Genomic DNA, 143,488 nt, shown 5'->3' with positions numbered 1-143,488 from the left:
AGCATGAGCACTACCCCTTGCCTACAATTGAAGACATCGCCACAAGGCTACATGGAGCCAAAGTATTCAAAGCTATTTAAGGCTGTGCAAATTTACCTGTTTCTGATGGTTATCAAGTGGCAAAGGAAACATTGCGCAAGAATTTTGGAAAGCCGCATATAATTGCAGATGCACAAATTAAGAAGCTGCTACGTTTTCCTAGCCTGAAGAATGTGGATGGACCTTCCTTATTGTAATTTGGTAGACACTTGGACAATGCTAATCGAACCTTGACTGGAATGGTCACTATTAAGACAAGGAAATGCTTCACCGTTTAATGTTTTTGGGGCCGGCAACCATAGAGAAACTGCTAGGGCAACAACTGGGCCCTGAGAAAACCGAGTGTGTCTTGGGATCATGTCAGTCAAAGTTCAAGGAAAAGGCGGTGACAGGATGGTTGAAACATATGCCTTGCTTGACAATGGTTCAGAGGTGACACTGTGCCACGAAAGGCTAGCAAAAGACTTAAGCTTGATGGAGATAGACTTAGTTTCACTTTGACTGGAATGATGGGTTCAGCGCACGTGGAAAGTTGCCTTGTAGATTTGGTTGTGAAGTCTATGAATGAATCAGTTACTGTTAAATTGTCGAATGTAAGAACAGTCAATAACATGACAATTTCTACAAGTTGCATCGTGAAGACAGAATACCTTGCTCGCTGGCCTCACCTTCGAGATATTGACATTCCAGTGATAGAAACTGGAGAAGTGATGCTGTTGATTGGTCTGAAGGAGAATCCCGGCCTGTTCCTTCCACTTGAGGTGAACGCAATGAGCCGATAGCTATGCGATACAGCTTAGGATGGACAGTGATGGGTCCAATGGAGGATCAGAAAGGATATCGCAGCTGTTCTGTGAACTTTGTCCACACAAGGGAAAGTCAGTTAACTCAAGAAGGAGTCCACCCCAACATCGGGCCGTTTGAACATTTGTGTAATGAAACTTTCCTCGACAGAGAAACTGGTTTAATGGAAGGAAAGCAGATTTCACAAGGAAGCAAGAGAAAACTGTTAATGGAGAGTAAGGACAAGACAGCAATGAAGCAAAACATCAAATGCATGTGAACTTCCTTCAGCCAAAGGAATATGTTAAACATGACACTGATAACAAAATCTTGCATAGCCAACTCGAGCAGCTTTGGAAACAGATTTTGAGGACGCTGCTGTTGGAATAGACACCCTTCCATCAGTTGAAGAGAACAAAGCCTTGAACAAGATGGAACAATCCCTGCTAAGAGTGGTTGACTACTTCCAAGTTTCCCTGCCATGGCGTGAAGAATCACCATATTTCCTCAACAATAAACCAATGGCAGAACAGAGGTTACAACTTCTGGAGAAACGATTGCTTAAGGATGAAGATTTGCTTACTAAGTACTGAACCGCGATGCAAGACTACATAGCAAGGGGACACGACCAGAGAGTCCCAAGGGAAGAGTTAGATGCAAAAGAACGACCCGTGTGGTACCTTCCACATCACCCTGTGACACACCAGTTGAAACCAGGAAAAGTCAGAGTGGTTTTTGATTGTGGTGCAAAGTACCATGGAACTTCCCTCAATCAGCAATTGTTACGAGGCCCTGACTTAACGAATTCATTATTAGGTGTGTTGATCGGGTTTCACCAAGAATTTGTTGCCATGGCAGCCGATATTGAGGCTATGTTTCACCAAGTTTATGTTGACCCTGAAGACAGTGATGTATTAAGATTCCTTTGGTGGCCCAATGGAGACTTAAATGAGAAACCACAGGAGTAGCGTATGAGGAAACACCTATTTGGCGCGACCTCATCGCCAAGTTGTGCAAACTTCTGCCTAAAGAAAACAGCATCGATTTATCAGGCAGAATTCGACCCTGTAACAGCCCAAATCGTGAAGAAGAACATGTATGTTGATGATTTGATGAAATCTGTCAGTTCACCAGAGATTGCGTTAAGTCTGTCTACACAACTATGTGAATTGTTGGCGAAAAGTGGCTTCAGGTTGACAAAGTTGCTTAGCAATGAATGGAACATGTTAGCTGGAATACCATAATCAGAAAGAACAAGTTCAGTGGTCAACCTGGACCTAGAAAATTTACCGACTGGGTGTGTGCTTGGTTCGAAGTGGAACGTATAACCTGACAAGTTTGTCTGGGGGGTGTCAGCCAAAGTTCAGCGACTACTGGAAGAGAAGCCAATGGCTAGACGTGGGATCTTGTCAATCATGAGTTCGTTGTTTGATCCACTTGGTTTCATTGCCCCCTTCATAATGAAGGCCAAGTTATTGCTACAAGAACTTTGCCGGAAAAGGCTAGGTTGGGATAGTGCCATTAATGAACAAGAAAGGGTTCAATGGTTGCACTGGCTAGAAGACCTTCAAGAATGACAAGGACTTCAAACTGAACGACTCTTGAGCTGAAAGACTTTGTTGAAGCAAAGAGTGTTCAGCTCCACATTTTCTCAGATAAATCACGTGTAGGGTATGGAGCAGTAGCTTACCTGTGGTTTGTTGATGTCTTCGACAGAATCCATTGTAGCTTTGTCATAGCAAAGGCTCGACTGGCCCCATCTATGAGATCACTATTCCAAGGTTGGAATTATCTGCAGCAATTATCTCAGTTAAGCTGAACCAAATCATACGTGAAGAGTTGGAAATCAAGATCGATCAAGTAAATTTCTGGACTGACTCTACAAAAGTGTTGAAATGTCTGAACAATGGTTGTGTTTTCACGACACTGGATGTCTCCCTTAACATTCCTGAGGGTGTTTTGTTTACCGACTTCGTTAAGCAACTGAAAGTTAATGGGTGTTTTCACAAGTAAGATATTTCATTCTAGTAATTGGAGGAGATCACGCGCTCGAATAAATCAATTTGAATAACATGACGGGAGATGATGAAAGCAACTCCTTTGCAAGAGAGGGCACCAACACTTCTTCCAGCTACCAGCCCAGAAAAGATTTCAGACTCCCTAAAAGCACTAGGAACGTCATGGAACACACGGGATGATGTTTTGATGTTCACAAACCTTTCCAGTATCCTAGCCGAGGTAGATCCCAAGACAAAGAGAAGTTTAATTAGCCTCTGCTCTAGAGCGTTTGATCCTATGGGGTTGGTGGCTCTGTTTCTGATGACATCAAAGTTGTTGTTCCAGGAACTTTTGGCCTCGAGGCCTAGACTGGGATCAGCCACTGGACCCTGATATCGCTGAGGTATGGGAGACTTGGAAGCAAGAATTGACTGACATGAGTCACATTAAAGTTCCTAGATGGTTACTGCATGGTTTTTCATCCGTTGATAAAGTGGAGCTCCATGGATTTGGCGACGCCAGTCAGAAGGCTATGGATCAGCAGTTTACCTTTGTGCTGAAGACGAAGAAGGCAAGAGAATTTCTAATTTAGTTATGGCCAAGTCCATAGTTGCGCCAGCTAAACGAGTGACTTTACCAAGATTAGAACTCCTTGCTGCATTTATAACTGCCAAGCTGTTAAGTTAGGTCGTGCAAGCTCTCCGACTAACGACGGAAGCAGTTTATGCCTGGTCAGACAGCCAGATCGCGCTTTCATGGATAAAGGTCGAAGTTCAAAGTGGAAAGTTTTCGTAGGAAACAGAGTTCTAGACATTCAAGAAAGAGTTCCAACAGACCAGTGTAGATTCTGTTCAGGAAACCGGGAGGACAACGACGGCAAGTAAACGTGGAGGGACTGGAACGAGAACGTCATTTTAGGTGAGAAAAAGAAACTTAAGCAGTGAAGTTTTCAAGGATGACAAGGTTTGAAACCTTCGTTCAGTTTCGCTTCTTTACAAGAAATGACATCGTTTAGAGACATCCAAAATCTATGTCTTCTTAGTCGTGGATTAGATTTCATTGGCAATGAGGAATTTTTGGTTCTCTACGACCTGTTTAAGCCAAGAAATCCGGACTAACCTTACGATGCTTACCCGAAATTTGACTTAGATGAGATGGCCGAGTCAGAATGTCTTGCTGAATTCCGATTCAAGAAAAGAGATATACACTTACTTGCCGATGTTCTGGAAATTCTTGAAACCATACGATGTGATCAAAGGTCGATTTGTGGTGGTATAGAAGGCTTATGTATGCTGTTGAGGCGGTTATCATACCCTTGCAGATACGGAGATATGATTCTGAGATTCGCTAAGCCAATTCCAGTAATCAGCATGGTTACAAATATTTTGATCGACCACGTATATGATGTACATGGCTAACGGCTAACCCACTGAAATCTTGACGTCTTGGATCCCGATCACCTTGAGACGTACGCAGCGGCTATCACTTCAAGAGGTGCACTTTTGAACAACTGCTTTGGCTTCATCGATGGCACCATGAGGCCAATTTGCACGACCGAGAGAGAATCAGCCGATACTGTACAATGGTCATAAGAGGGTCCATGCTATAAAGTTTCAATCCTTGGCGTTACCTAATGGATTAATTGGATATATGTATGGTCCAGTAGGTGAGCTAAATTGCTCTTCTTTTTTATATAAATTTGGAGGTTAAGATGTGTCTTCCTTTGTAAATAACAGGCATTAGTTATTGTAACTGTTTTGTCTACTCTGTTTGTTGCAGAAGAAAGAAAGCACGATGCATCAATGCTTGCAGATTCAGGACTGTTGCAAGACCTACAACAGTACGCCTTTTCCCACGGTGGTCAACCGATGTGTCTCTATGGGGACCCCGCCTTCCCCCTTAAAGTACATCTTCAGGGCCCATTCAGATTTGGAGTTATTACAGATCACATGAAGGCATACAACACTGCAATGAGTGCTGTAAGGTCTTCTGTTGAATGGCTATTTGGGGATATTATCAACTATTGGGCTCAGTAGCATTGGGAAAATGTATGTTTTTTCTGCTCTGCTACAGAATGCCCTTACCTGTCTTTATGGCAACCAAACGGCCACCTTTTTTGATCTCGACCCACCAACACTGGAAGAGTATTTCTCTTGATAAGTCAATGAAATGTTCATTTCTTTTTTAAACAGAATTGCTGTTACATCAAAGGGAGAGCATGTGATATTTCTCCCCAGCAATAGTAGTTAAACATTTCTGTATTGTATAAACACAACTTAAACTGAGGTTTTCGGCGATGTGTAAAAGACAACATGATCTATAAATTTATTTTTAATGCATCAAAGGGACATTTAAAACTTAAACTCAACTACACTGTTCAGCAAGCAAACTTCTAAAAGTTACTTTGGAGCACGTTTTTGCATTAAAGCTAACATTGCCTGTGACTGTTGCTGCTGTTGATGTATCATCATCATCATCATTTGTTGTTGTTCCTGTTGCTGCTAAACCATGGTGGAGATCAGCTTTTCTTGATTCTGGTTCTTTTCCTTTTCCCTCTCCATCATATTCTCCTGCTCTTTCTTCCTGAGTTCCAGTTCTTGGTTTTTCAGAAGAATCCCTTTAAATACTCCACGGCATCTACTGTGCTCCTTTGACTCTTCTTTTTCTTTAGCACTTCCGAGTCATCACCTTCCTTCTTTCTTCTGGCAGTTTGTCCCATTCGTTCTATTCTGCTACCTTGTCATTCTCAACTGCTTTCTTATTATTATCCTCATCACTCTCTAACTTCTCCTTGGCAGCTTTCTTCTTTTCTAAAATTTCTTCTAATAGATTATCAAGCTCCGTAGTTTCCACATCAATTTCACTAGCTTTCTCTTCACTTTTCAGTTTGGCCTGCATTTTCTTGGTTAGCAGGTTGCAGCGGGCGCGGACAGACCGTGCAGTTACCTTGAACTTTGAAGATAAAGATGACATTTCGTTCAACGTTTCTGCCAATGACTCCCAAGCCTTTCCTCTTTCGGGGCCTCTGATCTTAAATCGGTAAGGTTCAACAATAAGAACCTCTCGGCACATTACAATATCGTGTTCATTACTCCACACAAAGTTTGGATTCCTACCAAAGTAAATAAAAAAAATGTTTGTTTTTATTGAGTCTAGCAGAAAGTCATGTGAGGTTTGCTAGAAATAAATTAATCCACTTTTTAAAACCTCTTTCATATATTTGGCTGTAAAAGCATTTTGAAATTTTGCTGTCAAATTTACCGCTAAATATGAAGATCGAACACAAATTACTCAATTTCTGGCATATCTTCATTTCAGTGTACAGCCTTAAATTTCATCTGCGAGTTCTTTGCTAAACGTGTAGCGCCTGAATTGCATTTAAACACCAAAAAAAAAAAAAATACTATGTTGTACGGAGATTATTTGACATTTGAAACTTCTGGGATATCACTGATTTTGTGCCATGTTTGTCTGATTTTCAGAATGATATAGGGTTATTTATTTTTGTCTATTTAATTTAATGTAAGCTTAACTTTATTTGGCAAGTTAAATGACAACGACAGACATCGAGTAGTTCTATCAATGGGCGGTCTCACGCGTTCTCCCTTGAAATCAATTTTTAAAAGACCTTTTAGTAGTACAATGGTGTTAAATCATTTCAATAGTTTGTAAACCAATTTGCAAAACTCGAGAGCCTTTAACCCTAGGTACTACAGAGATTTAGCTTTGCATTGACGGCTAACGCCAAACGTCAAGCCGCTGTTTGTTCTAAAATGCATAAACTTGTGTTTCTTGTACTCACTTCCTTTTTCGTGTTTGCTCGAAAGCTGTCGCCTACTGGGTGGAGATAAACTTAAACCAAAAAAAGCTTCATTGTTTTACATCAAAGAGAAAATTTCAGCCTGGCGTTTGATGTTTGCCGTACGCGATGGTAAAATCTCTACTGTAAACAATCTGATAAAATCACTTGCCGCTTGAAAGGTTAATCTGCAAGTTACTTCCGATAATTTTCAATTTGCAATTAAACATTTAAGTGTATAGTATAACCATCTAAATATCTTCATTCAAGAAAAATGAAAATCAGTACTCTTCAATCAAAGAACTTGAAAATAAACTCATGCTTACGTCTTTAAGTTAGCTTTCTCCCCCGCCTGGCTCGACTCACTTGTCATCTGTGTGAAGGGAAAGCAATGATTCAAATAAATTTGTTCTCTTCATCAAACCGAACAAAGGAGCTTGAAAAAAACGCACAAGAGAATTAAAACTCCAATCAGTTATAAACTGTGACAAATGATAGTAAATTCATACCTTTTAGTGAGCAGTAAACTCTTTAATTCACAACAACAAGAAACTACTACTTCTGACGTCGTTGACGTGATCAGGACGACCTTCTTTGGCTGCACCCGCGCAGTAACGCTCACCCTACTTCCGGTCGTCGTCCTCCCAGTCATCGTCGTGGTTGCTTAAGCTCCCTAATCCTGGATTAACGTGAACTTTGATTCAAGTTTAATTACTAATCAATAAAGATTCTTCTTAAGGTCAGTATAGACTTGGACTTTTTTTTTACCTTTCAGCACCTTTAGGTTGGCATTAGCCTTTACGTCATTTGTAATGCATGAGATGAAAACCTGATCAACTTTTAGTTGTGGATTAGCGCTTATCAGCTTTCGAACAACCAGGCACTGGTAATTGGTGTTTTGTGCACTTTTCTTGAACTAATTAAGCAACTTGCGGTCGAGACATAATAGACTACGTCTCTTCATCAAGGTCAAATCCAGTAAATGAGTCTTCTTTAGCTGCAGGAAATTGTTTTCTCATTGCTGTATAGGCAGAGGCAGGAAGAGGAACCCGACGGTCTCCAAGGTAACCATAGACCAAATGAGAGAACTCTCTGTAGGCAATGCTGCGCAAGTAAGTGTGGACAAGGGTGAAAATTTCAATAACCAAAATCACGAGTTGCCACTCGTTTTACTGACCACTGACTTCCACGGTCCATAGAAGACAGTCATATACTTTGGAAATAAGAAAATCAGTTCCTTTGCAAATATTTTTGACCACACGTTATCTTTGTCAACAGTTCATCTCATTTCAAATATTCATTTACTTTTAACTGAATGAGGTAGCATTAAGTATTTTCCTGACTGGTTTTTCCTGACTGCGGCAACCATAAATTTATCTCAATGAATATTTTTTGAGATCTTAAGACTGTGCAAACTAAAAACCGGATGTGTTTCCCACAAGAGTCCTGTGTCAGCGTGTGTGTTTAATAGAGGTTATTGATTGATTGATTGTTTATTTACCCATATTTGAAATCATTTACAATGTGAAATGTGACAAAATAAGATAACTATTTGGAAGGGAAACTGAAGAAACCCTTGCGGGCTTTTACAAGGCAGTTCCCCTATTACAATACATAACTTTAAAATTAATTAATACGTATCGGTACATTACTTGTTAATGGTATTGTACGATATACGTTAACTATATGTAGCCAAGGCTTGATCTAATCATTATTTCAGTATTACCAGTAGCGAGTATAATAAAGTAAAATTGTCCAAAAGCGTTAAGCACCAGAAATCAAAAACTTTTTCATATTCTTGTTGAAAATAAAAACACTATTTGATTGCTTAATAGGTGCAGGAATATTATTCCAAGTATTAGTTACTTTGTTGCAAGTTGAATAAACACTATAATTTGTCCTATTAAAAGTTTTGTGTAGCTTTCTTGAACTTCTTGTATGATAATTGTGAAGTTCTGCATTAATAATACAAAAATTATTAAAATAAGGTGGAAGAGCATTGTTGACCAGGTTGTAACTGAATGAAGAAATCAAGAGATCATTTATTCGGTGTATGTTTAGAATTTCCAACTTATTGAAAAGTGGAAGAGATGGTGTATTATAAGGAGAGAAAGTGATGATTCTTAAAATTTTCTTTTGCAGCTTAAATAAGTTTTCTAACCATGTGGGAAAGTTATTAGCCCAAACTATATTTCCATAGTGTAGGTAAGGGTATATTAAGCTATAATATAATAATTTTAGTGTTGATTGGTTCAGAAAAAAGCGAATTCTTCGTAGAATTCCGCAAATTCTTATTATTTTTAAAGTAACATAATCAATGTGATCTTTCCATGTCAAGTGTTCATCAACTATGATTCCCAAAAACTTCGTTTGTTTAACTCTTTCTAAAGTCTTGTTATTTAATTTAATATAAGCTCCTTTTTGAGCTTTTTACTACGAGATTTAAAGACAATAAAATTTGATTTCTTAACATTTAGAGTAAGTTGATTGCTTATTGACCATTTTTGAACCTTAATTAATTCTCTATTAATGTTTGATTCTATCTCTGATATGTCTTTCCCAGAAATAAAAAGATTCGTATCATCAGCAAAGAAAATAGTAGATAGGTCATTGGTACAATTACCCAGGTCATTGATGTATATTAGAAAAAGTAAAGGACCAAGAACCGATCCCTGTGGTACCCCACATGTGATTGGCATAACTGCAGACCTTACTTGGTTATATTTGACAATTTGTCTTCTGTTTGTGAGATAATTCTTTAACCATTTATGACAATTGCCACGTATGCCATAGAAATACAATTTTCGCAGAAGAATGGAGTGATTGACAGTATCAAAGGCTTTTGACAAGTCTAGAAATATGCTAATGGTGTACTCATTGCTTTCAATAACCTTTGTTACTTTATCTATTAGTTCAATTATTGCATGACTGGTTGAACTTTTACTCCTAAATCCATACTGATGATCTGATAAAATGCCATTCTTTTCAATGTATGAAGTTAACCTCTTATACATGATTTTCTCAAATACTTTAGAAAAACATGGAAGGACCGAGATTGGCCTATAGTTTGAAAATTTATCAGTATCAGAAGATTTATACAGAGGCGTTACTAAAGCTGTCTTTAACTGCTCAGGTATTTGTCCTGTTTCAAATGATAAATTAAAGATATGGGAGAGTGGTATTGATATAAAGGATGCAACATATTTTATAACTTTACAGCTTATTTCATCAATACCACAGCTATTTTTCCCTACAAGGTTATCAATCACTCTATTAACTTCTTCACTTGTTGTATAATTTAAGAACATGGAATTTTCATAGTTCCCTTCTAAATATTTAAAAAATTCATCACTATTCTTATTAAAATTCTTTGCTAAGTTTGGACCAACATTCACAAAAAATTCATTAAATTTATTTGCAATGACTTCGGGTTCATTTAGCTCGTCGTCATTATCCACAAATGAATTTGGCAAGACTTTGTTCGATTGATTCTTCCTCAGTAACTCATTAATAGCATTCCAAGTCAACTTAGAGTTATTTTGTGCTTGATTAAATTTGTTATCAAAATAATGCTTTTTCGAGATTCGTGTAAAATGATTGAGTTTGTTACGATATACTTTGTACCGTTTCTCATTTACAGTAGTCGGGTTATTTAAAAAAATTTTGTATAATTTTTCTTTTGTTTTACATGATTTTATTAAGCCGTTAGTGGCCCATGGATTTTTAATTCCTCGTATATTCCTCATTTTTAGTTTCTTAAGTGGGAAACACTTACAGTATAATTTCAAAAATTCACTTATAAAGATATCATAAGAAATTATTGGATCGTATTTTGATAATACTTCCGCCCAATCTCGTTTTTGAAGTTCACAGGAGAAAGATTCCAGAGAACGTTTATTTATTAATTTAGTTCCAAAGATATTATTCTCCGGTTTTATATTGTCCAGATTTAACTTGAAATTTGTGATAGTAAAAATGGGAAGATGATCAGACAGGTCACTAAACAAAATACCATTGAAATGTTCATTCAAGTTTAGAGTGTTTGCATAAATGTTATCAATCAAAGAAGCGGTACTTTCTGTTACACGTGTTGGTTTCGTAATGAGTGGTGTATACCCTGACGAGGCCAAGTGGTTATAAAAATGATTCGAAAAACTACATTTGTTATACTTCAAAAGATCTATATTGAAGTCACCCATAATGTAGGTAGGTTTGTCAGATTTATCCAGTTTTGAAAGAATTGCTTTAAGGTCTCCTTCAAAACAATAAAACCTATTATTAGGTGGAAGGTAAATGGTACCAATCATGACATTTTTATTTTTTGCATTCACTATTTCAAGAAATAAGGATTCACAATTATCGAGGCTAGTTTCATTAATTAAGCCATGTCTTAATTTGGTTTTCAGGTTATCTTTAGTGAAGATGCAAATGCCACCTCCAACTTTATTTTTCCTGTTTAGCTTATGAGCATTATAACCGGGGATTTCAAAGTTATCATAATCATTCTCATTAAGCCATGTTTCAGTTAGAGCTATTACTGAAAATTCACAGGCTATTGAGTTAAGGTAAGTCAGGAGATCATCAAACTTATTTCTCATGCTTCTGATGTTTAAATGAATCATGGATAGCACGTTACTTGTTTTGCCAGTGACATAATCATTAAATTCCTGCGTGGTGAATAATTAGTCACTGGATCAGATACAAAGGGGTCATTTCCCTCTTGTTCTTGCGACAATTTGAATTCCAGACTATCCAGTCTTCTTTTCTCTAAGACAAAATTTTCAGACCTTATATTATCTGGAACTTCGTTCTGTGAAATAGGAAAAGGTAAAGGATCTTCTACAATTTCATCCGACATTGATAATTCACAGAAAAAAATAGTATTTTTAACAAGACAAAACAAAAACAAAGAAAATGTTTCAACACAGTAGGTCCGTACTCATCTTTCCTTGCAAGACATCCGGAACTGTCATCAACAACATCTTATCATGCCTGGTGATAGTACCTTTGACCATTGATGAATAGCTTGTCTTTAATTAATGTTGTTTTTTGTCCATCCGATTTAGCCTTCTTCATCACAGGATAAAGGGCTTTGCGTTTTTCCGCAATTTCTTTTGGGAATTGCTCAGAGATCCCAATTCGTGAACCTTTTAATACGTGCGCAGACTTCCTAATGAACTCCTTATCTTGAAATCGAAGGAATTTTGCAACAATTGGCCGAGGCTTGTGTGCATCTGTCTTCTTTCCCATCCTGTGAGCTCTCTCAATTTCAATCTGATCAGCTCCTTCAAGTTTCATGGTGTTTAGCAGAACATCTTGGATAACAGATATTGATTCTTCATCCTCTCGTTCAGGCAAATTGTAAAACAGAAGATTGCACCGCATGGAACGTGCTCGGAGGTCAACAAGATTCTGTTGTAGAACTGCGGCTTGGGCTTCAATTTTCATCACTTTTTCGTTTAGATCCTGTAACAGTTTAGCCTGTGACGACTGCTCTTTCTTTATTTCATCAGTGCTCCCATGCACAAATGAAACGGATTCCTTTAGATCCGCAATGTCCTTATCAACCCGGGAGAGATGAATCTCGATACAGTCAAGCTTGTCCAATTTCTTGTTCATATCCGAAACTAACTCGAATAATTTTGAGATGGAGACATCACTCTCATCACTAACTTTAACCATCTTTGCACTTGGCTTCAAAGGCGTACTAGAAATTGAATTATTTAAAGATTTCGAGGGACGTTTCTTTGATGACTCTGTCATCCTGATACCTGATACCTATTGTTATCAAAACAAACGGCTTAATTTAAATGAAACTCACCTTTCTTCCGAACCGGTTTGTCTATATCTTTCCTTCGATTTTGTGCAAAATCTATCGGCTGCCATTCGAAGACTCCATTTCTGAAGACACACCGGGTTGAATCTGGGATGGTCAGTGATACATTGAAGTTTTGCACCCAGCTGTAAATTTTGCAAAACAAGTTCGCTGCTTAAAGCCTCCTCGAACCCCTCGAGTTCCTTACAGCAGTAGCATTCGCTCATATTCTACAGCAAATTTTGGTCGCAGTTTTGGCATGAGCACCTGGAAACATGGACATACAACGTTAAATTTATAATGTAAACAACAATCGTGAGGGAACTTGCACAGGTGCGAATTACCAAGAATCCCCTCCTTCATCGCCGTGCAGTCTTCTCTCAAGCTTAAGCTTTAGTTCCTCAGTTTCTTTTGCCTTCTTTTCATAGTGTTTTAACCATTCCTCGTCAGCCAGGGGTTCCTCAGCATACGCCAATTCAAGGCTATCACCGCTCTCTTCACTCAGTGAATGTGCTTCTACATGTACAGCTTCTTGGGATGCACAATCATCTTCTACCTCAATGTCGTATTCAGGAATAGACCCTAAGCCAGAGGCCTCTGAATCCAAGGAATATTCCGTATTCGAACTACTCGATGACATTTCTGACTTGTTATGACTAAACAAAAAAGAGAAGTTGAATTTGTGCGTGGAATATCATGCAATGCAGTGCAAGGTTATTTACCTGCTTTCCCTGCTGAAGTCATCAATTGGTGGTTGAAGTTAGGACCCAGACCTCTGACTGCGCGGTCGTGAACGAGAACATCGCAACTTCAAACATCCATAGCGTCGCAAGGATTTTATGAATTTCCTTCATTTTTGTTTTAATCTTCTCCAACTTTTTTATATTTTGTCACAATGCAAAAACAAAAAACAAATTAGGGGTTAGGGGCACTTAAACAAGCCAGTTATGGATGCTAGTCTGTACACTGTATGTGCCAAAATTAAGGTCAATGTCACATGTAGCTGAACTCCACCCTTAGTAAAAAAGAAACACAATGACCTTGACTGTTCCAATTGTCTTCATGCAATAAAAAAAATAGGTTATGAAAATTATCCAATTGATATTAGATTAACATGTTACAAATTAGGAGAAGCCATTTAGCATCTACTGACTGGAAACATAATGTTAGGAACAAGTCACACTATAGGATCTATGTAATAGGATTGGCAGCATCATAAACAAATCGAATGAATTTATCCCTGACTATTTTCATACCACTCTGCAGTCCCCTCTGTAGGGTTTCTAGTTGTTTCTCGATGATGACTTTATTTTGATAAAATCCATGAGATAATTGTACGGGAAATGTATTCCAAATCCCTGCACACAAGCACTTCTTAGTCTCTTCATGTTCTTTCTGTGATTTTCACTCTCCTGGAAACTAGTTTTTATTGTATTGCTTTGTAGGCACAGATTTATGTTGTGGTAGTCACAAAGTGGTGATTTGTGCGGATTGGTAGATGCGTGAAACCGGTCACCTAGAACATAACGCCTCGATGAGCCAGTGATTGGATGAACCCATCTGCCATTTTCTTCACAGTTATCAGTTTGGTGACTACTGTTAGTCCGAAACTCTGCAGGAACCAAACTTGGCACACTGATACCCTGTTGGTATTTACAAAATTAGAGTCTGTTAATAATTCAAAAAGATGAATTATATGGACTGCAAGTGTATCTTGCTAAATGTCTTCCGAGTGACTGATGTGTCAGCCCTGCAAACTGAGGCATCACAGCCTCTTTTAATACCTTTTTACAAAGCAGATTGCAGCTACTCTTGTAGCTTAGTTATATATTATGTGACAAAAAGATTATTTAATATATACAATGAAAGCTCTTCCTCTTCGTTATTGTACAATTTAGGCTTTAAGTCTTGTATGTATTTGAAATGAAGGTTTATTAAAAACCGTGATTCATAAAATAGAGATTGACATGTTCATTTATGTGAAATATTAACTGAAAATTCATTGCTATGAATTGATGTAACACTGTTATAATTCTTTAGCCTTCATTTACTTGTACAGTGTAGTGTCTGTTTCATTGTTAAAACCTTGCTTTCATTTAGAAGGACGAAGATACAGAAAAGAGTTCATAAACATGAACAATAAAAAAAGAAAGGATTAACAACATTAATTTACCTTTCACTAAGTTTAAAGAGAAAATGAAAAGGGCATCACTCAACTGGAACATTCCGCCTTCAAGCTCAGTCCCTTACAATAGTGTCACACATATCTTTGTATGCTGAGATTAACAATTAGTGTTAACTATTTTGATTTGTTTCTCAAATTTATGTATTGTACTATGCTGAATAGAAAATGTTAGTAATTGAATCAAACGTTCCCAGTGCACAAGCAACAGCATTCAAAGCGATAACAGTAACTTCAAAAATGTTGTGTGTTCCTCTAATGTAACACCGGTCTCGGTGCAACTATTCTGCAGTAGTAGTTCATGTATAGTTCCCATACAGATCTCTTTACAAGCTCAAGAAAGGAAAGGAAGCTTCATCATTTTGCAGTACTTGTTGCAGACATGTGCTTCTTTAAAGGAGTTTATTCCTGTAATCAAAAGATTTCTACAACAGAAGTACATTTCTGAACTCTCAGGTGCACACGAGTTCTTGTGTGCCAATTTCCAGGTCATACAAGTGATACCTGCTACCTTGACTATCTAGAAGCATAAGCTTATTGTCAGTTGCTTTTTGAATAAGAACATCTTCTTCCTCTTTGTAATCCTTTGGCATACAAACCTCTCCAGCATTGTTGATAAACTTCATGAAGTTCCTTTCCACAAATTCTTCGATGGTAGCTGGCTGGTCATTATATCTGGTGTAATACACATTATTGTACTTGAAATATGCTCTAAAATTAGAGGGGACTTCACAAGCAAAAGAATTGGTGACCCGCCTGGCAGCTGAGTGCATTTGCACTTGCTTCCTGGTATGACTTTCAACAGTTGACTGTATTCTATCATGAATTGCTTTTATGGTCTTGGGATTCTAAGTTTTATCAACCCAAGTACATGGCCGTTCATTATTGCACCCAACGCTTGTCCCTTTAAATGCATCTCTAAAAGGTCTTGAAGAGACCTTCTCTGTCTCTGCCAAAATTTGTCGGGACTCCATAATTGTCCACTCTTGCGTTTTGACATGAAAAGCCTCCATTGGAAATGTATCATGCTTTTTTCTTTTGGTATCATCAGCTGACCAGCCTTTGGTATGGAATTAATGGAAACCGAATCTGGATATTCAGTTTCTTGTCTTTGTTTTTGTCTCTTTTCAGGGACAACTTCATCATGACTGTTCTTAGAAACATTACTTTCCTCCTCATAGCTGTCATCATATTAGCTCAGTTGATTGATTTTCGGACTGTCGTGCGGGAGGTCATTGGTTAAAGAACCCAGACACTAATCGCAAAGAGTAGGGCATGGAGTTCCTGGTGTGCTGGTATGGTCTTTGTGCTGTTTCATGGTTTCATGGGTTGGGTGGGTAGGATGAGGTCGCTAATGGACATATGCTGATGTAAACCGCATTCGAATATATGTATAAATAGAAAATGCGATATATAAATATTACAAAGTTCCCAAGACCATATGCATAAGATTCAAAAGCAAAAACTCAACCATTTACTTACAAATATTCCATCGACAACTCCACAAATTTTCCAGTCATTATGTCGGGGTAAACATCCAGTTAGGTAATAAGGCAGGTTTTCTACGAAAAGAAATTACACCTTTAACGAGCAAAATAACAATACACACAGTATACGACAGAACTTACCGACTGTTTCGAATTCAAAGTGTCTACACCTTAACGAATTGAATAACAAATTATGCGAGTGCAAAACATGGGGACTTGTTGTTCTTAGACGGAGCACATGGAAAATGTTCCAGATTATGACGTCAAATGTAAGCACGCAATGGGACTTACACCGGCTCTTAAATGAAATCTATGGAAACTATTTCATTTACACTATCTGCCACCATTGCAATTTAACGTGAAATGACGTAAAGCTACTTTATAACAGTCAGCAATATAAACAAACTGTCCACATCTTAGATAAATGTCACTAGGTAAGAGTGTCAATACACCCAATTGAGTCCACGTCCAAAGTAGATCCACATACGTTCAAGGCACATTGGTAATGTCAAATGCCATGTCCAATGTTGGTCAACAAATTTGGATTGGAGTCTGCCTCAGCTGCAACTTGGCACAACGTCCAGGTAGGTAGAGGATATCAAGGTGCTACTTGCAAGTGCGATCACAGTTCCGGATGATTCTGAATAACTAATGACTTGACACTTCAAGACGACACAGCTTCGTAATTGGTCGTCACTGTCGTTTTCACCTCTCTTTGTCTTTGGCGCTTTGCGCGGGTCATAACGGTGCAGCTTGTCTTTATTCTTGCAGAACGCAAGAGTCCAACTTCGCTACGAAAGACCTCGATGACTCATGCAAGGGACCACTGACCTCTCAGAAAGTTCTTGTCAGCGAACAGAACGACATCACCCACATCAGAATTCTCCTTTGGTTCGTTCCACTTCCTTTGTTCCTGTCCGAAGATATTCTTTAATCCACCCTTTCCAGAAGAGATTTGACAAGTATTGCGCTTGTCTCCATTGGCAACGAAAGTGCAAATCTTCTTTCTCAAAAATTTCTGGGGGCAAACTGTGACATGGTCGCTGTTGCAACAGATCGTTTGGAGTCAAGGATTCCTCATCCATAGGATCATCACTGTTTTGCGTCAAAGGTCTAATGTTGAGGATGTTGGTTGTTTCCACTAGCAGTGTGAAGCACTTCGTCACAGACCACCTGTTCCTCCAATAAGACCTTCAAAATTTGGCGCACAGACCTGATCATTTTCTCCCATGCTCCTCCTATATGACTCGCTCCTGGAGGATTCAAAATCCACCGAATTCCTCTTTGAGCACAGAAACCATCGATCCATTGCTGATTCCATTCTTCAATCGTTTATTTCAACTCCTTGTCCACTTGAGTAAAGTTTGTTCCACAGTCGCTCTTAATTTCCTCGGGGTATCCTCTGAGGCAAATGAATCTTTTCAATGCATTAATCATGGAATCTGTATTTAAGGTGTTTGCAACCTCAGTGTGTGTGGCGCGGACTGTCAAGCACGTGAAAATGCATTCATATCTCTTCACTCTACTTCCTCCCTGCTTTACTCCTATAGGGGCAAAAAAGTCCACACCAACATATGTGAAAGGAGGTTTTGTGGAGGGTAATCCTGTCTTCAGGCAACTTTGCCATGAAATGCTCTTAAGTAGGTGCCTTCCTCCTTTGGCAATCAAGACACCTTTTCAATATTTAAGGTGTTTGCAACCTCTATGTGTATGGCGCAGACTGTCAAGCACGTGAAAATGCATTCATATCTCTTGACTCTACTTCTTCCCTGCTTTTCTTCTATAGGGCCAAAAAAGTCCACACTGACATATGTGAAGAGAGGTTTGTGGAGGGTAATCCTGTCTTCAGGCAACTTTGCCATGAACTGCTCTTAAGTGGGTGCCTTCCTCTTTTGGCAATTAACAAACCTTTTCAATACACGTCCCACTGCAGAGCATCCCTTAAAAATCAAAAACCTTTTTTCTCAGAGTTGATAAGACAGATTCCTGATCCATATGGCCCACCCTCTCGTGGCTGTGCTGGATTATTAGCTCCATCACATGGTGATCATTGGGTAGAATATAAGGATATACAGGAGCACTGTGTAATCCGCAAACGAATAGTAACCAATTTCTTAACTTTAGATTCAATTTGAAGATCGAGGTGCCCACTTTCTGTAGTGTCTTCTTCATTAACTGTTCGTTTGCACCAGGTGAGAGCTTCATAAGTGCCTCAAACACCTTTGGAAAGGTCGCTTTCTGGACTTGTCGAACAATTTCCTCCTCAGCCCTCTGCAGCTCAGTTATGGATAGGTTTCCAACTATCTCTTCTGCACTTGTTACTGGAGAAGCGCCATCAAGGGCACCATCAATTTTCGGCTTGCAAACGTTGCACTGGAGAAACTTCTTGTACCGTAACATCCAAGCAAATGCTCTCTTCAATTTCCACCACGAAGAGTAATGCCATACTAAACTCTCTATTGGAACTTGCACAGCAGCAGCGGTGTAGATCCTGCTTTCCTTTCTGGCTTCAGGGTCACTGTCTTTCAAGGTTGGCACTGCAATCATTGCTGGCCAGGAGGTTTCTTCCTTTTCTTCCTTTAAAAAGAACGCTGAACCATTTAACGACTGAGTATTCTTTAGCATCTCATCAAGCCTTAACCCCTTGGATGTATCATCTGCTAACTTATCATATCGGTTGAGGTATCTCCAGTCTGAGGTGGACGATAAGCTACAAATTGTGGTGAGGCAATTGGACTCAAAGGTGTAAAACCGCTTGGTGTCCTTGGGTGTGTTTTCGCAAGCGATTTGTCAAGTCGCTTAGCGAGTGACAACGGGAAATCTCGTGAAAACAGTTGCTTTTCCAACTCGCTTAAAGTTAAGTGAGTCAGCAAAGTTCAATGCAATTGTCATTAAATTTAAGCCACCAAACCAGGTAGCTTAAGCGACTCGGCAATTAATTTCCGCCAATAAGACGGAGCTTGCGGTCATTTATCTGATAAGCTTGTCAAATCGTATAAAGAACACGCCTTTTATTTTTTTACCGCCTGCGAAACAACATGAATAATTTTCCCTACCACGATCTCTCTTCTTCAAATGATCCAAGGGCAAGCCATTCAATGTAAGTTTCCTTCCCTTCAACATTGGAGATGCAAAGCATTCACTTAACGCAACAAATAATTGCTATAGGTCTCGCTTCGATGTTCCTCAAGTGAGCGATCATGGTGATCATTTTGCCGATGCCACACGCCGACCCTAAATTTTTCCTGCATGGCAAAGTCAACTGTGGGTTCCTCAATTCTTGCGACCCGTTTTGCCAGCATATTCACAAGTAATCTCACCCGTGTCCCAGTACCAAATTGCAAGTGTTGCCGTTGGAGTGGATTCCAGCAAAGGAAACAACGTTAACGCTGGTACCAAAGGTCACTCAGCTAACTGCTCGGATGCGGAGATCCGATTTCTGATAGCTAATAAATAAGATATTTTAACAGGGAGCCCACGTCACAAAATGTGGTTTTCAGTGAGGCCCTGCATAAATCTAACGTAAAAATACAAAAAAATTTGGAAAGATCACCATCCCATCAGCAAGAGACACAACTCTGCTGTTTGGGAATCCATGGCAAAACAGCTAAATACGCTATTGAGGGAACAGGAGGTCACGTCCATTTGCATAGCAGCCCAGTGCAAGGCTAAAATGAAGAATCCAGAAGACGGACATAAACATGTGAAAGATCACAACAACAGAAGTGGGAACGATCCAGAAACTTTCACCTATTATGAAGATTTAAATGAAATGCTGAGTTGTCGCACCAAAATTATGCAGAAAACTGTTGTTGAATGCGGGTGTGAAGACGATAATCTGCCCTCCAATATTTCCCTCTCAAGTTCTGTTAGGAAATCTACCTCCCCAGCTCCTGGACCATCAGACGAGCTATCAGAATTCAGTGACGAGAATGAAGAGGATCAGTCACTTTTAGAGGTGCTCTTTAGGCATAAACCAGATGCATACAAGCGTAAGAAAGCCTTGGCTCGTACGCCGACTTCATCCAAACAACAAAGGGAAAAATCTGCCGAATCTAGTGGGGCTGAACATCTCGCATTTCCTGAGTCGCTTTTCTTCAAATGTAAACCTGGAACCAAGGCCGGTAAAGAAGCACCTGGTACCTCAAACCAGCCTCCCGTTAAAAGGAAGAAAAATAAAGAATCCAATGCCCAGAGCTCCAATAGCACCGAGTATTTTTTCCTTTGTAAACGAAAGCCAAAAACGTGACTACGTTTTTTTTGAACGGCTGGCTGAAAAGGAGGCAGAAAGGGAATTAAGAAGCCAGCAGATGATGTTTTCAATGGTCAAGTAGCCAAAATTGTCAAGGGAGGTTAGAGACCTCTTAGAACCATTTCTTTGTATGTACCAGAGCGACTTCATAAACTGAGGTGTGCCGACGTTTCTTTATTTTAAAAAATGTTTTGTTTATGGCAGAATACAAACTAGTTATTAAACATTAACCACACTGAATTATATTAAAACTTAAGAGACCGTCCGCGTTAGATTCGACCGGTCAATTTGGGCCAGTCGTTCGATTTCCTTCAAATTTTCAGCAACAGGCAAAGTTGATATAACATTAATGAAAACACATTTCTTTTGATTCTAAACTTAACAAGACCCGAAATTTTGAGGCGAATGTTCAACCCTCCCAAATCCCCGAAAATCGACCTTTCACCGAGTCGAAATTAACCCGTTTTCGGATGTTTGCCGCCGAATTAATATTTATCCGAAAAACCTTACATTTATACCACGAACACATACACTATACTTCTTTACAAATATGGTATATAGAACTCATATTATTGAGAACTTTTAAAAGGAGGGCATCTCAAACATATCAATGTTAACGATTCGTGCACGGAGCGTGTCAAGTGCTGCAACAAAAACCAACATTTCTCAAAATTCTGACTTACTCTGGAAGTCTCGTGTATTTTTTCAAAGAGTACTAGGATAGTGTCCTTAAACTACGGAATAATATTTAGTGGATCTCTATACTGCGAAAAGATACGGCCGCAACAATTTTGGGCAAATCTCTTATTTTCCGACACGTGTTGTGTGACAGCGATGGCATCCCAAGGCAACAAATTTCGACTTTTTCTGTCTTGACCGCAACTTAAAGTAGACAAATACGTTTTAAAAGGGTAAAAAATTTAAAACGTACCTTAAAAGTTCCACTGTTTTGCTTCCAAGACTTCATGTTTCACCGATTAACTGTTAGCAAATTTGATGGCCGTGTCACGGTATCCGTGACACGGGATCCGTGTTCTTTATTTGTTGGCTTGCAGGCGACGATCATGCTAGCTAAAAACCTGAACAGCTCTACAGAGTTCCGTGACATTAGTTCTGTTATTCAACCGGGCACTCTGCCAACCAAGCAGTCATAAGTTGCAGAATTTATATCGAGGAAAGACTTTTGAAAGTTGTCGTCCATCTTTGTTTTGAAATAACAACCGCTGACAGTAACAACACTTCCGGTCTGATCGAACCGGAAACAGAACATCGTCTACAGTAAGAAGTCGTGCACTAAGTTCAATTTCTACCGTTAATTACTTGATTATTTCTTGCTTATTTTCTACTTCAAATGCATACATGTTTATGCAGGGCAACTCATTATTTAACCCTTTTACGTTATCTATGATGTATTTTACTTCAATAATAACAAACACTGTAAAAAAAAAATATCGAAAAACTGCGAAATATATAGAAATGAGACTTCAAAATGGTCTCAACAGCAACTGCAAATTTACGAAACTTGCAATAAATGAGACGTCAGAATGGTCTCATTGAGAACTAAGAATTCTAATGTAAAAAGAAGAAAATGCAGGAAACTGGGAAAATTTGCAATTTTCAGTTGAAAATCGTAAACTTTGTAGCGACAATTTCGTCCTAGACCGGCATACCGCTACAATAAAAGAGGCTAAGGCTAGCAGAGTTTTTCTTTATTTTGTTTGTTTTCCGGGGGTTTTATTTAGGCTAGACTTTTCGGCGCCTCTCCTGTTTGCTATCTCCGAGAGCGACAGGTAGCTGCATGGAAGGCAATCATTAAAAACTGAGTGTACCTCAATATTATTCTGTCTCTTAGCTAAATAATTTTACAGAAAACACGAACATTTTTCAACAAAGATAGCCAAGTGCTGAACCAAATCCTTCTTTCTGTCCTTTGCTGTAAATGGGACTTCATAGTTCTTTAGAATGTTCTTTAGCATTGAAACATTAAACTGTGAAAGTTTGTTGTTTTTCCGGTACTGGCAAAGGTCATAGACGTCGTAGTAAATGGGATGTAGAAGGCCGATCTCGTCAACAATGCTGTTCACCACTTCTTGTCTGTTGCTTTCTTCTTCCTATTCCAGTGTTTCTTCAATTTCTGTTTTTTGTCATCAGCTGCATCTTGCCCTTTCCTCTTGGATGACACTAGCTGAGAGAAAAAGTTCTTTATCTGAACAGCTGTTAGCCATTCTTCTCTGGAAAAGCGACGCTCATTTTGTCCATCTCGGGCGTTTCGCATGTCTGCAGAGACTTGTTTTGGTTAGTCTTCAACCCCGTTCGTTCTCCTTGGTTAAACTTTGCTTTCAAGTAATCCTTTACATTTTCAGAAAAACGAGTTGGGGCAAGTGGCTTTGAAAGGGCCCACCCTCGTGTGAGATTTGAGGGTCTGGTTGCCTGTTCTGAACCACGGGCGCTCTCTCGAATTATTAGAAGCTTCTTGACTGTCTTCATCTACAGTAGAGAAACGCGCGGCCCACTCTCTCCTTAGTCGATCATAAATACTTAAATTCATTGGTTTCTTTCCATGATCTCCGATTTCAATGTGTATTTCAACAGACAAGAAGTGGTGAACAGCATTGTTGACGAGATCGGCCTTCTACATCCCATTTACTACGACGTTTATGACCTTTGCAGCGGTATGCCGGTCAAGGACGAAATTGTCGCTACAAAGTTTACGATTTTCAACTGAAAATTGCAAATTTTCGTAGTTTCCTGCACTTTCTTCTTTTTACATTAGAATTCGCAGTTCTCGGTGAGACCATTCTAACGCCTCATTTATTGCAAGTTTCGTAAATTCGCAGTTGCTGTTGAGACCTTTCTGAAGTCTCATTTCTATATATTTCACAGTTTTTCGATATTTTTTTTTACAGTTTTTGTTATTATTATAGTAAAATTGCTGGTTTTCACATGACGTCATAAAAAAGTGAAATTCATATCTAAACACAATTTTGGGATTTTATCTTCATCACATAAAAGAAAATATAAAATACCATCGGCTTGCTTGTTTTCAGAAGGTAAGCATTTTTTTTTAAATAGAGCAGTTTGAATTTAAGATTTTTAGGCAGTGCGTGACAGAAGGATTGCTGCTCTAAACATGTCACGAATACATGAAAACATCGATTTGCCTCGTGTTTTATTAGGTCTCATCAGCTAAAATGTAATAGAAACATCTATGTTAATGTGTGAAAGTTCAGCGGAGAGGAGAAGGGCTTTGAAATAGCCAAGGTAAATTTCAGATGTTTTTGCTGCTTTCCGGCCGCCATGTTGGTGTCCCTCAGACGGAACACCAACATGGCGTCCCATACTAAACTCTGTAATTTTCCGTGGAACATTTTCTTGAATAACTCGGTTATGAGATATCGCACGGCCCTGTGGCTTTTACACGTTGTTTATGTATCACTCTTCTACAACATATCTATTTCTTGACTTTATCTATTGAATTGTTGAGGATTTTATTTTTTTTACTTGCGTGACGATGTGTGAGGTGAAAACCACCAATACATCTTAGATAACGTAAAAGGGTTAAATAATGAGTTGCCCGGCATAAACATGTATGCATTTGAAGTAGAAAATAAGCTAGAAATAATCAAGTAATTAACAGTACGTTAATAACAATAAAACTCTAGAAATTGAACTTAGTGCACGACTTCTTACTGTAGACGATGTTCTGTTTCTGGTTCGATCAGACCGGAAGTGTTGTTACTGTCAGCGGTTGTTATTTCAAACAAAGATGGACGACAACTTTCAAAAGTCTTTCCTCGATATAAATTCTGCAACTGATGACTGTTTGGTCGGCAGAGTGCCCGGTTGAATAACAAAACTAATTTCACGGAATTCTGTAGAGTTGTTCAGGTTTTTAGCTAGCATGATCGTCGTCTGCAAGCCAACAAATAAAGAACACGGATACCGTGACACGGCCATCAAATTTGCTGATAGTTAATCGGTGAAACATGAAGTCTTGGAAGCAAAACAGTGGAACTTTTAAGGTATGTTTTTAATTGTTTACCCTTTTAAAACGTATTTGTCTACTTTAAGTTGCGGTCCAGACAGAAAAAGTCGAAATTTGTTGCCTTGGGATGCCATCGCTGTCACACAACACGTGTCGGAAAATAAGAGATTTGCCCAAAATTGTTGCGGCCGTATCTTTTCGAAGTATAGATATCCACTAAATATTATTCCGTAGTTTAAGGACACTATCCTAGTACTCTTTGAAAAAATACACGAGACTTCCAGAGTAAGTCAGAATTTTGAGAAATGTTGGTTTTTGTTGCAGCACTTGACACGCTCCGTGCACGAATCGTTAACATTGGTATGTTTGAGATGCCCTCCTTTTAAAAGTTCTCAATAATATGAGTTCTATATACCATATTTGTAAAGAAGTATAGTGTATGTGTTCGTGGTATAAATGTAAGGTTTTTCGGATAAATATTAATTCGGCGGCAAACATCCGAAAACGGGTTAATTTCGACTCGGTGAAAGGTCGATTTTCGGGGATTCGGGAGGGTTGAACATTCGCCTCAAAATTTCGGGTCTTGTTAAGTTTAGAATCAAAACAAATGTGTTTTCATTAATGTTATATCAACTTTGTCTGTTGCTGAAAATTTGAAGGAAATCGAACGACTGGTCCAAATTGACCGGTCGAATCTAACGCGGACTGTCTCTTAACTATTACTTGAAAATTTTTGTTATCAAATAAAAGACATTTTCATATCTTAAAATTCAAATTAAAAATTTGCTCGCTGTCTGAGGCGCCAAAACGGGTCACGATTTAAGATTGACAAGCCAAATAATTATCTTAGGATGCATGTGAGAAATAAAGTTTTGTAAGAAAACAGGAAAAAGAAATCATAGCAATTACCACTTCGTTAAAATTTGTTGACTTAACTGAGCACCGAGACCGGTTGATTTACTAAAATGATTGTCACAGGTGCTCTCTGTCTGTTGTTCATTAAAGAAGTGCAAGTCATTGGAAAAATATCTCCTTTATCTTTTTTTTTCCTTAGCCGTGAAACTTCACGATTCACGAGGCCTGGGAGTGGGGGGAGCACGTCTTGCTCATTATCCTGGGGGTCCACGTCCACATCATTGCGAACTTCAATGCAGATATTATGCAATATACAGCAGGCTAAATTCGTCAGACGTCCACGGATTCGTCAAGTTTCACCAGGAGACAACGCCATCGCCCCTTTAACAGTCCAAAAGCCTGTTCTATGACCACCCTAGCACTTCTTAGTGCTTTGTTAAAATCACGTTGACTAGGGGTGATAAATCTCGTTTCAGGATATGTCTGGAGCACCGGTGAGTATATCGTCCACACACATGTTCTCTTTCACTTCTTTAGCAGCAACTGGATAATCTTTCTCGTGTTCGTGCACGTGCTTCTGCACTGTGGCTATGGATAGAAAGGGTGAGGGGGTGTCACCAAATGTTACTCTGGTCATGCAATAAACATCTGGCGTTTGGTCAGCTTGAAAATTTCTCCACAGGAATCTGTGACTGTTCTGATCTTCTCGCTTCAATTTGATTTGGAGAAACATCTTCTTGATGTCTGCCAGGAGACAGATCCAATGGCATCTGAATCTGATCATAACATGTCAGAAGTCTGGCTGCAACTTCGGTCCTTTCAGAAGGCATGAATTGAGAGAAACTCCATCAGCCAACTTGGTACTGCTGTCAAATACAACACGGCATTTGGTGTTGGTCCTCTCTTCTCGGAAAACTGCATGGTGGGGTAGATATCTAATCTTGTCTGCTTTTTCGTCTTCTTTGTCTATCGCTCGGGCGTGACCATCTTCAATGTATTGGTTAACAGCCTCACAATACTTTCTCTTCTCCGAATGCTTTGATAGGTTTCTTTCAATGGAGACAAGCCTCTGAATGGCTTGTCGGTAGTTATCAACTAGAGGTGGATGGTCTTTCTTCCATCGAAGTCCAACTTTACATCTATCGCCGTCAAAGTTACCGAAACTATTAAACTGATCGACTGCGTCTTTCTCTTCAACTGACATGACATCAGTTTTCTGGTCTATCACACCAATAGCGTCTAGTTCCTAGAATCGCTTTATTTGGTTGTTCGAATTTTCCACTCTAGTCACTGTCAACATGGCTGTCGTACTCTCAACTGACCTAGAACCAGGGATGGGACCAGACAGGAGCCAGCCCAGTCTTGACTTCATTGCAATTGGTGTTCCTGGGCGGCCTCTTCTAATGTTTCCTTGGACTAACTTGTAGTATTGGTCGGCCCCAACTAACAAATCAACAGGAGCGGCTTCCCTTGGAAAGGTGTCTGCGAGCTTCAGGTTTATAAGATGTGCACACTTCTTGACATCAACATCTACAGCTGTTAAGGGGGCACAAACGCTGCTTCACGTCCAGGCATCAATGGAAACTGCTTTATCAACACTTGAATCAAGAGGTGCTAATGCGAACCTCACACGATTCATTCTTTTTTGTTGTTCTTGTCCCCCGAGTACCTTTTTGTTTATAGTTGTGGGAGATCCTCGTGACTTCATCTTTAAATCTTCAGCAATGGTTTTTCTAAGAAATGTCTTGCGTGATCCACTATCCGGTGGGAGACGAACAGGACATTCCTTCTCTACATAGATCAATCTTGCACAGGTGGTTAGCAGCAAATTGTGCTTATTTGCGGAAACAAAACGCGATAGGATTTGGACATCCTCTTCACTGGCGTTTAGCTTGTCTGAGGTGTGTAGGAGCTGGTGGTGTCTCCCACATTTGTCAACAGGACATCGTGGTGCCTTGCAGGTTCTAGAATTGTGAGAGATGCTTTCTGCCTGTAAACAATTAAAGCATGTTGGGGCACCATTGTGTTTCATCAGCATTTTCCATCTTTCTTCTGGTGTCGTATTCTATGCTGCTGCACACTTGACGGTCTCATGATTCTTTCCACAAAATCAACACTTCACTTTCGTGAAGTCAGAGGAGCCAACTAGGGCTTGCGCAGAAATGTGCTCTTCATCATCTGGGAACTTGGATCTTTTTTCTCTACCAAATCGTTTTCTCGGCTTAAGCTTAGGTGAACTGCTCTTAGTATCCTCATGAGACTCTTTGCTAAACACGTGACCCCCAAGAAATTGAAAAAATTTCTTTTTGTTGACTTCTTTGTCTTCATCAGTGTCATATTTCGTAAGCTCAAACTCCCATTTCTCTTTAAGCTGGGGCTGGGGTTATCATCAGGCTTGAGGCATGTCTTAAAGACCTCCCGTCAGCCTTTTCGGGCACATCCAGATTCAAAATGGACTTGACAAACTCGTTCACTAATAAACGTTTGCGTCCAAAACGCTCTCGTAAATCTTGCAATGCCTTTGGGTAGTTATCATTAGTGACTGAGTAGCCTTCAATGCACTTGTAAGCTCTGCGATACAAACATGATCTCAGATGGGTAAACTTCTGCACGTTGCTAAGCCTGCTATGCAAGTCAACAGATGCGACAAATGCATCGTACAACGCAGACCATTCTAATACGTTTCCAGAAAACTTGGGCAATTGTAATAATGGCAGCTTAACGCCTGTGATATTCTCAGGGTATTTACTTGAAGATTGTTTCACTCCCTTTTCAGTCTTTTTGTTGATAAACTCCTCGGCTCTTCCGGAGATCCTTAATATTCCTGAGTGAAATTCGTCCCATTCTTTCAAAGTTTCTTCTATCAAGGAATCTTCTTTGACGTTCGCCAAAATTTCCTCTGCAGAACGTAAACAGTCAGTTTCATATTGACTCAACCTCTTTAATTGACTTTCCACTCTCGAGGGAGCACTCTCTGCATGAACGAATTTTTCCAATTCGCTGCACTTTCCTTTAGCCCTTTTTTTCCACAAATTGCAATTTTTGCTTCTCTAAAAGAGATTTTGAATCGGGAACAAATCGGTCCGAACTTGTTTCAATTCTTGTATCTTCATCGGAAGGCTTGTCATGAGACCGCATGATTCGCTCAGTAGACTCTTTAATGGATTCCGTTAAAGAAATACGGAACTGCGAAAGCAACTCATCCATGTATGCTCTGCTATGCTCTGCTACCAAATGTATGGGCCCATTTTCACAATGAATGGAAAACACAACGTTTTGTTCAACATATACTTCTTTACTTTTTAAAAACTGATTGTTGTCTATTTTGCATCTAATTAAGATCGTACAAAAGTCACCTGGAAGGTTTAAATTCCCGCCCTGAACGCGTGGTTTGCACGCAGGCTTGTACAACATACATGGAAACGACAAGCTCAAAACTTGCTTATCAACACTGGCAAACCAGAATTGGAGAAAGCATTTGCCAAAGTTCTGGGTTATCCTTGCATTAAGCCCTGTGGCCTCACCATTCTTGAACTTGGGATATGAGAGCTTTACTCTCTCCGCACCATTTACCTCTCTCTTTTTCACATGTCTCTGAAGATTGAAATTAAAATGCACTACTGCAAGGATATGCCTGAAAACAAACAAACAAATGAAAAATAATTCTCTTTGAGTGTCAAACATTACATGGTTCCCCAGCCGACGTCACAGGCCAGACTAGACCCATTCTCCCCAATTTCTGGCTCTGAACCAAAGTGGCGACAATTTTATGGACTTTAAAAATTTACAGAAAATCGACAAAAAGCCCAATCGCTGAAATTTTTTCGCCAAAATTATCAGAACCAAAAAGAGTTTTACCTCGATGAAAAGCGAATTAGGGGTTAGGGGCACTTTAACTAAGTAGTTCCACACCCCCACACAGTACATTTTTTGCTTTACACCCCCCAATTTCCTCTTTTTTTTTTTTTTTCAACTTAGGCGGGTTCCCTCTGGAAAGAAAATTCCTGTAACTTTACTGCAACTGTCCAGTACAGCTGTGCAGTAATGTTAATACGGTGTCCAGTGAACACAGTGTCATTCTTAACTTATAATTTCACAATAGTTCAAGGGCGATCGCTACACTCCGAATATCCTTTGCCCTCTGGGAGGGGGATGGAACCTTACATTGAAAAAAGATATGTAAATCTTAGTAAGTAGGAAATTTAAGTAAGAGTTGCAAAGGGTATTTAGACGTTACAAAGGAAATTGTGTAAGATGTGTGTTAGTGGTTGAAAGGGGTAGGGAAGCGGGAAGAGAAAGGGATCGGGGAAAAGAGGGGAGGAGATGCTTCTATAAGAACCCGCTTTTTTTTTTCTGCAGCTGCTGCAGAGGCCTTACAAATTTTTTGTTTGTTTGAGCTGCATTAGTAAGTGACAAACAACCATGATGCGAAATATTAAATAGTGTATTCTTGAAAGAGGAAAAAAAATACGGGATATCCTTGGTAAAATGAACTTTTTTTTCTTACTTCCATATTGAGTTAGTTGGTGATTTGAATAAATATTAAAATGGAAAACGCATTGATAAAAGAAGCAAATATTTATGAACATGCTAATGATTTGCTTCTGTCATTCATGCAATGTTTTGCATGTAGTGAATGGTTTATCATAACAAGAAAATTACTTTCCATTTGAAAATTTTCCTTAAATTGTTAAGGCATGAAAATTTAACTTTTATTAAAGTGTCTTTGATAGTTATGGACATTTAAGGACGGTGCCTACTATTGTTACTGCGCATACGTTCTGCGCATTACGAGACACTCGGGTTTCCTATAGGTGGTGCCTACTAATACAGGAATATTTTTGCGCAGTTTAAAACTATACGGAGAAAGCAGAACTTACCAAATGCTTATGGTATCTCAAAAGAAATTTGGGGGTAACCAGGCATTTTTCAGAGATAATTAGGCTTCAATTTAGGAAAAAATCTTATACACTGCTTTATATTTTGGCGGTTTTTAGAGATACTAATGTTTAATTATCTCTGAAAAATGCGTAGTTACCCCAAATTTTCTTTTTGGATTCCAATAGGCCTTGCAAAGATCCGCTTTTCCCGCATAGTAATAAACCGCACAAAAATACTTCGGTATTAATCGGCACGGTCCTTAAATGATTCATCAGAACCACATTAAATTTGTAAAAGGTAGCAATAAATGTCTGGTTAGAAAACTATTGCTTGGATGACTTTTCACAACTAGTGCGTTGGAATGGCTCATTGTTTGTAGGTAGTCTCTCGCGTTTAAAACATTCACTATATCAGAGAGACAAAGGATAATGTTAGTCCAGCTGCTAACGACCAGAAATGTTCGTTTTATGATAAAACCATGAAACTTGGCAGGCTTACTAACCTCTGTGAGAGAAATATTTCCTGATATGGAGCCATCCCAAATTAACACCCAGAGTCACGTACAGCGCATGTCAAAAAATGGCATATAAAGCGTTCACATGGAAACGAGGCAGATGTAACATGCTGATTTCCTGGCGTTGCTTGGCCAACTATGTTTACTTCCTTGCTTTCTATTATTAGAGCACGTTATATTATACAGTGCTTTTGAATATAGAAGCAAGTCGTGTGACTGATCACGTGACTGTTTTGCATTCAATTAACAGCATAGCATTAAGCAACTACTAAGATTTAAGAATCCCTCTTTCTCAACAGAAATTTCTTCGATGCCAGGTGATTTGAAATAATTTTCAACCATTCTATGAATTCTGAAATAAAGTCATTACATGTACACCAAGAAGCACACAATTATGCATGCAAAAAATTGGAGCGTCGGGAATTGCATGAAATCAAGACTGACACATTCACGTTGGTTTTGTTGAGATAATCTGCTTGGATAAGGCCCTGCGCCTAAGAAACGATCAATGATTTCCGACTGAAAAAAGAATGACTGATTTTTATCCTGTAAGTAGAGGTTATCTAATACTATTTCAAAATGAACTCCCTCCTGAAAGTCAAAGCATTATACAAAAAAGCTGATGATCCTCTCCAGTGAGCCATCACCATCATCATTGTTCGCCTCTCAAGGTCGGGACCTACGCAAACTTCACGATCCACCGTAGCGTTCCCGAGATCTGACCTTTCTATCCCCGAGTCCCTGGCAATCATGTCGGGAAAGGTCAATCTTCTGGAGTGGATAGGGCCACTTGGCTTCCATAGTAAGAGGGACTGGGTAATCTCACCCATAGCTCTCTGGCAATAACCAGCGAATTGAAGTTGCGTCTTGGCGAGCTTCTGGGAGAGTGGTAGAAGGTAAAGGTAAATGCGGCTCTTGTGAACATGTGGCGTGCTCAGAAAAGGGAATGCTTTGAGCACGTGGGAGTAGATTGGTATATGTCCCATCAAGCCGTTGTCGTTGACGCGAAGTTAGTGTCCACGTCTCAGGACCGTAAAGCAGAATTGGTTCAATCAACAAATTAAGCAAATAGATTATCTCTTCATTGGCAAGATCGGAATGTTATATCTTGTTGAGCTTATTACACGCAAGCTCAGGCTTTACGGGACTTCACATCCTTTTGTCAATAGATTATGTATGGGCCGAGATATTTGAAGTCGTCGACTTGAGTGCTCATTCCGCCTGCTAGTGGGCGCAGGTGACACTTTGTAGTGGTGGAAATGAATTGTTTTGCAATGTCATCTGCAAAATCAAGATCTGTTGGATATTTTGCAGGGTGCCTTTGGCTACGTTAAGGATAGATTTGTAGGCCCTGTTCATTGATGGTGTGTAGTGAGAGGAGGAGTACATAGTCCAGCACAGTGATGAACAGGAATGGCGCTAAAGTTAGCCGGCAATTCCTGTGAAGGCACGGCGATCAAGCTCATCTTGTGTGCCTGGGCCCTTAAGGGAAAAGTGTGGGGCTTTTTCCTGTGAGAAAGCAGACTCCCCTTCAGGACTACGTGCCCATTCAAATCTTGAAGTAGACAATAAAGTAAGACAATGTGCCATTCTCTTCAACGAAGTTTTTAGCAAAGTTATCTATTGGTGATATATGATATCAAGCGCCAGGTCTCCCTGCACAATCAGACGAGGCAGTTGAAGTCCCCCAAGGATACCACCTACAGATCCATAGAAGAGATAGCATTTGCTGAACTGATTGACAATTGCAAAGATTACCGAGGGTTAACTGTGTTTTGACCTTGCACGACTCCACTCAGCCAAATTTGAAGAACTTGGAGTAGAACCTGCCAAAGTCTGCACTTCAGATTTGAAGGATAGATAATTATCAGCCCTTCCAGATCTAAACGCTCCCTTTCTCAACGAAGAGACATCCTTTATGCCTAAGGCATACCATCTTGCAAGCTGCGAATAGATATTCTGCAGCTTCAGAAATCCTTCGAATGAAAGATTTCCCTCAAACCGCCAAAGTGATGCTATTCCATCAACTCTCAAGACCCTTGTAAACATGATTATCAAAGGCCCCACAGTCCATCCGTAGCCCGGCCTGTAGAGAGTGACTCAAATTAAGCTGGTATGACCCTCTCTCATCTTTTCATCTTTAACAGCATCTCAAGCGATCAAAATCCCTCTTCTGCAGTCTAGTTTCCGCCACGCAAGAGAAAGGAATGTCCCTTCCTCCGTCTATGGCTTAAAGATTTATGGAGCAACAATGAAGCGACGTCTTTTCAATGCTATGTTTGGCGTGGGCTTTGCATTTCTTATGACAGACCTCTTGCTTTTCCCAATATCGCAAACAGTGTTTGTACACAGTTTGAAAAGAATGGCGTTGCATGTCCTCCAGAACTGTGAGATGGTCTGTTTACAACTGCTGGACCTTGTTCTTGGAAAATATAGATTAAAAGCTAAGCTCCACAAGTGCACACGATTCGTTCCCGTTCCTTGCAACAGCTCTCTATCTTGTGCAGCTCCAACAAATGAGGAACCTGGGGTTGATAGTGGGATAAATACTGTACCTTTACACACTGTACACTGTGCAAATACTGTTCCTGCAGCCTCTGAAGCTTCCAAAGGGGAACAAATTCGAGCCCCTTTTCTTGAAGTGCCTTCGGCAGTTTCAAGGGAAATTAACTTAAGCAGTTCCCAAGACTAAAAGTCATACAAAGCCAGATCTTGACATTTTGGCAAGCATATCATATCAATTAAACGTAAGTAACTCGATAATGTATCTCAGCCTCGATTTCATGTATAGTTCCAATGTGGTACTTTTTGTGCATGCGTTAATATGTGTTTCTGGGTGAATATTTCTAATTACTTAATATCAGAATTCAGTCAGAGAATGGTCAAAAATCATTTCAAGTCATTTAGCTTCCAAGCACTATACTTTCCGATGAGGAATCTTAACCATGTAATCCGTTGCTGATGAGCTGCTGTTCATCAAAGACAAAACAGTCACGTGACTTTTTTATATTCAAAGGCACTATATTATGCGCTCTAATGATAGAAAGTAAGTAACTAAACAGAGAAGCCAAAGAAACGCCAAGAATTCAGTATTTTACATCAGCCTTGCTTCCATGTTAAAAGGCTTTATATGCCATTTTTCTGACATGCGCATTACGTGGCTCTGGGTGTTAATTTGGGATGGCTCCATATCAGAAAATGTTTGTCTCATAGAGGTTAGTAACCCTGCCAAATTTCATGCTTTTATCATGAAACGAACAATTGAACCATTTTTTGGTCGTTAGCAGCTGGACTTTTTTATGTGAGCATTACACAACTAAAAACCGAGACATTTCACATTACAAGCTTGGATTATAGTGAATGTGTTGAGGAGATTGGTCCAACACAGCAATGAAAAACGGCTTTATGTGGTACTGCACAAATGAAAGAATAAATTTAAGTTTAGTTTTCCAATTTAAATTTGAACTGTGGTTACCACTGGTTAAAGTGCATCTGTCAGTATCTTCAAAGTTAAGTCACATTCATAAACATGCGTTCCAATTTTTAATTGAACCTGACAAATACTTTTTGGTACTAACAGATGGGTCCATGACTTGCATGTGTCACAGGCGATCCAGTGCCTAGACCAGTTCTTCTTTTTTGCAGGACTCTGTTGGCCACAAACGTGACACACTTCACTTTCCTCGTTATCTGATTCTTTTTGTGGTGATTTACTAGTATTGTTATTAAAATCATAATTTTTTGAAAGGTTATTAATTTTTAAATTTGTGGTGGCTCCTAAAGGAGCCGGGTTTTTTTCTTTGTTGTTTTGTCTTGTTTTTTCTTTAGTTTTTAATTTTTTGTATATCCACAAGTAATCCCACCATATGTGGGAAAAAGTTGGAGTGTCTGTCTTTAGTTACTGAAATAGAACAAGAGAGAGAACAACATTGAGTAATCCCTTCTTCAAGCACATCACCTTTCAATGAGAGGAAAAAATAGTCAGTAAGAAGACAGAAAGTGTCCACAAGGGTAGCACCTTGAAATGTGGATGATGGCCTGATTTTGTCAAGGACATACTTTTCCTTTTGTTGGCTTTTGTCACTCAAAGGATATTCAAAAACTGGTGAAAAAAGTACCACACCTGTTCACAGAGGCAGAGGAGCTGCAGATATTTTATTCCTCTCAAACAAGTTCCTCCAAATTGCCTGTCTGAATTGGAAGGTCTTGGGTCTGAGCACTCTAGTGGGGGCCATCCTCCCAGGATGTCGAGAATGTTGATAATACTGCACAGACTGCACCTCCCTACCAACATTCTCATTCTGAACAAAAAAGCCACCAGTTAACCCAGTCCGGCATTTCCTCAAATTTTTATTAGGATTACTGCACCAATTAGCCACAAATCGAGTGTGATGAGTTTACGTTACAATAATTTTTTTTCCAACATATTAAATTAACAGAGTGTACCTAAGTCAGTTACATGTACAGCAGGAGATCTCTACAAGCTCATACAAGCTTTTCTAAGGAGATTCCCTTAACATTCCAGTAATAATAAGGTTGCCTTACCATTTTGTCCACAGAACAGCTACATGTATTAAAGGTAACATTCACTATACAGGTAATGGGTGTGGCTGCCACTGCAGATGGAATGGTACTTGCAAGTTGCATGCTAGCTAGACAGCTACATTGTTTCAGAGATATCTGATGCCAACTTACCCAATCCAGTATAGCACGAAACACACGAATTTTATATCTGCCATCGCCAACATGAATTGACTCGATGTAGAATGTGTCACGGCACTGTTGAAAAGATATTGAGAAAAGAACTATTACATGCTACAAGAGTTGGTTCAAGATCAGAACACTTGGCCTGTCGTACCCTCTTCCCAAAACACAGGCCCCCCTTTCGCCACACACAACACATGCATGTGTGGCGCAACAGATCAGATACTAACCAGTGGGGTTTTTGTAAATGGTGGTCTTCATGATTGACGTGGTGTAGGCATGCACTGCTTTAGGATCCTGCAAAGGTTTGTTTGAACAGATGTGCCCATTGTGCTTACAACAAGAGTCTTGGTGACATTGCTCATGTTTTCCCTATGAAAATGAAAAAGCAAAAGGACATCAAAATAATAATCCTGTATTTAGGTTTGAAACACACTGAAGTCTTCTCACTCCAATCCAAAATAAAGCGAAAAAAAACACTCGACATTTGTTCCTCTCAACAAGCTTAGTCTGAGTTTTGGTATGCAGATTGTTACTGGTTTAAACTGCAGTCCTCATACATGTTTTTCCCCCTATTTCATCCCATTTACCCGTTCCTACACGAATTAGGATCTATTGATACTTGTTGAATGTAGTACCATTGCAGGAAATAACACAGTCAGTAATAACAGTGTACATCATTTACCTGATAATGGTCCATGATGTTCAGCAAATACTGCTGAAATCCATGTACAGTGCCATCATTGTTTCTCATAGCCCAATAGAAATGAGTTTTGGTGGCTCTTGCTGTTACAAGTGAAAGAAAATAATAAATATTATACCATGACGGCTTAGTTTTGCCAAATTGATTGTTTTAAAAAACAGTTTTTCCCGTTATTGTAAACAAAAAAAAAAAAGCGTTACAAATCCGAACAAAATCTCATTATTCGAGACAAGCAAATGTTTGTTGTTGTGTCAAGAAGCTTTTTTGGGAATTTGAGCGAGATCTGATTTTTTACAAAATTCTTAATTTCTTCCCTATTGAACTACTCTTTAAGTGCCAAAAAAATGGCCGAGTTTAAAGAAAAATATCCCTAAAGATACATTAGTTGGCATCCTAAAACAGAATCCCGCTTAAAGAGCAATGTCTCGTCTTTAAGAATATGCAATAAAATTTTTGGGCAGTTAAAAGAGAAAATTACAGAAAAAGAAGTTTTAACTGTACTTTACAAACTGTAACAAACACCGCCTTCATAATTAGCATAACAACATGAAAATAACGATATACTAAGAAACTTATGGTAAATTCCACTTACCTTGTGAAATATCGAGAACTGAATATTTCAAAATGTATCAAATTATAGTTTCAGTCGGATACAGCCGCATTTTTGATTATTTGTTGTGCGAAATCACTGTAATACACCGCAGCCGTTAAACTGAGTTTAATTCTTCAAAGTCCGTCAGGACAACCATCGGCCGAAAAAAATTGCCTTCCACCCCATAAGCTGCCGTGTGTAAGGGGTCAAATATTTGTTTGTCATCCTTAATGACCAAAAATTCTTTCAGCAACCATTTTAATCCTGTAAGGGTGCGAGAAAAAAATAAACGTAAGCCGCTAATTCGGGAAACTGGATCGAAATCCACCAATCACAGAGCACAAACCCGACCCCATTCAGCCAAGCGTTGTTGTTTTCTCAGAGGTTCGCAGCAGTGATTGACGGCTGAGTGAAAAGTGTTAAGGTCGGTTGAATCTTGAACTTCAGAGTCTGCATGTTATTGAAAGACACAGTAACTTGATCGTAGTTAGTCTACTATGAACCGATGAGTTGTAACTGATAAAGATTATTTGGGGAGTATATTTGGGTAATAATAAATTAAGTATACACAGGTAAGTGGGTCATTATTGCTACTCAGTCATATTTGCGATGAAATCAAAACAGATGCTCTTACTCGTTGTTCTGATTGATAATATAAACAGTACTCTGAATTTTCACTCAAATAACACTCGTGGAGCGACAACCTAGACTCGATCTATCATGTAAACAGTTCATCGCCTTGATCAATCGTACAAGCCCTATTCCATCATACTCTATCGTGACCATGAACAGTCTGATCTTTCTGATCGTTTACGTGAGCAACTGAACTTACACTCGAATGTGGTTTAGTGTTAGATTTATTAAGTGCATCGTTGGTGGCGAGAAGGCTTCACTTGGTGGTGAGTTGGCTGGTGGCGAGACTCCGTGGTGGCGAGGTGACCGTAATTCAACCATTCACATTATATTCATTTTTTAATCCACATAATTTTTCAAATATATTGTTTTCACATAAGTGCATTCATTCTCAAATGCCCTTTTTTGAGGCTTGGACCAGCTGAAGATTTTAATTTACAGTATTGTATGACTATTTAAGAACATCTGTGTATACTGGTTAGTCATGTTGTATTTTAATTTCTAATTATATTGTATATAATCGAATAATTTACCTTTTCCTTTGCATGGGTTTAGTTCACAAGAAAAGAATCAACTTTTTCTCTTTTAAATTAGATCATGAACTTAACCATACACGATTTACTGACAACACTATGAGACAATGTTTAAAGGCAACTCACCAAACTAAGGTTCTCTTGCTTTGAGGAGAACAATTGAAGTGCAAGAGCACAACCACCATGACCTTTGAGTCCTCTGTACCTTGCCATGTGAACTTAAGAGAAAACAGAAAAAGCTGATAAAGATGTTGTCTAGACCTTTAATTTTTGTCTAAAATGGTTGTGGAACAGGGCACTGAGACAACAGCAAATCTCAATATTATTGTATGTAAGACTGCATGCCTCAGCCTACCTCTTCAAACGTGTTTGTTGGAAATGGAAGAGATCCACTGCCTCAATGCATTTTAGGACTTCGTTTGTCCTACTTGACACATTCTTGTCTGCAAAAAAACGGGAATTTCTTTGTAAGGAAATACCATAGATACCACATGTTTGGAGACTGAGTTATGCGGTTGCAACTTGATAATGCCTTCCCAGATATGTTGTTACTTTTAGCTTACATATTAGTTGGTTTTCACTAGCCATGCAAGCACAAGCCTAAGCACAAGACCCCTTATTTCACTGTGAAAACGGGCTTAACGCAATCATAAGCACAAGCGCAAGGATCAAAATCTTTCCTTCTCCTTGGGCTTGCGCGTATATGCTTGCGTTCGTTTGCGTAGTGTTTGTTTTCGCTGGGCATAAGCTACTTATGCTTGCACTTATGCTTGTGCTTGTGCTTGCGACGTGGTGAAAACCAGGCTTTACACGTGCTGCAATTGTCTAGTTATTTTTAAGCGTACCTGTGATTACTCCTACAGTGGATAAATCGTCAGCAATGTCATAATGGAAAATTTGATATATTATAAGTAATCGAAGAACATCCACTCGTGCTTTAGCCCATGCAACAATATTCAACAATAACAGATAATGTAGAGAAGATAAGGACTGCCAATATTTGTTTTTGTATCTCTTGATGCTTTAAAAATATCTTTACCATTGTTCACTTTCATTTCATTTTTCAATATGAAATAAAAAGCACTTACAAAGGCTTGGTTCCTGATCTTCATCACCTCGTTCTGCAAAGATAGAAGTGTGACAAGTTACAGTGAATATGCAAATTATAAGAACAAAAACAACAGCAACATCAACAAGGATACTAATGAAAAACTATATTATAAATCAGGGCATATCTAATCGATCGAAATCGATCATCGAAAAGCTAATCGATTACTCGATAATCACAAACTTTCTTATCACATCGATAAAAATCGGTAATAAAAAACGTGCGCCAAACCTTAACACCCATCTCGTAAACAAAAATGGTGAAAGCTGCTCCTTAGGCGGACATGAAAACTTTCTTACCTCGTAATCGACTTTGATCTTACTTTATGCAGTCTTATGTTAGCTACTTTTTCTAATTTTCTTTCTTCACTGACAGGCAATATTCAGCTGAATATTCCGGCCCAGCAGTCTTATGGTGGTGTTTAGCACGTTTACACTGATGTTTAAAAAGATATGAACAGTTACTGGGTTATTGAGCTTACCTTCCCTAAGCTGTTGTAGCAGCTCCTCTTGCTTCTCTTTGCTTTGCAAAAAATCGTTCAGTTCTTGCCAAACTCCCCGGCCATGTGTTTTTGGCATAGTTGATGGTGCCTTCGACATGTAATCTGAAAACGATCCTTGTGATCGATGCAAAATTTTCTCGGCGAAAACCTTTTCAGGAACACTGTTTCTTTGGAGCCATCGACAAATTTTTGACGCGATTTCCTTTGGCACAAGAGCTTCTGCGTCAGGCACTGCGTCAGAACACCCGGAATCACATGCGGCATTTACATCTGAAGTCTCCGAACTCTCCACGCTTCCTCCTTTTTCTGTGACAAAACCTTTCAGATCATCCAGATATTTATCATGGATGACAACCGATACTTTAACAACCTTACAGGCTTCCATTTCATACAGCGTTCGTGGTGCACGTGGACGGAAAGAGAAAAAGAGCCTTCTGAACGCAACGCATAGACCAACTGATGCTGACAGACTGTACATGCGTGCAATAGCAAAGCGTGCAAGGTTTAAAAATAGAATGTAAATTATTATACCCCCTATGAGGCTAATACAACACACTGGACAACATCAGCGTGTTATGAGAACAATAGAGGGAATCTAGGCGAATTTTTCATTTCAAAAATCTGTTTTAGAAACACCAGTTGTCAGAAAGTGTTTTATGAAAATTACCCGCCATTCGAGTTTGTTTGTAATGGTTTGTCTTCTATGAGTCATGATGTCTCTCATGCCCTCTGCTATTGCACAATCAGAGGAGGCTGGTAATAAAATTCGGAAGTAAGATTTAAGACTCTCATTGCGCTTTCCCTCTCGATGTCATGATTAAATAACTGCCAGAGATTGTGGGTGGTGGGAACAAAAGAAAACGAAAAAACAGTATCAGTCAATGATAGCTTTATTACTATCTCCAAACGGTAGTATTCATACACTGACTAAGAGTGCAGTGCTGACGGTCTAGAAAGAATTGTGACGATATCGCCCCCCCGCCCCCCGCCCTCTTTCCCCGGGCACCCGGATACAAGCACTTAAAAGTCCGTCCAGCCACCCTAAGAAATTGTCTAAGCCGGGATTTTCTAGTACAAGAGGACTTTAAGTGTATGTAATTACGGATCTTTCAGTACAATCTTTGTTTTTAAACAACAGGAAACAAACTATTGACAACTTTCTTTGGAAAGGCACCTACAAACAGAGTCCCCGCAAGGCCACCGCCCACCCTGCCAGTTACTACAATCGATTCAAAATTTGCACATTCATTGAGCATGAGGACAATTGCTCTGGCCGCAGAGACGGAAAAGGTTGTCTCAGAGACACGAAAAGAAATGAATAAGAAATTTGGACAAAGAGTGGGTGAAATGGTGTTGGAATCTTCACCATCTTCGTCAGCGCATACATCAACAACCATGGGGTCAACCATTCCAGTTGAAGAGATTATCTGCAATACAAAACTACAACAGGTTGAACGCACTGCGGAAGCAAGAGACAACATTGAAAAAATGTTACTTTCGTCAGCACTGTCGAAAATGCAACGGATGTCTTCTTTTACGGCGAAAATAACACATCTTTTGACAGAATACAGATACAAAATGCATAAATCCACTAAGGAAAGAATTGATGCAATGCAAAAGTTCTGGGGACCGTCGCATCAAGATAGAAACTATCGTGAAAAAGTTAATCTACTGACATCCTTGTTAAAACAGGGCATGGTAGGAGTGTATTCTTTAGCAGTAAAGTACAGGAATGAAATCGCAAAACTTCGGCTGCAAGTAAAATGTTCAGAAGAGACATTACACGACTTGGAGCAAGAGCTAGCCAGAAAAAATGCCCGAGAGCAGTTGCCAGAGATTGCAATGCAACTTGCCACAGTGAATGGAAATCAGGGTGAGAAGAGTAGCACATTAATATCCATTGTTTCCAATCTACTAACAAACAGCATAAAAGAAAGTAGATGCTGGAATGATGACACAAAATCGTTTTTTGCGGTTGCCCTGGATTATGGTGGGCTGGCATTGTTAAGAATAATAAGAGAAAAAATTGCCGGGCCAAGTCTTCAGACCGCTTACGTAACGGCAAGAAGCAAATTCCATACTCCGACCAAATTAGAAGCAAGTATTTTTGCCAAATCAGCTTCCTTCTATGATCGAATTGGATATCACGGGCCCTTTATCGTTGCTATGGATGCGACGGCCATATTACCTTCTATCAGGGTGTAAGGAAACAAGTTGATAGGTATAGCCACTGAAGAGGATGTTGTCGTAAAAACAGCACAAGACATCATTGACATTACAGGCAATGAAAGCATGGAGAAAGCGGGATTAGCCAATGCAATTGTCCTGACCCCCTTTAAGGAGCATGTTCCTTGCTTTGTGCTTGCTGTGTCAGCTGCTGTTAAGGGACAGAACTTTGAAACAGTTGTTAACTGGTTCAATAGTGCAGTAAATTGGGGGGCACAACAACATTTGAAAATATTAGGCATTGGCACTGATGGAGATTGTAAGTTTAGAAAATATTATTTCGAGCAGTTCTTAAAAAGGCGCGAACATTTGAACAACGTGATTTCGATTCCCCACAAAGGCTTCAGTTTTGTCAGTGTTGCCGAAGATATTCACGGTATAACAGTTCCTACTCTTATGTTTCCTGACTGGAAGCACCTAATTAAGAAACAGAGGAATCAAATACTGAACGTTAGAAGGGTCCTGGTGCTCGGAAATGGATTCGTCATGATCGAGGACTTAATGGGACTGTATGAAAGAAACAAACTGACCAGTGGTTTATGGAAAAGTGACGTTTTTGTTAGGGACAGACAGAATGTGGATGCCGCACTGCGGATTTTACAGCCACAGGTCCGACAGTGCTTACAAGACTGGAATGACCAACATACGGAAGCAACTCGTACTTACCTTAAGATAGGGCATAACATGATGAGAAGTTTCACAGAAGAAAACTTATCTGTCAAAGAAAGAGCAAAGCTAGCGTGGTCGGCGGTCTGCTTTGTTCGTTTATGGAAAGCATGGATAGAGATGTCAAGCTATTCGATAGAAACCTCCTTTATATCATTGCAAACGTACAACGATATGATACTCGCAGGACATACACTTGTCCTCTCGATGAAACTTTTCTCGAAACATTTTCCTGATGAACTGTTCCATCTTAAAGTTTTTGGTTAGGATAGCTGCGAAAGACTGTTTGCGCCTCTACGAGGTTTCTATAGAAGCAAAGAAAAGAAAATGGGAGAACCAAAAAATATGACCATACGTCTTCTCAAAGAAGTTCTTGACGACCTAAACGTCACTTATAAAGCGAGTGACAAGAAACAAGACCTTATTGCCAAAGTTCGCCAGGCCCGGGAAGAGTTGCAAGAAAGTCATTGTCAACAAGGCAGGCCCTTTCATTTTCCATTGAATTATAATAATAACCATGATGATGATCAATCACTGGCATAAAATTAATAGGGTTACATTTAAGGCCTCTTTGTTCCCATTAATTTATTACGACAAGAGAAAAGAACGATTTCTACATCTTTATTTCAGTTGCTCTTTCTTTTTGAACTTATAGGTTCTCAGCAATTCTTTGTCAAGCAGTAGTTTGTTTTATTGTTATGGTCTACAGTTTACATCTACATGTAGGTTTTGTCACAGGGTTTGTTACTGAGTTCTTTCGTCTTTGGATGGAGTTACTATCTTGTTGGCTATTCGCGAAAGTAAATTCAGAAATGCTTTCTGGCCTGGACATTACAAGTCTGCCTTGCCAAGCTTTAAAAGCGATATAGATATCTTTGATTGCAATAGTTTTTAGGTTGTTAATGTTGAAACAGAACGAGAAAAGAACTCGTGAAAGATAAACCTGTAGGATAAACTCTAGCAGGCGTGCCAGAAAGCGTGACTTCTTGGACGCGTAAATTACAGTTGCGTTACACTGCATTACGTTGCGTTACAAAATGTTCAATGTCTTGTTGTTTTAATACACTGCATGCTCCATTCTTTTAAGTTTTATAGCGAAATTTAAACTCTGATAGTCAAACTTCAATTAAGTGTTAAGAGGATGTTAATTGAATTTATATGGACTGCTGTTATTAGTTTGAGTGAGTTGGGGATTCGTTCTGGTGAGGATCAACCAGGCGCTAGAAATAAACACTTGACGAAAATGAATCGACATGATCTTCGTCTATTTTCGAACAAATCGATAAAATCGATAGCTAATTACCAAAAATCGATCAAAATCGATAATCACAAGAAAACGAGCGATCGATATATATCGATTTCCGATATTATTTGATTGATTATTATCGATTACGATCAATTTCTATCGAGTATCGAAAATATCGATTAGATACCCCCTGTATAAATGAAGGGCTCAATACAAAAAAATCCTCTCCAAATCAGCTGTACATATATATAAGCTGTATATAAGTTGCCATTATCTTATATAATTTATGCAAAACCTCAACTTTTTTCACCACTGCAATGAGGAAAAAAATGTGTTTTTGAAAATCTTGTTTATATTTTGTATTACTGTTTCAGTCTGTTCAGGACAGCATTAGTCTCCTACACAGTTGTTCTTTGTGTCGTCACCCAACACTCCTTAGGGGAAGCATTGCGTGATGATCCACAAAGAACAGCTGTGTAAAACAATAGGACATTGTGACTGTTTTTAATTGTCTTTCATTTCACTAGTTTAGGGGTTTTGGCCAAACCACTCCAGGATCCGCTTCAGATCATCATCACCATAATAATGCAAATTGTATACATGTATTCTATCATGACAATCAATGTAATTGAAAATTAAGCATAAAAATACTTGGGAATCAGTACAACAAGTCATTCCTGGTTAACAAGCACATGATGCAACATACAGTGTTCTGTGTACTTTCTACCATTGGCATGTGTTGATGATGAGTGACTGATTGTGGGTTTGCAAGAACTCCCTGTGTAGTTAGTAGTTCTTAATTTAGATATGGCAGCTTTTCTAAGTCCTTCATTTCTTTATGTAAAGATCCCCGAAAGAGATGGGCTTATTAAAAGTGACCATTGTGTTCACAGTGTTTAAATGCACATGCACCTTTTATAATCACAGATGGAAATATGTCTGTATGGGGAACTGACACGTATGCCATGGCAACAAGACTAGGCATGTAGAAACATTACAATGCTGGCTATGAGCTTAGTACTAAACTAGTGGACAAGGACAATTAGTGGTCTTTTTGATTTTTGACTTTTGACTCTACAACCTATCAACAGCCTGGTCAGAATTACTAAAATTTGCATGATTGGTCATAGCTTTTATTTTCAGATGCATACCTTTCGCAGTAAGCTCATGGTTTCTGTTAAAAAAAAACTATCAAATACCTGCAGTTTTTTGTGGGGGTGAATTTTGAAGAGACATACAAGAAGCCAGCAAATACTGAAAAACGTGAAAGAAGGTGTCTTATGTTTTGACCAATTTGACTCTAAAGCCGATTATTGTTAATGAACTATCGATATTTCTCTAGTGTTTCCAAACGCACTGTGACCGTATGTGATGTATAAATGTAAGCAAGATATTTTTTTAGACAGTGGCTATTTGTACGGCACCTGTACGCGGACTTTTATTTCCATTTGTACGGGAGTCCTTAATTTTCGTACAATTTCTATGGAATTTTTTAGTTTTGCTTGTCCAAACTATGTTATGTTTGTTTAGGTGCATTTAAGCGATTTTAGTGAGAGCTGGGAATGCATTATTTGATCTCACAATCCCCAAACTCATCAAAAAGGGAAAAGAAATAAATTCCATTATTGCCGATGAGCGCAAGCACAAGAGCGTTTATTTCACAGTGAAAGCGCAAGCACAAGCTGGTGTGCAAAGGATCAAAATTTTTCCTTTTCCTTGTCCTTGCGCTTATGCTTGCGTTCGCTTCCGTAGTGTTCGTTTTCACTTTGCATAGCTACTTATGCTTGCGCTTACATGTATGCTTGTGCTTGCGCTTGCGTCACTAGGCTTTACCGATTATTTTAACAAAGCCTGTTCACGAGTAGTCTTATGGCGTCAGTCATGTGCCAGCGGCACAGCCAAGAAGAGATTAGGATGCCACTGCTGCTACCGAATGACCAGCCGACAGCGTCTCTTTACCATTTTTACAAAGAAGGTTACTAGAATTTAAAAAAAATAACATGAAGCCGGGATGGTAACTCTTCAGGTTTGATGCGTAGTCCGGGATACACGCACACAATGTCTTTCGACACGAGATTATAACAGACAAGGACCACTTTCACTGGACTGAATCTATTACATTAAAAACTTTAATTCCATTTTTTTATCTCCGTTAAGTTTGACGTTTTGTATTCTAGAAAATATCTATGACGCTTTTTTCCTTTCTGTTTGAAAGTAAACCCGTGAAAGTAACAATAACAATGTCAATCAGATGATCACTTTACAATAAGCAATCAGGCAGATTTTAAATTCCCGTGTGAGTAATCTTAAACGGCTATAACACGTTTACAGATAGTTAACCTTGGGAACATCAAACTTACCCACTAAGGTCTTTTCCAGTCAGAGATGGAAAAGCACAAACAATCTTGTCGCCCATCTCGGTGGAGGTGCTATTTTTGGTGAACGATATCTCCATGACCCGCGTTGCATTTATCAGCTGGCTTAGTTCAGCGTTGCTTGGCACAGAAGTTCGTCTCTTGTCCAGGAAAACAAAAGTCCTTGAGAAAGCACGCTTGTTATAACTCATCTTAGTGACAAAACCAGCTTAGATCTCGAGAGCATAAATCGGGAGAACAGGCACGCTGCAGCAAATCTTGATGTGTTTGGCCAAGCGCACCCAAGGGACAGGAAAATTGATCCCACTTAAGGAACAATAGATCGATTCATCAACTAAGCAAGTTTATCCGGTTATAGGTTATTGGTTAACCATAGACAATTTTTCTTCCCTGGGGGAAATTCGGTTTTTGTTTCATGCCACATCATCTGCATATGAACTCTAATTAAATTTTATTCACCAGTTGGTTTGCCCGTCATGTTGAGATAGATAGTAGTTTTGCAATGTTTCATTTTAAATTTTCTCGTTCTCTCTTCTTATTTATTTATTTTTTGTTGTTGTTGTTTTTTTTTTTGCTTGTCAAGACTGCAGGATAAGCGTGACGAGGGATTCTATGCGTGAGCACATTAATTCTTTGTGCTCACACAAAAGAATCCCTTGTCCGGCTAGCTGCAGAACAAACCTGCCACGGTTTGTTTTCCGCAATATAATTTATTTTCTTTTTAATTTAATTTAATTTTTTTCTGTAGCGTTGTCTTTGACAGAAGAGCGACACTTTGGTCGGTTTGCATTTTGGCATGTTCTAAAAATTTTATTAGCAATTTTATACACACTGGTAATTGGGTTTCGCAAAACATTGTTTGAAAAGTTGATGAAAAATGACGGAAACAAGACACCTCCATTGGCGCTTGCTTGTTTGTTCACCTAGCAGATGTTCGGGGATAAAAATAGAACAGCCCTGGGAATATGTAGTTGTGAAAGAGAAAAGCCTTTCGCTACTTTCGTCTTGGATTTTCCTTCGCTCTGCTCCCTCCTTTGGATGTTCCCTCCATTGGATGTTCATCGACCTTAAGACTATATGGACACTTAAACCAGGCCGATAAGCATTCGAACATTTATATATTTGATCGTACTGACTTATAGTTTATGTTATTAAGCGCACGTTGTGTTATATTAAATAAAGTACGTGTTCTTGTTCTCGAATGTCGTCTGATTCACCGTTTGTTGCAGACGTTCGCTTTGTTGCTTTACTATTGCGTTTGTAACAGCTGATATCGATAAAACTTTGTTACTGTTATTATCCCCTTTTGATGTTTTGTGTACCTTGTTCAAAATTTTCATTCAAGTTCTTGATCTTGGTGACCTTGTCAAAAAAACGTGAGTTTATGGCGTTGTCCACAAAGGAAGGAAATTTGTGTAGATGTTTGGATAGCGATGAGGCTAGGAATATGTCATCATCAGGCATAGCACATGTTCACTGTTCTTGTCTTCGGTGTAAAGGCAAGGCTGTCTATCCCATGACAGCATGGAAACATCTCCAAAGGAAAAGTTTAGCTAGAAAGGAAACTTTGGACGAGCAGTTGCAAATACCATCGGGAACATACGAGTTGGGCCAGTTGAGTTAGGGATGGGTAAATGTTGGAGACGTTTTTCAGGCGTCAGACTCTTTCTGCAAATTTTCCAGTGATTTGCCATCTGCACTGGCTGGAGAACCCACCGAAAGTGAAAAAAATGAGTCAGAAAACTCTTCTACAGAATACAAGATACCTTATGATGCAGAGAGCGTAATGGAACTGTCTTCAGATTGCAATGCTAGCGGTGATGATGATATTTCAAAAGGAGAGAAACACAATGATTCAGACAGAGATGAAGGTGCAGAGGAAGACCTTGACCAATTTCTATATGACACCATACTTCGCCTGGTGGAAATAAAGGGCCAAGCAAGGTTTTCCTAGAGTGTCTTTCAGGATCTGCTCCACTGGAGGGAGAATATCGTTAACAAAGCCAACATCAATAACCTAAGAACTGTCTGGATACAGTGATCCAAGATTGTGTTGGGTCTGCTTAGATGACAGCCATCCTTTCCTGTTTAGTGTATTGTCTTCAAAGGATGAATGCTGTCCACACTGTGGGAAGAAGGGTAACATCCCTTACCATTATCGTAGTGTGATAAAGTCAAGATATGGTTTTCATCACCTACCATGTGTCAAAAGATGATAGCCCATTGGAAGGAAAAATCCCACTGGTTGCCTGTAGAAAGACAGGAGGAGTGGGGTTGGGAACCTAAAAAGAGTTTTGGGATGGTACTCGTTTTGCTCAGCTTGCATATTTTTGGGACCCTAAGGTGGAGTGGACTCTTCCTGCTAGGTGTCCAGTAAATCCCTGTGGTCATGTTATCTCTGCTGAGAACCTGCTTGTGTGCCCAGTCCTTGATGGTAATTTAAGGCAAGTCGAGTGCCCTTATTGCCACAACATCTTTCAGCATACTCCCAAAAGGGTCAAAGGTGACCCAAGAAATTTAGCATATGATGTTAAGAGTCATTGTCTGAGAAAACCAGGCGGAGGTGAAAGATGGGGGTCGGCCGATTTCCTTCAAACTTTAACCATTTAATGTCTGTCCAAAATGATAATGAATGATGCTCTTTAGCAATTCTCTTGCTGTTGCATTTCGTAGTTTGACCACCCCCCTTGTTTTGACCCTCACTGACCCTGATGTCACGCAAAATATATGCAGAATTTGAAGCTCAATAAAATATATTTAGCAAAAATACAGAGTCATCTTTGACTTCGAGCGTGGCTCATGCAAACGCATTTTAATGGCTCAAGTTAGAGTTTGCTGATTTCCGGAGAACAGATGCTTGGCTTAAAAAATATCAAGAAATTTTTGGAAAGGAACGCCGCACCATTGAGAAAAACCGTTTCGAAATTGCCTCACATTTGGCCCAAGACATTTTTGCGATCCCAAGGAAATTGCAAAATTCCTTAAAAAAAATGTTAAGTCGGGATATTTTTCTTTAACAACGTTTTTTAGACGATAAACAATACAAGCAATCGATATGAGTCACCAGAAATGACGCAAAATATATTTTATTGAGCTTCAAATTCTGCATATATTTTTCGTGACATCAGGGTCAGTGAGGGTCAAAACCAGGGGGGGTGGTCAAACTACGAAACGCAACAGCAAGAGAATTGCTAAATAGCATCATTCATTATCATTTTGGACAGACATTAAATGGTGAAAGTTTGAAGGAAATCGGCCGACCCCCATCTTTCACCTCTGCCTGGTTTTCTCAGACAATGACTCTTAAGTCTTTAGTAAAATGTGACAGGATGAATTTGAGGTCAACTCTGCAAGGCATATCCAATAGTTGTGGCGCGTTTTCAGGGTCAAAATTAAGTGTATAGTTACCGCACAAATTTAATTGTAAAATAAGTTGTTATCTTACGTGATGATATTGCCAGTCGATGACCTCTGTTGATGTGCTCTCTTGCAATGGAATCTGTTTGGGATGACTTTAAAATCTGATATTCTGACAAGAGTTAATTTGAGAATGTGTAACGCGTTTGCATTATTACTTTTGAAATCTCTTTGCATGCATGCTCACTTGCAAAATGTGTAGAAGTAGGATTATTTGATGTTGAAAACAAGGCAAGCAATTTCTTTAACATGACTTTTAAAACCATTGCTACTTTTGAATTCTCTTTGTATGCTTGCAAAATATGTAGCAACTCGCGATGACTTTTGAATTCACTTTCTTCGCAATGACTTGCGAACTTTCAACTAGGCGCTACCTACCCAACAAGGCCCGGAAAAAGTCTGGAAATTCCTCCCCAGTGTCTCTGGGTCACCAATCCAAAATGGCAGTTCTCAGGGCCAAATCAGTGGCTCACGCTATATTGGCCCCACATTGGCGAAACAGGGGTAACAGAGGCACAACATAGTCTTACTTGCCCACCAGCAAAACGAAGGGTAATCGACCCCAATCAGTCGCTTTTGTGAGGCTTTTTGCAATAATGGATCCCAATTTGTGAAGGGAAAGTGCCCAGCATTTAATTGAAACAGCCGATTTTATTCGAGGTGCAGGAGTTAGTGGTGGATCCGCTTCATCATCCAGCGCGTCATCGAGCACATCCAACACACATCTGCGACCAGCCCGACCAGATGACAACAACTCGATACCGAGTGGGTGTGCTGGCTCAAATCGTGCTTTTCCTAATAGCACTCCCTCTGTTTCAGAAAGTGCTAGGCAAGAACATAACAGGATATTTGATACAGGTCACCGGGATCTTTGAGGCAAAGTGGAAATTCCGGTGGTAAATCGCATGCCATTGGTCGCCAAGCTGCAAACGCTTCTCGGTCACGTTCATTCATTTGCCTGGCCAGTGTGGGTCAATTTTGTCCTCCATCGACCAGCGAGGGGATCGAGCTTACATTGCAAGAGGGGGCAGCTGATTTGCAAAGGCTTTGTCCATCACAACCACAGCCAGTCTGTAGCACTTCAGCATCTCAGCAGCAACCGGTCTTTATTGCTGGTCAGACCATTGCCAGTGTGAGAGATGTTGTACAGTGGCGCTTTCCTGCTGATTTCTGCCAGCCTTCTCTTGGAGGAAGATGTGGAAGTAATGCTTGTACATTCATTGCTTTGTATTTTGGTCACCTTTACCTCCATGAGAATTTGCCACCACCACATGGCAGTGTTCCCTTAATGGACTGGAAGTGCGCATTGTACAAAGCAATGAAAAAGGGCAATGAAATCCATGCTGAATTGTTTGAAGGAGGGGGAGTGGATGTCAAGGTGAACAATGCCGTCAGTATGGCTGGAACTAAATGCTTTGTGAACTGTGTAGGACAGAACATTGGTCTTATTGGACAGGACTGTGTGGATCAGGTGGCATCTGCCTTTAAGCTGTTATCTGGCAGTCCAGGTGCAATGCACTTGTGACCAGAGGTAGAACCATGCTATTCATTGTGAAGCAAGATGGTTTGTGCATGATTGTGGATTCTCACAAACATCTAAATGATGGTACTTTTATCGCATATTGTCCTTCAACGTCCACTGAGTTGCTAGCGGAATGGTTTGCAGCAATGCTGCAAGAAACTTGGCAATGCAATTTACGATATTGTTCAATAATCCCATTTTCCTATTTCACATTGTAGTTTCATTGGTTATTGCATGAATGTGAGCAGTTTCAATGTGCCAGTGTTTGAAAAGCAAACTGATCAAGGTGATTGCTATAGTCAATCCCAACAAATTCAAACAAACCAATCAGAAACTGAAGGAAATGCATGTTAGTAACAAGTGTAAAGCTTGCCAGTCATGTTCAGTTTTGATTCTCCTTCTAATTGACTAACCATTTACAGAAAAGCCAATAAGCAAAATCGAAGCAATTGAAAACTGCTCTGCCATGTAATGACTATTTTTAAGAGGTATTTTATATTTTCAAGTGACTCAGAAAACCTACCTGGTGCCAGATTGTGTCACGTACCAAGAGAGATCCTTATTTACTGTAACAGTAGATTTAAAGATAAGTGATTATTAAGTCTTTTGTCAGGATAAAGAGCTCACACTAAACCATGCCAGTTAGAGAAATTCGCTTAGATGGGAGTTTTAAAATTTCATTCGAAGTATAATTATTACATTAGCGAGTGGCAATCAGGGTCACTACCCATGCTAGTGCTATGTGGTATATATGATTTTTTTATTGTCATTAGAGTGATTTTCTTCAAACTGTGAAACATTTACTAAGCTAGTACACACTAGCAGGCACTATTAGACTAATTCCATTGTTTTCTTTTGTTTAGTTTTCACACATTTTGACCAACTGCCAGACACTTTTTTTGTGGTTTCAGGAAAATTTCTATTTCTTTTTGCTTATGTGAGCAGGTTATGACAATAGGTACTCCACATTTTCAGAAACTGCGTTATTTCAACATATGGTATTCTTTTACGTAACAATAATGCAACCATGCAATAAAAGGGTCTAGATTGAACATGTTGAGGACCAATTTCCATGTATATGTGTCAATTTGTATTTTACTTTAAAAAAAAAAATAAGGAAGTACAAAAAATATATTTTGGCCTAGTTCACCACTGGACATACAGGAACTTGATAATGTCTTTTACTTTAGGCTTTTGTCGATCGCGACGATGTGGTACTTCAACCTTGTTCCCGGACTCAATCGAGGAGCATTTTGAAAAGTCATGTAATAAAATCGCCCAACCTGATTAGTTGACTTTACCGACGATTCGCAGCGATGAGCATAGAAAAGACACACTTGGAGAATGCCGGCAAATTTAATTGCAGATATCTGACTGGCGAAAATCGCAATAGCTGCACCGGGCACACCTGGCGGTTTTCGGCGATCTGCGTATAAAATCGCCAGGTGGCTCGCCGGCTTTACTTTGTGCATGCTTTTAGTTAGTCTCCTATACAGCCGTTCTTAGTGTCGTCACGCAACGCAGGGAGGAGCGTTGCGTGACGACACTAAGAATGGCTGCGTAGGAAACTAGCTTTTAGTGCACGCGACAAGGAATTAAGGAATGAAAATCCCGCCATTGTTACGAACTGTCCCGCAGTCCCAGCAATGTCAATCAAACAGAATCGAGCAAACATTTTTGGTAATGAAAGGAACACTAATAATTAAAAACCAAGCAAACAACTAAACTTACAAAAGCTTTATTCATCAAGCTTAAAAAAGAGCATACATGAAATTGATGACAATGAACGAGATGGAGTAAAGTCTGACATTAAAACTTTGCGGGTAGCACGACACTTGGAGTTAATTTTTCCTTTGATATTCCTCCAGGTTTGTCCTTCTCTTCGCTTTTGCTCAGTGGAAATTTACTGAAGACTAATAATTTCAGCGAATTTAATTTGACACTGTCCAGGCATTTTTTGTCATGACTGCCATCAGTATTGCTTTCCGCAAGTTCCTCTTTACTGAAGAAATGTGGCAGCAGCTTCAAGGCACACAAGTGTCAGTTGGTCTGTGGCTTTGATAGGACACCCTGAATGGTTTTTATTCTGGTCGGCGTAACACATGTGCTGATCAACTCCACGCCAACTTCCTGGGAAGCGCTTCCTTGTTGTACGGCAGATTGTACATCAGTAGGTTGGTTGTCCTCATGAAGTCCACTCAGAGTATCATAATTGATGGTGGTCAGGTATTGGCTCTGTTCTGCTGATTCAGTGTTGTCCTTCATTGAGGTTTCATTGTCTGATTCAGGAATGGATGTGGCATGAAGCTGGCAAAAAAAAAACCGGTTAAAAGCCTGTGTAAAATTGCGTGTTGAGTTGCTGTTTATGGCCGGGATACATATACAAGGGAGAAACTGGGTGTCAATGATCTTGTTCCGAACTAGTCAATTCAAAATTTATCAACATCGTGGGCTATCATGGCATCTTGATGCTGACTTACACAGGAAACCTTTAAGCAATTGAATTAGACTTTTTAATCGACGTGCAAGAAGTGAGTTTGGCAATGCAGTATTTTGGAAAAAAGGTGTGACATTTTCCATGTGTTGCTTTTCTACACGCAAAATTAGATTCTTTTCAAAGTCAGCCTTGGGTTTATTCCAAAAATATTCTTAAAATTTCGCTTATTTATTTGTAAAATAAATTCTTGAGGTAAAAAGAAGAGAGTGTAACAAGACAATTAAGAAACTGCTCGCAGGGAACACGAGGAACTATGAATTAATTTGACCTATAGAGACATTACCATAAGAAGGTTTTCCTGCTTTTCTGTCTGGTTCTTGAGGATCCGAGCGTTGACTGCTTCAATGCTTTCCAATCTGTTCCTGAATTCTCTACACTCCTCTGTTTTGTGGGCATGCTGCTGGCGCAAGGGAGTGATGAGGTCCTCTTGTTGATGGTCACGGTCAATGATGCTCGCCTCGGGTTGCTTTACTGTTGGGACTACTGACTGTGCCTTGGCTCTCTTTGCTTTGCGTTCGGTATTCCACTCCAGACAGAAGCGATGTTCAAAGGAAATTATGTGACTTCGGATTTCCACACAACACTGTTATTTCAAGACGTGTTTGCCTACTCATTAAAAAAGCGTCGAAAACCATGATGAGGCCGATTACAGTAAAGTACAAGTATAGGCGCTGACTGATTTTTTTTAACTAACTTAATCATTATTGCCGTGGTTCATTAAGGTACCAGATTGCGCAATGCTAATGAACTATCAATTGTTACAATAACCGGTCAAGCATTACTTGTGTTTTGCACAACTTTATAAAACTATACCTAAAAACTCGCACATTTGAAGTTGGCATGTTTGACTTGAATACTGATTACTATTTTGCTAAAACAACTAAAGAGATTACTATAAAGGGAGTCATAGATAACTGGTGTTGCGAATCGGCTGAGATGTCACAATAAATGCATGTTGTAATTAGTAATAATCGGACCAACCCACACAGTCGATCATCAATTATAGTGTATTACGAAAAATCACTTAGTAAGAAAAGAAAGGAACTATTAATTTTTGTGAATTTGTGTCAATAAATAACTCGCGTCAGACAAAACAGTCGCTTAACGAGGATGTATGTTAAAGTAAGGTTAACAGCTATACTTACATCTTTTGCGTGCACCATTTTCGTTTTGGAAGGCTTGATGGCCAGCTCGTTACTTTCCTTCTCTTCGGCGTTCACCAACTCGGGGCTCATCACATTTGTTTAGACGGCAATACGCATCAACAAACCAAATCTTAGCAAAACACGCTGGGGCTAGACTCACCCTTCGCGCGATCATAAATCTCATGGTTTTTTCAAACAATATGGCGGCATACTGCGCGCAATGTCTCATGGGGGACCATTTCTCGGTCAATGTCCTTCCCCGAGGGTTTTTTAGAGACCAATTGTGAAGACTGGGTACTAGTTATAACTTGTTTCGCGCCATCTTCGATTTCTGTGGTTCATGAGCTTTCCATCGATGTGTTTTTAGCCGATGTTTATGTATTTTTGAAGCCACAATGAAGGAGGGAACCGACAAGAGAGTGAGCAACCCAATGTAACAGGAAGCATCAAGGTCAGTGAATTAGAGGCCTGATTTTTCGGCTATTTTTGACCAAGTTTTAAAATTCTAAAATCATACGACCAAAGCTTGTTTACCGTTTGATTGGTTTGTGAACAAAAAATCTGTCTTTGCTCGTCGGTGTCAAATTTAAATCAAGCCTTTTACTTTGCTCTCTCACAGTTCTGTGCGCCATGGAAAGAAGAGAGGGAAACGATTTGACTTAAGGCAGTATCAAAAACAGGTAAAGAAAATGAAGGAGGACAAACTTCAGGCACTGGTTAAAGAAAAAGTTGATAAGGAAAATGAAGTTGTGAAACTTAGGAAAGAAACAGATAATCTTAACAACATGATAGCATATAGAAAGAGGAAGGTAGAAAGATGATGAGAAAGCTTACAAATGTAATATTTATGACCTATATAAATGGTCATATCAACAACATGGAACATGCAATGTGGCATTTTTAAATAAATTATATCAAGTTGTTCAAATGTGGATGGAGGTCTAGTAAAGAACTGGCTTGCAGTTCTATCTGTTACCCTAAATTAGCCCAATATGAATGAATGTTTACTTTATGACCAAAATATTAACATCAATCAATCAATCAGAGCCTTGCCTTTTTGTCAACAGATTGAGAAATGAGAATCCCAACAAGGGAAGACAACAAATTATTTTTTTCTAGACATGAAATACTCAAGGCTTCTGAATTGCTGTATAATTGAACTTTCTTGAGATAAGTTAGAACTCCCTCTTGTAAAAAGGCTGGGTGAGCCCATGCACAATATCAATAACCTTTTCAGTGTATGATTTTCTCACTTTTCTCCATGTATTTTTTATGACCGGGATGTGAGATTCTATTTAAAAAAAGGACATTTCTTACACTAAATGTAACTATTTTTTTCTGACTAGATCTCTGTACTCCATAATGCTTTGGCAGAACTACAACCAATAAGCAAGGTTCCAAGACTGCCTAATATCACAAGTGAAGTAAAAGACGACAATAGAGAACAGCTCAAGCTCTCAGAAGCCCAGAACAGGCGAAGGAAACGGACTACTTGTGAGAATTTGGTGCCAGCTTATTGCCAAAGTACCCAGGTAAAAAAATGAAAAAAAAGAAGAAAAAAAAAAACAGGAAAAGGCTGTTCTGGATGGTATGTGGGTTACACTGGTCACAAAATTAAGCAAGGAAGATCTCAACAAGTATTTTGAAAACTCAGTGACTTGTATGAAAAATGTACTACCAAAGGTTATGAAGAAAAACGTTTTAGAATCTGAGAAAGCTGTAAGCAATAAAATCAGGAGTGTGAGAGTATTATATGAAGGGGGGTTAATGAGCAAAAAGAAGTACAATGCCATACGCGAGTGCCCAATTGAAATATTGCAAGGCTGTTATGCACCAAACATGTTACCTTACAAACCTCTTTCACAGTTTATTAAAACTATTGACATTGGTGATGTAAGGGATTTAGGAGAATTTTGTGAGGAAGCAGGCTTAAATCCTCTTTCAGGGGTGTATAGAAGTTTCGAACCACTACTTCTGCAGTTAGCATCTCTTTATGTTAAGATCAATGCTAGCCTACCTTCCTTATATTGGTTCAACGAGAAAGTGGGTGTGTTTCACATTGCTTTAGGGGCTGACGGAGCACCTTTTGGAAAAGATGAGACAACAACAGCTTACCTGGTAAGCTTTTTTAATGTCCTAGAGCGAGTTGCCAGGAGTGAAGACAAATTTCTTCTCATGGGCTCCAACTGTAAAGAGGATGATCCTGTTCTGATCAATTTCACTAAGCATCTTGTTAAAGAAATGGCAACTATACAGGAAAAAAACTACATGGCTGGAAATATGGAGGTAAAATGTGTTTTTCAACTTGTCCCATGTGATCAAAAATGGCTAGCTTGTATGGGAGGGGAACTAAATAATACGGCAACATCTTTTTCCACATTTGCCACTGTCAGCAATAAGAATATGGCTACTTTGGGGGGAAACATTGGTGACAAAAAGGCAACTTGGCGGTGCTGGAAGTTCTCAGACAGAATTGAAAAAGCAAAAGCTGTAGGAAAGTACAAACAGAAGCGTTCTCAGAAAGAATTAAAAGCCAGGACAAAGGTCACTACCTTTATTGCAAAACAAGAATCTAGGCAAGAGTTTTAAGCCCCCCTTGGGAAAATTTATAGACAAAGCCAAAGTTGAGCCACTGAACACAAGCAACAATGCATGGCAGCACTTGTTCCTACAAATTTTTGTTATAGCCATGAAGCTGACAAAACAAGAGGTACTAAAAAAGGCTAGCAATTCTGAAGACTTGCCAAGCACGTGTGCTTTCAAAAAGTTTGTTACTTGTCTAGAACACTTACTTAACCGAAAAGGCTTTGAATAACATCTGTAAGTGGTACAATGAGAAGCGCAATTTGTCATACAGATTTACAGGCAAAGAATCAAAATGCTTTGCCTGGAATTTTGGGCATGTGACAGAAACACTGCTGAAACTGAATCCTGACAAGAGCACAGTTTTTAAGTTACATGACCTTCACAAAGCTGCTGAAAAATTGCGTGATAGTGTCTCCCTCTCACAGAAGAACAAATTCTGCAGTTGGAGAATTCTTGCAAAGAATATTTCAATGTGAATGCTTTGTTTTTTGCAAAAGGTAAACCCCACAGTCTGTACCATTGGGTATGTAGTACCTTTGCACACAAAAGAAATGGTTCAAACATTGTAAACTGTATTCTGCTGTTATTAAGTTCGCAACAGCAGAATACAGTTTATGAAGTAGAATCCATATGAAAATTAGCCATGTGGAATTTTTCGTGTTGAGCCAATGACGTCACTTCCTGTAATTTGAGCCTTAACTTCCAAGTGTAAGCAACCTAAGTGTATTTGCGTATTTAAATTAAAAAAAAAAATGTTATAATATTGGAAAATAAAATACAGAATAATAGTCGGGGGCGATTATTTTTTCCCACTGAAAGGGGGCAAATTTTTCTAGGGAGGCGATTAATTGAAGTATGGCTATTATTCGAGGAAATATGGTATGTTCAAATGTTTATCGTTTGCTAGTCTCCTGAGACATCCACAATTATAATCAACAAGAAAACCTGAACCACAACTGGATACCAATGCATAATTAAGTTTCTTGGTTCCCCTTTGTTTACATCTAGGACTTGCTACAACAATGTGCCACAAGAGCCATGAAGTGAAACAGTTCAATTTGGGTGCTCCAAATTCAATTCAAATTTCAATGTTGAGGTATCCCATGTTCATTCCAATAGCCGTACTCAAAGCTAATAGATAGCACTTCTGAGTTTTTGAGATATCTTAATATCATTGGCTTTGACTCTGTTATGACAACCTCACATCTCTCAGCTGACCTCTCCTCTCCAGAAGAAAACGTTTTCTTCAGTAGCTCTTCTTTGATTATCAAATCGCCCTCCAAGTTTATTTTATTAAAGACGAACAAAGCTTTTCCTAACTGTGTACATTGAACATCAATTATAGCATATTATATTCATGTCCATAGCTGTTTTGTTGAATTATACGGTTCAGAATAACACGAAATACCTCCTGGTGAAGGTCAACTGTAAAGTCGCCTTTCCAAGGTGTCGCCATAGAAGGTGTAGTGCGAAGTCTCCGGATTATTTTCGTACAATTCTTCTTCAAAGCACTTATAACCATTGATTTGGTACCAATCAGCTGTTGTACCTCTCTGTTCCTCGCCTGATCACAGTATTTGTCATAAACTCCCCAGTTTGCGTTACGCGTCAGATTTTATGACCATATTTGGAAATAGGGTTTTCGGGTTTTTATAACACACGTGCTTGCAAAAGGGGCACTTGGCTTTGCACTGTAACACTGCGTTTTTCTCGTGTTGGTTGTTAAACAGTAAACTGGAAAACGGTGGATTCTTCAGTGTGTCAGGGAATTTCTGTTTTATTTTAATACATTCCCCACACTGAAAGTGGCGACCCTGCCAGGACACGAGTTGGAGATTTCGCCCGAGAACACAGAAAGCGATGAATGTTGGATAATCGTGGATAATTTTGGATAATTTTCGGTTGAGAAGAAGCGATGAGGGAACAGTTGTGATAATTCATCGACAAAAGGTACATTTACACGTTACTAGGTCGTTTTTCGAACTTTAACTTCGGTAGGAAAACAAAAGGCGAGTTGTTTACAATCCTCGCAAACACAAGTTTGGTGGGCTCAGATTACAAGATCGAAATGGCGGTAACACTGAAAGACGATCAGTTGTTAGAGTTTTCGAATTTGAAGCTGGAGGAAATCTCAAAAACCTGGGAAAATTGCGATCAAGAAGACTTGGAACTTTGCTACAACAAGATATGCGGGCTTATTCGCAAATTGGAGATTTCAATTGATGAGACAGGGGAGCATATGTTGGAGAGCAAACACACGTTAGATCAGATAAAAAATTGGTCTACGCAACAGAAGGAAAAACTACAAATGTTTCGAGAAATTCGGGGGCAAATTAAGTTGTCTTTGGATGACGTAGAAGGGAGGAGGACAAAGGGGTTCAGCGAGAATTAGAAAAGCAGCGAGCCATCAACAAGGAAAATATGGAAGCGCGACTGGCGGAACAAAAGGAACTTGAAGCCGTGCATATTAGACAACAACAACGGGAAGAAGATGGCTGAAAAAGAAATTGGAGATGGAGAAAGACGCCAGAGCAGGAAATAGCAATTCTCCTGGCTCATCAGCAACACAGTCGGTGAAGCTTCAGCGATATACCATCACTCCATTTCAAGGCGATTACAAAGATTGGCTTCGATTCTGGAATCAATTTGAAGTAGAAGTGGACGGTGCAAAAATATCGGAAATCAGCAAATTCAACTATTTATTGGAGCTCGTAAGGGGCCAACCACGGGAGGACATACTCGGGCTTCCGCACACTGTAGAAGGTTACCAAGAAGCCAAGAGAATTCTGCAGACCACCTATGGCAAGGATTTTAAGGTGCACAAAGCGCTCATTAAGGAAATGGAGAGCTTACACAGTATTACGGACATTCGTCGACTCGACCGGGTTCACGAATTCTACAACAAGCTTTCAAGAGTTGTACAAACTTTGTCAACAATGGACAAGCTGTTGTCAGCTCAGAGCGCCGTGTACACACTGATGGACAAGCTTGGACCGGTACGGGAAGTTATCACTCAGACAGATGATAAGTGGGAGGAGTGGACACTTGAACAGTTAGTGGAAGCTCTGCGTAAGTTTGTTGACCGGAACCCTCTTCGAACGGAAGAGAAGAGCAAACAGCAAAGCGGACCTGGAGATGGCAGGCAAAATACGGAAAAATTGATGATGCAGGGCTCACAAAGATATACCAGTGCAAATAGATGTGTTTACTGCGGTTCTACGCACCATTCATCTGTGAACTGTACAAAGGTGTTGACTGTCGCTGCCCGAAGAGACCTCATACGAAGGAAGAATTTGTGCTACAACTGTACTGGTGATAACCATCTTGTTTCTGCATGCCGTTCAAGACCCTGCAAATACTATGGACAGCGGCATCATACATCTCTTTGTGAAAGAAGAATTTCAATTGTCCCCAAGCAAGGTAGTGTTCCTGCATCAACAGAAAAGAACATGAGCGCTTTAACTCGTTCTACTTCAACCTTACATGCCACAGTGCGAGCAATGGTCAATGGACAGGAAGCAAGGATCATGATTGACACAGGAGCGGGAAGTTCTTACGTCTGCTCAGACCTGATTACAAAGCTGGAAATCTCACCGATCTGTCAGGAGACAAGATGCATTGAGGAATGTATGGAACAGTTACAAGAAGAGTGGATATTTACTCCTTAAACATTGAGTCTGCTTTTGTGGATGGTTTTACCTTTGTTGTTAATTGTATCAAAGCAGAGAAGGATGTGTTGACATTTCTACCTAATCCAAGAATTAAGGACTTGAAACGGGAGTACCCTCGACTTAGGAAGCTACAACTGAGTGATGAAGAAGAATTGGCAGATCAGCTTCCTGTACATATCATCCTAGGAGCAGCTGATTACCAGCGCATCCATTCAACAGAACCACCAATTCTTGGAAACAATCCTGACACTGACCCTGGAGCGGAATTCACTATGCTGGGATGGATCTTATATGGGAGGCTTATTTCAGATGGAGGTGGTGTGGAGAAGGAATTCCTTTTAACCTCGAGCCGAAGTGAGTTTGAACGCTTGTGCTCCATGGATTTGCTTGGCCTGGATGATACCGATACTCTCAACCCCTCATTCCACCAAGACTTTAAGGACCAAATCGAGTTCAAGAGTGAAGGGTTTTATGAGACACGACTGCCCTGGAAGCTTCCCCATGGACCGCTCCCAACCAACAAGGGGCTAGCAATGGCACGACTCTGGGGAACAACAAGGCGCTTGGAGAAACATAACAAACTGGTGGAGTACAACACCATTATGCGAGAACAAATTGAGAGAGGAATACTTGAGCCTGCTCCAACTCAGCCCACTGGAGAAATCGTGCACTATGTTCCACATCATCCTGTCATTCGCGAGGAGGCTGAGTCGACAAAAATGCGCATAGTCTATGACTGCTCCTCCGAGACCAGCCAGCAATTGCCTTCGTTGAATGATTGCCTAGAGACCGGCCCAGCTCTTCAACCCCGGATCTTTGACATTCTTCTTCGTAATTGGTTGAAGAAATTGTGCGTCACTGGAGACATAGAGAAAGCATTTCACCAGATTCGTGTTCATGAGGATGATCGTGATGCCCAAAGAGTACTTTGGTTTTACAATTTGGACGAGCGAAAGGTGGTTGAGTATCGCTTTACACCAGTGATCTTCGGTGCAGCACCTAGCCCTTACATTTTTGGTGCGACTCTCCAGAAACACTTGTTGGCACATCAGGAAGAATTTCCAGACATAGCTAAAGCGCTGCTGGATGACACTTATGTTGATGACATACAATATGGGAGGGACAAGGTGGAAGCCCTCACACGGTTTAAGGAGGAAGCGACACAGATCATGCACAAAAGAGGGTTCACACTACACAAGTGGCATAGCAATGTACCCACCCTTGAAAGTACACCTGAGAACAAGGGATCACAGACAGAGGATCACAGGGCCAGAATACTAGGCACCCAGTGGGACAAGCCGTAACAGAGCCAGTAACAAAGCGGAAGATGCTAGCAGCATTTAGCAGTGTTTATGACGTTCTCGGTTTGGCTTCATCAGTTATGATTACTGGAAAGATCATCTTTAGCGAAGTTTGTTTACAGAAGATCTCATGGGATGCACCCCTCCCTAATGAAATTGTACAGAAGTGGAACAAGTGGATCAGCAGTTTAAAGAAACGGCCAACCCTTGCAATTCCAAGAAGTGTTGTTGACTACAACAAAGGGGAACTGTCGTTACACGGATTTTCGGATGCCAGCAAATCAGCTGTGTCTGCGGCTGTTTACGTTGTTGCTAAGTACTTGGATGGGTCTGTCAGTCAAAACCTTCTTGTTGCCAAGTCAAGAATTGCTCCTAAGAACACGTCGATTCCACGCCTAGAACTCACTGCTGCCCTCACTCTTGCCAAGTTGCTGAATCATACCACTAAGGCACTTGACCCCAACATGTTTGCTGAGACCCACGCATGGGTGGATAGCACTACTGTACTCTACTGGTTGGAACACAAGGGCAAATGGTCACAGTACGTCGGGAACAGAGTCGCAAAGATACAGGATCTTGGAACCTTTGTGTGGCATTACGTCCCAACAACAGAGAATCCTAGTGACTTAGGAACCAGGGGAGTTGCTCCCGCGGTTCCTATGGCCGGAGAAGGTAGAAGTCAGGGAGACAGCAGAAGCTCAAACTGAAGCATTACCGAGAAAGGATGCTGCACTTCTCCAAAAACAGGGAAATCAGAACTCACAAGAAACTTGGGCTGAGGAACTTATCCAGAAGCACAGGTACTGGAAGCTTCTAAGGATCACAGCATTCATTAGAAGATTTATTGGCAACTGCCGGAAAGTGGCTCAAACACATGGCCCCCTTACCACTTTTGAGATTGAACAAGCTGAGCAGTGGTGGATCAAGTTAGCACAGGCAGGATGTGAGCAAAGAACCGATGTTCCCATCAAGAAAGACTCAGTCGGGATCTGGCGTTGGTATGGGCGAGTCCCGGACTACCACCCGATGTTTCTACCAAGGAAGCACAGATTGGCGGAGTTGGTCGTGGAACATTGCCACCAGATGAATCTGCATGGGGGAGTTCAGTCCACAATGAGCAAGGTGCGAGAGAGGTTTTGGATCCCACAACTGCGACGTATTACCAGAAGGCTAAGGTTGAGCTGCAATCACTGCAAGAAGTTCAGAGCAAGGGCATTGCCTGCACCACCGATGGCTGCTCTACCGTCATTTCAAGCAGAGTTTACTGATCCATTTTCCTCAACTGGAGTGGATTTCATTGGTCCATTGTTCCACAAGACACAAGGGATTAACCCTAGGAAGGCATATGTAGTATTATTCACTTGTGCTTGCACTCGTGCCATTCACCTAAGATTGTGCACGGACATGACTGTTGAGCAATTTAAACAAGCATTGAAGGAATTTGTGGCGAGACGAGGTGCCCCGCGGCTGATAGTGAGCGATAATGCGAAGACGTTCATAGCGACTAAAGGATGGCTCAAGACTCTGCAGGAAGATGAAGATCTGAACAACTACCTCGCATCACAGCAGATTCAGTGGAAGTTTAACCTCTCCAGAGCCCCCTAGTGGGGAGGATTTTTTGAACGTATGGTTGGCATCGTGAAGTCTTGTCTTTCAAAGGTTATCGGTAGAGCATTGCTCTCTTATGCAGAACTAGAGGAAACACTTCTCGATGTAGAATGCTTTGCGAACAACAGACCGTTGTGTTACGTAGGTAAAGAGTTTGAGCAGCAGACAGTTACGCCTAGCATCCTTATCAGAGGAAAACCTGCGACTTTTCTTGAAGAAGATTTTGGCACTTTAGATGACACTAGCGAGGTCACGAGAAGATTGCGTTACTTGAGGAATTGCCGACTGCAGCTGCGCAAACGATGGGTTAAAGAGTATCTTTTTGCATTGGAGGAGAGATCTAAGACTCCAGTAGCTGAAAACATGACGGTTCCCTCAGAAGGGTCCATGGTCCTAATTAAAGGCTCCATTAAGAACACTGGAAAGTGGAAACTTGGAAGAGTTGAAAGCCACATCAAGGGAAGGGATGGCATTCTGTGAGGATTCAAGATATTGACAGGAAACGGGTACATTGTAGAACGCCATGTTCAACTGGTTGCAGATTTGGAGATAGGCACACCACCCCAGCTACACTGCACAGTTTTGAATCCAGATGCGCCAGAGTTTCAACTGCGGCAGCAACCTAGACGAGCAGCCAAGAGTGCGGCAAGGAACTGGATGATCGGAATTGCAATGAACGAGTTTCAAGACGATTAGAACTGTATTAAAGCTGCTTATCAGCCCTTTAATAGGGGGAGGGTGTCGTAAACTCGCCAGTTTGCGTTACGCGTCAGATTTTATGACCATATTTGGAAATAGGGTTTTCGGGTTTTTATAACACACGTGCTTGCAAAAAGGGCACTTGGCCTTGCACTGTAACACTGCGTTTTTCTCGCGTTGGTTGTTAAAGAGTAAACTGGAAAACGGTGGATGGTGGATTCTTCAGTGTGTCAGGGAATTTCTGTTTTATTCTAATACATTCCCCACAGTATTTGTCTTCCAAATTAATTAATTAGAACTCTTGACAACAGATCAGATATTTTCAAGTGTTGTGAAGGTGTTCCAATAACCATAATGAAATTTTCATTAAGTTTTTATACATTAACTTTGGTCTCCTTAAATTTGCTATTTATTTCATAATATTTTTTCGGTCTTTTTTTTTTCTTTCCTTCTTCGTGTGTTATTTACTAGTAAGTAGTTATTTGTAAGTACTGTTTCGTGTTTTTTAGTAACTTATTCCGAGCGGTGTTTTTGTAAATTGTAACTTTTCCTTTGTTTCCTCTTGGTATGTTGTAGATAAGCTGTAAACTGTAATTAGTTAATCAAGTTTTTTAAGTATTGTAACGTGTGCTAAAATAAACAAATTACAAAAAAAAAATAGCACTAATGAAATTTCACAAGCAAAACATCATTTTGCTTATAAAATTTCAGCACTAAAGGCTTTTCTTCAGTCACAATTACTTGACGCCTCTGTGGGGCTTGCATTTCCTTTTTCAAAATATTGCTCATGTCCACCTCTGCACCATCGATGTCCATCCTTGAAAAAAGATACTTAGCTTTTTGCAAATCAATAATCTTTTAGATAAGATAGACATTCGTTTCACTGAATTCATGACCAAAATTTGTGCGTCCCATGATATCTTGTGTCATGCTTGTAAAAACCTCAGAGGGCATGTCCATTGTAAACTCGCCCAGCCAAGGATTTGCTACCTTTGGCCTGATGTGCAAGCGCCGAATAATCTTGACATGGATCTTTCTAAGAGATCTAGCCACCAAGCCTCTTGACGGTAATAGACGTTGCACGTTTCCAAATCTAGATCAATCGCTATATTTGTCTTCTATTTCCGTGGCTTTGTTGAGTTCTGTGAAGAAGCCGTATACACGGCGGATTCCATCTCCGCTAGAAACATCATTTAAACACTCAGATTTTGCCCAGAGTACTCACATTGGCGGTCATTTTTTTAAATGACTTTGAGGTGTTTGGATATCTGATGAAACACACTTTTCGAGTGTTTGATATGGGTTCTCAAATGATCAATAATTCTTGGAGAAATTCAAGGCTAAAGTTGGCAAAACTTTATGGTAATTAGGATCACATATCCAAGCCACGGTCATGGTAGTGATTTTCTTTGTTTTCTCTTGATGAATTATTAATGAGTTTGAGAACGTGCTTTCACATGGCGAAAAATAATGTCTGAACGAGAAATTTCCATCGGTCGAGAATTTTTCATCAGTCAAGAATTTTTCAGCGGTCGAGAAAATATTCTGGTCAGCAGGCATTTTCGCGCCAAAATGTTGTCACGTGATACAAACAAAGACGTAACAAGATGGCGGATGTTTTGACTTTGCTATTTACTGCGGTCATGTTATTATTGAAATATAAGCTACAATGGTGGGCAAATCTTGTTAAGAAATCTGAACGCGGCTCACAAAAAAACAATTATTCACTATTCCTCCCCTCGAATTTCTACAAGTTACTTCTCCCTCCCCCCTGCCCCTATACAATGTTGATTTGGGAAGTGCTGATTGCCGGGAAACTATTTGTGACCCTCCAAACAACATTGAGTCGGGGGGAGGGGAAATATGGTTGTTCGATTGTTTACTTGTAAAAAGGCTTGGAAGGGTATGTTTTCTTAACAGTTTTGTCCACAATAATATTGTAGTTAAAGCACAACATGAAGATTTAGAGAACTTTTTTTGTCTTTACAAGACTGTGTAACACAAATAGAGACTGCAGTTACTGATAACCTGAGGGATATAGAGTATCTACACAACCGTTTGAAGGGGTATGTGCAAATTGTTTTTGCAGTTTCTTTGGTTCTGGCCAGTTTACAGTGCTTTGAAACGTTGAAAGAAATGCTTCAAAATCTCCTGAAATGTCTTTGGGGATTCCTTATGGATTTAAGGAACAAGATCACAAACTCCAATGTGGATTCATGCACTTAGTTTCGGCGAGAGCCCTCCCAAGCCCAAAGTTCTGGTGGACGGCCTAGGTTCATGATCACAAGGGAACATATCGAAGTTCTTAGAAACATGGGTATGCAGTGGACGGCCATAGCACAAAGTGCATTCCACGTCAACATCACCCTGAAGGTACGCCAAGGACGTCTTAATTCCACGCCAAGCCGCCAACTTGACATTTGACAAGCGAACAAGCGGTCACAAATATCAACTATACGATTTCACAGGAATAGAAGATCTTCAAAATAATACCTAAGCAGAAAAAATCTATGACATATAAAACTCTTTCTAAACCTAAATGTGTTAGGGCCACCTTTTGCTATCATGCTATGGTTAGATACCAGTCTCCCAGAAGCAATCCGGAATTTTTCGATCTAGCCAGCAACTGACTTGTGCAGAAATTCATTTCCCATTTTCCCTTCCATTTTAAAGAGCTTATGAATTCACATTTAAAAGTACAGTTGTATGATTGTATGGAAGTTAATCTCAAAGTAGATGTCTAAGCTGACTAGGCATCGTTTCCAAGCCAAGTAAGTCGGCAAAAATGTAGCTAAAAATGTTTGAAACAGGAACTCAGCTCAGCTAATGTCCTAGCAGTGAGTGAGAAAAGGACAGCAACCCAAATCGGCATCCACGCGATCAACAAGTTTGGATACTGTATACCGCTTCTCAGTTCCCGAAAAGTATGGTGTTCTGTGCACTCTAATGACATCATCGCCCTTAAGGTACCAGCTAACACTTTCATGAATGATCTCATCACAGTTTTTTAACGATGGTAAACACCAGTTCAGTTTGGTTCTTCTTGAGAGTGTGTTGTTGGATTGGCCCCCAGACTGTTGTTGCCCTCTCATTGCGCTGTAGTAGCTCTCCGCTATGGCCTCTGGTCCCCCCTTTGCCAACACAATGTCCAGGATAGCACATGACGGTGGCTTGGCAATACCGTAGACGTCAGCACTTGAGTAGAAGGAGCCGTACATGTTCTGTTCATGCAAACGCACATTGTACTCTTTCCCATTGTCGAACGCCATCCTGAAGCAGGTGTCCAGTGTGTGTGAGGGAATAGACTCAAATTTGAGCAACTTTGCACCTTGCGTTTGAATTGGTGTGTTATTATCTTGTCGAACAAACCAGTCTGGACATGGTCCATCCCAGATACCTGCCTTGACAGCTGCCTTGATGGCATTCATGTACTGATATGACAGACGAGGATCAAAATCCATTCCCGAATTCTGGATGTGTGCCATTTTGGATGCGACTGCCATCAGAGCTTTACATTTGTGCATGCCGTAGCTTTCGTACTCTCTGTCCTTTACTGCAAACTTTATAACCCCTCCAGATACAGAACCACAATGTAGACCTACAAGTGCAGTGGCATCAAATGCCTGGAGAACTGCTAAGGAATTATCTGAGACTACATGATCAAGTCTTCTCTATAGGGCAGCGAGTAGGTCTGATGCAAGACGCTTATGATCGTCTCTGATATTGCTTTCTCGCATTTGCCATGTAAACCGATTCCCCACCGATTCCCCACTGCTCCACTTCCCTCGTCCTTCGTAATCATCCAACCCTCCAACAGTTCTACTCCCTTGTACTGACCACCGGGTTTTAACGCATCACCCGCCTTCTTCAAGTGCGGGAGAGCATCGTCATCACCAGTGGCAGCTTTTTCCAACTTTGCTTTAACCTTTGGCCACCATAGTTTTAGTTTTCAAATCGGGGTATCAAGCGATTGCACTCTGGTCATGAGGTCAACGAGCAGATCAGTGACAAAATCCAATCTGGCAATCATGTATTGAGGCTCTTCCTCTTCAACTCGATTTGGGTGCAGCTTTTCAAACGCTTTCCAGAAAGATGGGTAACTATTCTCAATTTTGAGCCATTGCTCGTAGGAGGATTTAGTAAAACGTTGAAAACGTTGCGTAGCGTACGCCACAGGTCTTCTGGCGGACTCATCAATGAGTTGAAGGAAGGCAAAACCTTTTCCATGTGCTAAACTTGTGTTGAAGACGTTGCACCTCTTCACAAATCTTTGGAAGAATGTGCCACTAGGCGTGTTGGAGTCTTTGACACCAGAAACTGCCAAATATAAGACGTGAGCAGCATCACATGTGACAGGTAATTCCAGCTGATCCATCCCACCTACAATGTTCCAAACCTCCAATAGCCTGGCACGATATCCGCTTGCCAGATATGGGCCATCTGCTGCAACGTCACACAGTCTTGAGAGCACTTCTTTGGAAAAATTATCTTCGATTACTTTGATTAGCAGGTCTGCCATCTTATCGTATGAAGGTTGTTCCAATTCTGTGTAAACACTTGTAGCAGCAACGGGAATTGGGCAAGGAACGTCTGTTTTGTCGCAGGCTACGACAAGTACTGCTTGATTTGTTGTTCTGGATGGTGTTACTTTATCCACCGTGGCCCAGAAATGGGGTGGCAACTGAGTAGACGGAAGAGGATGATTCAACCAGGCATTGATTCTACCATTGAAAGTTTTCTCTAAACAGTACAGAATGTCACTGAAGTTGTTTCTGCTGTGGCCTATATCGCCGACATCTGCAAAACAGCAGGCAAGAAACGAGACTAGGGTTTCAAAATCCCTGGTACCCGCCCCAAGCTTTAGATCTGCTATTGTGGGTCGAAGAATGTTGCTAGTAGCTGCTGTTTTTCTTTTCATGATCTTCAACTGTCGCTGATATACCTCCATTGCATTTTTATGGACTTTTGATCCATCCCCAATAAGGCATAGGTGATCGATGCAAGACTTCTTCTGCCTATACCAGGTTTGATTGCGCCCTTCAATGAGTAGACGGGTGGTATCCTTATTCAAGAGAATCCCAGTGCCAAGTGTACCATTGCCTGAAGAATAAATGATTTGTTGAGCTTGGAATGGGCTGAAGCCGCAAAGTGTAGGTTTAGCTGCAAGATGCAATTTATAGCAGGGCAAGCAACAAAGAATGGCCGTTTCTGATTCTTCATCATAGAAAAATTGAAGAAACTCGGATATGTCAGCTAAATGGCAGATATCATCGGATTGCCGCCTTGCCAAGACAGCTGTGCGGACGTCATCATCTTCAAATAGCAGCTGTTCCAGATTAGCATGCTTCTTTCCAAAATTGTCAACTTTCAAGGACAGACTGGAAATGGCATCCATTACATTATCCAAGGTAACTTCCGTTCCAGAAGAAACTGTTGTGGTTGATTGCTTGTAGGAAAGTAATGTTGCTTGATTCTTTGGAGATGTTTTTGAAGACCGTTCTGGCTTTTCAGGTACGTCCACTTCTGCAATACTGGTAGTAGGTTCCAAACGGCTAACCAAAGTAGGGCCTTCTTCTAAGGGTCGGCTGAGTTGGATACTTGACGGGGCGACTTTACTCAGTGCCGCTGGAGTTGGCACTGACTTAGCATATCTCCTTTCGAGTGCTTTCACTTGTGGTGCAGTAGACGGGACAACAGTGTACATACAACTTTCTGATGTGGTGTGCCATCTGTTCTTATGTCGGTTTACACTAGATACATCTATTCTGCACAACATAGCGAATCTTTCCTCTCTTTTCCCGCTAAAGTAAAGTTCCAGGCACTCCATGCAGTAGTACTTTTCTACTGCTCGTTTTGGTTTCGTTTTGGCTTCAATCTTTGTCCTCTTTTCCGGGACGGGATCCTTTTTTTTACTCCCTCCACCAGTTCTCCAGAGCCACATAAGCGGTCTTTTTGATCCTGCCACCAAGTTCTCTTCTTTGGCCGGTGGAATGGATGTCTGAGTTGCTATTTAACAATAACAATAAAGACAAACATAAATGTGTGTCTCAATTAACAAGAAAACTATTGCGTAATTGAAATCAATATAATTGCAGTATTTACCAGCATCTCGACACTTGCGACACGTTACTCTCTCACCATCGCCCTCCCACAGATAACATGGATAAATTTCTTGCACTTTATACAGTTCTGAGCATCCCCTACCTCTTGCAAACAAACGGGACATTTTCGATCCATAACTGAGAGTAAAAAATAATAATAAACCGTTTATTCTTTCTGCTTATTATATGGCTAGCAGCGCGCGTGGGCAAGATGAAGCGAATCATGTGCTCTGATTGGCTACCCACGCGGTCAAGCTTGTTCGGTCAAGATAGCAGAATATTGGCCTCCTTCTTTTTTGCGTGCTTATGGACCGCGACGAAAGAACTTGGCCAATATTTCACCATCTTGACCTCACGCTTGGCCAATAACTCATATTTATAAGCGCAACCATATTGCAATTTGGGAAATGAAATTTTGATTCTTTCAACGATTTGTGGTACTGTCTCCCAACTAACAGTTCTACATCGAATAACTGTTTTGTTTAAGATTCATGCAGATTTCAGAATCTTATGTATTGCATTTTTTGACTCGCAAATATAATATGTCCTATATGAAATTGCATATAAAAAATGCAATTGGTAGGTGATATCTTATCATCATTCTACTCTAGTTGTATGTTAACTTTTTTTCTGCGTCATTCGTTCTGATGTCCGCCAGGCCATATTTCTGATATATTATTTACAGGGTTAGTCGTACCTACTTGAGAAAGGAAAAATATAGAAGATGAATCTGCAGGCCCTAAGGCCCAAGCTTGTTAATCAGGTCTGAAATTCCGAATTTAGGAAAAAAGATCAGTACGTTAGAATAACTTCCTATAGCCCTAAGGACTTTTGCATTCTGTTAGAACAGCGACAATACAGGGACACTGTTACACTGACCGCACAGGCACAAAATCAGTGCAGTTTTTCAAATTCTTTACCCACAGTTTGAGTATTAAAACATTCAGTACGCACTCTTTTTTTCTTCATATGATATCCACGTTAAATGTTACATTTAAACGTCAGCACAATTAATATTTTTAATTTTTTATGAGGTATGACATTCAACTTGACCCAGCTGGAACTTACTTTTAAATAGCTTTCTTAGATGGTTTTTCTTAAATGGTTTTCTTACACAGTGAATCAGTTATTTCATCACTGATGTCAGCCTTTTCAGGCCGAGAGACTCTTAAAATGTAAAACTGAGGGAATAAATTTCATTTTCGTTCAGTCATCCACCAAAATATAAATATGTCATAGCTATGGGCCTATGGCATTGCATTTGCCTGTTTGACTTCTTTTTCACGGCCCTGGCGCTCATCATCAGTCAAGCTCATTGAATGGATGAATGAATGTTTAACCAATTAAAAACGTTATGTTATGTGTCTAAAGTAAATTACTTTTTCTCTGCTAAAAGAAAGCGTTGCATTCAAAAACTATAAACCATAAATTGAGCTTTAAAACGGTAAGAAAAGTTTATACTTACAGACAAAATCCTCCTGCAGACCGAGTGCAATTGCGTAACAGCAATGAATGAATTGAACTGAACTGCTGACCAAAAGCACTGTATATGTAACCATGATGCACCGGTTTGTAAGAAAGTCTTTGTTGAACAGTTTTTAAACTGTGGAAGCTTTTGCCTTTTAAGAATCGCGATGGACTATTCCAAAGAAATAGACTTCATTCAAGACGACAGGTTGGATTTAGTTGAACAGTTGGCAGAGGAGCGCTAAAGAGTATTGGAAACATTGTGTTATGTCGCGGGTACTTCTGCAACAGTCCAACACTGGTTGCCTGTGTTGGAGAGTTACTGTGAACTGAGGAGAATAATTTCGTTGGTTGCAAATATGGACGCTGTTGAAGAGCAACTTTTGTCAGCTATGTCTTCAGAATAAGGAAAATTTAACTCCAAACGGCTCTTTTCAGAGCCACAACAAAAGTAAAAGTCATGACCTCTTGACACTAAATAATATTGTAGATAAGTGAAACCTTAAGCTCATAAATGACTGGCTTTTCAACTGTTTTTAACCCTCTTTTAGTTCTTTTGATTTGTGAAACCTCAGTTATTGGATTGGGCGGCTCAAGATTGATTCAGTCTTGATTCTTGCGTAGGAGACTAGGAATAAAGCGGCCGGGATACCGGGATTGGTAAATCAATAAATCATCAACGAAAAATGTAAAATTTGCACTTGGCACTATTTCACTATTTTGTCAAATTCACCTGGTAATACTGGTAAATTGGGGCTTAAGTGAACTCATTCCCAGACCCTTTGCAGTTTGGCTTCCATCTTCGGCATCTTCATCAATGTGACCAGCCGAATTACTTTCCAAGATGGCGCCTTGGTTGGCGGGCCGGCAAAATCGCGCTCTGGAGCCTGGTCACTTGGGTAAATCACGTCTTGCAGGTAACTAAATCACTTTGGCACCAACATGTTTGGGGTCTGTTCGAGTAAATTTAATTTTTAGCTATTTTGAGGACTGTACTACTTACTACAGTCTATACAGGCAGGCTTATGCAAAAGCCTTGATGCAATATTCCTATAGTTTTCACCACAAGATATACGCCAGCTGCGCGCCAACAACTTCCATCGTACGCCAGTACGCCGAGCGTCCTTCAAACCCACACTGTAGATCTTTGGCGTATCCTACATGAATCACAGCCTGGGCCATAGCAAGATGTCTTGGTGTAAGTGACAAAACCCTTTATAGAAGAAGACTTTTCTTTTTAATTATATTTTATTAGTGTTAGTATTTACAAGAAACAGTAACAGTAAACTATACAAAGTACGTATAAACAGCAGCGTTTTACAAGATATAATGAAGTATATATATAAGTTACAAGTAACAACAAAAATAAAGTGTTTAAAGAAAAAAAAACAGTATAAAAAAAATTACAAAAAAAATTCCGTATATTTCAGTGAACTTAGTAAGTTTGTTGTTTTGGATAGCAATTTCTCTTTGTATATTAACTTTTTCCATTAATAGTGTCAGAAAACTGTCGAAACATAGTTTTTCATTATGTAAGAATTTGCAGTGTATGGAGTATTTTGCGATAAGAAGCGTGTAGCTACACAGCTATTCAAAAGCTTGTGTTATCCAACTCATGCTTTTTTTTATATTGAAATACCTTAAGTGCACTCCAAATCAGTATTAAGGGATTGTATTCAACTATACCTGTTTCCAGAATAAAAGAGAAATGAAAAACAAAAGTTTTTTTTATAAATAATGTTTGGTCTACATTGTAATAAATGACTTTTCTTGCATTGTAGCCCTATAAGATTGGGTGCTGTGAACGGAGTGAGAAAGTGCCATTTAAAACGTACATAACTTTTTTAGAAAATTGATTTCCCATTGATTTCTTGGAGACAAAAAAGTTTCCCGTTTTGTATTATGTATACAATTTATTACATGTTTCCATGGCAACTGAATTGTATGGCCTGCTTACGGAGATAAAACGGGCGCACTTTCTACAACCTACTCCTCCCCCATCCTGTGAGCCCCATGAGCTCTAGAGCATAGTGTTTTGACAAAGATTTTGCAGAACACTTAGCCACATAGAAGTAGCATATTGTGAGAAATCAACTTTTGCCAAATCAAAACAGTTCTGATGATAGCATGATAGCATTGAACTCTTGAGGATCATCAAAACCTCTTGGAAGATTGAGGGTAAGTGCGCATGTCGATGACCAAGGTAGCCTCTTCACATTGGTTGTTATATCGTATAAGTTAATGGCAATGGGAACATCAAAACCAAGAGGTGGAATAGAATCTGCTCCAGTAATGAAACAAAGTAAGTCCTCCAAGACTACCTGCTCTTCCAAGTCCTGTCAGAACAGTTCAAAACAATAAATTGTTTTCTCTCCACTGTCCCTTTGGTTGGATCCGTCATCAGAGAAGTCAACTTTGTACAATTTCTTGAAGCCAATTGTATTAAGCTTGGCTTGCCTGTCACAAAGGACTGCTACAAACAGTTCTGAATTTCCTTTAAGAAGATATCCAAATCTTCCAATGGAATTAAGGCCATCCCAGAATTGTTCAATTTCAGCATGAAAAGAAAACATGAATGCCTGTTTAAGAAGGCAGTGTATAATCTCATCTATGCTGCTGAAGTCAGCTCTGTAGATTTGGGAATAACCATGTCCAGCAATATCATCACCTTTGGTCTGAACAAGTGCACTGAAATCAGAACTATTTGTGCAGCATTTCAGACTGTTGCGAACTTTTTTAAGTTCTTCGTCATGTACTACTGCAATGGCATCTGCAGAATTCAGTGGTAAATCGCTCATCACTGCAAAACCCTCTTCTGATAAGTACTTAGGGCCCGGTCACCCTTGAATAATACTCCATGAGATCGATTTTCCTCCCAATTCGTACTTCTTTGAGCGAAGAACCAATTTCTCTGAAAAATGCCAAGACTTTTCAAAGATGACATAAATAGACGAAAAAATTGTCTTCTAGGGCCACCAGCATCCACCGCTTCTTCACCAGAGAAGGAAACATAGACTGGTCTGACAAATGAGAATGCCTTTCTTTCAATGGCCCGTATGGTGCTTGACAATACATTCTTTCTATTTATCAAGACATTGCTATACTCTTCAACTGCAGGCTGAAGATTGTCATTGATGAACTTTCTCAAAACTTCATCAACTTGTTTCTCAATAGAGGAAAGTGGCTGCACACTGCTCCTACCCTGATTTTCAAGGCTTGCAGTAATAGCTGTGAGCAGATCAGAATAATCGTCATCATCATCATCACCATCATCATAAACGACACTAAGATAGTTATCATATGATGTAGGAAGTGGCCGCTGCTGCTCTGATGGGTTGTTGACATTCACATCACTGTATCTGGTTGGTGCACTGAAACATTCTCCCCTGTGGCTCCAGTTGGCGCACTCTGTGATGCTGATGAAACATTTTCCCCTGTGGCTCCAGGGACATTATGGTCAACGTAATCCTGACCATCAAAGTCCTCATACTTTTTGCGTGTCTTAGGAGGCTTTAAAATCTGCTGGGTGGGTCTCACATACACTGGTTTTTGGAATATGAGGCGAATCATTGCCCCTGTTAAATACAGCCCTTGAGCTAGTGTGGGCTTCAGGAGTTTGGTGTGGACAGATTGTAAAAGTTCAAAATCGACTAGCGGAGGAATGGTATCCTGATACGCTTCTTTGATCTTTAGTTGAACTCCAATGCCGCTCCATTCCTTCATGAATGGGAATGCCATAACAACATGTCCATTTTCTTGCAAGAAAACTGTATTTCCTTGACGTGGGAGGTCTTCATCTTCGGGTCCTGTAAGTAGTATTACGTCGCGTGAGAAGACGCCTGAAGGTTTTGCAGGTTGTTTTCTACCTCCTCGCAAAGAATGATAGTTGGCTGACCTGAAATTGGAGAAGTTCCTTCTCATGGTATACAAAGGAGCACTAGAATTTGTACCGGGCAGAGAAGAACCTCTCTGTGCGGGAGTCCGTGGAACATCTGAGTTTGAAGGAACGAACTTGATGGTTATTAAAAACAATACGAACTGCATCTTCCAGGCTGGCTGGTGGAAGATCTTTGTCCCTTCTAAGAGAATATCCTTGTTGTTGGGTAATTGCGGCGGACAGATCACCCATTCTACCAAAGATATTCCTGAAAATATCTCTGGCAGAACTTCCATCACTGGACGCAATCTTTGTACCATGTGACAACATTTTGGCGCGAAAATGCCTGCTGACCAGAACATTTTCTCGACCGCTGAAAAATTCTTGACCACCAAAAAATTTCAATTCTCAAACGATGGAAATTTCTTGCCAGGTCATTATTTCTCGCCTTATGAAGGCGCGTTCTCGTCTGGTCATTGTCAATTCTGGAAGGGTGGACTTGCAACTGGCTAGCAGGAAAGGCATCTGGACTTATTTGTGACAAAACTGGACTGTAAAAATAATCTCGACCACTTTTGTCTACTATGGCTTTCCATACAAATGAATGATTCAAGTTGGGAAGTATGATTCACAACAATACTCCTCCTCCCTTCTCTGCATTTCTCGCAAGATGGATGATGATACACAGAGCCCTTTTAAGAAAAGGTACAAGTACAAACAACATAGTAGTTATCATTCTCTTCAGTTACATTGAGTTTGGGATGATTTTCTTATTATACAAAACATATTTCCTTTTGATTGTAAATCCCGACAAACCACCGCGGAATGGGACTATGTAAAACCCGGATACTGACGGGCGGATGCAGACAATGGATGGCGGACAGGGCTTAAAAAAAAATAGGATGTTAATACTGTTAAATTTGATTGGTTAATCGTCACCTTCTAAAAAATGCTAGCTTTGTTTTTTTTTTAATTGAAATTAATTTATTTCTTATTGTCCGTCAAACAGCGAAAACGCTATAGAATGTTTCTTCTCCTTTTTCAACCACATCAGTCTGAGTTTGCAGTGGAACTCCTTACATTAGTACGACACACCATCCTGCAAAACACGTTCACATTCATGGACATTTACGGCATAATCTGATTAAGGGAAAAGCACTGTATGAGCTCTTGTTAGGCATTATAGATTGGAAATCGTGGTTATTGTTCAAATAGACAGATCAATACAAGTTATTAAAAAAATTATTTTAAGATATCCAAAGATTTCCCTGCGTAAGATTTGCGATAGTGTTGTTTTCCTACCAGGAAATCTGCACACAAGCAACGTTTCCTTTCAAGTTTTGATTTAGAGCAGAGCAGGGAGCTAATCAACTTAGTCTTGAACAATCGTGACGAATTAAAGATCACAATTTTTGTGGTTCCTCGCTGAAACGAACATGAACTTTTCATGCTTGAAAAAATGTCACTTTTTTTCTCTGTGAAAATTTTATGGGTTCCATGTTTGGACGTTTCCGGTCACGAAAAAGTTACGTTCTGCCAAGATGTCTGATGGAGAGGAAGACGAGTTAGAAGAGCCAGTGTTCCTTGTTAAAAGGTGATATAAATGCCAATTTAGTCTTTGCAGCATATGGAAAATTAAATGTTCAAAAAAGAGAAAAACCAAAATCCGCAATGAATATCAAAACCAAAAAGACGCAAAAACCAATAAGAAAAGCCCCCCTATTGCAAGGAAAACTTGCAAGGAATGCAGAGAAGGGAGGAGGAGTATTGATGTCAATCGTACTTCCCAACTTGAATCATTCATTTGTTTCGGTTCCGGTTCCGTTTCCGGATTCTGGATTTCCTGGTTTTCCATACGCCGGTAAATACACAGTTTTCAACGTCAAAAGGTTGAAGTTCATAGTGACAACTGCTAAAAGGCATGTTTACGTTTCTTGCTTTTGTTACCTCCTTAATAAAACACAACTTCTAATGCACTCCAATCTTTTTTAGCTCTAAATCTTTGTAAGCTTTACATCATCTGTAGATATTTTTTCTAAATCGACTGACTCAGAAATCGTAACTTTCTCTTTTTTCAACAAAGTTGACGCTACTGCCCTAACGTGAGTGTTTTTGTCTTTATTACGCAAAAGGTTGAGGCCTTAATTGCTTGGCTTCTTCCTTTAGGCTTGTAGTGTAACATCACTGATGGCAGGTTTGTTCAGCCACAGGAGTGTTATGGCTGTGGAGGACATCAATGTCAATCCTGGAAAGGGAGAGAAGACACCATAATGAATTTTATATTTTCAAACTTATTGACGTGCTGAGCAAACTGTTTTGTTGTCGTTGTTATTATTGTTATTGAAATTTTGGGGGGTAGACCACTCATAGTACTAGTAGCAACTGAGAAGAATGCAATAAAACCAATCATTTTTCTCGTTCTCGTTAAGAAAGCAAAGGCTTGCTTCAATAAGAATTTCAAACAGCATCAATTTTTAACAAGAAACACTGTTAGTGTTAGATTAAACCATTATTTCTTATGTTGCATGAGAAAATACATTATTATTATCTTCACTGAAAGCCAATGAATAATTTGTAGAAAAGTTAATAATTTGCTTAATCATGTGACATACAAAATAATTATACTAATGACGTGACGTACACCTATACCTGTATGCATGATTTATTATACCAAATGATCTCAACTAACCTCCCCTTTTACTACTAATGCAAATCAAGTATAAAGATTACTACTCACGGTGGGGCGTTGAGAACAGCCAGCATCACAAAGAAGAGAAATGAATGATACATCATTACTCAATTCTTGCATGCCTTCCTCTCGAGCATCCACCAACTAGGTTAAGAAGCTTAAATCAGTATATTTTTTACTTGAAATAAAATATTTTACAAATAGAATTAATCTATTGAGCAGTGCATCTGCCCAGTTATAGACAATGTCTAAATGTAGTAAGAATATAAAGTGGCCATCGATATGCAGGTGAGTTGATGTTGTTACCACATATGTTGTCTGCGATGTTCAGTGTTGTTGGAATTTCATTGCAATTCCCTGCCATGCTTGTGCTTTTCACGGCTACTGTACAAGCTAGGTAGTTATGTTGAAATTGTCATGATTAATTCTAAATTACCTTTTGAATCACCTGCGCCACTTGTATGTCTCTCACATCACTTATATTGTAATAGCCAACAGCCTTGGCTATGTCACCTGTCACTTTATACCAGTAAGCTGCTGGGGAGGGGAATGGAAAGCCGATGCCACACTGAACAATGGAGTGGGCAATCATTTTACCCACTTCCGTTAGTATACCAGAGTATACAATGGTGGCAGAATATTTGGGCATGAGTCGTCAATCAGGCCCTTCAAAAAGGACAAGATTGAGTCCACCATCTGCCTTCGCAATGCAACCAAACAGACGAGTGTAAAATTCCCTCTTTGGACCACCCACATCAACAGCTGGTTGATTGTTGAACCAGACTGACAATGGACTTGTAGCATCAAATTTGTTGCTTTTGTAGAAGGGCAGTGCAACTGGCCCAGTCAGCTGCTTAGCCAGCCTCACTATAATGCATGATAAATTCTCATGATCTGTGGACAATATAGAAAATGCAATGATTAAAACCAAATTGTCAAGATATGATCATTGTTCTTTTGGCCAGTGCAAGAATTTAACCTTCCCTTAATTTAGGAATGGGTGCATGTGATGGTTGGTCATTACTTTCTTCTATCTTGGTAAAAAGTAGCAAGCCTACATAATTCATACCAAATGGAAAGGGATATCTGGCGCGAGAATTTGGGATGGGAATCTCATTTTGTTCAAGCATCATTTTTGGGAACACTCAACTGGCCTCAACGTCTGGCTGACCCTAAGAGAAAAGATGACTGCAAGCAGATAAGATATCTTATGTATTATTTATTTTTCTTTGGGTACTTATTTTAATGTAAAGGGGTGATTTTTTAGGACAACTTTATATTCCATGTCCTGCAACATGCAATAAACCTTTAGTGTTGTCTGCTGAGACCTCATGCCAAAGCCCATGCATCAAGTCTTCGTCCGCAACGTCAACATTGCGTGCTTTATAACAACAGTACAGTTGTGTTTGTGACTGCATACTATTGTGGTCTCATGTAGCTGCATATACATGTATAATGTACTATCCATACATGCTGTAATTTTCAATTTTTTTAACCTCGGGAGGAAGGGGGTACTTTTTTTCAAACGGTGTTCTTTTTACTTCGCTTTGTGTAGTATTCATTACCATGATCTGAGACAAGGGCAATAAAAATCAAACTGAGATAGATACGTTTTGATAAAAAATTTTAACCACAATTTATTCATGTACAGTGTAGCTGTCCATGCTACATTGTCATTTAATAATTAGGTGAGAAGATGCAAAGCAATGATATATATTGCAATTGAAAAGAAAAAAAATTGTAGCTGAATAGAGTTATTGATGGAACAGACCTGTTTCTTTTCCATTATAAAAGCATCAAGTAGTAAATAATATTATTATTGTATTAAGTTACTGTACATCTTAGTGGCACACATGGCAAAACTAATTATGGACAAGGAAAACAAAACCAGGTTATGAAATAAGGGCTGTTTCTGACAGTCTCTTATCTCTAAAGTACAATTTAAGTGATTTACTAATGACCCATACTAAAAATGGTCTGTAAGAATGGCTTGTGTAGTCTCATTATGAGAACATTTTCAGACGCATTCATTTGAGCAAAGAACCGAACCTGAATGTCACGCAAATAAGGAAAGTCTCGATGCGAAACAACATCATGTGATAGATGACATGATAATCACGAGGCATCTCCCTTGTCATAGAGTGCAAGTCCATGTTTTACAGTGCCGCTAGCCAACTTTTATAAGCTTAGTAAAACCCTATTTGGCAGTTCTGAATAATACATGTTTCTTTAACCCCAAAATGGGTGGCACTTTCGAAACCCACTGGGGTGATTCCACTTACAAGTACAAGTGGTTGGTATTGGTATCTGCGGGAGGACTGGTCTGGAAATCTGATAGAAGGTTGTTCATTTTTGGATTTCCCTAGTAATGATCTAATCCATTCACAATATTTAAATTACAAAAACAGGATGGACAGAATTTACCGTTTTTCTTCCCCAGCCGTACTGCTGCCACCACCATTGCATATGAGGTGATGGTGGCTAATGGTTGATGCATTAAAACTGTCACTGCAATTAATGCATGTGACCACTGGGCAAGTACTCCTGTCATTTGGCGATTCTTGCCCCTGAAATAATATTGTTAAAGTACAATATTAAATATATTATTAGGGACATAACATTAAGTGAACATACAGGGGAAAACATCATCATAACTGTGTAAACAGGGGATTTCCCCAAACGTTTGAAACCACTGAATGAAAACAGTAAAAACACCTTGCTCCCTGATAGGCTAACTAATAGTTTGTTGGGTGGCCACCATAAGGATGTTGTTGGAATTGTTGGAAGTCCCATTGAGACTGCCCAGTAAGTAAGATACAGCTCATACAAGATACTCACAATCCATTGTAACACACCTTAATTAATCCAAGAGAGGGTATTGTGGATTCCCTTTACAGACAACTTAAAATAAACAAAAACATCTACTAAATTATGAACACTCCCAACCTTATATTGCCTGTTAATACATTTTGGATTCTTTTTTCTTCCCTGCATTCACTATCTGACCTGTACAATCAGGTCTAGTGTTCTAGTAAACACTAAGTTCTTCTATTGTGTGATGTGCTATATATTTTAAGAAGTACTTTAAACAGTTGTAAATAATTAATGTTTTAATTTATTTTCTTATCAGGAGATAAACTAGAAAGGGAAAACCTCATCAATCTCCTTTTCACTTGGATTTGTGAATAAACGGCTATTATTATTATTATTATTATTATTAAAAGAAATGATTTAGAAATACATGAAACAAGAAATATGAGTGATAGGAACTGATGTTTCGGTGCATCTTGCGCCATTATCAAGGTACATAATTAATGGTAAAAAGCGGTTTAGGTCGGAAGAAAGGTTGTTTTAACTGGAAAGCCTTATTGGATTCCCTCCCCCCACCTCCCCCCCCCCCCCCCCCCTCGCACCTCGTCTTAATCTTAGTAATTTTAGAAAGCCTCCACCACAAGACCTCCTGGGTAAATTATGGACACTCCTTAAAGTTATTCTCGTCTGTTAATTTGGTTTAATAGTCACTTTGGTATGTCATGTTCTCAGGCGTGAGTAGTGAGCTGTATTAATTGTGGCATTGAGTTACCAGTCACAGAGGTGCGAGAGCATCAGATGCATTGATGTGTTGATGATGAAATGTAAGTTTCTAGATGAAAATATTTCCTGTTTTTTTTTCATATACAGTCCTGTTATCTGTCATTTTCTTTGTAGGTAAATATACATACATTTATTTGATTGCATTGCAGTGAACAATATTATTTGAATTGTTAATAATAATAATAATAATAATAATAATAATAATAAATATGAGTGATAGGAACCGACGTTTCGGTGCATCTTGCGCCATTATCAAGGTACATAATTAATGGTAAAAAGCGGTTTGTAAAGGCTAAGTTGAAGCGAATTTGCATAACATAGCGGCAAGCTAATTACTTAAATACTTTCACACGAAGAGAATCGGACTGCACATTCAATGTTGGTTTAAGCTCTTGAATATACATTTCATTGACAAGGCAGTCAAATTTGTTCATGCATTTCTTGAGCACATTGAAGCGTGCTAAGAAATTGTTCAGAACAGCAGTGTTATGTTCTTTGTAGTAATGCTGACAGATTGATGACGCCTTTTGATGGTCTTAGCAGCAAGGTGGGAAAGACCATTCAACCCGTGTTTACTAGCCGTAAGCTTAATCAAGATCTAAGCCTGCGTGAGCCCAAGCCCAACATTGTAACCCAGCAGTGTGTTGTTTATTTATTCAAGTGTGACCTGTGTGATGCAGGTTATGTTGGGTATACAAAGGGCCACCTTCACAATGCGTTGAGGGACACCGTCAAAAGGCGTCATCAATCTGCAAGCATTACTACAAAGAACATAACACTGCTGTTCCGAACAATTTCTTAGCACGCTTCAATGTGCTCAAGAAATGCATGAACAAATTTGACTGCCTTGTCAATGAAATGTTGTATATTCAAGAGCTTAAACCAACATTGAATGTGCAGTCCGATTCTCTTCGTGCGAAAGTATTTAAGTAATTAGCTTGCCACTATGTTATGCAAATTCGCTTCAACTTAGCCTTTACAAACCGCTTTTTACCATTAATTATGTACCTTGATAATGGCGCAAGATGCACCGAAACGTCAGTTCCTATCACTCATATTTATTATTATTATTATTATTATTATTATTATTAACAATTCAAATAATATTGTTCACTGCAATGCAATCAAATAAATGTATGTATATTTACCTACAAAGAAAATGACAGATAACAGGACTGTATATGAAAAAAAAACAGGAAATATTTTCATCTAGAAACTTACATTTCATCATCAACACATCAATGCATCTGATGCTCTCGCACCTCTGTGACTGGTAACTCAATGCCACAATTAATACAGCTCACTACTCACGCCTGAGAACATGACATACCAAAGTGACTATTAAACCAAATTAACAGACGAGAATAACTTTAAGGAGTGTCCATAATTTACCCAGGAGGTCTTGTGGTGGAGGCTTTCTACAATTACTAAGATTAAGACGAGGTGCGAGGGGGGGGGGGAGGTGGGGGGAGGGAATCCAATAAGGCTTTCCAGTTAAAACAACCTTTCTTCCGACCTAAACCTGCCAGCTGAAGAGTAACTTTCATTGCTTTACTCAGTGGAGCCACCTGACTTTTATCCGCCAAACAGTAAAACTCGTGGGTCCAAGTCTCTCGCTTATAATACATCTTGCTCTTGCTTACTTTGCCCTTCTTTGGCGGTGGCTGTGACATTTGAACACTTGAACATGTGGAAGGACCCGGTCTTGAGTGGTATGGAGCAAAAAAGGCTTGAAAATTCTGTAACACCCTTGATGAACGAGACTTCCCTGACTCTTGAGATGTTGATGGTCGAACATTTAGAGTGGACAACGACATCAAAGTTGCAGTGGTGGATGTGGATTGCTGAGAATCTCCAGTTTCCCTTGCATTTGAACTAGCTGTCTGGGTGGAATACTGCTGAAGGAAACGAGTTGCCTCTTGTAACAAAGAGACAGCTCTCTGGCGACCGAATGCCTCCCCAACGCCCACCATGCTTTCGCCATCGTATCATCGGGGAGTGATGCCCAGTCCCCCCCCCCCCCGGTTTGAGTGCCATGCCGAATAAGATGTCATCAGTTCATAATTCAATGTTGGAACAGAATATAGCAATGCCAGAGCTGCACATGTGAATATCATATTTCACAATGCAACTGTTGAATGACAGAAAAGAACATTCCAATGTCAGAATTGCATATCACAATGCAAGTATTGGATTGCAGAATTGAATATTCCAATATCAAAACTGCATATTTAAATACCACAATACAACTCTGAATTTTGATGGTAATCACACTCCATAATGATAAGCATGATACATAATAATTATTATTTGATAAAACAGTGTTTTTCTTTGTATCCGTCTTCCCCTGCAACAAAATAATGAGTCACATCGTTTATTCAACATTCATCTTGGTCAATAAGACAACAACACTGTTACTTTACTTCTTCCATTACAATAAAACTGTAATTGTAGACTGATGCAAGACTTCCCGTTGCATTTTCTTCAACACTGTTTTCATCATGTTTGTTTATCCTTTTTGCTCCTTTATGTTGTATGCATTTAATTTACAGACTGGACTGTCTGGCTTGCCGGTTGTGGCAAATGGAAGGCGCTATCAGTCTCCTGGAATGCTATGCTGGCACACCAAAAATAAGTGTTCACCAGTTTGAGTCCTAACACGTGTAGGGGTCAATAGTTGCGGTTCCACGAGAGCTTTTGCCCACGGGAAAGTACGACGTTGCCCAAGGGGAGTACATGTTTTGTGTGTGACCTATAAGAAAACAGTGAAAGTACCCACGAAAAATCACTAGGGATACATCAAAGAGAACAAAAGAATAACCCATGACACTCCTGGAGCCAAGTCAAGCGGAGCCAAATCAACCGGGTATTGCCATATAAGAGGCAGAAGAACGACTGCAAGGCGACCATACGTTTCGCGGTTTGCGATGTCCATGATGCATTAAATTTCCCGCCAAACACTACCAGGTCAAAAGTTGACCTTAGGTAATTATTTGCAATGTAACTGGAAAATATCACCTAACCGGAAACCCAAGCCGATCCCAACCCAGGCCAATTACCCACTGGGAAACCTCGGGCAGAAGGTATGTGTAACCACAACTAATGACATCATGCAACAATGTGAGCCAAGCTGACAAGCGGTCATGTTGAAATGCAGACCATGCAGACCGTGCAGACTGAGTGTTATTTTTTTTACTTGTACCTTTTTTTCTTGTTGGACATTAATTAAAGTAGTTTATACCAGGGCGTACCCAATCGATGAAAATCGATGATCGGAAAAGCAATCGATCAATCGATGCCAATCGATGTATGTTAGTTAATTGGCATCGATTGGTATCGGCCAATCGATAACCAATCGATAATCACACAAAAGTGTTCATGAATCATCGATTGTCATTGATTGGGGTTTCATATTTTCTCTAATCAAAAAGATTACTTCAATGTATCACATCAAAAATCGAAGTTATTTCGTACGCCATTTTGTCCATCTGTCAATTTTAACTACGCAATGGTTGCGTCGTACCTAGATCCGATGCAAAACTTTTAATTTATTTTTCTTAGTATTCCAACAGGTCTCTGCCCACACGCTGAGAACATGGAATTGTCAGTAATACCAGTCAGTTCTATCCAGAATTCTGAGAATTACACCGAGCTGAGATTGCGTGTGACGTAGAACAGCTAGCGTACAACACAGTCAAAATACAACAATCAGCTCAACAATGCGTTGCTTTGGAAGTTTTAAATCATAAACATAACTGTAATTAAACACAATAAAACATGAATAAAATAAATTCACAAATGATTACGCATGTTTTGTATTTTATCTCTTTATTCATTCCAGTTCATTCTCAGTTCAGCGTCAGCTGCATTACAAATCTGGTTTAACTAGTATCCTCTTCCAGCGCGTACTGCCCTGGTGTATACGCCTTGGTTCTCTCCAAGCGGCGGTGATTTTGAAACCAGGTGGATACCTGTAGAAGAAAAAAAACAATATGCTATTAGTTATTATGAAATTATTCCCATTATTAGCATAAATCCTACTTTTTTCAGTTTTTTTTTTTTTACACTCTGCGCAACAGTGACCCTGGCCGCAACTACAATAGTCACTGGCGTGGTGCAAGCACGCACAGAGACTTTGGTAACACCAACTCACCCACGTGTAGGGAAGGTGTAGCTGATTTTTCAGGAGTTCAATAAGAATTTCCCTTCTGGTTATCCTTTTTCTGCCGATTTTGAATACCTTTGGTGCACCTCACACGAGCCTTAATACTATCCTGAAGCAGCTTAATTCTTTGGGATGTTCGATTTCTTCGCCAGACAACTTTGAAAGCAGTTTAAGATGCGATGCTTGTCAAGTGACTCTAAGTTATCCGCAGAAAACCCATAAAGCTGTTTGGATGCTAAAACGGCATTCAAGGGAGGCGGTTCATCAAGTGAAAGCTGGTTGGATACTTGACAATGAAAACAATGTGAAACGATCCAAGCCGAGAGGTAAATTTTACTAATTTTAGCACTCATTTTACGTTTATAAAACATCATAATACCTGGTCTTTTTCGAGGCCCAGTGACGACGTCAGACGCTCTATCATCGAGCTTGTCGGCAGCCCTTTTGACGCTTTATATACCGTGTCCATTGCTGCCAGCTCCATTTTGTCAAACGTCTTCCTCTTTTTTGGTCCACTGTTTGGATCTGTTTGAGCGGTTTGGGCTGTGTCTGTGCTCTGCACAGCCTGCAGGCTCAGCTCGCCCTTACCTTTACTTCTCGCTGACGGTGGAGAAAACCAGAGAAAATCAGAGAAAACACATGCAAAAAAACCCAGAAGTAACGAAGTTAATATGTGTAATATTCAGGATATTTCAGGGGTTTTTTTGGGGGTGTGGCATTTCCTATTTCACACGTTTTACTTTGCGGTTATTTACTTTTTCTGGTTTTTATTAAAAAACCCCAGGACATAGCAGTGATGTGGTCACAACATCGCCTTAGTAATTCAGTAAAATAATTATACTCACCTTTCCTTTCTAGCAGGTTTTTTTGTTCGTCCTCACTCGCCAAAAACTTTTTCATGGCTTCCCACGGTTCTCTTCCAGCGCCAGATGGGAAAGTAGAGGGCGGGTTATTCAACAGCGTGGATAACGTGCCCTGCGAGCGTCGGACGATTTCTTTTGCAAAAAATCCAACTGAGATGGTCGGGTGTTTTTGAATGAAACCTCTTACGGCCTTTGCGATCGTAGATGGAGTTTCTGTTTCAGCCACCTCTCCCTCGCCTGCTAGATTTAAACAGATTTAAAGAATGAAGTGATTGATCGGATTTTAATAAACTGAAAAACGGCTACACATTTTAGCTTGCTTTGAAAGTGCTGTTGGACTTTATAACCTGAGTGAACTTACCATCGAAAACCTTGCCGCCACATCCTTCTACAAATTGGAGCACTTTCTCCTTTTCCGAGGCCGGTATTTCCACAGTGATCTGCAAAAAACGTGACGGTTATTAATAAGTTTTTGCCGGTTTCGCCATGAATGAATCTGATGAATCAGTTCAGTTCAATGATTGATTGCGAGTACCAGACTGACCTTCAGCTTAGCAGATTCTTCGCTTGCTTCAACTTGAACGATTTCGTTATTATTCACAGTGACTGTATTATTACCCATAATGACCTTGACACAAAACAGCAGTAAAACAGAAATACGTTCGCAGAATACCGAATTTGTTTTGACCGCTCGACTGATGAAATCTGACGAACTGGAAAGAACCTGAAAGAACAGCTGACGACATCCAACACCACGTGTTTCCTGAGCGTTTCCTGCGAAAACAATGAATTAAAACGCATCCGCGGTGAAGCATGACATGACACTGCATGACAGGCATACAGACTAGAAAAAAAATTTTTTTTGCAACAAGGTAAACTCCTGCTTTACTAATCGAGTAGATCAGAGTTTTTTTGGAAGTAAAACGAAAAGGGTTTTGAAAGTGTTTACAAGGGCTTTCAAGGGTTTACAATCGTTTTTAAAGTGTTTGGTGTTAAGGGTTTCAAATGCCCGTTCCCCCCTCCCCTCCCGGGTTCAAATGGGCAGTCGAGTGAGTGAGTAAGTGAGTCACAGGGATAACAACCTTGCTGATTCTGAACACGTCGTGACTTTCATCAGCTGCTTTGATTTGCCTGCGGGGAAGTTGAGCAGAAAAATACTTGATCCAGTTGATCAAATTATTGTTCTCAACAGGATGCAGAGATATGACAGACTTTTTTCCAAAACGAGCAAAGGAACCTCTTCAAAGTCTTCCTCATCAGGAGTACATGTCTTACCAACAACAAGACCAGACCAAGAGAGGACCTTAGTATCATCACTGTTGGCAAGCGACAATATTGACAAGGTTAGTTCAATACCTGTTTATTATTGTTATTATACAGTGTATTATTCGTTCATTAAGAACAGTTTAACTCAGTATTTCTTAGTTTTAATAATGACCTCCATTGGGTCAGTAGTAATGTTATACAGTACTACTCTTCTCCAGTCTTCTCAGTACCCAACAGCACAGCTCGTAATTTCGCCCACCTTATTTTGATCTGATAATTTTAACTTTTAGATCGAGTCAAGGACAAAAGTTCAAATTGAAAAAGAACTTGGAACAAGACTCGGAAGGTCCATTGCAAAGTCCAGTACATCTACAACAACGCAACCCAAACCTGATAAAACTACTTCGGACATTTCTGTAGAGGAAATAGTGAGGGATAATGTTGACAAATTCCAACGGGAACAATTGGCCATGGCAAGAAGTGTACAAAAAGTAATTTTGTCGTCTACTCTAGCATCCGTCAGAACCGCGGCAACTATTGGTCCCGAAATTCTAACTACTTTAAGTACAGAGGTAGAAAAGTTCGAAGAAAACGCTTTACGACAAGTCAAGATCGTTCTCGAAATGTCACAAATATCATCAAGGGAGGCAACAGGATCAAAAGCTGTACAATGTCTGTTGCAAGACATGGTTGAGTATTCCGCACTTCTTGATATGTATCGCGCAAAAGTACGAGATATGCAGACACAGTTAAGAGATAAAGAAATTGCGCTTGAAGAACTTAAGGCACTAACGGAACAAAACAATATTAATCGTGCTGTTCCTGATATAGCTATTAAAATTGCTGCTATGATGGAAAATCCTGATAAAGACTGTTTAGTATTGGCTTCCTTACTTAAGAACTTGATTCACAATCGAGGCACGCCAGTTAAGCGATGGAGCGATGAGACGAAATCCCTCTTTACAACCATTCTTGACTATGGAGGTCCAGCGTTGGCCAAAATCGTTAAGGATAAAATTGGTGGTCCCAGTTTAAACACGATGTACCGCACAGCAAGGTGTAACTATGCCATTCCTATTAAGTTAGAGGAAAACGCCATGAAACTAGCCGCATCATTTTACAAGAAAATTGGCTATAATGGCGTTTTCCAGCTGGCGATCGACGCAACTGCGGTCATTCCCACCCTGCGCGTTAAAGGTAATAAGCTGATAGGTTTGGCAACAGAAAGTGAGTGTGTCCTCACTACCGCTCAAGACATTATAGATGTAGTGAAGGATGGAAGTAACGAAAGGGCTAAACAAGCTAATGCATTTTTGCTGGCACCACTGGAAGATCACGTACCGTCGTTTGTTTTGGCTATCAGCCCTGTTTATAAGGGTCAAGACCACGCCCTTGTGAACCACTGGTTCAATCAAGTCGCTTTGTGGGGATTGCGTAACGGTATGAAAGTAGTTGGATTAGGAGCGGATGGTGATTCCAAAGTCCGTAAATATTATGTCGATCGCTTCAAAAAACGGGAAGAGGACAGAAACGATATCGTCAGTCTTCATTATAACTCCTTTGAGTTCAACATTGTAGTTGAAGACTATCAGAACATGGATATTGATACTTCCGTACCAACCCTCATGTTCCCAGATTGGCGACATCTAATAAAAAAATGGCGCAACCAACTACTGAACGTTAAACGCATTCTCATTATTGGCAAAGGTACCGCTCAAATAGAACATATAATAAAGGTGCTTGAAAAGGACAGAATAAGATCGGGTCTATGGAAAAGTGACGTTTTCATGAAAGACAAGCAGAACGTCAATGCGGCCATGAGAATTTTACAGAAAGAAGTCAGGGTTTGTATGAAAGAGTGGAGTGATAAGGAAACTCTTGCGACAAGAGCATACTTGCAAATGGGGCAGTATTTGCTAGAGGCGTATACGGAGAGGGAATTGACTGTGCAACAACGCGCAAAGCTTGCCTGGGCACCTGTGACATTCCTTCGATATTGGCGAGCCTGGTTAAAAATTGAAGGATACGATGCTCATCAAAACTTTATTTCACAGCAAACGTTTGATGATACAATTCTGGCGGGACATAGCCTCATTCTATCAATGAAGATGTTTTCGGTGTATTTTCCGAATCATGTGTTTCATCCTTGGACATTTGGTTCGCAAAAGTGCGAGGAATTATTTGGAAAGTTGCGATGTTTCTGTCGAGGGAAGCCTAATTTATCCTTGCTAGACATGATAGATTTCTCAGGAAGAGTGCAAAAATTAGAACTGAAATTGGGAGTAGAAAAAGAGGCTCAAGACATGCAACTGCCGCAATGGCCACAAAACATCGACGATGAACTTAAGGCAGGCATGATAATGGCAGAGAAAGAAGTTCTGAAGACGTTAGAGCTTATAGGTATGTTGCCAGCTTTAGTCAAAGGAAACATCCTTAAATTAGAGGGCGATGACATTATCAATATAACTACTCCCGAGTTTGGAACGTTTGCCGTATGGGACGCACCTGATGAGAATGAGGTAATATCTAGTGAGGATCTATTTGATTTAGACAATGAGGTGCTTTTAACTGCCATTGAAGATCATGGAAGCAATCATTTTAGTGCGTTGGTAGATTTGGCCGCGACAGCCTCTTTAGACACTGATCAGGATGAGGAAGACAAAGATGACGATGAAGACAGTCCTACACATTGTTCATTCTATAAAGAAAGGAAGTGCAAGTACCTAGATAAATCGTTTATCCCTCCCAAAAACACTCACTGGGTGGGATGCAGTTATCCTACTTGCAAAGATTGGTATCACGAACAGTGTCTCTCTCTGCAATTCGCAACAGACAAGGAAAGAGACGAGTATACACTTATCTGCCCCAAACATACCAACATCAGGGAACATTTTCGTGACAAATTGGTAGCTTTAGAGTCAGAAAAGCATTCACTGGTGGACGAAAACGTTATTCTCGAGCCCCAGCCAAAACGCCTTCGGGTTGACCAAAAAACCAAAAGCGCAGAACGTCAAACCAATTACTCTATTCGTCCAAATTATGTAGAGCATGAAGGGCAACATTACCATATGGCAGAATTTCTGTCATTGCAGGAAGGTAAAGTATACCGTCCTGCCACATCACGACTTGCACGATGGATGGAGTCGGCGAGAAACGATTTTTATGAAAAAATCGAAAATCTCATGAACCCTCAACGCGTCGAAACTGGTACTTACATCAACGACATCGTTGCATTGTGGATTCCATCGGAAGGATTACAAGTTGCCCATATTGTCAGGATTGTAAGATCACCGTCTCTAAAATCAAACTTTCCAGTTTTTGAATGGCGATCAGATTCCAAAAAAAGAGAAAAAGTTACCATTTGCTTTAGGGTGTTAAACTATGAGAAAAAAGACTCTCTTGGGTGGGAGTTGGAAACTACTCCCACCTATCGTTGGTCTGAAGTTCATACCATCCTCAAAGTAGTGGGAAAGGTTAGTGGTTCACAGCCTAAATGGCCGATATACGTTGATTTGACGGATATTTTAAAGGAATTGCCACGACTGCAGAAAATGGACGAAGAGAGGAAGAAAAAGAGGATTTGCAACGAAAGGATGAAAGAGAAAAAATAAATGAATGATATATAAATGAATGATATGACCATTACGTTATTGCGCGAAATTTTGGACGAAATGGGCGAGCCGTACAAAAAAAGTTGGAAAAAAACGGTCCTGATCGAGAAAGTTATAGCGGCAAGGGAAAAAGCAAACAATATGACATGTACAGCCTCCGCTACAAGCACAGTTGCTACTGGTCACGAAAGCACTACAAGCCACAGTTTGGACACTTCTGCCGAGTCTCTCACTGCAAAAGCGAGTACCTGCTCTTCTCCTTCCACTTCTTCGCGGTTTTGTCATGCACGTAAAATTGTACAGCCTTCAAAGTTTATCTATTATTTTGATGAAAAAAAAGAAAGAGTGATCCACCTGTTACTGCTTTTACTGTTTATGATTGATCTGATCAATGCGTACATGGCAAACGCGATTTACCTTCACGTCATTAACACACTGATGTCAATTCAAGCAACACTTATTTTCGAGGAACTAACTTGTCTGTTTTCCATACTCCTTGCACTGCTGCTGTTGTTGTTGACCTCTTTTTTTTTTTGCGCAAGTAAATGTAAACCGCTTTTGTGGTGACAGTTACAGTCTAATAGACATGGGTTCTACTGTTTATGCCGAGGCCGGGCTACTAATGTGCCACTGATTGGTGCGAGGTACTTTTTTGAAAGCGGTATAAAACTATTAACATCGTTATAGTTTGAAAGTGAATTCCTGTAAACTGGACTTCAAAGTTGCAAACAGTTGACACTTTTGGCCACCCCGTTCAAAATTAATACAGCTCGTTTACACAGGCGATTTTGTTGCAATTTCCGCGATTTCCACTGCGTATTTTCTCGTGATAGTGCTGCAACGAGTTGCGATTTTGATCACTAGCTAGAATGTCTACGAAATGTGGTAAATGCGTAAACACGTCTTACAAAAAAGGATGATGTCGTTTTCGTCGTAAGGTCACAACGCCTTGTGATAACAGGTAGAATTTGAGTTGCAGCGCGAGCGAGACAACAATGAAAATCGCGACAACAATTACATCAAAAATCGCCTCTGTAAGTAAACTGTAAGTGTTTTCACGTTATGTTCTAGATGTTTGGGTTTCAAAGTTCAAGTTTATTGTTTTTTTTTTTTTTTAATAAAATCAGATTGTTGTAACTTTCATCGAGCACAAACCAGAGGAAAGGACGGGAAATGCGAAAAGACAAGACGCATGTGTATGCTATACAGCTATACAACTTTATTCAGTTAAGCAGAATTAAGCTGATTATCTGTCAAGTTGTAAAAAAACCTCGATCTTCTGCCAATGATGTCATTGTTTTCGTCATTAAAATGCATCAAGAGACTCTGCCTTTGGAAATCATGACTGAAAATAACAATAATAACCAATAGATGAAAATTGTTAAAGAATCGATGCCAATTAATCGATTGATATTGATAATCGATGACAATCGATGCCAATTAATCGATTGATATTGATAATCAATAACAATCGATGCCAATTGATCGATTCATATTGATAATCGATGACAATCGATAATCACACAAACCTGGACGATCGATTGTTCATCGATTATCAATATCAATCGATTAATTGTCATCGATTGTCATCGATCATCGATTTCATCGATTGGGTACGCCCTGTTTATACTTTCACTAGTTTCCCGCTTCCTCTCGTTATGTGCAGAGGCCGACCACCGGCCATGACTAATAAAATGAGAAAATCGCGAGCTCATGTTTACTGTACAGACTTCATAAAAAACAGGCAAGTTCTGGTAGCAGAAGTAATGATCTGAAATCGTCCCACTTTCCTGAGTAAATGGAAATTTATTCGGTTTTTTTAGGGTAAGTATTTACCTTCCTCACTGTCAATTACTGAAAATTTCATCTTGCACAAACTGTGTCGATGAGACTCAATGGGAAAGGAACCTTTGCTTTCTCCATTTCCCGTGGTACACACGACATCAATACCATTTTTGCCTTTTACCTGACGAAACTACTCAAACTGTTTGGTCATATGGTTTATCTATGGTTTATCTAACCACAAGAGTAGTTCAATCAATCGGGTGGCAGAAAATTGTAAATACCGGCAGCCGCAGCACATGCTGCGCTGAATTCACGGCAGATACCCTATCAGGTACCTAGTTCAAGACACGCGGCAACAAGCATGGCAAACTTTCGAGGTTCACTGACACAGTGAGTATATTTTACACGTCTTTGCTCCAAATACCCTAATTATCTGAGTTCCTTTAGTGCGGCATGGTTTTGTAATTGTTTTTTGTTTTGTTTTTGACAGCAACTTTAGACCAGAAGATGGTGATCAAGATGCGCCATTGCATAACGGTTATTTATTTCAGAGAGGTCGAGAGCAAGAGAGAAATCCACAACCACAACCAGCGTACCCTCCGTATCCTTATTACTTCACTGGAAACCCGAGAATACCTTTACGGTACGTTCCTGAGCCGGCTCTGCTATCTTGTAGTCCAATTCCTGGATGTTTCGAGCCATCAGCCGGCATTTCTTAAGCTGAAACATGTGGTGAGAAGGGAGAAAAGAGCCAACGTACAAGCTGGGAACCTGCAGAAGTACGTAGCTTGATTTCCGCCTACCGGGACAACTACGATCGCCTAAGGTCGCCAAAGAGTAGCCATGGAAAGAAAAGCGTGTTGGATACAATTATGGAAGATTTTCTGAGTTTATGCAGCGGCGCTGGAATAGAAACTGAGAAAACATTAGCCCATGTCAAAGAGAAATGGAGGTCTTTGTTCGACAAATACAAGGCTGTCAAAGATAACAACAACAAAACGGGATGGGATCGCAGGGACCTTTGAGTTTTACGATGAGATGGATGAGTTCATGTCAGGGTCCGACAAAGTAAACCCAAAATTTGTCAAGGAAACGCGAGTAATGCAAGTGAGGCCAAAGGATTCCCTGACAAGTTCCGATAGTGGGAGCAGTGACGCATCAGCTACTGTCACTATTGCTGATCCGACAAGGGCTGTTGGGAATTGCCTCCCTGATATCCAACCAACACACTTCTTCCGATTAAAAGAAGTAATTTATTCACTAGGTGTTCACGTCTCGCTTGATAGACACACAAAAATCGTGCTAAAAACTCAACTTACTCGAGTACAAGGTATTTTGTTTCTTTACCTATCACGCGATCTATTGATAACCGGAAATTCTTCTCATGATTAAATGACAGGTACTACACATTCGCTAACTCCATTAAAATTGTCACGACACTGTCATGGCAGTTTCCGACACTCTCCCCCATTTATGTCCTTTTGGAGATATATGTCACTTTTCAAAAGGAAACTTAAATTATAATGGCGAAATGTTTACGATACAAAATAAAGGTCCACTAAGCAGTGTCTCTTTTGGATATATGTGTCAATTCTTGAAATAAAACTGAAACTATAATAGATAAATGTCTCACGGAACTAAATGTCTTCTAATCAGAGCTCATCCTGCTCTTGTGCAATGTCTTGTATGCGTAGTTTGGCTGCAGCCGCAGCGTTAAGCACAGGGCGAAACTCAAGGGCAACTGGATTAAGCTGCTTGGGTTGCGACCTGTCACAGGATAACTCCAAAGGGTAAAGATGGTTAACTGCTCGTTCCAGGTAACTCTTCCCCGCGCGTAGTTTTGGGGCTCGGATGATTCCGTCTCGTCCAGGGAAGAGCTCTTCAATACCTCCCAGAGCCCACTTGCCACGATTTCGCTCGTTGGACTGAATGATCACTACATCCCCCACATTTAGTGCACATGGTTTTCGGCTGTGTTTTAAGTTGTGCTGTTCGTGGAGACCTCTCAAGTACTCGTTCGTCCATCTGTTCCACATGGTTTGTTTGCACTGCTTCAGGTACTTGGCTCTCTTGCGCAAATCACGATCATCTTCACGGTGAGGCTCCAATTCTGGTAGCTGAGTCGATCCCACAAATTGAATGCTGTTCGGGGTGAGCACTGGCATTTCAATATCATCTTCCAGATAACCAAGGGGTCTGTTGTTCAGGGTTACTTCCACGTCTAGGAGGACGTCTTGTAGTTCTGTCCAGCTCAGGCAGCCATTACCAATAGCCTTGTACAGAGCGCTTTTGACGACCCCCACCAAGCGTTCGAACTGTCTGCTCCACCAGGGGGCGCGGCTCAGATTAAATTGCCATTTGATGTTCTGGTTTGTCAGGAAGTGATGGAACTTCTCGTCTTGCTGGACTTTCTTCAACCATTGAGCTGCGGCAACAAAGGTCTTGGCATTGTCTGAGTATATCTTCTCAGGTCTTCCCTTTCTGGCTATCAAGCGTTTAAGAGTTTGCAGGAACTCTCCAGTTTCCATGGACTAGGTTAGCTCAAGGTAGACCGCTCGTGTGAGGCTACACGCGTAGAGGATGACATTCGCCTTGCCTTGGGTTCTCTTGGAAATGCGATACGTGATCGGTCCAGCAAAATCAACTCCCACAGTTTGGAACGGATGATCCCCTTCCGTTCTGTCTCGTGGCAGGTTTCCAGGCGGAGGTTTCGTTTCGGCTCTGCCCTGGAATCGACGACATCCGTGACACTGTTTGATTACTTGTTTGGTTAACCGTCTCAACCTTGGTATCCAATGATTCTGCCTAACTCTTGCCATTGTAAGACCAACTCCCCCGTGTAAGGTACGCTGGTGTGCGTCTTCTACGAGCTTGAGCATATATGAGTGTCGATCAGGTAGATAAATTGGGTAGTGCCCCTGGAGTCGGCCTCGACACTCGAGGAGTCCCTGGATGTTGACTTGCAATCCAAGACGTTCTTCATCTTCACTCTTCTCATGATTTGCTTGCGCGAGCTTTGTCCAGATGATTTGCTGGTCACGCATCTCTTGGGTTGTCAATGGTCCTGTAGCTCGTTCTTGCTCTGGCAGGCGACTGTTTCTCGTGAATCGTGATACCCATGCACTCACTCTCATTGCTTTGGTCAGTGTAAACTTCGCCAATAACTCGTCTAATGTGTGGTTCTTCGCCTCAGCCATGGCGAAGAGTTCTTTTGTCGCCTTGGCCTCTGCCTGGGTTTCAGGTGATGCTGTGGTTACAATGTCTGGGGGCCACTCATCTTTGTTGGGAAGCCACGCCGGTCCACTCCACCACGGTTTGCAGTCTGTGACCAGCCCGCCTCTGCTCCCCAAATCTGCAGGGTTGTCTTCAGTTGGAACATGATGCCAAGATACTTCTGGATGGGACTGTATTTTGCTCACTCGATTTGCCACGAACTGTTTGTATTGACCTCCACCCTTCAACCAGTGAAGTACAACCAAGCTGTCTAGCCACCCATGTAGCTGTGTCACCGGCATTCCCTCTAGTGCTTGCTTCACGTTAATGATCAGGTTGGTTGCCATGTGTGTAGCCACGAGCTCCAGGCGGGGTATGGTCAGGCCTTGTTTGGCTAAACGTGCTTTGGCGGCCACCAGTCCAACGTTCACGCCTGATTCTTGTTTCACAATGGAATACACAGCAGCTGCTATGCCTTTTGCATTTGCATCCCCGAAGGCGTGAAGTTCGATTTCTTGGATTTTCTCTTGTTTATCGCTAGACATCTCGGTGCTGCAACCTCTTGTGGTACGATCTTCTCCCATTTCAACCATTCTCTTGCTGTCTGATCAGGAAGCGGCGCGTCCCAAGCCACTTTGGAAACACAGACGTCTCGGAAGATGAATTTTCCCTTTAGCGTCAGAGGTGAGGCAAGGCCCAGGGGGTCATAGATTGTGGTGAGGTTGTGCAGGAGTCCTCTCTTTGTGCTAACTGCATTATTCTTGGGAAAGGTTACGCTGATCTTGTCCTCCAAATGTTCCACGGAAGGCCCAGGAGACTGCTTTCTTCGCCCTTTTGCATTCCAAGTTGTTGTTTCGCGAATGTTTGTTCGTTTTCTGTTTGGGGTTCACTTTCTTCAAGGGCTGGAACGTTGGAATGCCACTTGTGTAGCGTAAACTTTGCGTCCTTGAAAACTTCGATGGCTCCGCACTTCAAATCCTGGGCCTCGTTCACTGTTGGTTTTCCACTCACCAGGTCATCAACGTAAAGGCTTCGGCGTAGTTCGGCTATCAGCTCTGGAGTTTGTGTTTCCCAGGAATCGAGGTGCCTTTCGATAACTCCACCGAGTAAGAATGGCGAAGAAGTGAGACCGAACAGCGCACGCGTGAATCTTAAGAGGGAATGTCCACTAACACCGAGCGAGAGGTGGCACATGATAAAAAATCAAATTCGTTCATAAATTGGCTAAAGATAACCTATGGTAGTCGTAGCATCGTGGTGGGTTTGATTTCTTGAAATGTTTTTTTAAACCAGAGAAAAAAATTAAAATCTATCCCGACCCGACGTGTCTAGAAAAACACCCCCAAAAAACGTGTCTCGTACTGCCTTTCAACTTTGCTCTGTTTACTTCGCATCGTCGTAAAACCTCATTTTAAGTTTGGAAATGTGCAGTTAAAGTCTTTACAAATTATTTGATACCGATTATAGACCTGTGCTTTAATTTTAAAAGTCATGGGAAGCTGCTGAAAATTACTAAAATTCGCTCGTTCGAAATTCTTAATTTGGCGCACTTTTTCAGGAGAAAGTTTCCGTGTCCGGTAAAATACCCAATCATTTGAAATTTAGAATTCGTGATTGAGACAATGCCGCTCTAAAACTGGGTGTAAAAACCAGTTTCGGGCTTTCTATCAGCGCCGAGAACTAACGCTCTCAAAATCCTGACAATCACAACCTGTAAACAACTAGAAACAATACGCATATCGGTTTCTGAACAACCAAACGGCGGGGACTTGTAATGTTTTTTCTTGTTTTCCTCGATATTTGGAAGGAACTAACAACAGAAAACTCATATTTAGCTCACCTTGAATAAAGATGTTGTGTGAAAGTAGATGAGTTTGTTGGTTTATCATGACATCGTGTGTACCATAATTAGCCATCTTGACGCGCGAGGTTGATATCATCTTCAGTATCTCCTTAAATAAATTGCTTAATTGACTTATAACTGTCATCACATTTACACCACCATTTTTATGCCAGCTGAAGAATAAAATCCTTTGACGGTAAATAATCCCCTGCTAAAACGAAATATTAAAAGAAGTATGTGCCTCAGCAGCGTTAATAAAACGCCGAACTGCTACGGTTGTCACCAAAATTTATTTACTCTTTTTTTTTTGTCACGCAACAGCTTCCTTTACTCGAAAGTTTTTCTCATGCAATGGCCGCAATGGAAAAAATCAAGCCAAAGATTAGGGCGTTTGAAGCCAGTGTCTTTAAAACTATTTGAACATGCATAGATCTATGACTCTACGCTGATAAGGGGGCTTATGAATTTCTCCGTGACCCGGTGAAGTTTATTGACGTTGTTTGTTTCACAAGTTGATTATTCACGAAAGATAGTTAATTCATACAAGTTACAATTTGCGTGATTTTTAAGGGAAGGAAACTGCGCAGTAAATAAGGTGATATAAACAAAGTATTTATGACTTATAGAAACCTTTTACAGTTTGATGTGACAAATTTCCGTCAACATGTTAACAACGGCCAGCAAGGCCAGCAACAACGCGCACTTTTCCGCTTGATTATGAAGATAAAAAGGCACGTGTATTTCTCGTTGACAAGAGCCTTGAAAAAGTTCAGTTTCCTGTTTAATCGCGAGTTTTCATCAATCTGCAGCAAATTTGTTAAAACACGATTGTTTTTTCACAATCATCTATATTGCGGTCTTATAAGCACCGCCGTAGTTTGAAATAGTCTTGACGCACCCCGCCCCGGATGGAACTTTAATGAAGTTTACAGAACTATTCCCCAGCTATATATTTCTCTGTCGAAAACATTTTGTAGTTGTATGTTCAAGCTTCGTTAAATTAAAAAATTTCCCGATAATTTCAATCATATTAATCCATTTCGGAGGTAATCCTGTTAATTCAGCCTACTCGTGAAATTTTGCCCATGTTTTAATTTTCTCAGTGATAAGCCCATCAACTTTGTGCTTCGAGTAAACTTCTCGGTACACGTTCGGCGCAGTACATTTACGAAAACAACAAACGCATTGGAAAGTACCGTGTGAAATCTTTTTGGTAGGACGTTACAGAAAGACAGTGAAAGGCACAAAAACTGAATGAACCTAAAGGCCGTAATGTAATTTTCCCTAACAGGATAATTTGATTTAAGTTGTTTTTCAAGCTAAGGTCTACAGACGATCAATCTTCTGTAGCAGTGATGGAGGTCACTTGCTCATTTAAAAAACTGGTTGGAGGCATTTGCGCCTCTGACAAGCGATACGAACGAGAAGATGTTGTTCCATTATCGTCTTGTAATAAAGACGTAACAGGACACACTCGCAGTGTTGGAATAACTGACGTCCATTCAGAAGTTGAGCTTGTTTTAGCGCGCGCATCAATATTCGCGCCTCCGCACGATATTTCTACGTGGACTATTTGCCCTGCCCATCGCTCATCTCTGGGAATTGGCTGGCGCAGAGGAGCTAATCGATGCCGGGTTCCACCAGGGCTCTCTGAACATACTGCGAAAGGGAGGACGAGAAAAGCAGACCGTGGGATAGCCAAGTCGGAGTCCAGGGCTATATTGCGACAAACCGGTGTCTTTGTCCCTGTAGGCTCTGGTAAGTACACCTTACTTTTTGTCCCTGCCTGCTCCGGTGTAACTGATTGGTGTACAATATATCTATTTAATTCAGTTTGGACGACTGCAACTGTGTTAAACAAAACAACCCAAACGTCGCTTGTATTTTAAACTGATGTAACGTCATTGGTATATAAGAAATAGTCACCACAAACCAATCAAGTGAGCTTAGCAATCTACATCTGTCTATTCGTGACATAGGTATATGCCGTGACTGCAGGCCCATAGTTGATGCTACTGAGAGGACACCGATAAGAGTACCAGAAATTCCAAATATTAAAGACATCACCAAAGGCATTGCCAACATTTCCTTGGTAAGTTTTAGCTAATATGTTCACTGCTGCTGCCCCTTAATGAAAAATGCTTTAACCATTACCCCCACCACCCCCCCCCCCCACCTCATAGTATATAGATAGAAAAGTGAAATTTAGAATTTGTATTGTTTTAAAGGGACGATAACAAAAAGAGATTGCGAAACCGAAAAAGTAGCAATTGAATGCAACTATGAAAAGAAAAGAAAAAAACCTCTCAGAGGTACGTTTAACGCCCGAAAGGAAAAGAGTTTTTTTTTATCATTGAGGTACAAAAAAGGGAAAAGAGATACAATATTTCATCAGATTTTATGTATGTAAAAGGGGTACCTTACTGGTAAAAATTGGGTTACTGATATGGAAAGAGTCACCCTAAATCCTCCCAGGCAGTTTATGGTCTAAGAAGCTCATATTATTATTATCATCATCATCATCATCATCATCATCATTATTAACAATTATTCACCGAAGTGGAGGTAAATATCCACCTGACTTTTACCGACACTGAGGTGAATAATTGTTTTAGTATATACCACACAAGCTGAATAACTAGCGGGCCAAAATTTCTTTATTTTTGACAGTTTACCGACAAATGATGGGAAATTTTAAAATCTCGCGCGCCGCGCGGTAAGCGATTTCTTGTTGTAGAAAGTTCCGTCTCGCTTTCTTGCGAACAATTTAAACTTTTTGAGACACTTGTTTGGTTGCTAAGGTGTCATTTTTTTTAAATTGTTTTGTGAAATTCGTCTTGATTTTTGAAACCATACTCCAAACCTTTAATTTCCTCTTAAGTGACCGTGGCGAAACGGGAAGCCATCTTGTTTCTCTTCGGTTGCTCGGAGGTGAATAGTACTTAGCTAATCACCTCCGAGCTAGCCAATCAGCGCGCGCAAAAGGCACTATTCACTTGTGTGGTATATACTAATTATTATTATTTCTTTTTTTTTTGTATTAAGCGAAAAGGAGCCACGTAACAGGTTGCTAAAATAGGGTCAATTCAATTTTTCAATTTTCTGTGAGATCATGTATTCAGTTCGGCCTGATCAAATGTATGTATGTATGAGAAAGGCAGATTTTCCACCATAGAAGTGCCGTTGTCTGGGTATTGCGAAATATGTCGCCAAGGGGTCATTCTGTGGGACGGCTCAAATTAAAGAAAACAGAAAATACTCTTCTGAAAAACTATATTGAGACAGTATTTACTTTCATAGGAAAAGGATTATCCTGCACACAGCACGCCTGTCACGCCAGGAGGGAGCTTTTACCTTCCCTCGTGTGAATCCATCCCCAGTGACGTCAGTTTCGATATGCAAATTCCTCAAAACAAGCCTTTAGACGCACTAAATGAGTACTTGATATCTAGAGACGTTAGCCCTATCAGGTCCCAGCTGAAAACCCCATGGGAAAATGCGAGCGGACGCACCAAGCGCTATTACACTAGGAAAGCCGGACAAGGGCTGGCTGCTATGATGCAAGATATAACACCACATGACACAGGCTCTCTGTATCGCGCACTGTGTTCATCAGACACCCTCCGTCGCCAGCTCACCAGTGACGAAGATTCTGATGAGGACACTGTTGATGTGACGCTGATGGAGGCCCTTTCCGAGTGTTATCAGGCTGCCAGCCGCTGGGAGACGCGCCGCCAGATACTTTCTATCATGGCAGACAAGGTGAGCTACAGTAAACTCCTCCGGTTTATCCCTGGTCTGACCAAATATCGCTTCACAGAAGCCAAACGTCACTGTTTGGCCTATGGAAGAGGCACACCAGTGCAACCTGTAAGAGCAGCTAGGACAGACGTTGCCTCCTCGCAGATAAGACATTTCATTGAGTTCATAACAAGTTCCCACGTTGTACAAGATCTGCCATTCGGAGAAAGATCCATAACGCTTAGCAATCAAGAGACCATCAAGGTCCCAAATGTCATCAGAATGATGATTCCTGAGAGAGTGGTCAAACAGTACCTGACCTATTGCGATGACACTAGTTTCAAGCCCCTGAGCCGAAGTACGCTCCTGCGTATCCTTGCTGTCTGTCCTGCCTCTGTACGCAAGTCGTTGCAAGGCCTGGACTACGTGAGTTCGGCTGGTGCGCAGGCATTTGAAGACTTGGCTGACATCGTAGAAAGACTTGGGGACGCGGGGCAAGGCATGGCCTGGAGTAAGGATCTTCAGAGTAGCTTGCAAGCCGGAAAGCGCTATCTTAAAAGTGATTACAGGGTAAGTCATTTAACTACCGCGTTAATTGATCTATTTTGACAAATAGTCATCCCAGTTCTCTTAAAGATCTTTCCATAAATAGTTTTTTTTAATATAGCAGCCCCTGTGATGGAAAAAAACACTTACTGACAGGGCAATTTTTGTTAGAGCCAGTTTGATATTTGAGCTCATACCGTCCCCTCCCCCACCCAAGCCTGGATGAAATTTTCTTTCTGGCTGTAAACTTGCCCCGTAATCTATGGCTTAGCATATTGCTAGATGGTCTCACAGATCATAAATACTATAGTTGATTGTAAACTGATCCCAGGAATTGTTTTTCTTTCGTTCTGTTCTGATATTCTGTAACAATAACGCGATGGTGTGCAAAGAAAGTTATTGCTCTCTAGTTCTAATAAATAAGCGTAGCATTCAGGCCAATAGCAGTGTATTTTTCCTCGTGTTACAGGTGCATGTGTCGCAGACCTCCACGGTGGCCGACCACTGTAGATGGTTTGCTTTGAGTGACCCAAAGGAACCCGCCTTCCAGGCTCAGTGCGACCATGACCACGAGGACTCATGTGATCGATGCGATCAGTTAGCGTCAACTCTTTGCCAGATAGAGTCAGCACTTATCGCCCAGGCAAACAACCTGCTACCGGAAGTTAATGAGGAACTTACATTCATTGTAAGACAAGCAAAAGCAAACATCTTTGCATGGAAGGCTCACATACTGCGCTCCGTCAACCAAGATGCAGCAAGGGTTGACGTCATAGAGTCCCTTTGCGAGTCATCAGTGTTAGTTGTCCAGGACTGGGCCATGAAGTACTTGCCAAGGAAATACCGCGAAAACCAAACTGATTGGTTTGGTAAACGCGGTATTCCTTGGCATATCAGCGTAGCCATAAGAAAAGTTAGCGACCATCTTGAGATGTTAACCTTTGCTCATATCTTCAAGGCGTGTACACAAGACAGCTGTGCGGTCCTCGCAGTGATGGCAGACGTCATAAAGCAGCTTAAGATCAGCATGGCAGGCCTGGCCACAGTTTGCTATCGCCAAGATAACGCTGGCTGCTATCACTGCGGGGCCACAATAGTCTCTGCAACTGCACTAGGAACAGAGTTGGGCGTGGTGATCAAACGGCTGGATTTCTCTGATCCCCAGGGTGGAAAGGGGGCCTGCGACCGCAAGGCGGCGACGATAAAATCACATATGCATATCCACCTTAACGCAGGAAATGACATTGAGACCCCAGAACAAATGTGTGAGGCCATCCTATCGTCCGGTGGAGTGCCATCCCTGAGTGTCACTCTCTGCGAATCCATTTCAAGCCCTCTAACGCCAGCTTACAAGATCGATGGTGTGAGTACACTCTCAAATATAGAGTTTTCCAAGGACGGAATCCGTGTATGGAGAGCATATGGCGTGGGTCCTGGAAAACTGATATCTTCGCAGAAGTCTAAGGCCCCATTATCAGACAGTCTACCGTCCATAGTAGAGCTTCAGGCGCACCCTAGCTCGTTCTCCTCTACCCGGAAAAGGCGGGAAATCGCAGCCCATCCAAGTGACACTCACACCACTGAAGATCAGGCAGAAACCTACGAAAAGCCCTCAACATCAGTGGAGGCTCTGTTTGCATGCCCAGAGGAAGGATGTACTAGGACATTCTTGCGGCACTCTTCCCTGATGCAACACTTGGACTGTGGTAAACACCAGCGCTCCCTAGAACGCCAGACGCTCTTTGACAAAGCCTCATTAGAATACGCCGAAAAGCTGGAGGGACAAACCATGCTGGTACCAGTGATCAGCACAGTCAGCGAGAAAGCAAGCCATGTATACAGACAAGCCATGGGCTGGGCACTGAAGTCAACTGCGTCACGAAGGACCAGGTTCACGCCAACTCAGAAGTCCTATCTGACTGCAAAGTTCAAGCTTGGAGAGCAAACCGGAAGTAAGGCAGATCCTGCAGTAGTAGCTCGATCAATGATGTGTGCTAAAGATTCAACCGGCAGTAGGTTGTTTACGAGTGACGACTTCTTGACAGCAACCCAGATAGCAGGTTTCTTTTCGCGCCTTGCATCGAAGAAAGCGCTGGCGGATGACGAACCACACGCTGATATAGAGGTCGCTGCGTACGAGGTTGGTGTGGAGGAATTAGTGAGGGAGGCTGAGTGCGAACTTGCACTTAAACATCCGATTGTCTACGACACTTACAATCTTTGTGAACTGGCGTCCCAAAAGAAGCTCAGTGACTTTTCTATCGCAGTTTTAAAGGACATTTGTACTTCCTTTGGTATTGACCTGTCAGATGTAACAGTTCGACGCAAAAAGCCATACATCGAAAAACTGCACTCACTTTGTCAGGAATGTTCATGTCAACAGTGAGGCGTGACTTTCACTTGTATTTGCAACCGTTCTAGTATTCAAGTAACATTCTAGTAACATAGAACAATGAGAGATGAGACAGTAGTGACTTGTACATGTAGGCGAAAAATACGCAAGGGCGTAGCCAGCATGATTATCATGACGGGGGGTCCTTAGAAGAAAAGTGTTCACTGGCCCTGGGTTTCCGTTGGCTTAGCCCATTATTAACGGACCGTATTGAACTTTACTGATATATTTAAAATTCGTATCTTGTGTTTTCACCAATTATAAACAGGAAATTTAAACTAATCAAATAATAATTTCTTCTTCAACACCTGACCTAAAATGCAAAATGTATTGGCAAGGCTTGCATTGTGGTGTGTATACTGACTAAACCATTTGGGGCCACACTTTGGTAATTTAAATATAAACTTGTTGATGTTGTTTCCTGTGCATTTTGTACACAACAAATCACTTTTGTACAGGTCAAAGACCTGACGACAGGTGTAATGCAAATGCGTGACATTTCATTGCGTGACTTATTAAACATAAACTAAACAGATACGATAACATGAGCCCTTTCGGAAGGAAATTGTCGTGCGAATACCTGGACTGGATAGAGGACAGTACAGTAACGAATTCTCATAGAAGAAAAGTGTTTTATGATTCACAGAAAGCGAATTCGTCTCGATTTAAAGGGTCGTCAAGTAAAAAATAGTGGCTCGATGGTAAGTCATTTGAGTTGATTTCCGCTTCATCGCTATAAGCGATATTATGATTTATTTTGTTGACCTCCGGCACATCCAGATGATCGAATACAAACACAACTGGACAATATCAATATCTTCTTCCATTAAGCGAAACATGACCTTTCTGTTGTGGTTACAGTCGAATGCCAGGTAAACTTTCCGAGATTTCCATAGTTTCGCTTATTTGGTTGGAATGTCTGTGCCAGTTGTTGACAAGTTGATATTGTGATTTTTGTGATTTTGAGAGCGCTAATACTCGGCGCTAGTAAAATGCCCGAAGCTATTTTTAATACTGGTCTTAGAGCAGCATTTCTTCAATCAATAATTCTAAATTTAAAGTGATTCGGTGTTTTACCGGGTGGGGAAACTGTCTTTAAAAAAAATGCGTCAAACTGAAAATTTGGAAGGAGCGAATTTTGGCGATTTTCAGCGGCAGGTCATAAGCATGAAAATCAATCCACAGAAGTATCATCAGACTGAAATAGTTTGTAAACTCTTTAGAAGGAAATGTCCAAGCTGAAAACCAGGTTTCTTTTGATGCGAATTAAATGGAGCGAAGTTTACGAGAAGGTGTGAATCATGCTTATTTCGGGTGTTTTTGAAAGCATGAAGGGCCGTTACTTTTTTAACTTTTTTTCCGGTTCTCCGAAAACATTTCAAGAAAAAAATCCCATGACGTTTTCAGAACTACCATGGACTATCTCTGGACGAAATATGAAGAATTTTGATTTTTCATCATGTGCCAAGTATTTACGATTTCGCTCGGTCTTAGTAGACATTCCCTCTTAAGGTTTCCACTTCGGCCTCCTGGTGGCTCTTCCAGTGGAACCGGAGAGCGTCCCTTTCTTCGCTTTTAATTCTCACTTGCAGGAATGCTTGTTTGAGATCCCCTGTAAGGGCTACTGGATGAAAACGCAGACGTACTAGTACATTCCAAATGTGATTTTGAAGTGGTGGCCCGGGGTACAAGCAGTCGTTTAGACTTGGAGCATTTTGGTTGGCCCGAGCTGATGCATCGTAAACAATACGAAGCTTGTTGGATTCTGCTGCCATTCTGACTACCGGCTTGTGTGGTATGGAAAATTCGTTTCCCTGGGGTGGTTCACTGGCGGTTTCCACTATTCCCTCAGATTTTTGTTGCTCAATCGTTTCTGCATACTTCTCTGCCATGCCCAGGTGTTGCAGCTTGGGTTGAAGTTGAGCGAGGCGGCGTAAACTCCCCGTTTTGTTGTTTGGTAGCGGTGGGTGGCCGCCCTTCCATGGTAGATCTGTCTCGTACCATCCCTCTGGGTGTCGTACTAGTTGTTCTCGAAACTCTGCATACACGGCCAGCTGGTCATGTTCTGGGACATCTTGGAGTCCCATCACGTCAAGGCGACAGAGCTCTTGATAGTCCACGTGACTAGTCTGCGTTAGCAGCATGGTTGTATGGTCAATTTCTCTGCCTGGTGACATTATGGTCCAGCCAAACTTCGTTTTCTCGGCTACTGGCTCACCGGGCTGGCCCACTCGTGGTCTTTCTATGGTTTTGATCGCAGCGTACTCACTGGCTCCAAGGATGAGATGAATTGGCAGATAAGGTTTCGGGTCTGTGTCCTCCATTTGCATGCCTTCTAGGTGTGCGTGAGAATTTATCAGTGCTTGGTAGTTAGGATTCTCCAGCATGAGAAGCTCACCCTTTTCCACCTTGGTTACGTCAACCTTCGACTCTTCCTTTCCATCTGTGGATCGAACGGTAATGGTTGCAAGCTCCACTTCTAGTGTTGTGGATCCCAGCATCATTTTGATGTGTCGAACTTCTCTTGCGTGTGTGCGCTTCGAAAGCTTAGCAAGAAGAGCGGCAGAAGCGTACGGACTCCCCGCTCCTGTGTCAAGAACCGCCTGGCATAGCACACCTTCCACGCTCACCATGACAACCGATGGCTTCCAGCTTGTCGAGTACACTTCTTGTCATTCCATTCACTCGCTCGATCTTGCCCAGTGTCTCCAGGGATTGTACATTGTGTAGCAAGGTTTTATAGAACCGATTCACTTCTCTCGGGTGGGCAGTAGTCACCACAGGTAATCCTAGGATATTCTGCACATACGCGTTGACAATATCACTGGTCTTTCCATACTCGCTCTTGAGGATGTTTTTAGCCCTTTCATATCCTTCGGATGTGAGTGGCAGGCCATCAATGTCTGTCTTCACCTTCGGTTCAACAAGCTCTTTGAGGTATGCGAATTTCGTAACGGGTGGAAGGTCAGTGGAGTCGATTTCGGCCTCGAACTTGTTCCAAAACGAGAGCCAGGATGCGAATTTTCCGTCGAACTTGGTAATTGAAAGCTTCGGAAGTTTCGTCGCTGCAGGCTTCACTTTGGCTTGCTGTATTTCTTGATATGCTTCTAACGCCTTCTGGAATTCCAGTTGTTGTTCGATAAGCTCCCGTTGGTGATCCATCCTTTTCTTGTGTTTCGCTTCTTCCAAGGCCATCTCGTCCTTTTCCTTCTCGATCTTAGTGGCTGTTTGTTTCTTTTTTTCAATCTCCGCGATTATTCGGTGCAATTCTACGATTTTCTGGTCAGCATCATTTGGGACCTTCTCAATTTCCTGCGACCACGTGCTCACGGCTTCTTCGGATTCTTTGTTTTCAAATTTCTTCTCCTCGATGTTTTCTTTGAGGTCATATGCTGCTCTGTTTTTCTGTCTCAGCGACTCTTCATGTCTCTTAAGTGCTTCTACGTTTTTAGATTCGATAATTGCTTGTGTCTTTCCAAGGGTAAATTTCAGAGTTTGGATCTTCGCATCCATTTCGTTTAGCAATGCATCCATTTTCCAATCTTCAGGTCTGTTTTCAAGATATGTCACAATTTGCCGGTTCTTGCTCTTGTTTCGGAGCTAAATCACAAGGTGTCCCGTAGGAGGTGCCACTGTGTTGGGAATTGCCTCCCTGATATCTAACCAACACACTTCTTCCAATTAAAAGAAGTAATTTATTCACAAAAATCGTGCTAAAAACTCAACTTACTCGAGTACAAGGTATTTTGTTTCTTTACCTATCACGCGATCTATTGATAACCGGAAATTCTTCTCGTGATTAAATGACAGGTACTACACATTCGCTAACTCCATTAAAATTGTCACGACAGTTTCCGACAGGGCCGCTGTTGGGGAAAAGCCAAATAAGAAAGATGATTCACCCTGTCGACCAAAAAAGAAGAAGAAGAGAGCAAGCCTTGAAGGAAAGGAGGCTGAGAGTACCATTCTTAATCTCATGGAGGCACAATAAGCAGCCATCGAGAAAGCAGACGAGAAAGACGAACGGATGCTCGAGGCTTTGTTAAAATCCCAAAGCGACTCTCAACAAAGACACCAGGAATTTACTCTTTCTGTCCTGGGCAAACTGAGTGAGATTCTCTCTTAGAAAAAATAAAGAAATGTTTTCTTAACGGTATACACAACTACAAAAGCAATTGCTCAAGTTATAGCTATCAGTTTTATAGATAAAATGCAGGATATCGGTATAAACAAAGGCAGCGAGCGTGAATTTTAAGCCATTTTATACATAATACGACAGAGGAATGTTCATGTTTTTTTATTGATAGATTTAAGTTTTACAAGGAAATTTCATGTGATATTATTGACTCGCATCATTTTTTAAATGCTGCCATTAGGTATGGCCATGTTACAGTTTTGCGTCAGGTATAGTATAGAACATTAACAAAAAACTTGAAAGCTTGTACGATTATTATTAAACCTGTAAATTCAGAAATATAAATTTTAATAAAAATAGAATTTTATAGTCAAACGTTGTGATTAAATGGGGAGTAAAGCGTAATCAAGGGAAGTATTTAAAATCTCCAAAGCGTGTTTATTCTTTGAGTGGAAATTCTAAACGACAAACAACAGAAACAAAGTCTAAAAAACGGCTCCTCTCCAAACAGTTTTTTCCGGTGGCTGTTTATGAAGTGTTTACTTTGGAAGGCCTTTACACTAGTGTACATACTTAATTTACGGAACCAAAGATATTACAGAAAAAGAAACCAAATTATTGATTTCCTACAAATTCAATTACAGCCTGTCGAACACCGCTTGCAGCCTGGCTGGGAACTCCATTGTCATCATCATCGTCATCATCGCTATCGTCATCAACATCTCCATCGAATTCGTCCCCTCGAATAATGCAAATGTTGTGAAGTACACAACATACTATGATCGTGTTTGGGGTTCTCCAATGATCCTCATCCAAGCGCTTGAGTAGTGCTCTCCATCTACCCTTTAACAAGCCAAACACATGCTCAGATACGATTCGTGCATTAGAGAGTTCTTTATTAAACTTTTTCTGAGTCTCCCACCACAAGTTGGCGAATTGCGGTTCCTCCTAAATCCAGGGTAGGTTCCATGAGAATATCCTCGTTTCGGCATCCCAATACACATCGCTTAGTCGCAGCATTCGAGAATCATGCAGACTCTCGGGAAACCCAGTGGCAACAGATAAAAAGAGTCCCGAAAGAGTGAACAATTCCTTGCACTAAATAACTGTAAAAATGTTTCCAGTTAAAGTAGTCCTTGTGATTCTCTTTTGGTGCCTTTATAGGAATGTGACTTCCGTCAATCGCAGCAACAACATTCGGAATCTTGCTCTTCTCAGAGAAACCTTCAATTTTCCTGCTTATTTCCGCCCTTGTAGAAGGAAACTTTATGAAGTCATCCTGCAGACGGCAAATTGCTTCTACAAACTCATGACAGCACTTAACCACAGTAGGTTTTGCTAGTCCGATCATCAGTCCACATGAGCGATAGCACTCAGCAGTCGCCAAGCACCACAAGCTCACAGCCACTCGCTTTTCAACTGGAACAGTGTTGCGCATTCTAGTGTTTTGTCGCAATATTGCTGGCCCTACCAGCCTACAGATATACTCAAAAGTAGCCCGAGACACTTGAAAATTTTCCTTCCACCAGTGATCGAGAGCTCTGTTGTTTAAAAGTTCCTGGAACCAGTTCTGGGGACGAGGAAATATCCAAGCACGTCTTGGCCTGCGAGCAACTTGCAGACGACGGTTTCTGTAGAACAAATACAGCATCTGGAGTGATTGTAGAAATCGTACTCGCAGATGCCTTCTACGCATTCGTCTTAGAATGAAGTTTTCAATAGCTAAATCAACCGGATATTGCCGTATAAGAAGCAGAAGAACAACTGCAAGGTGACCATACGTTTCGTTGTTTGCGATGTCCATGATGCATTAAATTTCCCGCCAAACACTACCAGGTCAAAAGTTGACCTTAGGTAATTATTTGGAGTGTAACCAGAAAATATCACCTAACCGGAAACCCAAGCCGATCCTAACCCAAGCCAATTACCCACTGGGAAACCTCGGGCAAAAGGTATGTGTAACCACAACTAATGACATCATGCCACAACGTGAGCCAAGCTCACGAGCGGTGATGTTTAAATGCAGACTGCAGACTGTGCAGACCGTGCAGACTGAGTGTTATTTTTTTTACTTGTACCTTTTTTCTTGTTGGATATTAATTAAAGTAGTTTATACTTTCACTAGCTTCCCGCTTCCTCTCGTTATGTGCAGAGGCCGACCACCGGCCATGACTAATAAAATGAGAAAATCGCAAGCTCATGTTTACTGTACAGACTTAATAAAAAAACAGAGGCAAGTACTGGTAGTAGAAGTAATGATCTGAAATCGTCCCACTTTCCCAAGTAAATGGAAATTTAGTCAGTTTTCTTAGGGTAAGTATTTACCTTCCTCACTGTCAATTACTGGAATTTTCACCTTGCACAAACTGAGTCGATGAGACTCAATGGGAAAGGAACCTTTGCTTTCTCCGTTTCCCGTGGTACACACGACATCAATACCTTTTTTGCCTTTTACCTGAGGAAACTACTCTAACTGTTTGGTAATCGAACTTAATCGAAGTCAACTGAACCTAATCGAACGATTGGGTGCGATTGAGTTTGGCAATCGAACACATTCCAATCAAAAATTGTGAGAGTTCGAACCCAATCGTTCGATTAAATTCGATTGAGTTCGATAAATGAACATTCCATTTGGTTCGACTAGTTTCGTTGGGCTTTTAGGAGCAGAAAGGGGGGACGAGTCTAATCATACATGTTAAAGCCAGGCTGTATCCTTTATAAACCTGGTAAGCTTATGTAATTAGCCATAGACTGTTTCTTTGAAAGTTATAACTTACTTCGATTTATCGTGATTCAAGGCTAATCTTGTCAATGTACCCACAGTAAGGCATTCTCCGAGTTTTGGTATTTGTCCAGAATCTATGCCGTACTAAAGCTTGTTAAACAGTCATTACATTGTGGAAACCTTTCGACTCGGCTTAGCTATGCCAGCTCTGCTTCTGATTGAGAAAAGGAAAGTTATTGTACTCTCCCTCCTCTTCCATAGTATGGCGATCTTCCGTCAAATCAATGACACCGTATATTAAAAAGAAAGTCAGTAGCTTCAATTAATCACTTGTATCATAAATTGCTGTAGACGAGTACCTTTTCGTACTGGCTTTGAAATGACCAATTACAGGAACCAATGAAGGGTAGTCAGATGTCTACTTTTGTTTTTTTTAACCTTTCACTTAAATCTTTGCAGGCTTTACCCTTTCTATAAAAGGATATCAGTTTCATTTTAAATGACGGATTTTCTTGATCATGTGACCTATCATGCCCATATTTCTGCTACCTGCTATTTCTGCTAAAATTTTGCATAATTATGGGCGTGGTTGATTATGTGACTTCAAAGGTGCAATGTAAGCACAAAAAATAGTTCCTTTCATCTGACAAGAGTTATAATCAAAGATAAAACACACGAGTGGCCCATTAAGTCTGTTCCTTGAACCACAATATCAATAATTTAAAAAAAAAACGAGAAAAGCATAAGCCTGTTCATTAGATATGTAACAACATGACCAACAACCCAACGATACAAAAATCTCATTCGTTAACTGTAAATCAAAAAGATGTGATTCAGCCATAAAAATGAAGCCGTTTAGGTGAGTGAAACAACTACCACTTTGAAGGGGTCTAGTTGGCTTCTATTTAGGGATGATTTTGACCCACGGATGGAAATGAGTCCCAGCATGGGCTGTAATATAGGCATTTGATAGGGCTAGTTGCAGGGGAGGCTCAATCAGACTATGAAATGCAGGGCTGAATTAGCACTTTGGGGCTAAAACAGATCTTTTTCATTTACCGTCTAAGTCCAATTCTATTGTAGTTACAATACTTATCACACTTGTTTTCACGTGCCGGTTTAAAGTACGAGAGTGACGATGTTGATATAAGGTAACTGTCCTAATGCCAAAACCAAAATGCACAGGAAAGTAGGCTCAACAATTCCTTGTTTTAGTAATTATACTTGTATACCCAGTGTGTCTCTCAACAGACGTCCATGGCTGTCCTTGAGGTTTGCCTTTACAGATTCTTAAATGGCTATGTCCCCTGGTTCGAAACTTGGATGGCGCCTTTGTAACAACTTGAGTCAAGATGGTAGTAAAAGTCTTCTTTACTTGCGCTTTCTCTGATATCTTGAAAGTCCCCTTGAAAAGGGTAAAAGAACCTTTTTCTGTGTGACAGACAAAGGTTGTATGGTGCATTGCTTCCTTTGTTAAATGTGTTTTTGCACGTGATGCATTTTTTTACTTTGGCGTGAGGAACATCAATTGGCTTCTAACTTATCAAATTTTGTCATTGGCGGTTCCTGAATTGTTACTGGCACCGAGAACATCATTTCTGGATGGTGGATTTCTGTTGCGGTTTCTTGCCCTTTTGGACACATGCTTTTGCCCTAAAACTGATGGACCTCCCCACACAGCTACTGATGAAAGATTTGGTGGAAATTCAGTTTTCTTGAACCACAGAGGATGAGATTCAAGTGTTCCAATTCTTTCTGAAACAGCGATCGAATGGCTACATAAACGAGTTTCGTTAAACTTATGGCAATCGCATACAACAACTCCGTTTGGTTTAGTAACAATGTAGGTTGGTTTTGATGGCCCTCCACTTGCACTTTCCACAAAAAACGCTTGGTTGTTTTGTGTCCCAGGAACCCGGTGCATTGAATTTTCTTTGGCAACCAATTCACTTGCTTTTTGTCATGATCCTGCATGCACAAGTCTTGATAAGCCGGACTCTTTGAATGACATTGATAGGTGGCAAATGGCATCGGTTGATTTAGAGAGGCTGTCAGTTGGTTTAGGGATTGCACCTGCTTCCTCTTGAAGTTGTGCTTCTGGTAGCTTCACTTCCGTGGACATTAGCTTATTGAGGTGTTGCTGACGTTGTAATGGTGTCATCTGATGGAACCAGACATCAGGATCAACCTCCAGCTCTTCTGCGTTATTCTTGTGCAATAGATATGGCCCCTTCCCTATCACAGCACGTTTAACATTTCTTTGTTGAATGTCTTTGATTTCCCTCACTTCTTCGGTGAATTCCACGATATCTTTACAACGTTTGTAGTCCTTCTTTCGCTTCTTCACCGAGTTATTGATTGACTAATTTGCATTGGTGTAATAGAATTCGAAGCCAAGACCAACATCCCTTCGAACAGGATAAAGGAGTTTCTCCTTTATCTCAACAGCTTTGTATTGCACAAACCAGGAGTAAAACTGGGCTTCTTGAACATCTCGTATGCTGAGTTCCTTTTGATCCCAGCAATCTTTGGCAGCTTTAAGTTGCTCGTCAAATTGCATTCCTGAAACGCTATCTGCTAAGCCACTTTTTTGGTGCTGGATATCACCAAAAATGTCACCAATAAATAATTGCTGATCATTGGCAGTAATACCAATGCTCGTCAAATAGCGTCTTACGTTGTCCTCTAGATGCTTCTTACATAGCACCCATGTTGAAGCGGGAAACTGCTGCCTCATACCGTTGAAAAGCTTGTTGTCACCATCTCTTCCTATGGCCAGGACATTCCTCGATGCTGGCTTAGCCCTGGTCAGCGACGCTGCCAGGTAGTCGTAACACTCAGTGTTTAAACGTTTGTGAACAGCAACTGGGCCTAACATTGTCGGAAATTTCAATGTTGTCTTATCAGCCAGTAGTAGATAGGGATATGTTGTCGGTGTTGCATGAAAATTGCCACAGTTAAAAACAGTGTCCACGCCCAGTACCCCAAAATGTTGGGATTTGTACAGAAACGTTGCAAGTCATCCAGTTGTCTATCATCTGCGAGAAACACATTGCCGGTACAACAGTCTATGTACCTTACAAAAGGAGTGCCATCGCTCACTTCCTTTTTTGCCAAATTTGCGATCGCCCAAAGCTCATCCTTCTGGGCATCTTCTTTTTCTGCGCTTTTAAAATTAGCGGCCTGAGAGTGGTGAGAAAGTGAGGACAGAGATTCTGCTTTCGTCAAGCCACCTTTTTCTTCAAAAACTGCATCATAGATCTTTGACGGTCTTTTGCCTTCTTTGGCCAAGGATTTTACCCTATCCTTTGTGCTCTTTTCAGTTCGAAGAAATGGCTTGTCATTTTTTGAGCTGCGATGCAGCAAAGGAGAAATGGGCGTTCTTCACCTTTGAAGGAATATTCTAGCATTACGTGCTTTATAGGCTTGCCCTTCTAGTCAGAAAGTCTCCATAGGCGTCTTCGAAAATCTTTGTGTTCGGAATGCACCCAATATGCCTTTTACAAAACGAAACACCTTCTTCCACTTCCTCAAAACCATCTTCTTCCTCAACAAAATACCAATACTTGTGTCCTTTGTGTCTAAAGGCAAAAGGCAGAAACTTTACTTTGTCTGCTACAAAATTACAGGAAACCATTAGGGACCTATACCGGTAAATACATAACCAATATTCTCCACAGGTGCACAATATAAGACCAGATATTGGTTGACTCGCTTCAGTCTGTGCTCAACTGCTGCATAATTTTTGGTACAGCTTTAAAGTAATAATTGTCTGTTTTGCCCTTCAAATATATTGGGCAGGTAACAAACATTTCGGATTATCTCCTTTCAAAGACTGATCTTCCATTCATAAAAAAGAGAAACGTCTCAAAAAGAGACATTGCAGTCGTAAAAGAAAGGAAGAAGCGCATCTGAGTCTTCGTCACTGCTACTGTAAGAAAAGAAGAGAATGCTGTCAATGCCAGCTGTTTTTAAGCAGCAAAGCACGGAGCTGAGGCAGTTTTTAGTGCAAAAGAGTGCAATGATCGATTATTCGTCGTAATCGGCACTCAAACAAAGTTTTCCTTACAAATGCGTCTAAAAGTACAGTATGTGGACAGGCAATATTTACTTTTGTAAGCAATTCATAACCAATGCTAAAATTTTATATGGAATGAATTTCATGTATAAAAAAGGTTATTATTGGTGCGACAACTGATAAACATTGACAAAAATTGCTCTTACCAGGACCATTTCTTCTTTTTCTTTTCTGGGCTTTCTAGTTTTTGAAATGTTTCAGCTAACGAATCCACCTCAAAGCAAAATACCACTGCGAATTAGCATCATATACAGTAAATTAGGATAAAGGGTGAATCAATATGATCACCCAGAGTATGAACGTTTTCTTCGAGCCTGTAATGATACAACCGAGCGTTGTTTTCTTTTTCTATACATGGATAATATCCTCCTGCAGTAGTAATGGTAGACTTAAAAGCAAGAAGAGCAGCCTTCACTTTAACCAGTACTGAAGTCGAGCTAAAAATACTGAAAATAGTATAGTATTTACAACAAATTGCTTACCTGTGAATCACCATGTTCAATTTCTACAAATTGTCAAACGTGCTAATTAGTGGACAAAAAATTCACATTCTTTTCTACTTTTAGTATGAGGTCTGGAAATGCATACAATGAAACCTTGAACATTACGTTCATGACAGTTTTTTTTTCTGTAAATATTGTGCATGGAAACAGAATTAAATTTCATATAAAAAATTCATTAAAATATTCCAACATTGTAAGAGGGCAAACATATGCTGCTTCCCAACAAATCAGTATCTAAATGCAGCACCTGTTCAGTACTAGACCTAAAATGCTTGCACCTTCATAGACACTTTCAGTTCCATAAACTCTTATAACAATCACCTTGCTAAGTGGGAGGGGGGTTCCAGATGTGGGCCTCAATCATATCTTCACAAAAAAATTTTCAGGGTCCCCAGCAATCGGTATGGTTTGAATTTATTGAAACTGTGCCACACTGCATGAGCAAGTAGTTAAGGGCATGAAATGGAAATAAATAAAAGGAATTCTCACAGGCAGCCCAACCTCACTTAAGGAGAACCCCATGTCAAGTTGCAAACATCATGGTAAAGGAACAAGCCAGTAAGGGATCTTAATATTGCTGTGGAGTGATCTGCTAATCCTTTGAGCGGACATTGACCGAGGCAGCAACATATCCATTTGACGTGGTTTACTTCAGTTTTCAGAGGATAAAATTTAAAAATTGTTTATTTCTTAGCAACAAAACTGTCACTGCAACTGCTGTAAAATATAAGTTCACCTTCTAAAAGAAATTAAATTTCTCATTAGATGCTGGCATAGAGACTGAGAGCATCGTATATAGCTAAAAAGTCAACTTAGAATTGAATAAATTGAAACCAGTGATAATTAGAGAGACCTTATTTTGGGTATTTTTAGTGTAACATGGAAATAGTGCTTCAAATATCGTTGTTTGGTATTTTCCTCTTGTTTTGGAGGGGGAAGGGGGGTAAAAATCAAACCCCCTTCCCCACCTTACCTTTTCCAATATGTGTCCAAACCCAAAGTAGCCTGCATAACAGACTTTATGAGCCAAGCGGGGCAAACGCTGCTTCACGCAAAGTCGCGTTCGCCTTGCTTCCAAGGCTTACAACCACCTGTTATGCAGGATAAACCGAAAGTCAACAAAGAAAAATATTATTTAGCCCTAAGTTCCCTGAGTAGTTAGTTTCCTCTTGAAGCCATTTTTATGACATTAACTTTTAGACGGCCAGACTATGGGTTTGCTACATTTCTTGCTGAATAATATGATGTTTACTTCCAGGGGCCCATTTTTAGAAAGTCCTGATAACTTTTTGGCCTGGAAGCCAAATTAGGTCAAAGTCCAGAAAATCGAATGACTAAAAACGCGGAACTCAGCTAACCAACCAGACCATTGTGTTTTGCCAACCGATCGGCCTATCATTTATCTGCAAGACTATTGAAACCATTGATAAACATGAAACATAGATGCCATATGTAAACAAAACAGCCTTCAGGGCTGCGCTTAATTTTAAATCTAGACGTTTGAGAGCTGGACCCTGCTTGAAAGTGTGTAAATAAATCAACGGTATATCTACCTAAATATTCTTATTTCCACTCGTTTGGTGGTTCTGTAACCAAATAAAGAAGAATGGCAGCGACTTGAAACATCAAAGATAACGTTCAATGAAAATTAAGACAAAACATACCTAAAATACACGGCGGGGTCTAGTTCAACGCACTAGTTCAAACTTCGAATTGTCCAAATAATACATTTGTTATTAATGAACTATTTAGTTTTGGAGCTGCTTAAACAAGCATCATGATATTCGATCAAGATTGTCGGTTTCAAACCACTACTTATTGAATTGGCGTGAATGCATGGGGCAAATTCATGTCGATCCCCGAGTGAAAACTCGGCCAGAGGAGCAGTCTTGGGAAAAGCACTCTTAGGAATAAAAAATTACTTAAACAAAAGTCTTATCCGGATCTCCAGAGCTGAACACGATGACATCGGTATCTGTAAGGTTTGAAGAAATGACGGCAAGTTATCGGTTTGATTTACAGAGTGAAACCAAAGATGATCGACAATCAAGGAAATTGAGGAAATGTCTCGCTCGTAGCCGTTGTAGGAAGCCGAAAAGGGTTTTATTTTAAGTCACTTAACCCAAAAGCGCTTTTTCTACTAAAAAACTAAAATAATTGTGGCAATACAGTTACAGAAAAAAACACCTTACCTTCAAATTCCTCCATCCTGCTCCACAGCTGAAAGTGCGCGAAACTGCCTTCATGTGCCGATAAACATGAGCCCGTGATTTTCTCATTTTATTAGTCATGGCCGGTGGTCGGCCTCTACACAAAACGAGAGGAAGCAGGAAACTAGTGAAAGTATAACACACTTTAATTAATGTCCAACAAGAAAAAAGGTACAAGTAAAAAAAATAACACTCGGTCTGCAGTCTGCATGGTCTGCGTTTCAACATGACCGGCTAACAAGTGATGTGTATTTATAACTTTTAGACCCCACCCTAGTACTTCTGACTAAAAATATCATTTCATTATATGTTTTTAGGATACCAAGTCAGTTATGCAGGATCACTTCCAAATTCTCCCCCTGCCTGCTTGTTCCTAAAGTTTGTGCCTACTGTGCCAAAAACTTACGAAGGAGAGTCTACAATGTCCAGTTCACTCAAAGCAATTAGATTTGGGAGCAGGCTACGAGAGTATGGCGGAAAATCTTCAAGGTTTCTTTGCCATTGGTGCACTACCTTTTGATGTAAAACAAAACCAGCTGGATGATGGCAGTGGTCTATTCAACACATTATACTGCTTTTTTGACCATCCTGCTCAGTGTGAGGTGTGTAAGACAAAGGGTGCTGGAGCAAGAAAAGGATACAGGAGATGTCATATATGTGGTAAGTGATGGAAGTTGAGGGCAGTGCAAATTCCAATGCCCATTTCGTTTCTTGACAGTATGTACTAGGTAATGTATTGTCTCAATTCCAACGGGTAATGAAAGCACATGTTTGCTGACTTGAATTATACGTTATTTCTTGGTTACTCCATAAAGGCACATGGCTGAGTGAACACAACCACAACTACTACCCAAACTTCAGGAAGTAATACAGATACCCTTATTGAAAGAGATTGCTTGAGGAAGAATTGCCAATGATGTACGCATTAGAAGAGGAAGAAAGACCTACCTATTTCCAAAGAATAAGCAAGGAAAATGGTCTGCTGGGATTATCAGTGCTTCATAGGCTTTATCCTCTTTATGGATTTGTTGTTCTCAGGAACTCGTCTTTGATGCTATGCACTTGTTACCTCTCAATGTGGTCAAGAATAACATTGAGCAATGGATTTCTAAAGACTATTTTGCCAAAAAAGACCTTGACACCAACTTGGCAAAAATACCATGGACCACAGGTACATGTAAATGAAGGATCACTCAAGGTTTTTGGGAAACCAGTGACACACCACTCGATTACAATCGAACACGATAATCAACGTGGAAGGGCACTCGTTTTTGATCAAGTCTCGTTTTTTTTTATGAGTCTCGTTCTTCGATTCAGTCTCGCTTTTGATCAAATCTCGTTTCGATCGAGGCTCGTTTTTTCAATCGTGTCCTCCCTTCAATGGGGGGGAGGGGTGGTGGAGATGTTAATTTTTATGTTACTAAAAGTCAATATAAATAATTATCTCAGGGCATTGCAAGGAAGCGAGAGCATGGGAAAGAGCGTTCACCAGATCTCAATTCACGTAACGTCAAGTTGGACGATTTTTTTAACCAATCAAACAGCATAGTCAAGCAAAACCAATTACGTATATTGTACTCAATTGAAAGCTTTTCTTTCAATAAAAATGCTATTATATTAAGATTAAAATATAAAAGAGTATGCACTAGTGTTCATCATTATTGATGATTGTTCATTGTAAAATATATTTCACTTAAACTCAAATAACTGCCTTGATTATAAGTCCCTATTTTTGTCAAGTTTACATTGCATTCTTAAAAGTGTAGAATATGTTTTGAAATTATGGACTTGATAGAGAGTATCTGAACAGAACGTATTATTTACAGACTGTTTATCCCCAAATGTAACAGTTCCAAACATTGATATTTGTTAGATAAATTCATTTGGCAAGAATACTTATAAATATGTAGCATAATTTAAGGGCTGGGAGTTTACCACTTCTCTATTTTTGGTTGATAAATCACGTTCAAACTTCATTTCACATATAACAAACCTCTACCACATTCATTTTGTTTTGTAAATGGGTTTATGATTTTGTCGCACTGCACTAGATGCTTTATTTAATAATATTTATACAAATCAATTACTGATTTACGGAAGCCTATTGCCAATATCGACATAGTGCTTTTCCAAGGAGACTTGCATGTAACAAAAGATTAACTGTAGACTAACACTATGGTCTAAGCAGTCTAAGTGTTTTACTTCGAAGGTCGCATAGTCGTAGCCTGCATGCAAGACTGGCGCTTTTGTACACCATGCAGCAATGAGTGCGGAGCACATGAAGGATAATGATTAAAAAATTAAACTAGGCAATAGTAGCATAAATTTCACGATTTCTAAATGTTATCAACAAGAAAGAATAGAAAGAAATGAACACGTGAAAGGAAAAGATATTTAAAGAAAACCGGAGCAAAGCGAGAGTTGAGTGCTGGGGCTAGGGGGAGAGGGGGGGAGGGGAGAGTGGGGGTGGAGGGCAATAAAATGAGATATTTTGTTTCCATCTCCTGCCCCAAATCCCTTCACGCTCCACTGTCACGTTCGCTTTTAGTTCTCTGTATGTTTAAACAGGAACAAGGATTTATAATGAAATCAAAAAGAATTCTTTGCAGTCAAGTAACAACGAAATCACCGAATGCAGAGCCTGGTAAACTGTAATCAAATTTGAATCATTCCCTACTCTTCCTTTCATTTCCTTTTACAATCGGATACATATATATATATATGAAACATTGTTACTGGACGGAAAAGTTCATTTACTTCTATCAATTCAATGTCATTGCAAACTTTTTACACGTATTAGCGCCTGGGGTGGGGGGAATCAAAATTGTTAGGTGCGGGGAATACTTGTTGTCTCGTTTAGGGGTGTATCACCTAGGGTGTTAAGGAAGGAACGCCGATATTATCGATATTACCATTATAGTTATCGTTTAGGGTTGCATGCGAATGAATAATGGTTTAGGGATAGGGCTAGGGTATAGAATGGTATCTTTTAGGTAAAAAAAGCTTGGGCCATACCCAGATTGGTATTATTTAGGGGTTTAATTCAAATTTTCTGATGAGCATCCCCGCTCCTTTCTCATTGAATCCCCCTTCCCCACAAGTATTAGCTTCGCTGTATGAGGACTATTTTACACTGAATCGTCCCTATACTGTGATGCTAAGACTGGAAAAAAGTTTGCAATGACATTGTCTAGACCTTTCCATTGCCTCCACATTCTGTCGTTTAGGTATGACTGGAGATCATCTCTGGAGATGCCGCGCTGTGCTTTTAGAGGGCTCTTCAGATTTGCCCACGCAGATTCTGCCTCCTTGGTGTGGACTCCCATGTTGTGCTAGATTTTGATAAGCGCCCCAGTCGTTGGTGTATACCTCACTGCCTGGTTGGAGACATTTGGCGAGAATTGGTAACGAGGTTCCGCGATCTCCTCTCTCCACCACTTCATAGTACCCTCTGGAGGGTCTCGTGGCCGTGGAAATCACGCCAAATACCCACACGTCGGGAGCTCTTCTTCCTCTGTTGTACTATTAAAATTAACAATTGTTATTCATTAATAACCAATTATATATTATTTTATATTTCGTCATTCAAATTACGAAAACACAATGACATTATCAGCAAAAGTCGGAATAACGTGAACATCTTTACTTTTTATACTAACCTTTGCTTTGCGGTTAAATTTGCTTTCATCACACTTAACCACGGCTGTTCCACCAAAGGGAATGAATGGGTTATGTGCTACATCTACAGAGCATGCATCTTCCAGACTCCTAAAAACTTGACAGACCAGGTTGTTGTTAATTGACAGCATTCTGGCCGTTTGCTTTCTACCCTCATCCATTGACCAGAAGTAAATTAGTATCATTAACTCTCCAAAGGATCTAGAAAGAAGCAGACTAGCAACAATTTTTATGAGAATAACGACACATTTGAGTTTACAAGACATGTTTCGGTTGTACAACGACCATCTTTAGTTGAAAGTAGAAGTACAGTCGAACCTCGAGTATCCGGACTCGTGGGGACCTCGGTAAATAGTCCGAATAATCGAAAATGTGAATATTAATGAGATCGAAATGTAAACAGAAGGTTACAGCAAACAAAACGTCATTTTCATTGTGAAATCTACACAGCCTGTAACAAATGAGCCAATCGGATATCAGCTGAACGCATCAGGATTTTTTTTGTCTCGTCACACTTGCGAATTTTGAAAAGCGCAAAGGATAATACGCTGTTTGGGCTTTTTGCGACTTTGAGTACTTACTTATTATTATTACTATTGTTATTATTATTATTATTTAATTTCAGCACTTACACTTACAAATCTTACACTTACTACACTTAAAGCAACATCTTGCTACCACTTAAACTATGTCTACAACTACTTACATGGCAACTACTGCTACAGCTACCGTCTCAAAAAGACAAAGATTACAAAAAGATATGCAGACATGACAGACATTTGACAAAAAATGAATTAAATAAATAAAGTAAATAAAAAGAACAGGGTCCTTGCCTCCGACCTCCTGCAAATTCAGTACATATTGAGATCACTTTTTAAAGTAGGCCAAGAAGTGCGTGAAATAATCTATTGTGGGATACGTCTTCCGTACTTTACAGTGCCATATAAAGAACCTGGCTACCAGAAATTCAAAGTTCAGTTGTTCTTTAAAGGTTGACGTGTCTCGCTGCATGCCCAGTACCATTGCAGGAGAGAGGGTGAAATCTTCCACAAGTTTTTCTTGGATCAAATCATTCCTAAAAACTTGCCAAAAAGCAGTAGTTTCGCAGCAGAACCAGAAAAGGTGAATTAGACTTTCTGTCTCAGTTTGGCAAAAGCTGCAATGGTCGTTTTCATGCAAACCTATTTTAAATAAAAAATCAATTGTTGCGATTCTTCTGTGTAGAAGCTTAGACTGAAAAACGAATGAAGTGGTAATTCTTGTGCATCGGAAAGCTAGGTTATAGGCTGCCCTCCAGTCCACAAAAAAGGCGGTTACCAAACCACAGTCTGCCAACCACCTTCCCTGACTCTTGGTTGGAGAACCCTGCTTACAAGCCACAAGTTTCTCGTATGCGAGCTTACTTGGTTTCTTACATCGTAAGAATAGATTAACGAGTACCTCATAAATAGTAGTGTTATCTCGCAAATTGTCTTTGAAGGTCGATTTTAAAGCTTTGAGAGCGGATAGTAAACCGTAGAAAGATAGATAATTTACTTTTACATCGTGACATTCTTTAAATTCAACGTATGAATGAAACGGTTTGAGTCCTTCATTAAGTGTGATACCTTGTGTATGCTTTTTGACGACCATTCTTTAAAGAAGATTGGCCTTCCTTCTATTCTAATTACAGAGTTATGCCAGAGACTAGTTGAGAGAAAGTGGTTAAAAGAACCTATTTTGTTTGTAAAGTTGATGTCTGCCCAAATTTTTACGACTTCTAGAAGAAAAGCATCTTCAGACTGGACACAACCCTGCAAATCTTTTCTATCGAGGTTGCAGTAAAAGAAGCTAGTCCTGCCCAGATTTTGAAGCTCTACTTCAAAGAAAAGTTTCCATTTACTGTTGTTGTTCCGGTCCAAAAATTTTTTAAACCAAGTAGTTTTTAACGCTTTACTTAAAGATTTGATATCGATCATCTTAAGACCACCGTTTTCGTAATTGTTATTAATGACATCACGCTTTATCTTATTACCTTTGCCGTTCCAGAGAAAGTTGTAGAAGAGTTTATTTATTGCTTTTATTACCTGTTGATTTGTTGGTAAAGGTGAAAGAATGTAAACAAGTTGCGAAGCAACTAAACTTTTTAAAACAGCAAATTTTCCTAGTAAACTCAGCCTACGCTTTTCCCAACAGCTCAGCGTGTTCTGAATCTTAAAAAGTTTTTCTCTGTAATTTGCATTCATTGTTTCCGTGGGATCCACGGCTAGCCACACCCCCAAGGCCTTTACCTCACTTTTAACCCATTTTATAACTTTTTCATGACAAAAGGTTTCTGTGCGGCCCACGTAGGTACCAATCCACAAAGCTTCAGTCTTTTTATTGTTTAGCTTTAGACCGGAGACCTTCTCGAAAATCTCAAGGATTTCGAAAGCTGAGAGGAAAGATTCCCTTGAGCCGTCAGTATTCACAGTTGTGTCGTCTGCGTATTGACTGATTTTTATTTCTGTTTCGTTCACAGAAATTCCCTTAATCTCTCTGCAGCCCCTTATTGCAGAGGCGAGAGTCTCGACACATAAGATAAAGAGATAAGGGGACAGAGGACAGCCTTGCCTCACACCACTTTCTAGTTTAAAGAAATTGCTAGACCAGCCATTGCTTAAAACACAACTCTCGATGTTGTGATAGCAGAGTTTAATCCATTTAATTACAGAAGGCCCAAAATTGTAAAATTGAAAAGTTTTTTGTACAAATGCCCATTCTACTGTATCAAATGCCTTCTCGAAATCAAGGAACAATAAAAGTCCTGGAATCTTCTTGGCAGTGGCGAAATTTATAAAACTATCAATTAGCCTTACATTCTCTCCAATGAATCTGCCTTTAAGGAAGCCGGTTTGATTGTTATCAATAATTTTGCGAAGGATCTTTTTTAGCCTGTTTGCAATAGCTTTGGCTGCTATTTTGTAATTGCAGTTTAGGAGTGATATAGGTCGCCAGTTTTTTATTAGAGAGGGGTCTGCGTTTTTTTTCGGAATTAGCTTGATGATCCCACGTCGTTGGGAGATTGACAGTTGCCCACTTTTAAACGCAGAATTCATTGAATTTAGAAAAAGATCGAAAGATCATTCCAAAATATTTTGTAGAAGTCCGCGGGAAGTCCGTCTGAACCCTGGGATTTATTACATTCCATGGCTTTTAGGGCTTGTAAACATTCTTCTTTGGAAAGTTTACCCTCACAAGAAATTATTTCATCTTCTGATACAGGGTTTTCGTTTCGGACGTGCTTCCAGAAGTCGTCTGTGTAAGAAACTTGTTTTTCTGCCCTAGAGCTGTAAAGGTTTTTGTAAAAAGATTCGGAGAGATTTAGGAAGTCTTTGTCTGTTGTAACAAATATGTCTCCGTCAGTTTTAAGTCTCGTAATAACACTCTGTTTACAATGACGCTTCTCGAGATTTAGAAAGTATTTTGTGTTCTTTTCGCCCTCATTGAACCATCTGCGCTTTGATCTTAGAATTGCACCCTTCGTGCGACATTCGATTGTTTTCTCCAGCTCCATTTGCTTCAGGTTCAGCTCATGCAAGACTTCCTGTTTACTATCTTGATCAGTAACGAAGGAGTCCGCCAGGCTTTTCAATTCGTTAATCTTTTTTTTTTTAACTCTTCGTTGTCCCTAGAGATTTTGGCTTTTTTGGCAGCAGCATATTTTAAGGATTTTTCTCTAATTCGCTAAATTCTGACATAACTAGTTCTCCCTCCTCCGCTTCTTTTAAAAGAAAGCTTAAAGAATTTCTTCTCTCTAGGTATTAGCTTCTGTAAGGCTGTAATTTTTAACTAACTTATTTAATGTGTGTGTGTGTGTGTGTGTACGTGTGCACGGTCAAAGTTAATTGCCATAAGTCCATATTGTAATTCTAATATAAGATTAGTTATTTTAAGTGAGGAAGCCTGACTTGTCATAAGCCTCGTGGTTTCTTTCAGGGTTTCTCGCCATTTATTTTCTTACATCAATTTTCTTTATTTTTTTTCCATCTGTAAATGTTGTATATGGCAAAATAAATATTGCATTGTATTGTATGTTGGTATTCTTCCTTTACATTCTGGATCGTGGATTTAATTATTTTGACGTATTCAATTTCAGAAAAAAAAGGAGGTGTTAAGTTTCCAATACCCAGGCCCCCTTATGTTTTCGTGTAGAGCAATTGTCAAGGTAATCATGGAGTGATCAGTTTTAAAGCCAGGCAGAATTTCGGGGCTTGTGACATTGCACATTAAGTTCTGACTGATAAGGAAGAAATCTAATCTACATTGTACTTCTGGTCTCTTCCGCCGCCAAGTTTATCTTTGGGTGTCAGGATGCAAGATCCTCCATGGATCTATTGAATCAAAGTTAGCAGAATGCTCATGGATAATTTGAACTGACTTACCATGTGTTTTGGCCAGGCTGCCCTTCTTGTCCTTATCAAGGTTAAGTACCAGGTTGAAATCACCGCCAATTATTAGCTCTTCAGACTGGAAGTCCGAAAGATGGCCGAAGAAATCTCAGAAGAAGCCGGGGTCATCTTTCTTTGGTGAATAGATGGAAGCTAGAGTTATGACTTTTTCTCCGATCTTAAGGTCACAGACAATGAATCTTCCTTTGGGGTCAGCGAAAAGACGGTGAATCTGAAAGCTAAAGTTATAATTAAAGAGAATGGCCACTCCTGTTTTCGTACTTGAGCAACAACTAAAAATTGCCTTATATCCCCACTCCGCTGCCCAGGAATTAATTGTGGTTTGAACACAATGAACTTCTTGCAACAGATAAATCGAATATTTCTTACTTTTAAGCCAATTGAAAATTTCACGCCTTTTTGTTCCTGTCTCCCAAGCCTCTCACGTTAAGAGAGCATATTTTAAGATCCATTTGTAAAGTTAGTCTCAAGTAGGAGAAGAAAACCATTGTGTTTTAACCGTCAGCAAATATGCGGTGAGAAAGGCGCAGCAAGAATTAATTGCATAGGAGCAGACATGTAAATATTGGGAAAACAATCTGCAGGAGGAGCAAAAAAACAAGGATCACGTTGAATAAAATAAGCAACTTTACAAAGTTGAAAGAACTATCTAGTTGAAGAGTTTCCATAATATAAACACAGTACAAAAACATTGCAGTACCTAAAAACATAAACAGAACATAAGCAGGTGTTAAGATGTCTTTTGTTAGACTATTGTCCCAACAGGCTTCTAAGTGTACAAAAATCTTATCTACGCCTGAAAGGTGATTCTCTTGCCCATGAATTTGCTTTATTTTTTAATGAATTATGATTCGAGGTTCATGGAGGTTTATACAGTCCAAAGAACGTTATTTCAGATAATAAGGGACAGATTTGTGGTCATATCTTTGGTTATTTATGAAAATATATCGGCCTTTAACAGTTGCATTTTCGATTCCTTGTTCTTCCCTTGCTCTCACCGTTGCTTTTATTAATGCTTTTCTTTTGACCTGGATTGCTCGAGCGTAATCCTCTGTTATGTAGGCGTAAGCTGGTAGAACGCTTCATCTTACCTCTCTTTGAAAAAACTAAATCTCTGTCCTTGCAGCTTACAAATCGTGCGATTATAGGCCTGCTTCTACTCTCCAGCTTTTTCCCAACCCGATGTACTACATGGAAACGAATGTGAGATACGTGGTATAGTTGCTTGTTTAAAGAAGGTTGCTCTTAGGAGATGTGTAACGCTTCTTTTATCTTGACCTGGAATTTTATGGTCGCATGGTCTATAACTTTGAAACATTCAGCAGAGCAGGAATTGCGGCAAGCCTCGGATTGTTGAAGTGTTGATAGATATGTGAGGTCCTGTCCCTGTTTACGTGTTCGCGATTGCGTGTAGAGAGGTGTCGGCTGGTTTCGCCGACATAGCAAGAATTACAGCTTGCACAGGTAAACTTATAAACAACATTCAAACGAAGTTCAACAGGGACAGGGTCCTTTACACTAAACATATTACTGATCTTGAAGAAAGAAAAGGCTAGCTTAGCATCAAGATCATTACAATAACGTTTAAGTAGCTTGCGTTTAAGTAGCTTGTGCTGAGATAGAGAAGGGCCCAACATAAGGTAATTTGAAAAATCGTGTAGAAATGGAGGGAGGACTAGCAGGTATGTTAGGAAGGGTCTGAGTTTTAGTAATGTACTGCCTGATGACCCTCTCAACGATATGACTGGGGAAAAGGTTTTTACGTAAAATTAATAACAATTTCTTGATATCCTCATGAAAGCCTACCCACGTGTTGTTGATCTCGTATGTTCTGTCGACTAGGGTCCTGATTAAGCCAAGTTTGTAAGAGAATGGGGTAAAACTAAAATAATTAGTTAATAGACCGGTGAAAGTTTTCTTGCAATAGACCTTGGTAACAGGAGAGAGAGGTTGACTGTAACAAAATAGCCAAAGGTAAGAAAGGGGATTTTTTTATCCATCTCTTTTTCCATAGTGAAACGTATGTTGGGATGTCTGTCGTTGATTTAGTCGAAAAACAAAGTAGCATCATGTTCAGTGTCAAACAGACAAGAGACCCTTACTAACATACCTGCTAGTCCTCCCTCCATTTCTACACGATTTTTCAAATTACCTTACGTTGGGCCCTCCTCTATTTCAGTGATACTGCATTACACTCGTCTTAGTCCCCCTGACCGCACGCTGCAGAAAACACTGCAAAAGCCAAGATTTTAGGAGAGAACAATGTCGTATAATAAACACTTTATTAAGTGGAAAGTTATATAATACGGCCGGGAATTCTCACTCGTCAATTTTATTTTTTCTGGCCGAAAGGCTCAAAAAAATAAAAACCTGACTCTTAAACATGCCTAGCCGGATAATACAACTTTCCGCTAAATAACTTCTATGTACATTATAACACATACATCATGTTGTTATCATTAGTTACATTAAACGTTCCTTATATGAACTTTTTCAGGCTTACATCGCCAAAAAGTCTACCATGTTCATTTCCGTCCAAGCCTCTGCTAAAAATAAGACGTTTTTAAAAAAAAATGTTCTCATGAGCATTTCTCCTCTTTGTAGTAGATCAGTTAAAATAGTAATGCACAATTTTCATTTTTGAAATGCAGAGTATGTTGCCTTATTCTATTTTTATTTTCGTTTCTTACCTTATTTCCACAGTAACTGGATGTGTAGATGCCAGTAACTGTAGAAACAGATTTTTTTCGCTTGTGAGTACTCCCTTCCATCTGTGCCCTTCATGAGAAAATACATCACTTGTGAGAGGCTCCTCCCCCGCGTCCACCTGTGCTGTGATGCTGGCGGGGAAATCTTCGAATTTCCAGCAAAAAGAGGCAACTCTGTCGTCTTTGAGTTTGATTGTTTCGGAATCACACTTCTGTAAAAAGGACAATTGGTTTATTGATGTATTGTCTACAGTAATTGTACGTTAGCCTTTTGAAGGCATGTAGTTTTTTGGGAGGAAGCTTATCCATCAGAGTTGCATTCTGCACTCCAATCAACAGTTTGCTATCCACAGAGTGGTGGTTCATATACGGCCCAGTCACAGGTGTCCGCACCCATGCCCAAGCCCAAGAGGTGGACACTTCTTGGAGCAATCTCAATTATGAAGGGACTAAGGTTAGAAGAGGAATGAAAAGGGAAGACCTTCATTTGCACCTTGATGAGCAAGTGTGACACCAGTGGATGGGTGGGGCTCTCCAGCATGTAGTCCAACATGTTCTCGCTACTGGTTTAGGTTACATCATTTAACCTTTTTTTCTTTTTTTGCTCTAAAGGGATTATTTTTTGGAATAAAAATTGCGAAGATGAATATAAAATTTAGAGCCAGGTAACCAGTAGGTGGACGCCAAAATCTAAGCCATCCTGGGTGGCCTGAGTGTTATGCTTATTAAAACTTGGAACTGTAAAACAAAATTTTATTTTTTTAAAGTGGCGTAGAAAATTTAAACAACATTTTGTGGTTACCTTTCCGTGGATCACCTGGCGCAGTTGTTGTATTTCACCTGTCTGGACACTGAAGTGAGACGTTGCAGCTTCCAGTAGATGCTCCGTAATATCTCTGCACTTCATTATACGCTTGCAGCCTGGTACCTGGCTTTCCAGGGCAGTTGTGTAAGTGGAGATTGATGTTGCTCCTAAAATAAATGATACCAAATATTATTCCTCGAACTATGCACACATAAGTGGTTATTAGTTCATGTACAATTCCAGTGAAATAAATCGTTTATCGTATAGAAAGCTCCTGTATCATAATTAATGGTGTTGTCTACTGAATCCTTTCTATTCAAACGAAGCATTTTTTCAATTGATTTCGAGCGACTTTTACACTTGTATGGTACGCATGATCTAATAGCTTACAAATAGAGTTAGTAGTAAGTCAATCCGAGCGTGCACTTTCTCATATATAGGTACTGTCTATAACAACATATTTGTACTCTAAATATTGAAACGCATTTTATATTATTTTAAAGTCCTCTCAAAACAGGTGAATGAACAGATCATTATCAGTAGCTCAACACACTGCGCTAAAAAAAATGGGCGTTTAGATTTAGATAAAAACTGGCTTATGTTATTTTGATCTTCAGCAGAAATGATAAACCAAATGCCATGTATTTATACCCATATGATTACTTAAATTTAGCAGCTTGAGAGCACTTATATTTAGACTCATTAACCGCGCAATTACCTAAAGTCCCCAATTAAAGACCCTGTAAAGTCCGAGAGTTCGAACCTGTAAAGTTAGCATTTTACGGGGTCTTTAAGTACGAACTTGGAGACGCCTTAAAGTCCTTAATTTGAAGCAAAAAAATTCTCTGGTACCCAGGATACCTTTTTGATGGACAACGGCCGGCAATACAGCGCTTTAAAAGTTTAAACGAACTACATTTTCAAGCTATTTGTGCGTGGCCGCACGAGAGAGAAACGCCTGTGGCATCCGGGTAGTGCTGTGATGTTAAGCGGTTGACTTACAATCAACATACCTTGGTAATGCTTTGCTGCAACCTAGCGGGCACTGTACAACTGCGTTTGCACACCATGATGACTGGTGGTGGGGCATTGATTCCCATGTCACAGACTTGTTGCAGTCTGGACATGGGAGCTTTCTTTTTATGTTAAACGCAGCATGAGTTGCCATATCTTCGTGGACTGACATGTGTTGCCAGCCTTCATTCGGGCACTCAATTTGAAGTTTCGGGCAATTGTCAAAGTGCTCAGCCACATTTCCATATAATACATTCCAGTTACAGCCATTTGTTATGCACTGCAAGGGCAATTCTCTTGTGATATTGTCAAGAGCGATGTTTAGACTTAGTGTTTGAGCTTCGATTTCCACCCGGCATATTGGGCATTTCGGGCGGATACATGTGGTGGTAATTAGCTTCTGCATGCAATCCTGACATCCCTGATGGCCACAGTTTAGACTGACTGGCTTTAACATGGTGTTGAAACTATCATACGAAATGTATTGTATTTAATTATTTCTTAGTTAATAATAATCTTTTATTAGAAAGCTTCTATCACGTAACGTGGTTTTCAGAAAAGTCCCATAAAGATTAAATATATAAAAGGTTAAAAAATACAATATACCATCCTCGGAGACCCAGGGGCAGATAGTTGGGTCAAAAGGAAGTCGAAGCGGCTAAGTTTAAAAAAACGAAAGAGCGAGCCCCTGGGATTCTACTCTTAACCGACCAGTTCCAAAACATGTTAAAATCCTTGTCTGTGATATTTTTGTGCCCAATCAGAGTCCAGCCTTTTTCGTGTTACTTTCGTGACTTCTTATTCGAAGGTGTTTGCCTGCAAACTGTTGATCGCCTGTTCGCCATTACTTGTCCGCCTCGTGCAGGACAGTTTCCCTTGATCGAGAAGTACCACTGAAAAGAGACCCATGAAACTGAAGAAATCTCGAAAGTTAGCATGTTTGTAAACCAACCTGAAAAGCATCAACCGAGAAAATCAGACTGTGGACTAATCAAAGGTAAATTCATAACCCTAGAGTACGATAATTTTTGAGTCCGTGCAACTAGGCAATTTTCGTTCGTGTGTCAGCAGAAATACTGGTTCGCTACACCTTTATCGGACGTGGGAATTTGTCCTGCATGGGCTGGACAAGTATGCCGAACGGCTGGCTGGCCGGCTGCAAACAGCCACGCACACAGATTTCGCGCAGAAAGTTAAAGTGAGTAATCGTATTTATTTCTGAGCCCGGTTTCGAAAGTGACCTTCCAGAAGCTTTAAATAGAAATCTCTCATCATTTCCCGAAGTGAAAAGTTTGAAGGCAGAGCAGAGATTAGTGATAGAGAAAGTTGTTCACGGAAGAGATGTTTTCGTTCAGTTACCGACGCTATTCGGGAAGAGCTTGACATTTCAGATCTTGGCCCCTTTGTGCAAATGTCTAAAATCTATGGGCCACAGTTTTCCTCCAAACCGCTTAGTTGTGATCGGCTCTCCGCTTTTATCAATAATGGAAGACCAGGTGAAGTGGCTGAAGTCACTGGATTTTGCAGCTGTATATATTGGAGAAAGCAATGACAAAGACCGTATTAAACATTATTGATGGTCAGAAGGGTTTATGATCAGGGGAATTTCAATTTCGTCTATAGGAGTCCTGAGTCTTTAGCTGGTGACAGTAGTTTCGGGGATATGTTTTCCTGGATATGTTTTCCTGGAGGAATACAGTGATGAGTGATGAATCTGTGATGAGGTGATGTGATGTGATGAGGTGCATACTGTAATTGATTGGTAAGTACACGTTTGTAACAATAATTCTTGGTTAAAATCAGTCCCTCTTTTCCTTCTGGGCAAAACACAATTCCACAGAAACATTGCCTACTATGTGGACACTGCTTTTTCCTGTCCTGTTTGAATCATGCATCTTCTATAAAGAGGAGGGAGACACAGTGGGCAACTCAAACTGGAGGCAATTTTAGTGCAAGCTTGTGTGTTTTGCTTCCTGCCTAAACAGTCCTGAGAGAAAATAGAAATGGCTAATGGTCTTGTAAAATTGTAAATTCAGAGCTGACTCTTTCAAAGCAGGCTCTTGTGACATGCCAGGGTAAAATCTGGCTGGGTTAAATAGGGTGTTATTCATTATTTGCCACCACCAATAACTATATTCTTTTGTTTTGGTCCAAAAAAGTACAGTGTGATTTTAAATCTCTCTTTTTTAAATCAAACTACATATTTTACCTTTTCTCTGAAACAGTATTTACGGTAAATGTATATCAACGAGTCTATCAACAAACAGTTACCAGTATCCATTACATCATCTCATCTATGAATACATTTTATTGAAGTTCCCTAGTCACAAATGAACATTTTATTATCTTTATTCTTTGTTATGGGTGAAAATAATTCAAACAAGAAACCCCGATTTAGAAAGTGGTGTGGTCCCATTGGAAAAATCACATCCCTTTTACCCGCTGTTCCACTTTTAGTGCTTAAAAAGTCAGCAACAGCCACAGCTGTTACAAGAAAGAAGATCATGACACTTCTGAGTTTTAACCATGGAATTGAGATTGTGGCAAATCCTAATAGGAAAAGTGTGAAACTCTTGTGTCCAAAAAGTGACAAATGACACACCTAAAACATTTTCATGGCTGGCCGTAGAAGTGAAAACAAGTGGAATTACTTGCCCAAGAACATTGATTTATTTAAAAAAATTATCAGAGGTGTGACGAAATCTTCAATTTTTTAATGCATACTTTGAGAGATAAATCTTCCTGGCCAAATAGTTCAAGAAAGAAATCAATTAACCAAATCATTGCAATGTACCACAGTGGAACAACCTCTTAGCTCGATTAGCTTCCTATTTCTAAGTGGCTGTGCTCTTTTCCTTAGTAATTTTTCTTTCTTGCATTTATGTTAACACTATACAATTTCTGGGCATGAATAAAGATTGTTGTTGTTGTTGTTATCTTCATTGAAAGATCCCGAAGGCAGTTTGAGAATTGTCATTGCGACAACTGCTTTAGGTATGGGGGTTGACATCAAAGGGCTTCATTGGGTAATAAATTATGGTCCCCGAAATAACATGGAGTCATATCTTCAGGCCTTTGGGAGGGGAGGAAGGGATGGCAAGAATTCAGAAGCGTTGCTCTTGTTTCATGGACACCAGCTTCACCTCTGTGAGCCAGAGACCCTGGACTTTATAAAGTGTGATACCTGTAGGAGGAAGGAAATGTTGGAACAGTTTGATGATACCAGTAGCAATCACGGCATCATACCAAACCATCTATGCTGTTATGGATGTGCCCAGGACTGTCAATGTGGGGAGAGGGAATCCCAGATGGTGAGGGAAGCATGGGTTTTCTGTTGTCAAAGGCCACAGAGCCTAACCACGAAACTTTTACAAAGAGATGTATCAGAGGCTGAAAGGCAAAAGCTAAAAGCACTTATTAATAAATGCCAAGAACAAATCAGACAGGAAATTCAGCAATCCAACCTTAAGCTTCACTGTGTCTATTCCAACATTGACCACCTTACTTGTTTTTCAAATACTCCAATTCAAGAAACCCTGGCTAATTGTGATCACTTGTATTCAGTGGACAACATTTTAAAGACACTCTGTGTCTGGAATACTGACCATGCTTTTGAGATTTTTAGTTGCTTGAAAAGTGTATTTAGCGACCTCCAAGAAGATGACAGTTCTTAATTTTATATGAAAGTTATCTTATAAAATAGTCGTAGTTACTAAAACAAGGAATGACCTAAAATGATCTAAAATGACCTAAAATGATCTAAAATAAATCCAAAATATTCTAAAATGATCTAAATGAAGTGAAACCAAGATAAAATTACGGAATTACAGAACTGAGTGCTTACCAAAAAGGCTGATACAAGGAATCGAAGCTGCTGTGAAGTGCCCGAAAGACCGAAGAAGACTCGAAAAGTGCCGATGGTTGCACATAAGCTGATTCGATGACAAAGTTGCGTAAACAAACCGCACTACTGCGAATCTCTTTTTTTGGTCTGTCCGAAAGACCCCAAAATATCGACACTGACCAATTTTTTTCGGGTTCGTTTTCCGGTCGCACATTAAAAGCCACACGACAAGGCTAAATTCTTGTGTAAACAGTGATAAAACGCTTTTGTAAACAATGTAATTAAAGGCATATAACACAGAGTTAACAAGTCAAGGGTAGCACATGAATAAAGGATAACTCTGTGTCAGTTCCATATAAAATAGCTGCATCAATCAAAACCGCATTGCTGGGCGAATCATAGAACTTCGCTTCGTACCAATCAAAACCGCGTTGCTGAGCGAAACTTGGAACTTCATACCAATCAAAACCACGTTGCTGAGCGAAACTTGGAACTTCGCACCAATCAAAACCACGTTGCTGGGGAAAAACTAGACACTTTGCATCAATCAAAGCCGCGGTTGTGATACAGTAATTATCGGGAATTTCCCTGAAGAAGTCTCTGATACAGACGAAACGCATCGGAAATAAACAAAAAGTATACAACTACAAGAAGTCTTCCGCTGTGCAGCTCACTAGTCTTTGTTATAAAATTAAAAACTATAAAATCATTCTAGGTCATTTTAGGTCATTTTAGATTAATTTTAGATCATTTTAGGTCATTTTAGATCATTTTAGGTCATTCCTTGTTTTAGTAACTACGATAAAATAGTTTATTATGTAGATTAATTCTTTTTGGTGACTCTAAATAATATCTTCAAGTGTTGGCTCTGGAGAAACATCTGTAAAAATACAGTGTTCTGTGTCGCTGCAACTTCTTCTTGACAAGCTTCTGGCAGTCTCTATTTAGCTCTGAACAGTGATGGCATAGGTTTACACAGTGCGATGCCAATGCTTCTGAGATTTGTTGGCAAATCTTAAATAATTGCTTATGATTTGAAGTGCACAGAAACCTAACAAATAAAAAGAAATCAATGATATTGTTATATTATATAGAACTGCACAGAACCTAAATGACAGTACAGGAAATGATAACTTTTATGGTCAAGCAGCTGTTAGAGTGTGCCCTCTTCTCTAAGACCAAAGAAGGTTTTTTTGAAGGCTTGAGTGTTAAAATTGGGTCCACAAAATTGTCAGTGATCATGTTGAAGAGTTGCAGTTTTATCCATATCACAGAAATCTGTCATTAAAGTAAATTTATTTCATAATATGTTTCATAATGATTGCTCTACTTCAAAAACTTTCCAAGATCTTGGAAGGTGAAAAATGTTGGAAGTGGTATACAAATTTTGTGTTGCCATTGCTTTTGATGCTGATAATTAATATTTCCATCAGGCATTTTCATCATGCCAATACCAACATTTAATAAGAATGAACTATATTGTCTGTTGACATGTATAATTTGCATTAAACTGATAGCTGTAATTCACTGATTGCACACACCTTCACACATGTTCCCTGTCCTGAACTTTGCCAGCAGTGGCTGTAACGATATTGATCATATTCTATCTAACGTATCACTTCCGGTCAATATTGACGTCACCTTGTACCATGGTAACGAACCATGCTTTCGGGTTTTATCTTGTATCACTTTACTCGGATTAAACAACGAAGTTCTTCTTTAGCTGCTTGTGATCTGTTTCTCTGTTCTTCTTACGAACACGTTACATGGTGTCAGAAGTGGATTTCTCCTTTCAGAACAATCGCCTGGAATACCTAGTGAAGTTTAAAAGGGACTTAATTCCGTATGGGCGACACAGAAGGAGAATCGCCGCCGGGCTCTCAACAAGCTCCACCAGCCCCGCAAGCACATCAACCATTACCTTCACAATTACTCGCAGCTCCTCAGTTTATTCAGTCAACGATCCCCTTACCGTCCAAACTAGAGTTGAAAGGGAATCTTGCAGTCAATTGGAAATGCTTCAAGAGTCTGTGGCTGAACTATGAGATCGCCTCGCGCCCTCAAACCCAAACAAGTGAGCTTCGTACGGCGACACTGTTGACCTGTATCGGACCTGACATCTTGGAGATAAATGATGGTTTGCCGTTCGCAAATGATGAGGAAAAGACAAACGTGGACAAAGTAATAGAGCTTCTAGAGGCTTACTTCATCGGTGAGACAAATGAAATCTATGAAGCTTATTTGTTCAATCAGAAAGTGCAGGAAGTCGGTGAGTCATTTGATTCATTTCTTACAACCTTACGTTCGCTGGCTAAAACATGCAATTTTGGTAGCATGCTAGATCGAATGATCAGAGACAGAGTTGTCGTAGGTGTCAGAGATAACGCAACTCAGAAAAAACTACTTGCTGAGAACAAACTAACGCTAAACAAGTGCATTGATATTTGCCGTGCGAGCGAAACCACATCAAAACAACTCAGAGATGACTCAGACAGAAGAAGTTACCACAGGGAACCCAAAGTCTAAGAATTTCGCGTCTAAGAAGTTTGCGAATAAAAACAAGGGCAAAAAACTCAGCAGAGTCCAGCGCCCCATGCAAAACAAATCACTACCGCTGATTAGGTGCAACTTCTGTCACAAAACCCACCCTAGAAAAAAGGAACCCTGCCCAGCATGGCAGCGCAAGTGCAGCCAGTGTGGCGGGATGAATCACTTTCCAGTAGCGTGCAGCAGCCTGAAGGCCAGCAAACAGCACAACACTAATCGAGTGCACAGCATAGAGCAGGAATTTCTAGATGGTGGGGCAGATAGTGATGATGATTATCTGTTCAGTATTGAATCTGTTGGCACACTGCATGTCAAGAACAGTCCCAAAAAACTTTATGCTAACATGTGCTTGAGAGATGAAACAGTGCAGTTCCAGTTGGACTGTGGTACAGTCAATATCCTCCCAGCTGATATCTATCAGAAGGTTTACGATGACCCTAACATGACACGCCTTCAGAAAACTCAAACCACGCTAGTCATGTTAAACAAATCTGAGCTGAAACCTTTGGGGTATATCAAGGTAGAAACTCTTAACCCCAAGAATGAACAGTGTTTCCTCACGGAATACACCATCGTCCCTAATGGGCACACAGCGCTCCTAGGTGCCCAGTCAATTCAGCAGTTTGGTCTCATCACTGTGAACACTGACAATATAATGTCTGTTTCTGATGCAATTCCCGCACAGCCTGATGTAGTGAGCGAGTTTGAAGATGTGTTCTCGGGAGAAGGAAAGTTACCGGACAAGCTCCACCTTGAGATTGACAAGTCTGTACCGCCTGTGGTTCTCCCAGTGAGGAAGGTCCCCTTTGCAGTACAGGAACCACTAAGACAGGAACTAGAGCGTCTAGTTACAAAAGGGATCCTAGAACCAGTGGATATATCTACTGACTGGGTTTCATCAATGGTGGTGGTCAAGAAAGCCAACAGGAAGATGAGGCTGTGTATCGACCCAAAATCCCTAAATCAAGCGCTCAGAAGGAACTACTACCCTTTGCCAGTAATTGATGATCTTCTTCCGCAGCTGAGAAATACCAAAGTTTTCAGCGTAGTGGATGCTAAGAACAGTTTCTGGCATGTTAAGCTTGATGAGGAGAGCAGCCTGTTGACTACGTTCGGTACCCCGCGGGGACAATACCGATGAACCCGCATGCCATTTGGAATTCCAGAGAAGACTGGAGCATGCACTAGAAGGTCTAGACGGAGTGAAGCCCATATTCGATGATATTCTCATCTTTGGTGCAGGACAAACGCCAGCCGAAGCACTGTCTGACCATGATATAAAGCAGAGAGCACTGTTCGAGCATTGTCGCACTAAAGGCATTAAGCTGAACAAAGAAAAGCTAAAGCTCCGCCTTCCAGAAGTGAAGTTCATGGGACATGTGATATGTGAAGATGGACTAAAACCAGACCCAGACAAGGTGCAAGGTATCAGGGAGATGCCAACTCCGACCAGCAAGCAAGATGTCAAGAGACTTCTGGGCATGGTTAACTACTTGCAGAAATTCATGCCTAACTTATCTGAGGCAACTGCCCCAATGAGAGATCTCCTGAAAGAAACGAACCAGTTCCATTGGGATGAGCAAGTGCAGGGACGCAGCTTCGAACAGCTCAAGGAAATACTTACTGCCGCTCCTGTACTTAATTTCTTTGATCCAACTGCTGATGTAGAGCTACAGTGTGATGCATCTGAAAGAGGACTGGGTGCCTGTCTTATGCAGGGAGGCCAACCTGTGGCCTATGCTTCACGGTCTTTGACTGATACAGAGGCTAACTATGCGCAGATAGAAAAGGAAATGCTGGCAATCCTATTCGGAGTAAAGCGGTTTGAGCAATGTGTGTATTAGTCAGGATGTTAAGTGAAACAATTGTGCGTTTTATGATAAAAGCATGAAACTTGGCACATCTGCAGACCTTTGGGGTCTTAGCAATAATAGATATAGAGGCATTCATGAAAAGTCCTCTAAGATGAGCAAATTGGAGTTTATTAAAATTGCTGAGTCAGCATTTTTTCTCCTTTTTTTTTTTATGCAGATTATTGTCTCAATTTACTCTGAGCACCACACAGGATCCTTTGTTAATCTTAGAAGTGTTCAGAAAAGTTATATTTAACCAAGCAACCGCTGAGTGCTATGTCAACTAACAAAAGTGTAGTATTTTTCTTTCCAACTGGCATAGTACTTTTCTGGTTTCAAGTAAATTTTCATTGGCACATTAAAGTACTTCAGGACAGTCCTTCAAAAAATCATAAGAAACTGACATTGGTGAGAACTCATTCCTGTTGCTAGTAATTTCTTCAGTACAGACCTTAATCCTAACCGGTTTGCTTTTTTGAGAAAGACTAAGTCCTAAATATAGAGCTGGAGGTCTGGAACCAAATTCAGCAGACTGTAATGGCGGCGCCCGTGCATAAACATCAGAAGTCAGCTATTATACAGACATTCTAGATATGGAATAAGTTTTTACTTGCAGAAACCATCTAGTTACGATCAAGAGGTATGTTTTGGATTATGAAAAGATTCAATATCTCCAGGTGAACATTTTTTAGTCTTAATTCACCGTAACATTATTTTAGGTCAAATTAAGTCATCTTCATGGCAAAAGTTGTCACAGTCATTAACCCCTGTGAAGGGTCCTGGTCCCCCGGAAATACAAAGCCTCCAAGAGAAATATGTTGGGAGTCGTGTGTCCTCTGCAGAATGACAACAAGTGAACCTCTCGTCTGTCCAGCAAATTCAAAACGAAATGATTTTGGAGCAGGTTACAAGACTGTTGCCCTTGACCTTGCCCGATTACAAGAGCTAAATGAGAATCCTTTTGGTTTTGATATAAGTGAACTTGATAGTGGGGTTGGCATCGAATTAACTCTAAGAGCTAATAACGCTTGCTGGCACAAGTCATGTAGAAATAAAGTAAACAGCACTGAAATCAAAAGAATTGCCAAACGAAAAAGGGACAATAAAGATGACTCAAGCAAACCAAGTCCCGTAAAAACAAGACGTTCAGTTGGAGAGAACGTTGATAAAAATGTTGAGCAGTGCCTGTTTTGTGATGAAGCTGATGGTGATCTACACAGAGCTTCGACTATAGAAATCGATAACAAGGTAAGAAAGTATGCCACTGAGCTTCACGACAGGAAGTTACTATCTAAGTTAGCCAGTGGTGACATGGTGGCCATAGATGCAGCCTATCATACCAAATGCCTGGTTGCATTCTACAATCGAGCAAGGCAGAAGTATAGCAAAGAAAATGCTGAGGATGAGTCAGTTGGCCGCCTGAATGCCATTGCTTTTGCGCAACTTGTTTCCTACATGGAGGGCTTTAGAGAATGTGACGAGACAGTCCCAGTTTTTACTCTAGCTGACCTTAGTAAAATGTACTCTAGCATATTAGAAGACCTAGGAGTCCATCAAGCAGCCCGGGTGCATACCACTCGACTCAGGGAGAAGCTAGAGTCAGAGATACCAGACCTAATGTCTTACAAACAGGGACGAGACATTATATTAGCATTTGACCAACACATGGGAGATGTAATTATGAAGGCGTGTGAGCGAGACAACGATACAGAGGCCCTTCTTCTTGCTCGAGCAGCACAGATAATAAGGAGGGACATTTTTTCTCATCACAGCCAATTATTTGATGGTACTTTTCCCAGTGATTGTCAGGCCAAAAGTGTGCCTGTTTCTTTAAGAGCACTTGTTGGCATGATCATTGATGGGCCGTGTTGTAAGAAAGAAGATTATTTTGATGATCAGTCAACAACCACTGCTAGTCTCTCTATCTCTCAGCTGATAAGCTTCAACTGTGTAAAGAAGCGTAGTACGAGAAACGAAGACCAATTGAAGCCAGTGATTCGTCACAACAGGGAACGTGAGACGCCTCTCCCTTTATATGTTGGCCTAAAAATTCATGCTGAGACTAGGAACAAGGGCTTGATAGATACAATGTGCAAGGCGGGGCTATCCATTTCGTATGATCGTGTAATGTCAATCTCAACGGATGCCGCAAACAGTGTCTGCAGTCGTTTTGAACAAGATGGCGTGGTTTGTCCTCCAAAGTTACGCGACAACCTCTTTACAACTGGCGCTTTAGATAACATTGACCACAACCCTAGCGCAACTACGGCAAAAGACTCCTTTCATGGCACAGCGATATCCTTGGTGCAGCACCCTACTAATGGTAACTTTGGAAATGAGCGAAGTAGAAATGTAATAGACGGAAGCTTTTCTCACCAGAGACATATTAAAGAGCTACCAAACGCTTACAAGAATGTGCCACCTGTCGCACTCAACACTAATAATCCAGTCATTCCCAAAATGATTGGACCGGTTTTACCACCAGCAAATGAAAATGTATCATCGCTTTCCAAAGAGCTTGACTGGCTTAACCAAGTTAAGTCTCTCTACGGTAAAGAAAAGTTGGAAAATGAAGAGTTCCTTTCTTGGGCTGCATTCCATGCCTCACTTCAATCCTCACCAGTGCAGCAGGTTGATATAGTGGCACTTTTACCACTGTTTTTGGAAAACGCGCATTCTGCTGCAATGGTTCGACATGGTATGAATGTGGTTAATGATGTAGTTCAACATTTAAATCCAGGTCAGACGCCAGTCATTGCCATGGACCAACCATTGTTTGCCCTTGCTAAACTGTTACAGTGGAACATGCCTGAAACACATGGAGAAGACCGATATGTTGTCATGTTTGGCGGGCTACATATAGAGATGAGCGGCTTTAAGATCTTAGGTGACCTGCTGGATGGAAGTGGATGGGTGAGTGCACTAGTAAATGCAGATATAGCAACCCCTGGTACAGCTGAATCATTTTTGAAAGTAAGTCACCTTGCTAGAACAAGACGAGCACATGAAATTACAGCCGCATCTTTGTATGTTTTACAGCAGTTGGCATATGAGGACTACAAAAGTATCTTGCTAGTATCCGAAGAACCCTTGGAATTTGATGCATGGTGCACAAAAATGGCTTCCACCCAGCCCCAGTTTTCATTTTGGTCTCAGGTGCTTGAGTTAGAAATTCTTGTTCTTGAAATGGTGAGGGCAATAAGAGAGGGGAACTTCAGCTCATATGTAGAATCAATCGCTGCTCTAGTGCCGTGGATGTTTGCCTTAGATCATATAAACTATGCAAGGTGGCTTTCAGTCCACGTACGAGACATGGTAACACTTCCGACGTCTCACCCAAGTGTGTACCAGAAGTTTACCAACGGTGCTTTTGTTGTTCGCAAGTCAAGTCATGCATTCTCTGCAATAGCTCTGGATCACGCACACGAACAAGAAAATGCATCTATCAAGGGCGAAGGTGGTGCTGTTGGATTAACCGAAA

General features: G+C 40.2%; 11 protein-coding genes and 9 pseudogenes across 13 annotated transcripts; 8 read left to right on the top strand and 12 right to left on the bottom strand.

Moving 5' to 3' along the window:
* The first annotated feature begins 3,688 nt into the window (after positions 1-3,688).
* Positions 3,689-4,987, top strand: LOC146487629 (uncharacterized; annotated as a pseudogene).
* Positions 4,988-5,135: 148 nt separating this feature from the next.
* LOC146487628 (uncharacterized) lies at positions 5,136-7,144 on the bottom strand. 2 transcript variants are annotated; one of them, XM_085128720.1, is made up of 3 exons: positions 7,129-7,144; positions 6,946-7,055; positions 5,136-5,932 (listed from the first exon to the last, which is right to left on the bottom strand). In XM_085128720.1, exons 2-3 carry the CDS (start codon positions 6,990-6,992, stop codon positions 5,545-5,547), a joined length of 435 nt encoding a protein of 144 aa, XP_084984846.1. In that variant the 5' UTR covers positions 6,993-7,055; positions 7,129-7,144; the 3' UTR covers positions 5,136-5,544. The 2 variants fall into 2 exon arrangements, with proteins under 2 accessions (XP_084984846.1, XP_084984838.1); XM_085128712.1 differs by having other exon boundaries at positions 6,946-7,141.
* A 425-nt stretch (positions 7,145-7,569) lies between these two features.
* Positions 7,570-16,136, bottom strand: LOC146487627 (uncharacterized; annotated as a pseudogene).
* Positions 16,137-19,344: 3,208 nt separating this feature from the next.
* Positions 19,345-20,437, top strand: LOC146487626 (uncharacterized; annotated as a pseudogene).
* Positions 20,438-25,985: 5,548 nt separating this feature from the next.
* LOC146487625 (uncharacterized) lies at positions 25,986-26,399 on the bottom strand. Its single transcript, XM_085129308.1, has one exon. It carries the CDS (start codon positions 26,397-26,399, stop codon positions 25,986-25,988), a length of 414 nt encoding a protein of 137 aa, XP_084985434.1.
* Positions 26,400-52,555: 26,156 nt separating this feature from the next.
* LOC146487624 (uncharacterized) lies at positions 52,556-54,549 on the bottom strand (annotated as a pseudogene).
* Positions 54,550-59,558: 5,009 nt separating this feature from the next.
* On the top strand, positions 59,559-62,020 carry LOC146487623 (uncharacterized). The gene is made up of 2 exons (XM_085129284.1): positions 59,559-60,672; positions 60,768-62,020. The coding sequence occupies exons 1-2, from the start codon at positions 59,559-59,561 to the stop codon at positions 62,018-62,020; spliced, it is 2,367 nt and encodes a 788-aa protein (XP_084985410.1).
* A 23-nt stretch (positions 62,021-62,043) lies between these two features.
* On the top strand, positions 62,044-63,622 carry LOC146487622 (uncharacterized). The gene is made up of 2 exons (XM_085129272.1): positions 62,044-62,670; positions 62,765-63,622. The coding sequence occupies exons 1-2, from the start codon at positions 62,044-62,046 to the stop codon at positions 63,620-63,622; spliced, it is 1,485 nt and encodes a 494-aa protein (XP_084985398.1).
* Positions 63,623-63,643: 21 nt separating this feature from the next.
* On the top strand, positions 63,644-64,105 carry LOC146487621 (uncharacterized). The gene has a single exon (XM_085129262.1). The coding sequence runs from the start codon at positions 63,644-63,646 to the stop codon at positions 64,103-64,105; it is 462 nt and encodes a 153-aa protein (XP_084985388.1).
* A 3,050-nt stretch (positions 64,106-67,155) lies between these two features.
* On the bottom strand, positions 67,156-70,550 carry LOC146487620 (uncharacterized; annotated as a pseudogene).
* A 3,681-nt stretch (positions 70,551-74,231) lies between these two features.
* Positions 74,232-74,690, bottom strand: LOC146487619 (uncharacterized). Its single transcript, XM_085129238.1, has one exon. It carries the CDS (start codon positions 74,688-74,690, stop codon positions 74,232-74,234), a length of 459 nt encoding a protein of 152 aa, XP_084985364.1.
* Positions 74,691-85,294: 10,604 nt separating this feature from the next.
* Positions 85,295-87,786, bottom strand: LOC146487618 (uncharacterized). 2 transcript variants are annotated; one of them, XM_085128697.1, is made up of 4 exons: positions 87,442-87,786; positions 87,063-87,320; positions 86,597-86,817; positions 85,295-86,023 (listed from the first exon to the last, which is right to left on the bottom strand). In XM_085128697.1, the coding sequence occupies exons 2-4, from the start codon at positions 87,115-87,117 to the stop codon at positions 85,934-85,936; spliced, it is 366 nt and encodes a 121-aa protein (XP_084984823.1). In that variant the 5' UTR covers positions 87,118-87,320; positions 87,442-87,786; the 3' UTR covers positions 85,295-85,933. The 2 variants fall into 2 exon arrangements, with proteins under 2 accessions (XP_084984823.1, XP_084984828.1); XM_085128702.1 differs by having other exon boundaries at positions 87,063-87,317.
* A 4,312-nt stretch (positions 87,787-92,098) lies between these two features.
* LOC146487617 (uncharacterized) lies at positions 92,099-95,134 on the top strand (annotated as a pseudogene).
* On the bottom strand, positions 94,952-108,110 carry LOC146487615 (uncharacterized; annotated as a pseudogene).
* Positions 100,838-105,573, top strand: LOC146487616 (uncharacterized). Its single transcript, XM_085129941.1, has 3 exons — positions 100,838-100,890; positions 102,099-103,109; positions 103,555-105,573. Exons 2-3 carry the CDS (start codon positions 102,195-102,197, stop codon positions 105,469-105,471), a joined length of 2,832 nt encoding a protein of 943 aa, XP_084986067.1. The 5' UTR covers positions 100,838-100,890; positions 102,099-102,194; the 3' UTR covers positions 105,472-105,573.
* Positions 108,070-109,174, bottom strand: LOC146487614 (uncharacterized). Its single transcript, XM_085129953.1, has one exon. It carries the CDS (start codon positions 109,009-109,011, stop codon positions 108,070-108,072), a length of 942 nt encoding a protein of 313 aa, XP_084986079.1. The 5' UTR covers positions 109,012-109,174.
* A 13,082-nt stretch (positions 109,175-122,256) lies between these two features.
* On the bottom strand, positions 122,257-122,991 carry LOC146487613 (uncharacterized; annotated as a pseudogene).
* Positions 122,992-129,769: 6,778 nt separating this feature from the next.
* Positions 129,770-130,912, bottom strand: LOC146487612 (uncharacterized). Its single transcript, XM_085128683.1, has 2 exons — positions 130,747-130,912; positions 129,770-130,156 (listed from the first exon to the last, which is right to left on the bottom strand). Exons 1-2 carry the CDS (start codon positions 130,849-130,851, stop codon positions 129,923-129,925), a joined length of 339 nt encoding a protein of 112 aa, XP_084984809.1. The 5' UTR covers positions 130,852-130,912; the 3' UTR covers positions 129,770-129,922.
* Positions 130,913-131,734: 822 nt separating this feature from the next.
* On the bottom strand, positions 131,735-132,220 carry LOC146487611 (TNF receptor-associated factor 3-like). The gene has a single exon (XM_085129205.1). The coding sequence runs from the start codon at positions 132,218-132,220 to the stop codon at positions 131,735-131,737; it is 486 nt and encodes a 161-aa protein (XP_084985331.1).
* Positions 132,221-137,452: 5,232 nt separating this feature from the next.
* LOC146487610 (uncharacterized) lies at positions 137,453-139,998 on the top strand (annotated as a pseudogene).
* The last annotated feature ends 3,490 nt before the right edge of the window (positions 139,999-143,488 follow it).

Source organism: Pavona decussata, unplaced genomic scaffold (assembly GCF_977016875.1).
Source record: "Pavona decussata unplaced genomic scaffold, jaPavDecu1.1 SCAFFOLD_14, whole genome shotgun sequence".
Classification (NCBI taxonomy): Eukaryota; Metazoa; Cnidaria; class Anthozoa; order Scleractinia; family Agariciidae; genus Pavona; species Pavona decussata.
The sequence above is the reverse complement of the archived record's forward strand: the minus strand, read 5'-3'. Positions and strand labels throughout refer to the sequence as shown.

Coding starts and splice junctions, on each gene's coding strand:
- LOC146487628 (XM_085128720.1), bottom strand. CDS start 6,992: ATGACAAGTGAGTCGAGCCAGGCGGGGGAGAAAGCTAACTTAAAGAC. Junction 5,933..6,945: donor GAGAAAGCTAACTTAAAGAC/GTAAGCATGAGT, acceptor TTACTTTGGTAG/GAATCCAAACTTTGTGTGGA.
- LOC146487625 (XM_085129308.1), bottom strand. CDS start 26,399: ATGTCAGTTGAAGAGAAAGACGCAGTCGATCAGTTTAATAGTTTCGGT.
- LOC146487623 (XM_085129284.1), top strand. CDS start 59,559: ATGGAGAAAGACGCCAGAGCAGGAAATAGCAATTCTCCTGGCTCATCA. Junction 60,673..60,767: donor GACAAGATGCATTGAGGAAT/GTATGGAACAGT, acceptor ATTGTATCAAAG/CAGAGAAGGATGTGTTGACA.
- LOC146487622 (XM_085129272.1), top strand. CDS start 62,044: ATGCTAGCAGCATTTAGCAGTGTTTATGACGTTCTCGGTTTGGCTTCA. Junction 62,671..62,764: donor CCAGGGGAGTTGCTCCCGCG/GTTCCTATGGCC, acceptor CTCCAAAAACAG/GGAAATCAGAACTCACAAGA.
- LOC146487621 (XM_085129262.1), top strand. CDS start 63,644: ATGGTTGGCATCGTGAAGTCTTGTCTTTCAAAGGTTATCGGTAGAGCA.
- LOC146487619 (XM_085129238.1), bottom strand. CDS start 74,690: ATGAGCGATTTACCACTGAATTCTGCAGATGCCATTGCAGTAGTACAT.
- LOC146487618 (XM_085128697.1), bottom strand. CDS start 87,117: ATGAAAAAGTTTTTGGCGAGTGAGGACGAACAAAAAAACCTGCTAGAA. Junction 86,818..87,062: donor AAACCTGCTAGAAAGGAAAG/GTGAGTATAATT, acceptor CTCCACCGTCAG/CGAGAAGTAAAGGTAAGGGC. Junction 86,024..86,596: donor TGGGCCTCGAAAAAGACCAG/GTATTATGATGT, acceptor TTTCTTCTACAG/GTATCCACCTGGTTTCAAAA.
- LOC146487616 (XM_085129941.1), top strand. CDS start 102,195: ATGCAAATTCCTCAAAACAAGCCTTTAGACGCACTAAATGAGTACTTG. Junction 103,110..103,554: donor ATCTTAAAAGTGATTACAGG/GTAAGTCATTTA, acceptor CTCGTGTTACAG/GTGCATGTGTCGCAGACCTC.
- LOC146487614 (XM_085129953.1), bottom strand. CDS start 109,011: ATGGATGCATTGCTAAACGAAATGGATGCGAAGATCCAAACTCTGAAA.
- LOC146487612 (XM_085128683.1), bottom strand. CDS start 130,851: ATGAAGTGCAGAGATATTACGGAGCATCTACTGGAAGCTGCAACGTCT. Junction 130,157..130,746: donor GCCAGGTGATCCACGGAAAG/GTAACCACAAAA, acceptor TCCTTTTTACAG/AAGTGTGATTCCGAAACAAT.
- LOC146487611 (XM_085129205.1), bottom strand. CDS start 132,220: ATGTTAAAGCCAGTCAGTCTAAACTGTGGCCATCAGGGATGTCAGGAT.